The sequence below is a fragment of the Juglans regia genome, chromosome 7 (assembly GCF_001411555.2).
Source record: "Juglans regia cultivar Chandler chromosome 7, Walnut 2.0, whole genome shotgun sequence".
NCBI classification, from domain to species: Eukaryota; Viridiplantae; Streptophyta; class Magnoliopsida; order Fagales; family Juglandaceae; genus Juglans; species Juglans regia.
Genome location: NC_049907.1, coordinates 3,960,312 through 4,062,898, shown reverse-complemented (window position 1 = coordinate 4,062,898; position 102,587 = coordinate 3,960,312). Strand labels below are relative to the sequence as shown.

Below are 102,587 nucleotides of genomic sequence, written 5' to 3'. Positions count from 1 at the left end.
AACATATGTCTCACGCAGAACTCAACAAACATTGTAATATGGAATTTCCATTACCTCGTGGGAATTCTTTTTTACGTGGAACATCAGGATTGACTAATGACAGTATTTGGTGAATCAGTCATTAGCTGCCAACGTTTTAGTTCTTTTAAAAGCATCTTAGTTGGCTTGGTTAAAATTTAATAATAACTAAATTTTAGTTAATATGTATTAAAAAATCATCACATTAGATTGGACATCTTTATAAAATTTTAGACTTCTACTACAGTGATTCTCTAAATTTATAAGTGAACAGCAGATTAATCAAATATTAAAATATTTAATTCTCACTCATCTCACAAAATATATAAGTATTTTTTGTAATTAATAAATTTGGTTCAATTTATTATTATTAAATATAAAATGTAATAAAAATAAATTAATTAGAATATTAATTATTAAGTTAATTATAATGATAAGTTAATAATAATATAATTAATATTAATATTAATATTAATATTTAATGTTAATTTAATATTTAATAAATGTAATAAATATTAATTTAATTTAATTAGAATATAATTATTATTAATATTAAATTGGTAGAATTATAAAATGTGATACAAATAAATTAAATAAAAATTATTAAATTAATAATATTTTATTATTATATATAGAGTAAATGACTAATCTAATATGGAGATTGAATTTAAAGGGAATAGATAAATACAGAAAAGTGTAATATCGGCTAAATTTTAAAGATAAATTTGGTCAAGCCAATGAGGATGCTCTAAGTGATGTGTCAATTACGTTACTCGAACAAGAAAATAATTAAAAAATATGAAAAATAATTTATACACAATATTTTTTACAACACTTTATATAACTATGTTTTAAATTAGGGATATTTTTATAAAATATCTTATAAAAGTAATATCATTTTATAAAAGTATTCTCATTTTATAATATTATTGTGTAATGTGTTATACAATGTATTATTTGTATATTATTACTCAAACAATATTGATTTAGGGCCACATCGGTTGAAAGTGGGTTTTTTTTTCTTTCGAGCATTCATAATGACTCATGTAAAATATATTTTTAAAAATATATAAAAAACAATGATCAAAAGACTCTTCTAATGAATTTTATATTTTGCTACAGTAATCTTTTAAATGTAGATAATACTGTTCACAATTCTAAAATATTTTTAATTATTTTTTTCTCCTTTACAAATTCCTTAGTAATTAGAAGAAATATTAAAAATAAATATAAAATATTAAAAAATAATATTTAAATGATATAGAGAAAAAAAATAGATAAGTTGATATATAATTTATTGTAAAAATCAGTATGTAAAATATTAAAAAAAATTAATAATATATTTTAAAGAATAAGACGAAGAAACTATTGAAAATGTTCTCATTAGTGTTGAAAGTGATGTTGTTGGAACTTTGAATTAACTCAGCTGCAAAAATATGACCAAATTCCCGAATGAAAGCAACTGGAAGCCTCGTTTTCCAAGCTGTTCTCTAGAAGTCAAATCCTCTTTACGTTGACACTAGAATATGCTGTAATATGTGGTGATTGGAATTTCTCGTAGTCGTAGATGCCTTTTAATAATGCTGGGTTGGTTTTTTCCCCTCCCTGGGCCCTGCGCGTAGGGGTTGAAAACGTTAAATTGTAAGGTCCAACAACGGAGCTGCCACAATCTTCATTATACGGTAAGCAATAAATCCAGTCAAACATGCACATTAATTCAAAACGACGAAGTATTTATTTCGTCGTATTTATTCTTCTTCGATTAGGATGCAAATTACGGCATTAATTATTAAAAATAAATATTAAATAAATACTGTCAATTAATTCAAATAAAGTAGTAATACTACTTTATTTGAATTAACAGCTCAGAGAGAGAACAGAAAAATGTATTAATTAACTAAAAAAATTTAAAAAAAAAAAAAAAAAAAAAAGGTGGCACATGATGAGCTTAATTAATTAGATATTTGTATTTTTTTTTTCAAAAATAAAAAACAAGTTCTGATTATTCTTCTTGACAGTTCATCTGAATGGTAAGAAATACATATAATTGATAATTTTAACCCATATTTTCGATTTATATATATAATTAATGTGAATTTATTTATTGGACTTGGTAAAAAATAAAATTCTAAGAATAACTTCATCAGCACTCTTTTCATTTTTAATGCATATTAGGTAAGGTTAAGTAGTACTGCAGCATGCCGTCTTCCACCAATAATATTGCAAAAATTTAATCCATACTGTCAATATTATATGGTCTTCCAACCACAACAACAATTATTTAGGACCTATAGCATATCTGCGCCTTGCGCTATAACTTAAAAGTGGCTATGCAGGTACTGTTCATTACTGTTGATGTTACTGTTCATCAACAGTAATGAACAGTGTATTTTTTTTTTTTTTTTTTTTCGCATGTTTTTTTCCGCAAATGTTTATATTATCTCTTTTTCTTTAAATAGACTTTTTTTTGTATTTATCTAAAGAGTAAAATAAATTATTACTTCTGTCAAATGCTTGCTTTATAGTCGAATTGTTATGTAATTGTTATTTATAATTCTTGAATTTTTAGTGATTATATTAGAATTTGTAAAAGCAAGTATATATAATTGAATTGATTGGATCAAATTTGTGTGATAAGTATTTTTTAGATTTTTATTTAATTTATTTAGACTTTTATAGAGTAATACTAAAAGTGATATATCATTTTTAATCTTCAGATTTAATCTAACGGTAGAAGTTTAAATATTGATTTAAACTAACATAAAATAGATAATTAAAATATAAATATTCTATCATACACTTAAAATTAACTTCAATTTAAAGTAACATCAACAGTAATGAACAGTGTAGAGTTTTTTTTTTTTTTTTTTTTTTTACAATTGTTTATATTACCTTTATTACCGTTCATCAACAATAATAAACAGTGTAAAGTTTTTTTTTTTTTTTTCGCATATTTTTTTCCGCAAATGTTTATATTATCTCCTTCTCTTTAAATAGACTTTTTTTTGTATTTATCTAAAGAGTAAAATAAATTATTACTTCTGTCAAATGCTTGCTTTATAGTCGAATTGTTATGTAATTGTTATTTATAATTCTTGAATTTTTAGTGATTATATTAGAATTTGTAAAAGCAAGTATATATAATTGAATTGATTGGATCAAATTTGTGTAATAAGTATTTTTTAGATTTTTATTTAAGTTATTTAGACTTTTATAGAGTAATACTAAAAGTGATATATCATTTTTAATCTTCAGATTTAATCTAACGGTAGAAGTTTAAATATTGATTTAAACTAACATAAAATATTTAATTAAAATATAAATATTCTATCATACACTTAAAATTAACTTCAATTTATATATATATATATATATATATATATTTGTCGATATCTTAAAAGAGGCTATCATATTACTGTTAATCAACAGTAATGAACAGTAAATAAGCTGTGTGGTTTTTTTTTTCGCATATTCATATACTGTTCATTACTGTTATGAACAGTAAAGAGGTTTTTTTTTTTTTTTTTTCATGTTTGTTTTGTTTTTTTGTTTCTTTTTAGGTTCGTCTGTGTGAATGTCAATGTGCGACGTAATACCACAATTGTGAGTGGGGAATGAAAGAGAGAGAGAAATGAAAGGTGGGAAAAATATTGATTTATAGGTTTTAAATTACAACTCTTCATCTTTAATTTTCAGATTTAATCTAACGATAGAAGTTTAAATATTGATTTAAACTAACATAAAATAGATAATTAAAATACTAATTTTTTATCATTAAATAAATAATAAAATTTTACTGTACATTTTTAAGAAAAAAAATTATCTAATTAATTTGAATTTTTAATATAATTTAAATTTCATAATAAATGATGAACATAAATAAATAATAATTTTATTTTTATACATTAAAATATTTTAATATTCAAAGTTATATTTTATTTTATTTTTTAATTTGATAGATGTGGCAAACGTGCTTTGCACGTTTATCACCACTAGTATATATACATATATGTATATAAAGTTGAGATTCGGGTGTTATTGATAAGATTCTCTCAGAGTTAGGACAAAAATTGAGTCTCTAAAACTCAGCCAAGAAGGTAGTCATACAATATTTTATTTTGGAGCATGGTAGCACGAGATGGCTCCGATAAGAGCAAATTTTTATTTTTTTGGGTCTTTTTCATTCATTTTATTATATCCTTAAATATATATATATATTTTTAAAATTTTACAACATTATTAAAAAATACTTCCTTAATCACTAAATAAATAAATTATAAAAAAAAAAAAACAAATTATCAAGACACAATCGAGACCCAACAATCGGTGAGAATATTTTGAGCATTTAATACGGTTCAAAAAATCTACACGAGCGTGAATAAATAATGTGTAAGCTATTTTAAGTATTTATCTGTGCATTGTCAGGATGCGTTTCTATAGTCGAGAAATGCTCGGATCCTGATAATGGATCCCAAGCATTTCTCTTGATAGTATTTTTATTTTTATTTTTGGTGATTAATGATGTATTTTTTAATAGTGTTATAAATTTTTTTTTTTTAAAAAAATTTAAGTAGACCAAAAAAATGAATGAAAATAAATCAGAAACTTTTTTTTGCCTTCTCGGATGATCCTCGGGCTACATCCCTTGGGGATTACACTTCTCTAGTCTTACCTTTTAATCAAATTAGAAAGTAAGTATTTTTTAATAAAATAATCTATTTGTAGGTTCTTTTTATATATTCATTGATTCAACACATCGTTATAATAGAAGCCTTTCACATAAATCATTTTCAAAAATATCGGTATTTTGAATTTTTTTTAAATTATAATAAATCTCATTACAAGTAGGATGTTAACAAAAACTTGTATGCTGCAATATCCTCACAATGTTCCCTATACGTATGGTCGCGTGCTTATTCTCTTATTGGGCTCAAATACAATCCTTACATTGGGCCCTATAAGCATCGTGGAATCCAAAATCTTAGAGACTTAGCAGGTTTTGAAATTGGATGAGACACAAAATTATTATCTCATTTCATCTTATCATTACATATTTTTTAAATTTATATATAAAATATAATAAACAATTTAACTTTCTCAAATCTCAATACAATAATAATACTAAAACATAATATTTTAAACATTAAAATAAAACATAAAATTCTCATCTCACCTCCTAAATTTGCCCTTAAATTAGGTCGTATGATAGATAATTTGGATCCCAAAAAATAAATAAATAAATAATAATTTTACATGAAGTATCCATCTCAAGATTTGAACCTGTATCTTTAGGTTTGGCACCTTGAGATTTCACCATATTCACTTACTTTAGACAATAAGTCCCCTACTAAATTTGCTACATCTACGTCTTTTTTTACTCTCTTTCAAAATTTTAAGATTAAAAATATGCATAATATTAAATACAACCTTAACATTTATAAATTCCGTATAGAATTTACATACTCTACGACAAATCATTTTCCTCGTAGCATAAGAGAGAGGCACAATGGCACATGAAAGAGTCTTTCAAGAAAGTATTTATTGAATATATAGTGTTACTTGTGAAACTCGCGCAAGTAACAATAAAAGTTATAAATCCTAAAATTAGGAAAAAAAAGATTTATGGGAACTTCTTTGTCTATTGACTTTTCAATGTAAATATCTAATATCGTAATGATAGATGAAACAGTATGATGCCATCAATTTGGATGGCATTTTTTAATGGATATATCAACTCTTCAAAATTAGGTTTGTTGTTGTCAACTCGGTTTTGAGTTTTTTTTCAGTTTATTTATTCCATCAATTTCCACTTATTTATAACATGGAGCTGTATTTACCCACTAAAACTGTTCTGTTTCAGGAAAAAAAAAAAAAAAAATCTACAACAACAATAAGCAAAACAAATGAACAAAATAAGATGATTTTAAAAAATATGAGAAGGGAAGTCTCGATTATTCAAATTGTCCAATAAACGGATCTGTTTGGATAATGAGATGAGTTGAAATAGTTTGTGATTAGTATTAAAATTATTAATTAAGATGAGATAAAATGAGATGAGATTATATCCAAACGACAGATCGTCTGAACACTTATTCCGATTCCGATTCCGATTCTAATTCCAATTTAGGCGTTGACCAAAGATGGAAAGCGTATAATTATGATGATCTGTTGGCCAGCAAGCCTGATGGGAGGCGTGGACAGTGTTTCTCTACCAACAACATTAATATTAATTATATGTGATTCGTATCTTGTTTTTTATTTCTAAATAAGTGAGAGATTTCTATCTTCGGATCAGTATCGTTCATGGCTAAAGGTTGCTGTCAACGTGCGAAAGGATTGATCGATATTGCTCCTGTCAACAAATTTGTTGGCTGTCTAATTAATTGTTTTACAAAAGGAAATAAATTGATACTTCAAAGTCTAATTATTAACATACTAAATTAATTATTGATGTGATACACTTCACAAATATTGAAAGATGTCATGTCAGTCGGTACTCGTTATGAAAAATTCTATATATCAATATTACCATTTTACTGCATAAAATGTAATATATTTATTACAATCAGGTGATTTTTTATTAGACGGTTCTTTATCATTTAATGATAATAAATATATCACATCTTATATAATGAGTTAAAAGTGATATAAGAATATGGTGTATAGCAGAGTTTAATATAATATATATATATAATAAACTCAAATTAACATGTCACTCTTGGGCTTATCTGCCCAAACTTCCGCTACTAAAGTCTCATTGAGAATTTACTAAAAATCGCAAGCTTTATTAAATAGGGTTATCAAATCCGGCCGTTACGAATAAATTAAGTTCCACACAGAAAAGCCCAACATAGCGAGAAGACCGATTGCCCCGTGATTAACGTAAACGACGATGAAATGAATACAAGGAGCCATTTTATTTTCTATTGCATATGCTTAAGGTCTGTTTGAATAGTAAGATAAAATGAGATAAGATAATTTTAAATAAAAAGTAAAAGTTAAATAAATATTTTATTTAATTTTTATTATTATTTTAAAATTTAAATAAATATATAAAAATTTAAATAAATTACAATAATAAAATAAGATTAGATAAAACTATTTTTATATCTAAACAGAACCTTAATATGTTTATAGGTGCGCGTGGACAGGAGGGTCTCCTCCTGTTAAATAAATATGTTAAATAAATTAAACTGGTAAGTATTATAGAGATTAGGTGGGTGTTTATATCTTAAACATTAAACTTGAAAATGACGCGTCAGATTTTAGGAACTGATCCACAACACATTACTTTAAAAACTCCAATTTTATAGAGTTTTTTTGTCCGATATTATTTTTTAACTGTCGTAACCAAGAAATTCTATCAATCTTGGACCAAACTTGTGCTTAGACAAATTTTGAACTACTTTTTAAGTTCGTTTGTCTTGTGAAATGGATATTTTTATATTCAGGATTCTTTTATATATAGGAAAGAGGGTTTTATTTTATCCTGACAAAATATGAGTTTCCAATCAGAATTAGAATAAAATTTATAAAATATTAATCTCTTAAACAATTATTTTTATTTTAAACTTTAAAAATAACATGACCAAGCGATAAAAGAAAGTGGCAGCTAGCCGCCTATAAATGACCACTAGAGTGGCCCGAGCAACCTCATTTTAGATGAAAGTGACAGCTAGCTGCCTGAGCCCCATATATATATATATATATATATATATGTATGAGAAACTCTACTTGCAACCGCCTCTGCGTAACCCTATGCAACCGGCACACATTTTTATGAAAAAATTTATTTTTTTAATATTTCCATCTCGTCTTTTTATCATTTCATTCCCTCTTTGTTTCTTTATCAATTTTTTTTACCTTCTTCTTCCTCCCTTTCCATGAAAAAACCCTGCCTGTTTCCTTCCGTTAAAAGGATAGAGAAGCAAAAATAGAAAAACCAGAAAACTGGATGCATTTTAACTAATTGTAGCCTCTTACTTTGATTCTGCTTGCAAGGTTTGTTAAGAGTTCTACGTGAAAATAATCCTATAAAAAAAAAGGGTTCTACATGAAAATAGGAAGTTCCACCCTTAAGGTTCATCTCTATACAGTAGTTATGCCAGTTAGAGAAGATGCAGAGGCCCAACTTTCCTGATTTGAAAAGATAGTAAACCCTTCCATTAGCAATGAGCATGCGCTAGATACCATGTTATAAAGCTTGCAATGACTTGTGAAAAAACTAAAACAAAGCTCATGCAATTAAAGAAATTGACCGGCACACATAGGTGATACTCTTGTATATGTCCACAAAGGACCAAAAAAATCTAGGTTCTGTGTGGTCAAACCGATAAGGGTTTTAGATCTTAACCCAAACAGCATTAACTGAGATTTGCTATAACAAACTGACATTTTTTGTTTCTCTTTTAGAGATATTACTTTTAGCTATTTTGGTTTGTGCTGTCTTGTAAATGAGAAAATACCAAGCTCGTCAATCAGTTACTTTGTGATAAAAACTTATGTTATCTTTGGATTGCCCCCATAGACACCATTACTTACACTCATGCTTAGTCCTTTCTGCACTTCTTCATAGTTGTTGTATTCTGCTTCCAGATTTCGACGCGAGATGATTGGTTAGCATGTTGACTTATGAGGTGTTATTGATTGGTTCACACAAGCATTCAAAACATTTCTACCTTTTTCTTGAAGTTGTAGCAATCAACAACTCTATGTGAGAGGAGTTGCTGCCTACTAAGACCTGCTGTACCCATCCTGGTTTTCCTTGTGGAGATTTTTTTGTAGGTTTACAAACTTCAGAAGAATCTAGAAGAAATATGAATCCCCTTCTGTATACTGTGTGACACTTTGACATACACATAAGTACCTAATTAGTCCTGATTGTTCTCATTGCATGAAATAAGAAGTTGCTGACTGTGCAAATATAATCCTGAGTTGATTTGTTGGACTGTTGGGTCTTTTGCTTTGATTGGTATATATATTATTGCTCAGGCAGTTGTAAGTTCAACTTCCGGAACCTTTATCTTTGGTGTATATGCTGTTGTTTCTTCAGTACTAGTGATCTGAAACCATTCATTTACCAGAGGGTTTGAATCATAAGTTGGGTCTATTGTGCCTAAAAAAATGTTTTGGTTTTGTAACAAGTTGGATTACCAAGAGTGCAGAAACTTTTGAATTCCCTCCCAACATTAGCCATGGTAAAGGCTGGGAAGACTAGATGAGAAGCTTTTCAAGAGGTTGAGAGGCATGGAAAAGCTAAAAAAAGATGTAGTGGAGACTATGCGCATGGCTCAACTCTCAGAAAGCTCAATTGCTGAAAATGTAGAGGGAGGAAGAAGAAGGTAAAAAAATTGATAGAGAAACAGAGAGGGAACGAAATGATAAGAAGATGAGATGAAAATGTTAAAAGAATAAATTTTTTCAAAAAAAGGGGCGCCAGTTGCATGGGTTACGCAAGGGTTGGTTGTACATAGCAGAATTGTATATATATACACTAATATAATAAGTGTGGATAGTCATGAACAGTGATTTTGTCTTCCTTTGTATAGTTGCCCCTTTTTTTGTGTGTTTTCTTCTTTCTATCTCTCTGTTTTAGTGTTTTTATCCGCTTAACTGAGGGTATTTTGATCTTTTGGGATATTTTAATCTTTTTATCTTTTCATTTTTTGAGATATATACTTTGTTTTCAACTTAACCGTCTCTCTCTCTCTGCCTTTATTGTTTCACTTTAACTCTCTCTCTCTCTCTCTGCCTTTTTCCTTCCCAAAATCTCTCTCTTCTCTCTTCTCTCTTCTCCGAAAGCGACGCTCTCTCTTCTCTCTCTGTCAGCATCTGAGTCGTCTTCTCACGGCTTCTCTCTTCTCCGAAAGCGATGCTCTCTCTCTCTGGTTTGTTTTTTTCGATTTTTTTTCCTCTTCGGTACTATTGGTTTGAGGATTTTACAATGGTTTGCTGGGTTTTTTTTTTTTTTGTGTCATTCGTTTGGAGATTTTACATGGTTTGCATGTTGGGTGTTGTTTGTTTGTGAGTAAATAAAATTTTCTCTTCGCATTTGCATGTTGTGGGTTTGGATTTTTTGGATTTTTTTTGTATTTTTTACGAAAAAAAAGATTAACTTTTTTCTTCAAATTTGCATGTTGTGGGTTTTTGTGTTTTTTGTGAAAAAATATATTTTTTCATGAGTTTTTTTTTTTTTTTTTAAATGTTGTTTGCTGTTTATTTTTTCGTGTTTTTTGTTTCGTTAATGGTTTTTTTTTATGATTTCGTTATTTATAGATTTTTTAAGAGATGGAGTTTTTTCGGTGGTTTGATTTTTTTTCCTTCGAATTTTCTTGTCTTGAGTTGTCCCGTGGGTTTGCATGTTGTTTGAGCTCGATTTGTTTGCTTCTCATTTCGTTTTTTTAAAAGATATAATTTTTTTGGTTGTTTGATGGATTTTTTTTTTCTTTTTTGGTGTATTTGCATATTGTGAGTTCTTTGTTTTGAGTTTTCTCTCTTCGGGTTTGTAGCATTGGATTTGTCTTCGTTGATTTTTTTTTTCTATGGATATGCATGTTGTGAGTTATTTTTTTCTCTTCATTGATGGTTTGTTTTATGTATTTTTGGTTGTTTGACTGTTCTTTTTTTTTTTTGTGGATTTGCATGTTGTGAGTTCTTTGAATTTGGATTTTCTCTCTTCACGTTTATTATTTGCAGCGTTAGGTTTGTCTTTATTGATTTTTTTCCCCTGTAGATTTGCATGTTGTGAGTTATTTTCTATTCTTTGTTTTTGTTATTCAAATGTTTTTGAAAATATATATATATATATATTATATGTTTGATGGGGTTGCTTTCCCTGTAGATTTGTATGTTGTGCGTCAGAGGTTTTTTTTTGGTTGTGTAGTTAGATGGAAGTCAGTTTATGTTTGGTTATTTGATTTCATTTTGTATGTTATTTGCTTGCATGTTGTGATTTTTGTGACTTTTTTAGCACTGCATGTGTGTTATTAATTTTTTATTTGTTTTCCTTTTGTATGTTATTTGCTTACATGTTGTGGTTTTTCTGACTTTTTCTGCACTGCATGTGCGTAATTAATTTTATGCACTACATGTAAATTTCTTGGGCTATTTAATTTGAGAATTGTGTTTGTAAATTCTTTTCATTTATGTATAAATATTTAGTGATTTTTTGTTATAATTTTATAACTGCATTTATAAAATTAAATTATAGTATGGAATTGATTTTAATAAATGGATTTCCTGTATATAAATGTTTTATATCATTTTTGTTTTATTAAATTGTTGTCTTTTTCATTCGATGTTATGATGACTAACTGGTTTTGACCTTTTGACTAATTGGTTTTGGCCTTTATTTTAGGTTGGCATCCCCTTTTTTACAACCTTTTATAATTTGTTTGTATTATTTTATTATTTTTTATTGTGAATATATTCATTTTTTTCTGTAGATTTGCATGTTGTGCATCGGAGGTTTTTTTTGGTTATATAGTTAGATGGAAGTCAATTTATGTTTGGTTATTTGCTTTCCTTTTGTATGTTATTTGCTTGCATGTTGTGGTTTTTGTGGCTTTTTCTGCACTGCATGTGTTATTAATTTTTTATTTGCTTTCTTTTTGTATGTTATTTGCTTGCATGTTGTGGTTTTTCTGGCTTTTTCTGCATTGCATGTGCGTTATTAATTTTATGCATTGCATGTAAATTTCTTGGGCTATTTACTTTGAAGATTGTGTTTGTAAATTTTTTTCATTTCTGTATAAATCTTTAGTGATTTTTTGTTATAATATAGTTATAAAATTAATATATAGTATGGAACTGATTTTAATAAATGGATTTCTTATATATAACTGTTTTATATTATTTTTGTTTTATTAAATTGTTATCTTTTTCATTTGATGTTATGATGACTAACTGGTTTTGGCCTTTCGACTAACTGGTTTTGGCCTTTATTTCAGGTTGGTATCCCCTTTTTTACAACCTTTTGTAATTTGTTAATATTATTTTCTTATTTTTTATTGTGAATATATTCATTTGTCTTCATTAACTTTTTGTTTATTTTTTTTGTAAATGGTTTATAACAATAGCATTCACATTGGAGTTTTACTTTAAGGTTTGTTTTTCTCAACTAATTTTTTATAACATGTGATTATTAATTTATCTATACTATATCTATACCATGTATAATAAGTGTGGATAGCCATGAACAATGATTGTGTCGTCCTCCGTGTAGATGTCCTTTTTTTGTGTGTTTTCTCTTTTTTACCCCTTTGTTTTAGCATTTTTGTCTATTTAATTGAGGGTATTTTGGTCTTTCAGGATATTTCAATCTTTTTTCCTTTTTCTTTCCCGAGATACATGCCTTGGATTGAACTTAAAACCGTCTCTCTCTTTGCCTTTATTCTTCAGTTTTAACTCTCTCTCTACCTTTTTCTTTCATGCATTTTTTAAGTTCTGCTTCATTTATTTTTTTATTCAGCTGTTCATACTTTTTTTTTCCCTTTTTGAATTTATGCACTTGATTTTTTAGTTCTTTGAAGGAATTTGGGTTGTGTGTATTATGGATTTGGATATTATGGGTTTATGTGTTTAGTTTACAGAGGATGTGAATAACACAATAGAAAAAGCCATTGTTGGATGCTAACATGTACTATAAATATATTTTTCTGTCGTAACTATAGAAAATATAATTGTTAACTATGGACCAGAAAAGACATATTCTATATTTTTATTTGTTAATAAAAATACTTTTATAAATTGTGATTCTATTGTTGGTTGTTGTTTCTCTTTGAATTTATGTACTTGATTGGTTTAATTCTTTGAGTGAATTTCTTTTCAACTTTGATTCATTTTGTTTTGTGGAGTTTGAGTTGTGTGAAGTTATTTTTTTCAGATACAATGCAGTGTTGTGTTTTTCTGTTTATATAGGGATAGTTTGATCTTTTTAGATGGGCTGTAGGTTTTGCTTTAATGAGACCCCATTGATATGGCAGGGTAATCCTCACTTGGATGACCATATTGTAGTCTGTGGTACTTTCCGCAGAAGCCAATTGGGGTTTGGGTGGAGTTTTGAAGACATTCGATGCGAATGGTTTCTTACAACTTCAGAATACTTTTATTTAACATTATTGTGATTTGGATTCTATTTGTCGTGTTTGAAGATTTGATTTGATTTGGTTTTTGTGGTGGTTTTTTTTTTTTTTTTTTTTGGATGGCATTTTTTATGTTGCTTTAAGACTTGCATTTTTTTTATTTTTTTGTTGTCAATGATGCATTTCGTTCTTTTGAAAAGAAGTAAATGGATTTTTGTTCAGCCGTTCCATGTTTGTGGTGTTATTTATTTTTAGAAGTTTTGACAAAATATATGATTTTTTGTTTTTACTTTGAAAGATTGTGATCTTTTATCATTTAATGGACATTATTTATTTGTTTGTGAAAGAAATATATGGATTCTTTTCGTTCGCTATACCATGAAAGATAATTTCACTTTATTTTTTTAAGATTTAAAGCTATTTTTGTTTTTTAAAGGCCGGTTTAAATGAGAGTTTTGATGCACTTCACTTGTTGCAATCAGCCGTAATTAGGGCTGAGCAAAAATCCGACAATCCGACTCCGAATCCGGCTCCGCTCCGGCTCCGCTCCGACTCCGCTCCGGCTCCGACTTGTCGGAGTCGGAGTCGGAGGTTTTTTCTTCTTGACAGTCACAGTCGGAGTCGGAGTCGGATCCATTGATGATCCGACTCCGACTCCGCTCCGATCCGACTCTGATCCTCCGCCTCCGACGTCTCCCTCCGACTCCGATTTTATACATATTTTATAAAATATGTGTTTTTCTATATATTAATTATTTAAATTTTATACAACTATATCTTATATGGTTAGTTAAACTCAATAATATACTAGTTAAATAATATATTTATACTATAATATATAGACTAAATTGACTAATAATAGTTTAGTATATGTAAATATCATACTATTACAAATTTACAATATTACTATCATGTAACACTAAATTACTAATGTATAAATATAATAGCATATAATACTAATAACTAATGTATATATAATATACTATAAACACTAAGATGAATAATAACATCGACATGTAATATTGTAATACTAATGTATAAACACTAATCTATAAATTTATAATAGCATATAATACTAATGTATAATAACTAAAGTATTATTCATATAAATTACTAATAGTCTAATAGTATGAATTACTATATATAAATTAGTAAACCACTTTAAGCCTATATATAAATGACTATATAAATTACTATAGTATCAATTACTAATACTATATTACTATATGATACTATTAAGTTATTAACTATAGTGATATACTAGTATTAGACATTAAGTATACTAATACAATCAGTAATATAGTCAGTATAATACTGACTATATTAAAAAAAATATATATAGTCAATATAATACTAATATACTAATACTATTATATAGTTATACTAAATTAAAATCATTATAGCAAATACTAATATAGAGTTATTCTAATCACTACAACTAATTCTAATACTAATATAGACTATAGTTATAACTTGTAGTATCATAACTATACTAAATCACTATAACTTATACTAATATAGTTATACTAAATGACTATATCTATAACTATATATATCATATAGTATTAATATCACTATTAGTATAATATATAGTATTAATAATAACTAATAGTCTAATACTAATATAACTATTAGTATAACTATTAGTATAACTAATATCACTACTAGTATAACTAATATTAATACTAATACTATTATATAGTTATACTAAATTAAAATCATTATAGCAAATACTAATATATAGTTATTCTAATCACTACAACTAATTCTAATACTAATCTAGACTATAGTTATAACTTGTAGTATCATAACTATACTAAATCACTATAACTTATACTAATATAGTTATACTAAATGACTTTAACTATAACTATATATATTATATAGTATTAATATCACTATTAGTATAATATATAGTATTAATAATAACTAATAGTCTAATACTAATATAACTATTAGTATAACTAATATCACTACTAGTATAACTAATATTAATACTAATACTAATACTAATATACTAATACTATTAGTGTATTACATATATTTATATATATTAATATATATATATAAAGTATATTAGTGTATTAATAATATTTCGTATACAATGTCGGTGTCTTTTTTTTAATATTCATATATAATAATATATATCATATATTTTTTTATGAATCTTCATATATATATATATAATATAAAATAGATTCATATTAATTAGTATATAATGTATATTAGTATATTACTATAGTAACTATTCCTTATAGCAAAAACGGCGCCGTTGCCGTTGGATTACTCATTTAGGTCTGCAGTGCAGCCCAGCTTATCCTTCTTCAAGTTCAAACCCGTGCCTTCTCTCTCACGCAGCGCCGCATCCCTCTCTCGCCCGACGCCAGTCGCCAGTCGCCCTCTCTCTCGGGCAGCGCCGCAGCCGGCGCAGCTCTCTTAGTCTTTCACAACCCTCTGGTCCCTCTCTCGCACAACTCCTCCCTCTCGCGAAGCCCAGCCCTCGCGCCCTCTCTCTCGCTCAGCGCCGCAGCCCTCTCTCGCCAGTCGCCCTCTCTCTCGCGCAGCGCCGCAGCCGGCACAGTTCTCTCGCACAACTCCTCCCTCTCGCGAAGCGCCGAAGCCCGTCCCTCGCGCAACCCTCTCGCAGCGGCAGAGCCCCTCTCTCGTGCAAACCCTCTCTCGCGAAACCCCTCTCTCGCGCGACGCGCAGGCGGCGAGGCGCAGCCCTCCTCTCACGTAGCTTCTCCCTCGCGCGGCGTTCTCGCAGAGCCCCTCCTCTCACGCAGGCCGCAGCTCCTCTTGGTAATCCGACTCCGCTTCGACTCTGCTCCGACAAGTCGGAGTCGGATCCGGATCGGATAATGTACATCGCGGAGTCGGAGTCGGAGGTCGGATTCGACCTCCGACAAAGTCGGAGTCGGAGTTGGAGTCTGGGCCCTCCGACTCCGAATCGGTCGGTGCTCAGCCCTAGCCGTAATGATAACGTCTTGTATGAGACACGGAATTTTTTTTTGTATTTCATTGCTCATTATTATTATATTGGTTATGTGATGTCCTTTTTTTTCCTGTTTGTATATTTTTTCATTTGTGTATTTTTTGTTGCAATGTTGGGTTTTTTTTTTTCTGTGATTTTTTGCTGTCTTTCTTTTTTATTTTTTTGTTGTTGTGTCATTTGTAGTTATTATGTTTTTTCGTCTCTTATGCAACAGTATTTTTGAGTTATATTTATAAATTTGTAAGAAAATATAACTTTTTTTTATAATGCAATTATGTTGTTTTTATTTATATATATATATATATATATATAATGACCATATATATTTTGTCTCCGGTGGGCAAACGTCCCTTGGATGTTTCATCACTACTAGTGTGTGTGTATATATATATATATATATGGCCATGGGTGTTTCTACAATTAAGCCCGTTTAGATATTAAGATGAGATTAGATGATTATATATGAAAGTTGAATAAAATATTGTTAGAATATTATTTTTTAATATTATTATTATTTTAAAATTTGAAAAAGTTGAATTGTTTATTATATTTTGTGTAAGAATTTGAAAAAGTTGTAATGATAAGATGATATGAAATGAAACCGTTTCTGTATCCAAACAGGGCCATAACTCTCCATGAGTACAAAAGAAATAAACTTCGTTTGGATGCACAACTCAGCTGAATGCACTTCATTTTTAAACTACTTTGAACATCCAAACACATGTTTCATCCTCTTCTGAGTGCAGTTCAAAGGTGAGATTATTGGTTGGGCCCCACACTTGACAAAGTTCAGATTTTAGATTATTGTTGGACCCCACCTGACAAATCCATGTAAACATACTTTGACTGCAAGTGCAACTTCCGTTATTTGCCTTTGATTTTTTTTTCTTTTGCTTGCATGTTTGGCGCCAAAAGTGAGACAAAGGTGTCAGATGAATAGTATTGTTTAATGGTAGAATTATTTTACAACTTCCCATAAATATATCAAATATCTTAACATCCAAACACACTTTAAACTCATTTTAAGTAGGTCCTATAAAACTTACTCAACCGTCTCAACTCATTACTATTCATAAAGAATTCAGCTCAACTTAACATTCAAACGCAACCTTAAAATACAAATTTAAAGATGATGCATGCATGCCCAAATAACGTTGAAAAAGTTTGTTAGTGTGCATAATGAGAATAGAAAAAGAAATTAATGTAACTTCCATATATACTTTATTATTTTCTTACCTCAAGTCGGCCTCCATTATAATTTTTTAGTTTACTTAATTAGACTTCAATGCCATTTACCGATATGTTAACAGCTAAATTTGAGAACAAAAGCTACAATATTTATGGATATATATATATATATATATATATATATATATATATATATATATATGTGTGTGTGTGTGCGCGCGCGCGAGCGTGTAAAGCGTTGGATGGGGTTACCAGCGAGTTTTTGAAGCAAAATCTCGTCCAACATTGATGACAACATGGATGGGATTATAAGATGATAATCCCAAGTCCTAAAGGTTTTTTCTTGCTTCTACCACTGAACAAATACTCCCATTGGAAGGTTTCATTGGATTCACACAGCCTCTCTCCCGTCTGAATCTACTGAAATCCTCCTTTGACAGTTTAGATTATTCTAAAGTTATCATGTTGAAGAATCCGTGTAGTGTTTTTTATTTTTTTTCAAAAAAAAAAAAAAAGAAAGATTTTAATTATAAAAAAATTCTATAAAAATAAATTTATATATTGACATGATTTAATATAAAATAAATAACTTTATTATAAAATAATAATATTAAATTATAAAATTATTTTTATTACGTAAAACTTTGTTAGGTAGCATACTCTTTTAAAAAAAAAATGGTAAGCGAGATCCGTGTAGTATTTTCTTCATGTTTATGTTACGCGGCACCGTGTAGGATTTCGTTCTCCTGAACTGGATGACCCCACTCGTATATCAAGAAAGAGAACTAGTCGTCACGAACCTTTTCCCGGCTTCTATAACAACCAAAGGGTCCCTCGCTCAAATCGTATTTCACCGCAACACCAGAAACTCAAACCAAACGAAACGCGCGACGAGGTTGGCTAAATGGAGCCTCGCAGAAGTTTCAGGCTCCAGAGAGGATCTTCCTTACGAATCGTGAGGTCGTACAGCTCAGCGCTAGTATCGGAGACTATACCGCCGGAATGTGCCGGGATCGCCACCTACGAGAGGCTCTCAAATTCCATGAGGCTGAGTAACGAGTGCAGTATCAGCCAACATAATAAAAGAGACAAAGATTGGGGGCTTCTCGGCAAGGTCTTCAGCTTCAGAAAAGCCTCCGCCAACGTAAAAGCCAAACGGGGGCCGGAGAATGTCAAGAGGAAGAAGAAACGATCATCGTGGCTTCCCGATCCTCAAAAGCGGTGGCCCGTGCAGGGGTGGTGATGTAATAAGTACAAGTCAAGAGGGTTAAGAGCGTAATTTAGTGGCGTCTCCGTCGAGACATTATGACGCAGAAGTTGGGGAAAAAACTCAATTAAATTAATTTAAAAATGAGCTGTCTTTTCTCAGCATGCTGTTCTAATACATCTGTCAATTCCACTCTCTGTAATTGTATTCGTTCGATTATTTAGGGTGAGTTTAGATGTTGAAGTGAGTTGAGTTGAGTTGAGTTGAGATGATAAAATATTAATAAAATATTATTTTTTAATATTATTATTATTTTGAGATTTGAAAAAGTTGAATTGTTTATTATATTTTGTGTTGAGATTTAAAAAAGTTGTAATGATGAGTTGAGATGAGTTGAGAGTAGTTTACAAACCAAACGCATCCTTAATTTATTGATTTGAGGCTTAAATTAACTTTTTTGTGCAATTTTTTTAAGGGACATGAGCCGTAGTATTGGAGGGTTGAACCCCATATCATACACCCAAAAATCCTTAGGAACCATGATCATGGGTGGTGCCAATCGGCCAGACCATTGGTTTATTAGTTTGAGCTTATTTAATTGAAAATTGTTTAAAAAGTTAAGTATATATTTATAGACGGATCAATTACTTCCATAGATATCTATCAATCACTCATTTCAATATTTTATGATTTGAAACGATTGTCAAATAGGTAAGTTTCTACACCACACATTACTTACGTAATATAATTGAATTTAGAAGATAAATTTTAAAATTTGAATCTTTTAAATAAAATTTATTATTTAAGTGATGTGGATGGTGTATTCTACATATTGTTTTGATAATAAAATAAATCTAGTCAAAGAATTAAGGCTGAAAATCAAACATATCGGTGCAGTTTGGTCCAAAATCGAAATCGCACCGACATGTTTTAGAGTACACCGAGATAAAAACATGTCGGTAAGGTTTCAAATCAAACATATGGTGTGCTCTACACACCGTCTCGATTTATCTCGGTGTAGAGCACACTAGCATGTGCATGGCGAAACAATATGGTACCTAGTTGAGAACAAGAGTGGTGAATAGAAAACAAAATGAGAGGAAGGGTAATAATAGCCATGAGAAAAGAAGTGCCGAGGGAGTAGGGGAGGAGATGATGGATGGTATGAAGGGGGAGGGATTGAGGAAGGGTAAGGAGCCTGTAGATTTTGATAATGGCAGGCTTAACTGTTAGTGGAAAGCTTGGTCCAGATGAGGAGGAGGGCTCAGGAGATGCTTTAAACTCAAATTCTCCTCAGGTAGAACAATTTCCAGAGGTAGATTGAGTGATAAGCAAGGAACCAATTGCCAAAGAAAAAATTATAGAAGGAAAAAGGAGTTGGAAAAGGAGAGCAAGGGGGAAACATCAGACAAATGTGGCATGTCTCTCAAACCTTAACTCAAAATGTTCTTTAATTGATGACGATGTAGATATGTTGATGGATGTGGGAGGAAAAAAGGCAATAATGGATGTAGGTGCAGAGCCTATTGTGGATCTCTATGAGGTGGTGGTTGTGATGTAACCCCACTTGGCATTATGAAAATCATCAGTTGGAACTGCCAAGGGCTTGGGAACCCTCGGACAGTTCAAGATCTTCATCTTATGGTGAAGAATAAGCAGCTCAATGTGGTTTTCTTGATGGAAACCAAGGTGAATGGAGGGAGGTTGGAAAGGTTAAAGGGAAAATTACAGATGGATGGTTGTGTTGGTGTGGATTCACTGGGAAGAAAATGTGGTTTAGCCATGTTCTGGAAGCATGAAGAAGAGGTAGAGCTGGTAAATTTTTCCCAATGGCATATCAGTGTATTGATTAAGAGGGAAGGGGAAAGATGTGAGTGGATCTTTACAGGATTTTATGGCCACCCTGATGTGAATTAAAGGAAGTTTTCATAGTAACTGTTAAACAAAATAAGGCCCCTAGACTAGGCTGCATGGTGTGTTGCTGGAGACTTTAATGAAGTTTTGGTTCAGGCTGAGAAATGTGGGAGGAACTAGAGGAGTGAAAGTTAGATGACCTAATTTCGTGAGGCTTTAGAGAGTAACAGTCTGTTTGATTTAGGTAGTCATGGTGGTTTCTTTACCTGGAGCAATAGACACACTAATAGTACTTTTATTAAAGAAAGATTGGATAGATGTGTGGCTAACAATCAATGGAGGGCTATGTGTATAAAGAGGTTAAGGTGGAAGGACTTGCAGGGAAGAGCTCTGATCATCTTCCAATCTTGTTATCTATGATGGGTAATGAGGAAAGGCAGGAAAGAAGGACATACCCTTTCATATTTGAGGCAAGTTGAATAAAAGAAGAGGGGTGTAAGTAGTTCGTTAAGCAAGGATGGAATCAAGAGGGCCTAATAGTAGATCCTATTAAGAAAATTAAAATGTTATTGGAGGCTTGTAGGGGGACCTTGTGGGATGGTTTAGGAAAAAAGATAAAGAAAGGGTAAAAGACATAGAGCTGCTTACTAACAGAATTCAGGATGTGCAGGAACAAGAAGGGCGACATAATGTAGATGAACTCAAAATCCTTCAGAAAAATGTGGGGGTTTTGTTAGAGCAGGAGGACTTATAGTGGAAGCAACGAGCAAAAAAGAGTTGGTACTGTATGGGAGATAAGAATACAAAGTTCTTCCATGCATGTGCAAACCAAAGAAGAAGAAAGAATAGGATCTTGTGAGTATTGGATTCCAAGTCTAACTAGAGGTTGGATTAAGAAGGGATTTTTGAAGCTTTTAGAGTTCATTTTTCTGAGATTTACACAACTGCCGCTCCATCCAGTAGTACTATTGAACCTTTCCTAAATGCAGTTAAGGGTAGAGTCACAGTAGAGATGAATAGTTACTTGCAGCAGACTCTTACAAGGGAGGAAGTGGTAGAAGCCTTAAAGATTATGGGTCCTCTCAAGTCTCCTAGACCTGACGGATATGGGACATGTTTCTAGCAATCTTACTGGGGTATTGTAGAGGATGATGTGTGTGAGGCTGCTTTAAATTTTCTAAATGGGAGAAGGATGGACAGGGGACTTAATCACACCTTTGTTGCTTTAATTCCTAAAGTAAAAGAGCCAAAATATGTAAATGACTTTAGACCCATCAACCTTTGCAATGTGATGTATAAAGTCATTGCAAAATCCCTTGCCAACACATTAAAGAGAGTGTTGAAGGATGTCATCTCAATAAACCAAAGTGCCTTTGTTCCTGAAAGGCTTATCACTGATAACATCGTGGCTGCGTATTAAGTCTTGCATTCTATTGAAACAAGGTAAAATGATAAGGTGGGAAGTATGGCCCTAAAGCTGGATATTTTAAAGGCGTATGACAAAGTAGAGTGGTCTTTTCTGAGGGAGGTTATGAGGAAGTTGGGTTTCTGTGAGAGATGAGTGCTAGTGATCATGATTGTGTGTCTACTGTTTCTTATGCAGTTTTGACTAATGAAAGTCCTGGTGAGATGATTAAGCCAATTAGGTGTTTGAGGTAGGGAGATCCACTCTCTCCCTACCTCTTTCTTTTGTGTGCTGAAGGGTTGAGTGTCATGCTTAATCAAGCATAAGAGCAGAAGGAACTGAAGGGTGTGGTTGTGGCTAGAGGTGGAACAAGAGTGACCCATCTTTTGTTTGCGGATGACTGCATTATTTTTTGTAGAGCTAGTTGGATTGAGTGGAGGAAAATAATGAGCATTTTGGGACTTGTATGAAAAGGCCTCGGGTCAAAGTTTGAATAAGCAAAAGACCACTGTGTTTTTTAGTCCCAATGTTAAACTCGCTGTGAGGGAAGAAGTGCTAAAGGAGCTTGGGGCCAGATTGGTTACAAATTGTGAGAAGTACATAGGTTTGCCAATTATGGTTGGTAGGTCTCGCTACAATTTCTTCAGGGGTATAAAGGATAGGGTGTGGCAAACAGTGAATAATTGGAAGAATAAGTTTTTGTCTCCTGCTGGCAAAGAAGTACTCTTGAAAGCTATTATTCAAGCAGTCCCTAAATACTACATGAATGCTTTCAGATTACCAAGGAAGTTGTGTAAGGAAGTTGCAGTTGTTATGGCTAAATTCTGGTGGGGTTATAAGGAGAATGATAAAAAGATTCGGTGGAAAAACTGGTAATAAATGGGGGTCTTAAAGGCTGAGGGGGGGTTGGGGTTTAGAGAGCTAAAAAACTTTAATGCTGCTTTGCTAGCCAAGCAGTGTTGGAGGTTGTTTACAAACCCTCAGTCATTGGCAGCTATGGTGTTAAGAGACAAGTATTTTAGACACTCTGACTTACTTAATGCTAAGTTAGGCCACAAACTATCTCTGATTTGGAAGAGCTTATGGAGCTCTTTGGAACTCCTCAATGCAGGTTTGATATGGAGAGTTAACACGGGGCATAACATAAAGGTGTGGGGTTATAAATGGATCCCAACTCCTTTTACTCATTGTATTTAATCCCCAGTTGTTGTTCTGAGTAGGGATGCGACAGTAAATGAGCTTATTGATTCCAGCAGAGGAGAATGGAATGAAGAACTAGTAAGGAAGGTTCTTAATGGGGATGAAGCTATGGTTGTTTGCAGCCTACCCATTAGTCATTCTGGAAAGCCTGACAAGCAGATTTGGGGACCTACAAAAGACGGGTTATTCAGTGTGAGAAGTGCCTATTATCTAGAGGTGGGAAGGAAGAGAAGGGAAAGTGGAGAAAAGTTAGATGGGGCTAGTTTTGATTGGAAGTTGATTTGGAATTTAAATGTACCAGGAGTAGTTAAAGTTTTTCTTTGGAAAGCCTTAAATGATTGTCTACCAACTAGAATAAACTTGGTCAAAAGGAGAGTGGTGGAAAACTCTTACTGCCCTGTTTGTGAATCAGAGGTAGAGTCTGTTACTCATGCCCTATGGAGTTGTAGAGGGGTTTGGGTTGAACAGAAGACCCCTCTATAGAAGTGGGTCAAGTTTTGAGATGCAGTTTGCTTTATGAGATATGTTTTTAAAGAAACTGCTAAAAGGTGAGATGGAGTTGGTGGCAGTTGTTATGAGAGGGGTATGGCTTAGAAGAAATTCTTTCATCTTCGAGAAGAAATTTGCTAGTCCTGGTGCAATTTCTAAGCAAGCTGAATCATCACTAGAGGAGTTTCAATTGGCACAGAAACCTATGAAGGGAGGGACAGTGTGTTCTGTTGTGAGAAGAAGAGGTAGTAGTAAATGGAAAGCCCCTAGTGGTGATCAGGTGAAAGTTAATTGGGATGCTGGATTGAATCAGAAAGAAGGTAAAGTGGGGACTGATATTGTTGCAAAGGATGATAAAGGGGAGGTATTGGTATCTCTCTGCTGCTCGAAGGTAGGTTGTTGCAGTCCAGTGGTTGCTGAGTTTCAAGCTTTGTGGAGAGCAATGAGGCTTTGTGCATATCTAAATATGGAGAATGTAATTTTTTAGGGAGATACCTTAATTGTTGTGAAGACTGTAAATAGTGAAAAGAAAAGTTGGGAATGATTTGGTCAAATGGCTAAAGATGTGAAAGGAGTGCTGAAGAACAGACTGAGTTGGAAAGTACAACATACATTTGAGGAATGTAACCAAGTTGCACATAAGCTTGTAAAAATTTCTTTTTCATTAGTTGAGGAAAGGATCTGGATGGAGTGTTCCATTAGAAGTACAAAACTCTATTATACATGATAGTTTGTATACAGTTAATTCATAAGTAATACAAAGGAGGTTTTACTACACACACGCACAAAAAAAAAAAAAAAAAAAAAACTTCATTTCACATTAGATTGGTGTCAAGTTACGAGACACTTCTCCTTCATTCGACTCCTTTATTGGAGCTATAATAAAATTGATAGGAATAAGTCAACCAGAGCTTCACTGTTCCTCCACTTTTATACTGGTTTGTTGGAAAACACAATTGTTCTCAAATATTCTCATATATCTTCTTCCAAAAAATCACTTAAATAAAAAACATTTTCAATTTCAAATATTTGTATCAAATCATTACCTAATCATTAAAACTTTTTCAACTCTCAAACAACAAAAATAATAATAATAATACTACTTTTTCAAATTTAAAAAAAAAAATATATTCAAAATTTTTTTTTACTTTATAATATTTTCACTCAATTTTTTTTCTCTTATTTCCATATGGCCTTATAGGCCAAAAGGACTAATCAATGATACAATTGGAACCATTATAAATAATAAGAACTTCTTCTTCCCAAAGAATGTGGAATCTCATACACCATCCACCCTTATGTAACTATGTTTATCCTTATCATAAGGGGTATCATAATTTCCTCCCTTTAATTCCTAACGTCTTCTTTAGGCCAATCCATTGTAGTTGGCACAGCTCAAGTTCTGCATTTCTGGTTGGGATATGCTCGGATACTATTTGTAACATCCCAATAGAAGGTCCAAGTCACATGATCTATACTCCAAAAGGACTAGTCAATGATATAATTAGAATCTCACCAGAACCATTATAAATGGCAAGAAATTCTCATTTTCAAGCAATATGAGATCTCATTCACTACCTACCATTATCATGCTACAACAAATGTAGTATTTTTCCATGAATTTTTTTCCAAGATATACTTTCATAACGAATAATTAACTGATGACACGAAAGCTGTTCGTGGAAAAAAATAACCCTTTTATCACGAGATCATGTCAGCAAGTAAAGCTTTATGAGGAAAAACGTTTTTGCGACGACTTTTTGTCGCCACAAATGAACTTACTCGATTTTTTTTTTTTGGTAGGTTATTAGTTTTTAAGGCGAGTTATCAGGGGGACCCGCAGCAAAAGCTAATAAAATTAAAACCCTAGGAAAAGACCTTCTTTTCCCTTATTCATTTCTTGCCCCTAATAATAATCTCCTCTCTCTCTCCATGCAACTGCGAGTCTCTCTACCCCCCCCCCCCCCCCATGCGACCTCACCTAGTCAGCTACCATTTTCCATTTTCCTTCAAAAAGCCTTAGCCTCAAAAACTCTCATCTCTCTTTCTTTCCTTGCGAGTCTCTTTGGCTAGGAAACTCGAGAATCATTCCAACTCATCTTATCTCATCATTACAACATCTTCAAATTTTTACATAAAATATAATAAACAATTCAACATTTTCAAATCCTAAAATTACAATAATATTATTAAATAATAATATTCTAACAATATTTTATTCAACTTTCATCTAAAACCATATCATCTCATCTCACTATCCAAACCTGTTATTATAGGCATATGAAGGATGTATTTTATTTCAGTAATTAAACTAAACACTTGGAGTTAGAGTTGAAAATATCAAAGTAGGCAATAAGTCAAACACTGCCTGCATATGGTGTATTTGGGTGGGAAAGGAACATCAGAAATTGAAAACTGAACAAACATTGGAGAAGCTCAAAACTTTAGTTTTCAGTACTCTCTTCCTTTGGACAGCTTCTATAGACTCTAGTGGGCTAACTTTTCATGAAGTTTTCATATATAGACAAGCGATTCTATACATCATGTGTACTTGGGTGTGCTTTTTATCTGAGAAGGTACTTCTTTGAGATGCATTATGCTCGACTGACTGACCTAGCATTCTCAACAACTCAATTATCAGTGAAAATTCTCTGTATACCTTTTCTGCAGGTCTTTGAAGAACACCGATAGAATATCTGCTAATGGCAAAGCTAGTAGGTACGTGAAGTTTTATTGTGTTGGTGGACTTACTCATTTATTTCTTAAATTTTTTTTTTAACTTTAATGGTTGTGGCAGCTAGACTAAATGGCAAATGAGCTAAGATTATAAGAAAATATTGAGATAAGTTCCTAGTGGCATAAGTAGATTTCTGGAATTTTAGAGAATATGTAAGAGTATTGAGTTGACTTTCTTTGAAAGGACTTTGGAAGATTATTGTATCTCTAAGTTTTATATTTTATAGATTTCACGTTAGAACGTTCACTCTAGCTGATTTTAAACTATTTAGACTTGCAAAACTACTTTAGCTGTTAAAAGTGTTATTTGGATTGATTGAGCAACTTCGGTTTGCTAATACATATATACCGCCACAGTTATAACTGATTTTGAAGAACCCTACCTGACCATTTATTCTCTGTTTGCTAATACATTTCAGTTGTCATACATTTCAGCTTCTTCCTTGATTCGAACTAGAAAAATACATAACACTAACATCTATGTTATGTCTAGTTAATTGGTAGATATATTTATATATATATATATATATAAATATATATATATATATAAATATTTATATATATTAATTCCATGAGATTCAACTCTTGACATTTGGCATTTTCCATGCATCACCCTTGCTAGGTTTTTTTTTTTTGGGACCATTAATTATTTGTGATTAATGCACTTAATTAATTAAATCTATGTAGAACATGGCATTGTTTGATTCTTTATGCACTCGGTGGATATTCCATTGTTGATTCTTTATGCTGGTTTATTATTTGAAGTAGCTGTCGTGCTTAGCTCCTTGTGTTCCTAAGATATTTTCTCTTGGTAAGTTTATTTAGATTTAAATGGATACCTTGTTCTTTGTGCTGGTATGGCTGGTAACTTATTTAGATTCGAAATTTTGTAACACTTCAATACTTTTTTTGCTTCCTTGAATTGCTTTGATATATCTTACCTTGGATATCAATTCTCCACTAATTGGACACTACCCAGATTTTTATGTATGACATTCATATTGTAAGCTTTACCCTCAGAAAAAAATGAGGCATATTATATGTTAATACTATAACTAGGATGAAACTGAAAACCTAGTTTGCTATAGTTCTCTCTCTCTCTCTCTCTCTCTCTCTCTCTCTCCACCTTTTTGTTGTTATCTTATATGAAATCATACACCCATGATATGTCATATTTAAAAGAGTACGTATGTGATTATCTTTTAGGACCTACTTGCGTCTCATTAGTCATAGTTGTATTCCACAAACAGGAGTAAGTATTCTAAAGTTCTACTATAATGATTCTAATTATTCATGGAAGACAGTTATGACTTATCCTAGTACATGCATCTCTGTTGGGCTATTTTTAGGTTGAGGTCTCCATTAGTGTTTGTTCAATGACTCTTAATTAGAGGTTGTAAACCACGTAATATTGGTCAGTGGGAAATATGTTGATCACCAGTAATGTTTAAATGTGTCTTGGGAGGTATTAAACTGGTGGGATTGATTTAATGATAACTCGAGTAATGAAATCAAAGTGGTTGTATATAGGAAAGTTTTAACTAGCAATCATAATGTCCCAGCTTCAATGTTTGTATCATTTTTCCCTACTAATTTGCTAAGCAAATATGTTCTAGTAGCTAGGTAATTGCTTTTTCCCATATGTCTCATTGGTATCATCTTTCCCTACTAATTGCTAAGCATATGTCCCTACTGCCCTATAAGAAATGTGACACAAAAATGGCTAATACAGATCACTACATGATTTTTTCAGGTAATTATGAGCTCCTAATATTTCTGGACTAAGAGGCTTTGCAACCAAGTATGAATGAAGATTATCAGCAACCAATTCATGGATCACTACATGAATTGGAGCACACAAGAGCAGCAGTAATTTGTGTTTTAAGTAATGTGTTGAGAATCGGAAATATGTATACATGTAGTTAGGCACAAGGATTTTGTTATGAACATTATTGACCATGTTGGCTTCCCTCGTGTACTCCCCTATTTACAAACATTGCAATAAAGCAACAGGCCTTGATTGATTGGCCAGTGAAAAGATGTGTAAAACTGTTATGATATATATAATTTACATTTCTAATTTTTTTTGTTAAAATTCTTCAGGTTTTGGGATTTTGTTATTTAGTTGAGCATTTTCCTATATTTGATATTCTTCTAATGATCAGTTGATATTTTGTACCTTCAATACAATGATATACTAGTAGTTTGATTGTAAAACTTTGTGGGAAAATTAGTAGTTTCTATAAGCATGTTTTTTGAGAAAAGACTTTTTAAGAAGAGTGAAGCCGGTGGGAAATACTTATTTAGTGACTTTTGGTTAATTCCCACGAAATACGGATGTGGAAACAAGTATAATTGCCACGATTATTATTCATGGGCCAAACGATAGTTTGCAAGCATTTTCCATAACATTGATTATGGGTAGAGCTATATTCCACCACTTTTGATCGTGGGAAATAATGTAAGGCAATGTCTACATCTATTTGTCACAAAATTTTGGGTGTTTTATCTACCAATATTATCGTGGGTAAAAGCTTTTGTTTTCCCACGAATAATCTTTTTCGGGGGGAAAAAAACTCTTTTCTCACCAATTATATGCCACGAGTCTCTTAAGGAACAAATTGGTGAGAAAAGAGTTTTTGTCACTAAGTCCATACTTTTTCCGACCACAATGCCTCCTGGGAAAAAATGCAATATGTTATAGTAGATCACTTATCATATAGGGTATCACAATATCCCCCTTAAATTCTAAATGTCCTCATATGGGCCAATCCACAGTCCATCGTAAGTGGCACAACTCAAATCCCACATTTCTAATTTAGATAAGTTTTGATACTATTTGTAACATCCCAATGAAAGGTCCAAGCCACATGGTCTTATACTTCGAAATGACTGGTTAATAATACAATTTGAGCCTCATTAGTAAGAACTTTTTTTTCCCAAGCAATGTGGAATCTCATACACTACCTACGCATATCCTTATCATATGGGATATCACAACACACTACCATTAGAATTGTCCTTTGATTTACGACAAATAGCCACAACGCACCACCATGAAGCCGTAGTTTCTAGACCTTTATTCGCGGCATTGCATATCATGTCCCTAAACTCAAGTGAACTAGAAGAAAGTATTGCATATCCCTAAACTCAAATAACAAAGATATATTAAAGATGGTAAATCATTAGATAACAAATTGCGCAATAAATGCTATATTCAAATACTAATCAAAACATAATTATTATTTTATGATTTTTTTATTGACACCGAATGTATCGATTAATCGTAAGAGTACAAGTCATACTAGTCAAAATTGTAGGCCAGGGGGCTATGTACCCATACCCGTACCTGGCCCTCGCCTAGGCGGGCAAGGTTACCCTCCCGCATCAAATGGGCGTGGGCCACTCAACAACAAAGGTAGGGGTGGGAGGGCCTTGGCCCCGCTCAGCCCATAATATATATATATATATAATACGTACCATATATATTGAAAAAAAAATCCTAATTATAAATACGTAACTTTTCTATCTCTCCTCTCATTTCTCTTCTTCCCCGTCGTCCTCCCTTCCTTTCTTCTCTCCTCTTCTCTTCTCTCACTTCCTTTCATGCCACAATGGTCATTCAGTGCATTCATAATCCTCCCTTCCTCTCCTCTCTCCCTTTCTATCCTCTCTCCTTATATCCCCTCTTCTCTTTTCCCTTCCATTTTATGTCTCAATGGCCATTTACCGCCTTTTCTTCTCTCTCATTTCTCTTATCCTCTTCTTCTCCTACTCTTCTAAACTAGTTTTTTTCTCCATTGTCAGGGGTCATGACCAAGTCGCAATCTACCACGATAAGATCACGGCTTGGCCATGGGTCTCTACAACCCAAAACCATAGTTGTAGCTGTGAATTTGTAAATTAAAGACCCTTGGCTGCTACCGTGGGTTTGCATGTTTTATGACCCATGGTTGCAACCATGGGCCAAAAATATCTACCCATGGGCCACGATTGGGGCATATATATATTTATGTCTATTTTTCTATTATATAAGCGGCTATCGAACCGCTACAGTAATAAACAGTAAATTCTTGTCCTTCCGTTTTTTCTTCCGTTTTTTTTGTATTTTATCGATTTTGACCTGCTATTCAATACTTAGGTACTGTGCATTTTCCATAGATTTAGAGGTATAATTGTCTTTTGGTGGTCGGCAGCGTGTTTTTTTCCAGTCTTTTATCTTTCGTGTTTTCTCTGCATCTTCCCTTTCCTCTTCTCAAAGCAAATTTTATCTCGTCTTCTCTCTTCTTTGCATTTTCTATCTTCTGATCTTCGTGCCTTCATTTTTTTTGTTGAGCTTTATTTTTTCAGTGTTAGTTTATTTTTCCTTTCACTTCGTTGTTATAGTGTTTCCGTTTGTTAAAACCCTAAAGTTGTTTATTTCTTCTCTCTCTTCTTTTCTCTTTTTCCTCATTTCTCTTCTTTGAAACACCCCACCCCGAGCCCTCTCTCCTTCTCTGCAGCCGATATCGCCGAACAAAGGTCATCGCCGAACTAATCTCCTCCACCACGCCTTAGATGTGGCCGATTTGGACCCACTGCAGCTCGACACTCAGATCTGCCACCCACTGCAGCTCAGCACTCAGATCCGCCATGGATCTCAACCAGCCACTTAGATTCGCCGTCGCATGGCATCCTCCTCACTCACGCCGTGTCACAGTCGATTTTTCCCATATCTGTTACCCTCTGCCTCTATCTCTCCCGTGGCTGGCACGGTGTCGCTTCCAGTGATCGCACATTAGTAGTAGCGGAGCAAGCCAGACAGCACGGTACTGCAAAGACCAACAAAAATATACCCAGCACCGTGGAGAGGTGGATTCTGTCGAGGAACATGCCCATGCAGCCCTTGAGGTAGATGACAAAACTGAATGAGTTGATCTGCTGAGTACTTCACAAGTTGATTCGATTCAAGAACATCTGCATGCAATCGGGGTAAATTTCATTTTTCCATCCTAATTTTTCGTACTTTTTGCATGTTGACCAAGAAATACCGTCGTAATATCAGCTTCTAGAATAGAGTATTTATTGGATTTTGGGAACTAGGAGAGGGTCAATATGAAGAAAACAAAATAAGAAAAATAAAATAAAATAAAATAAAAGAAGAAAAACAATCTTTACATAGAGACCATTTTTCTCCTTTAATGAATAATAAGTAATGCAATAATCATTGATTTGGTTATCCAAAAAAAAAAACTTGTGTTGTAATTTGAATTAGATGTTAGGGTGGTGGAGTTTGGAGGTGATTGTTTGACTGACCCCATTTTTCTTTGTTTGGCTACCTTTCCTCATGGTCTCAAATTACTCAATTGTGAGGCGAAACTGGAGAAATTCTGGATTGAATGTTCACGAAAGATATGGGTAGTGCTGTTTAATTCAATGAAAACGAAGGATATTCTAGCTTCCTATTTATTGAATGAGGATAATGCTCGAAATGATGTCTGATATGGTTTGTTTGAATTTTGTGATCTGGAGTTGTTTCAAGTATTTTGAAATTGAGTACATGATATAGAATCGACCAAGACCTGAAATTGATGGTCGACCATTTTAGTTTCATTTTCAAGTGAAAAACATGTTGGATTTGCAAAGAACTTTGGAAAAATTAATGGGAAACATTGAGGCAGGGGTTGAATCTGGTGCACGGTTCTGCTTTTGATGCTTTTGAGGCCCAACAAGGTATAAAATTTTTTGTACTTTGCTTAATTGTGTTAAGCCCTTATCTTAATTTTGGAACTTATGGTTCATTTTTCTTTTTGATCTCAGATTCGTTTGTAGGTTTTTCTTTTTGCAAGACTTGTTCTGGACTGAAGTGTTTTTGGGGAGGAGATTTTGGTCTTGAACAAGTGCTTTTATGCTTGAAGGTTGTTGACTACCAAATATGTGGTGACCCTAATTCTATACTTCGTTTTGCCTTTATTTAGTTTATTGATGAAGGTAATGTGTAGTTATATGGTGCATAGTTAAAAGTTCTTTGAGCGGTGATTAATTGTGATGATGACTTAATCAGTGGCTCTGTTCATTGCACAGATAGGTTGGTGCCCAATATATTTTTAAATGTAATTCACAGTCTACTAGAATACTCCTGAATTTTCATTTTTAAGGGGTAAAATTTTGTGATTCCTCTCCTTATTCCATTATTCAAGATATATTTTCCATGGTCTGAAAAATTCAAGCATTGATATGGATTCTTGATTGAATGCATGCTTATTATCTCCTTTCTTTTCTAACAAAGTTTTTGGCTTGAATGGATTGTTTGTTCATGGCCATTGTTTTGGGCTCTCTTCATCAGTTTTTTACTTGGAACTGCTTATTCTATAGATCTGAGTTGGTTTAGCTCGCATATAAATGATTTGAATTCTTTTGGATTCTGTTTGTTTTGTCTGCTGTTTTATAACTTGTATTTGTTTCAAGTTGCATAATTTGATTACCTTTTTATTTTTAGATTCAATCTCTTTTTATTTTGAAGTAGGTGATCTTTTTCTATTTTCAGCTAGGTGTTTCTTTTGTATACGTCCTATCTAAGCTATGTCTTTTGAGTTCAATAAAATTCTCAGTTACTTATAAAAAAATATGACAGAAAAAAAAATTACTGATAAAAAAATATATTATCAGATTCAGAACTCAGATACAAGTTATAATGCGAACAATATGCAATTTTTGTTTTGCAATTCGTAACATGCTCAGGACCTCGTATCATAGGTATGAGAAATATGATATATGTTATTGTACAAAGTTTGATCCTTTTTTTTTGTTGTGCAGATCTATAGCTTTATTCTAATTTTTAGAATCTGGATTTATTTTTACGTTAAATCCCAGATCCGAGAGATCTTACCTCAGATTAGTGCAGAATTTGTAGAGACCAAACTACTAATTAAAAGATGTCAAAGACATAGGTTGGTGGCCAATGTATTTTTAAATGTAATTCACAGTCTACTAGAATACTCCTGAATTTTCATTTTTAAGATGTAAAATTTTGTGATTCCTCTCTTTATTCCATTATTCAGGATACATTTTCCATGGTTTGAAAGATTCAAGCATTGATCTGGATTCTTGACTGAATGCATGCTTATTGTCTCCTTTCTTTTCTAACAAAGTTTTTGGCTTGGATGGATTGTTGGTTCATGGCCATTGTTTTTGGCTCTCTTCATCAGTTTTTTACTTGGAACTGCTTATTCTATAGATCTGAGTTGGTTTAGCTCGCATATAAATGATTTGAACTCCTAAGATAGCTGTATGGTCCAGTTGTGTTACTCTTATATGATGTCTATCTATAACCTGAGCCATAATAAATTTTTTCTGCTGATGCATTCTCTTGTAACAATAAATATTAAAAATAAACTGTTTCTCCAAAATTTAGAGTGAAAACGTGCAAAAGAATCCAGCATCTTTGTTATTCTCACCCGTTCACATGTACAAGGCATGTTGAGTATATACATCTGTATTTATAATCAAAACTTCATTTTCCCACTGGCCTTTGACCAATGGCAATGACCCCTGTACCTCGGGGGTAAGAGCTGAGCTGGATTTCCCTACCTGTCACCTAGAAAAAAAAAAAAAAAAAAACTGGTATTTTTCAATGAGCAGATAATTTATTAGGTATTGCTAAAGGAATATGACCCAGTGGTTTGCTGAAGGAAAGTGTATTTTCCATTGTTTTGTTTGCTTGTTATTACTTTTTTTGGTGAGTTGGTTGATGTGCTCTTTATAATTGTTAGGATTTGTGATTGATGATTGAATTTTCATGTGTATAAGCTTTGTTTTCTTTTAGAGAAAATACAGTTTCCATCCTTCAGCTAATAGGTGTTTCACATATTGCAGGCTTCAACTATTAAAACTTGAAAAAAGAAACTCTTTTCTCAGTTCTGCCTATTGAATGAAAATGGGGTGAAAATAGGGCGACATGACACAATCTTGATCTTCGAATATTGACTAAGGGTGTACATTCCAATTTTTTAGTACTTTTGAGGGTGCAATATCAATGTTGTAATTTGGAGTGCAATAACGGAAACTGTTGATATTGACAGGATGTTCAAAAAGTTCCTCTGCATAATAATTTGATGATTAAGAGGTCGTTGCCAACCATTGAGAAGGTCAAGAGGAGTTCTGATGGAAGAGCTGCGGAAGTAAGTAATATGTTAATATTTTTCATGATTAGATATGATTTTCTGTGGACAATTTTTTTCGTTAAAAAAAGATATGATTTTCTGTCTATATAAATAATAAATAAGATAGAAGTGAAATTTTTGTTGTTTAGCCAATTTAAGTCTCCTACAACTTTTAGTGCATAGGTTGCAGACCTGAGATTGTAATTTTCTATTTTCAGTTTTTTTATTTTTATTTTTTATAACATTTTTTCATTTTCATATTAGGATAAATTTCTTCTTTTTATGATTCTCTTCATATGTATAGGTCATGAAGATTGCACAGGACTGCACTCAGAAATCGTTGCAATTTATACATGAAAGAGGAATTGCTCACCTAGATGTCAAACCTAATAATATTTATGTAAATAATGATGTTTATAAACTTGCTGATTTTCAATATGCAATTCTCATGATAAGAGCTTGCCAATTGAATGCTGAATTTGTATATTGTTCAATTTATGTAAAGAATGTGTTTAATTAGGTGGTGTTTCGAATGTCTTTGATCATGACACATAATTATTAATTATGCCGCAAGCCAGCTATGCAGCGTTTTGAACTAATTTTATTAGCTGCATCTTGTGTCCATGATCTAACGTCCTAACTGCAGGCCGGTACATAACGTCCGTCTTAATTTATATATATGATCATTTTTTGCATGTCTTGTACATATGCATGCAGATTCAATGGTCGGGATTTCTTGAGAAGGTTTAAGGGGAAGAGAATATTGTTCGTAGGGGACTCTCTAAGCCTTAATCAATGGAAATCTCTCACATGCATGATGGCTTTCTAAATCTTTCTTCCAAGTACAGAAGCTATTAAAGTAGTACATGGATGAGTTTCATGGTCATTTCCACATAGACAATAGTATTCATGCTGAGCAAACATATAATGAAGTGTATTTTGTGTGAGGAGCTTGTTGGTGAAAGGGGTATTTATGCAACCAAGAAGAGAAACAAGAAAAGTATATTTATATACTGATTTGAAGTGTATTAATGAAGAGTGGTTTGGATCTTTTCTGTATTATTTTGAATAATTTTCTAAATGCTTGTAGACTTAAAAATGAATGGAAATAGAAAGAAATGAGAAAAGAAATTGAATGCTAGAGAAATGAGTGCAAGTAATGTAGAGATTGCAGACTTGCAGTAATATCAAAACAAGTGACACAATATGTCAAACACTTGGGCTACAAGAATGTTTCCTCCTTTTTCAAAGTCTAATTAAGAGGTCTAACTCTATAACTCAATTGTCAATCTTGTCTAAGCATTAACAATCGAAAAATGAAGATTTACTACCAGATTTTCAGTCTAAAGTATCTATAAAGTGCAAATAAATTTACTATGAATACTAACCATGAACAAGAGTTTTTGGTTTTGACTTATCTCAACAAAATCAACTTGCAAAATTATAAAATGGATTTTTATCATATCATAATCACTCTAATCAGTAGTTTAGTGCAAGAGAGTCCATATCTTGTAGCTCAAGCTGTAAACTTAGCCTAACATCATTCTCTCAAGAAAATAGAAATTAAAACAAGTAAACTGTTTTGTGCATAACAAAACTGTTGAAAAAATCGAGAATCTCCACAGCTGATAAAGTAAATTCCTCTAAAGAAAACAAAAGTCTGAAACCGAAAATCCCCTCGAAGAAAAGCGAACTAAGAAACCCCAGAAAAAAATAAGATTGCCGAAAAAAAAAAAAAAAGAGAAGAGACCCGCACGGAGAAATGCTCTTTTTATACTCTGAGTGCCCCCCGTTTCAGCCTTTGCATTTCAGCCTTCCCGTTACGCGTCTCCAGCTCAGGTTCCTGCGTTGCAAGTCTCCTGCCATGCGTTTTGAGTCGCCCTGCTGTGAGCCACGCTGTGAGGCCACGATCCAGCCTCTGCGTTGCATCCAGGTCTGCGTTTCAGACCTCTGCCCACGTCTTCAGCCCACCGTTTCATCCCTCGTGCTGCTTCTCTCCATGTCTTGTTGAATGGAGGCCACGATCCCTGCAGTTTCGCGTCAGTTGGTCTGCCCGTCATTTCATCTCCATACCAGGTAATGTTGCCTTCACCCCTTGCACAAGTAGTTAATTCTGGTGCAAATTTATATGTTTGCTATGGGTGCCTTTCTATTATCAACAAGTTAGTTTATTTCAGCAAATCTAACATGCTTCTTGAATTACTTAAGAATACCAACATTTTAAGGTGAACCAGGCTATCTTGTGATTATAGTATTAATCCTGATAATATTTCTCTTGAACTGAAGATTTTTTTTTTCTAATCAGCAGTTTTTTGGCCGGAGTGTTCAATCGAAAGGATCAGCATGTGCTCTTAGTAGCTCTACATATCGTTGAGATGATCCTGCAAAAGCTTTCTGATACTTTCTTGAGTTCATTTATCAAGGAAGGTGCCCTTTTTGCTATTGATGCATTGTCATTTAAGTAACTATTACGTTTCCTTCTTATTAGTGGATGTAATTTGCATGGTAGTACTATGTTTGGATGTTAGGTGATGTCAAATGATTTTTGATATGTGAACAATATTGTTTTATAAATTTTATATTATTCCAATTCCCATGTATTGTAGTGATCACTAACTCTGAAATTAAATTCAATATATGTAATTATATATAAAAAAAATCTATCCATTGCCAATTTTACATTAAATGATAGATTTATAAATAAAATATAATAAATGATTTACATATAATCATAAAATAGCACATCATAAGATGATGAAATGATTATGACATTTGAGGATTATAATAATGATATCCAATTTTAAAAAATATCTAATACGATTTAATTAAGAGACTCATCCAGATAACCTACAATAAATAATATCACATATGTATATATATGACCTATGAACGATAAGATATTATGTGATAAGGGGTAAAAGTGATTTTTCTTCATTCGTCTCCGTCAACTCTAAAAATGGCAGCATTGATCAGTATTGATCTACTGACCCATTCTCTCTAATTATTATACTTTTCATTTCTATATTTACTAAATTTTATTTTTTTTCAATCATTAAATTATTCATTAATTCTTTTTTTTTAAAACCATATTATTTTTATAAAAAAAAAAAAATTGTTTCACTAACTAGACAACGTGCTTTGCACGTTGCTCCTTACCTAGTAAATATAAATGTATATACAATTTGTTAGACTTATATTCACAAGATTGTATTGCCTTAGCCTTTTAAGCCAATTTTCTTATAAGAGGCCAAGACAATACAATCTTATGAATACCAGTCTAACAAATTTAAAAACTATGTTATTAGTTATTAGTTTTTAAATTATGTTTATATTTATAAATTTTAATTTACAATTTAAATTATATAATAGTTATTTTTTTTTTTTTGCCCAAAAATAATTTTTAGGCCCAATGGGCCATGAGTACCTTTAGACTAGGCGGGGGGCAGGGCAAACATCTCACCCACCCCAGCCTCTCAACACAGGGCAGCCCTCACCTCACGGGCGCGGGGGTGTAAACACTACCCCTCGCATATGCGGGGGCAAGGTGTGGGGAAGGGTTGACCCAGCCCCCGCATATGTGGGTAGTACCCCTATTTATTGATTATATGCAATTTTATTGGATCTTTTTGTAAAAAAATGTGTTGTCGGATGTTGGTGGCATCAATTCGCCCACCCGGCAATCGGATGCAGACAATCACCCACTCCAATGGCCATAAGAATTGTTTGCACCCAAGAGTTGGACCTCAAACCAAGGAGCATACTACCAAATCCAAGGCTCTTACTGCTTGGACATCCCTACCCACCCTCATGCTCCATTCATATGCAATACTTGTTCTGCCGTCCTTAACCCCTTCTCGCGTGCGTGGACTTTACCGCCAAGATCTGGATATGCCCCTTTCTGCTACAAATGCGACCACTTCCCTCACTATTCCATGATCTTTGAGACCAACCACGATCTTTGAGACCAACCACACCGACAAGCCCTACGAGCAGTATATCATTGTGCCATATTTTCTCCCATAAAATCTAGGCCTCATTTTTTTCATTCTTCGCTCTCACGCATGTTTTTGTTCATGCTTGATACTTGCATGATTGACAAGGAGACGATGTTCATCAAATCAAGCACGGCATTGGAACAAAGAAACAAGCCAAAAACCTCAAACCAGAATCCCCATTACGTTTTTAGCACAGATAGAATAAAAAAACAAAGAGATAATGTGAGTGAAAATAGAAGGTAGAGCCAATTAAAGTTATAAGTTGCTTGAAGTTTCAAGAAACGGTCGAATTAATAAAAAATAATGTCATCAAACAGAATTTCTGAGGTCTACACAATGTATACATTCTCCCATGAAATAGCAAACCATTTATCATCAAATAAATAAGAACAATTAAATATGCCCACAATCACCATTTTATGAGGTGTATACTCTCTGTACGATGTTGCATTGTACATTAAATAGTTAACCACAAGAAAAAAGGTTATATAGATTTCTAGAACCCCAGTTGGGCCATCATCACCGTTGCTCATCTGATGCCTCAAGATATAAAACCTCGTTTACTTTGTTTTTCTCTGTGAAAGCCACAGAGACAATACATATATTCAATTATTTATGTATTTATTAATGCATGTAGGATAACACTTGAATCGGGATCTTTGGTGGAGTTGACCATGGACGACATTGCCACCGTAACGAAGCCTCGAAGCCGCCACCCCCTCACCAAACCATGAAGAGAATGAGATGGTTGAAGACAAAGACGAGGAGTACACCATGGAGGTGTGGGAGACATCGAGCCAAAACTTTTTAGCAAGATCAACTATATGTCCAAGATCCTTTTGTATTTGCTATCAATTTCTCCAGGGTTGGGTGACGCGATTTTCAGACAAGATTTTATTCAATCCGAAAGTTGCATCTAGAATCCAGTTATCAATATTCCCCAAAAAGAAAAAAAACAAAGACAAAAACAAAAACAAAAATGACTTGAATGAACAACCTTAATTTCATATTTGTTAAGGTGTAAGACTAGTTGTCATTTTAGTGACAAAAAAGGGAATAGAGAATACATAGCAATTAATTGATAGCATATTCAGACATTGCCAAAATTAAAAGGTGGAGTTTATTTACTTTCACCAAAAATAAGCATGACCACTAGCTCAACATACCGGGCCTACTTGCTCAATGTCTATTTATTGTCATGATGATTCATGATAACTCTGAATAAATTAGGCCTAATTTGGACAGTAAACTATCTTCAACTCATCTCATCTAATCATTACAATATTTCTAAACTTTTAAACAAAATACAATAAACAATTCAACTTTTTCAAATCTTAAAACAAAAATAATATTTTAATAATATTTTATCCAACTCTAATATCAACTTAACTCACTATCCAAATCAATCCTTAGTCTTCCATCAAATTAAATTGCAAAGATTATTAATAAATAATCTTCTACCAAATTATCCTTGCTCGCGAATATAATAAATTGTAATCATAATGGCTTACAATGCGACTGTTGAAGATAAATAACCATCACTAAAGTATAGAAATCTGTAGCAACTCAAAAGCTATATTAAGAATCGAACCTTAAGTCGTCTTTCGCCATGGCCTCATGCCGTTGGACACATTTCCAAGTTTTATGCGACCAAAACGATTTAAATACGGGTATACAAATTAATGATCTCAAAAGGTTGCAGAAATGCACCAGACAAGTCCCGCCCATTACATAGTCGTGTCCTCTCAAATTGCTGAGGAGAAATGCTAAACGTCCCGAATTCGGGATTCAAAAAGTGTCCCAAATGATTTTTTTTCCATAATGATTAAAAAAGTGTTTTTTAATAATATTGTGAATTTTTTTTTTTTTTTAAATATTTATGATGATTAAAAAAATATAAGAAAAAAAGAAAAAATAAATAAAAAACTGAAATGTGCTGTTCGAGAAGTGTATTCGGGAGCTTTTTTCGAAAAGTGTAGTGCTGCTCATTGCTGAGATACGATGGATGACATAGATCATGTACGATCCAAACAAAATAATCATGTATGGGCCTAGCAAAACAAAGTACAGAGCCTTAGCTATTAGGGATATATAATACATGACAGGCTCCAAATCAGGGTAACTAAAACGGTACCAAATTCCTGATAAATGTTGGCCTCAACCTTTTGATCCATGACTTATAAAAATATGATCTTCAAACTAAAATATCACATGATTTAAAAATATGTCCTAAAACAAAACTAAACTTTAAACTCAAGATCACATTGTTAACAATCAACCAAAACATGAATTTAGCTAAAGGCATCAATTCTTTGACCTATCTGAATATCTCTTTGCTTAAAAATTCATATATTTGAATATAATATCAAATATATTCTAACTAATATTCTAACATGTATATAAGAAGCTTAGGATCCTCCAATAAAATTATCAAAATCATTGGAATAGGTTTAAATGACAACAGATCCAAACTTTCTTAAAACAAAAACTATTTTTCCTCTTCCAGTTTCTAAGTTTCTAGATCTAATAAAATCTTTTATCAAAACCTTTAATCATGCAACAAATCCTCAACCAATAATCATATACACATGTTAAGAGTACTCCATAAAAATTTCGAACCAAGATCTATCCATTAATTTGGTCAAAAACTCTAAAATATAACACTTCTGTTTATCGCCCAGAATGACCTTTCTGGAGTTTAAACAACATTTGACCGAACAAACGATCTTCAAATGGAACAAATAAGATATTCATGTAAACTAGACTGACAAAGAAACAACTTTCATGAAATAAACTTTGTGAGAAGACACTTACAAGAGTTTTGAATCAGACGTGTAAAATAGTTTAGAAAAACTGCCCGATAATGTCTTTTGTGTTCTTTACAAAAAAATGTAAAGAAGAGATGATTTGCGAAAGTAGGCTAGAGGGCTTCTTACACAAGTTATGAAAGATAAGACTGAAATAAAGGTTGAGTGTTGATCTTTTATACCCAATACAATATACAAAAATCAGTTCAAAATATTTCCTCTAGGTGAAGTGTAGAATGGAAAGAGTGAGGTAGCGTTGTAACCTTCACTTCAGGTACCCACCAGGCCCTCTTGAGCAAATCTAATCAACCATGTAGGGGTGCAATTACTTAGCGATTGAGCAATGCTAAGGTGGCCATACTTAGATGATTTTTGTGTTTCTCCTTGCTCTTCGAGTAAATTAGAATGCCATCTATGACTACAACAACAAAACTATCCAGATAGGGCCTAAATATACTGTTCATCAAGTCCATGAATGCGGCTGGGGCATTGGTTAACCCAAAATACATTACCAAAAACTCAAAGTGGTCATACCTTATCCTAAAGGCAGTTTTCGGCACATCTTGTTCCTTGACTTTCAGCTAGTGATACCCAGATCTCATGTCAATCTTTGAAAACACTACTGATCCTTGCAGTTGATCCAACAAATCGTTTATCCTGGGTAATGGATACTTCTTCTTAATCGTCACCTTGTCCAACTCTCTATAGTCTAATGCACATCCTCATAGACCCATTCTTCACAAATAGCACACGTGCTCCCCACAACGAAGGCGGATAAAATCCTTTTCCAAAAGTTCAACTGGAGTGTTATATTTTGGAGTTTTTTATCAAGCTAATGGATAAATCTTGATCCGAATTTGACCACTTTAGCATTGCTTCTTGGCTAAAGGGTACTTGAAATGAAGGGCTACAAGGTCACCTTACTCTTTCAATTCTACACTCCATCTAGAGAAAATATCTTAATCTGATTTTAGTATTGGATAGAAAAGACCAACACTCAAGCTTCATTTCAGCCTTATCATCTTCAATAACTTGAATAAAAAACCCTCCAGCCCACTTCCCACCCAAATACACTTTTCTTTGAAAGAACACAAAAGACATTCGGACAACTTTTTTGAATTCTTTTACACGCCTAATTCAAAGCTCTTGTAAGTGTTTTCTCACAAATTTTCCTTCATGAAATTGTTCGTTTGTGAGTTTAGTTTACATGGATACCTTATTTGAATAGAAAATCAAATATCTTCAAACTAATATTCTAATATGTATATAAGAGACTTAATATCCTCCAATAAAATTATATCAGTCATTGGAATAGGTTTAAATTACAAAAGATCCAAACTTTCTTAAAACAAAAAATGTTTTTCCTCTTCCAGTTTCTGAGCTTCTAGATATAAAAAAATCTATCATTAAAACCTTTAATCATGCAACAAATCCTCAACCAATAATTATATACACAAGTTAACAGTACTCCATAAAAATTTTGGACCAAAATCTATCTATTAGCTTGATAAAAAACTGCAAAATATAACACTCCACTTTATATACCAAAATGACCTTTACGGGGTTGTTTATAAGGTATCCATATAAACTAGACTCACAAAGGAACAACTTTCGTGAAGGTTTGTGAGAAGACACTTACAAGAGTTTTGAATCAGGTGTTAACTGTCCGAAAATGTCTTTTGTGTTATTTCAAATAAAAGTGTAAAGAATAGATGATTTTCATGGAAAGTATGTTGTAGGGCTTCTTACACAAATTATAGAATATAGTAAGGCTAGAATGAAACTTGAGTGGTCTTTTATACCCAACACAATATACAAAAATCAATTCTAGATATTTCCTCTAGGTGGAGTGTAGAATGAAAAAAGTGAAATAACCTTGTAGCCATCACTTCAAGTACCCTCTAGGTCCTCTTGAGCAAATCTGATTAGCCATGTGGAGGTACAATTACTTAGTCAAGAAGCAATACTAAGGTGGCCAAATTCGTGGGCTTAATGCTAAGGTGGCCATACTTAGATGATTTATGTGTTCCTCCTCGCTCTTCGAGTAAATTAGGATGTCATTTGTGAATACAACAACAACAAAACCATCCAGATGGGGCTTGAATATTCTGTTCATCAAGTCCATGAATGTGGCTGGAGCATTGGTTTACCCAATAGGCATCACCAAAAACTCGAAGTGGCCGTACCTTGTCCTAAAGGCAATTTTCAGCACATCTTGTTCCTTGACTTTCAGCTAATGATATCCGGATCTCAAGTCGATCTTTGAAACACTGTTGCTCCTTGCAATTGATCCAACAAATCATCGATCCTGGATAACGAATACTTATTCTTAATCATCAACTTGTTCAACTCTCTATAGTCTATGCATGTCCTCATAGATCTATCTTTCTTCTTCACAAATAGCATAAGTGCTCCCCACAGTGAAGAACAAGGGTGGATAAAATCCTTTTCCAAAAGTTCAACTGGAGAGTGTTATATTTTGAAATTTTTTATCAAGCTAATGGATAGATCTTAATCCGAATTTAGCCAACTTAGCATTGTTTTTTAGCTAAGTAATTGCACCCACATGGCTGATCAGATTTGAAGAGAAGGGTTACAAGGCCACCTCACTCCTTCCTTTTTACACTCCACCTAGAGAAAATATCTTGGACTGATTTTAGATTGTATTGGATAGAAAAAGACCAACACTCAAGTTTCATTCCAGTCTTATCATCTTTTATAACTTGTATAAGAAGACCTCCAGTCCACTTCCCACGCAAATCATCTCCTTTACACTTTTCTTTGAAAGAACACAAAAGATATTCTCAGACAACTTTTCTAAGCTCTTTTGCACGCCTTATTCAACGATCTTGTAAGTGTCTTCTCATAAAGTTTCTTTCATGAAAGTTGTTCTTCTGTGAGTCTAGCATTAAGGCCTACGAATTTGATCCCACGAATTTGGTCACCTTAGCATTGCTTCTTAGCTAAGTAATTGTACCCCCATATGACTGATCATGGTGACTAATTGCAACATTCTATATGAATTTCTTTCAAGGAACTTATAGGTGTTGCTGCCATTGAGGGCCAAGTGAACTGAATTGTGATATCGGATGACTGATAGTGCAGTGTAATTGCAGCCATTGAAATGCACTTATCTTAGTTAGAGGCATTCAGAATCTAATAAAAAACCCTATAACATACAACTACAATACTTTGTGCTGTATTATTTGAGGGCAACCAGTCTTTTCACATATGAAAAATGCCAAAAAACCTTCAATGTCAGAAGATTTTAAGCACTCCCACACTAGCCCACTTCCAACGATTTCCAATAAAACACAATTAATATTTTATCGTTTCTATCTTTAAAATTACTAAAAAAATGTATGGTTCTCAAATTCTTCAACCTAAGATCATTTCTAAGGCATAACATGACCAATATGCTTTTTTTTTATAAGTCATAACATGACTAATATGCTAATACTTGTTAATTGTATCTTGAGACCATTTATGGAGCACCTTGTCCAAGTAAAATAGCTTTTCCACGGTTAGATTTCCCAATATTGTATGTCCAAGTAAATATCTTTCTCTAAGACATAACTTCTAAAACCTTTTTCTTTATTTCTTTTTTGATAAGTAAGATAAAATATAAATACTAAAATCTATAGTTGAATGAATTGAATAGCCAAGATATTGTTGTAAATAAAAAGGAAAATTTGATGGAGTATACATACCTCAAAAGCCACGTGGAGTTGCGAGTGTCGTAAGGTTGTTGATGTATCTCAGCTATCCCTTTCTTCTGGTAAGTAAGAAATCATGGGCTTCGCGAGCTGAAATAGAGACTAACACAGAAAGAGCAGGCACAGGACAATAGGACACAGCGGTGGGGAGAGACCCCAGGAAAACTCCCATGTGCTCTCCCCATCAAACCAAAAATAGTTTTTTTATTATAGTTGTTGTGACCCACCATGTGTCATGGCGAAGGTCGGATGTCAAAGATGAATCAGGACTCAAGCCCACTCAAACTCGGGCCTTTCGTCCCAACTAAGTCTTATACGTCCATTTACATCATCGAGTTACATATAACAGCAGAAACAAACGATAGTCATAGCAACATCACCTCAGATGTTGCATATCATGCACAAAGCTACTTTGAAGAATCTGCTACGACTAAGAAGCACCAGAGAAGTCAAAGCTATCTTAGGAACCAAACCTTCAAGTACTGTTTGTTGCCAATAAAATCATGGTGCTGGACACCTTTTCCACGTCTTCAACCTCCGCAAAAGAAAATCTAATCCCCAAAACGATTTAAATACAGGTATACACGATTGAAGATCTCAAAGGGTTGCAGAAATCCACCACACAAATTCTCCCAATTACATCTGTGTCTTCTTAAATTGCTGGTACAATGGATGACAGAGGAGAGAATACATATACGATTCCAAAACACAATAATAATGTACAAGCTTAGCAAAACAAAGTACAGAACATAAGCTGTAAGCATGCATAAACACAAGACAGGCTCCTAATCAAAGCAACTAAAAAAGGTGAACAAGCTATTGACAAAAGCTGGCCCTATGGGTGACTGACTAATTGCAACATAGTATCTGAATTTATTTCACGAACTTACGGTGTTGCCGCCATGGAGGGTGTGATGAAGAAAATTGGGATATCAGATATGACGGATGGTGCAGTGTAATCGTAGTCATTGAAATGCATTTAACTAGCGGCGCTTAGATCTTTACTTTTCCGTACCTTATTCTTTGGGCTCTAGCTGTTGACTTTAATGGTCTAAATTTCCAGGATTTTCCAGTTTCCACCGTAACGACCTAGATAGGCCTAAACCTTTGTATACCTTCTTGTGTACTTGACTTTGCCTATCCTTTATTAATACGATTGTTTACTTATAAAAAAAAAAAACATTAAATTGCAAAGATTCCTTTATTAAGATAAGGCATTCGACATTAAATAATAAACCCTATATAGCATACAACTACAATACTGTTTGCTTTATTATTTGGGGGGAACCATAGTTTTTTTGAATATGAATAAATCCAAAAACCCCCTACCATGAAAACACCTGTCAGAGTATTCGAAGAACTCCCCAAATAGCCCACTGCCAACAATTCCAATAAACCACAATTAATATTTTATCAATTCTATTTTTCAAATTACTAAGAAAATGCACTTTTCTCAAATTCTTCAAACCAAAATTATTTCTAATGGAGGACCATTTTCCAGGTAAATATCTTTTTCATGGCTAAATTTCCGAATGTTCTTTGTCCAAGTAATTATATTTTTCTAAGACATAACTTGAATGAATTGAATAGCCCATATCCCGTTGGAAATAAAAGGAAATTTTGATAAAGTATACCTCAAAAGCCATGAGGACTTGCAAGTAATGCTGCTGACGTAGCTCAGCTATCTCTTTCATCTGGTAAGCAAGAAATCATGAGCGTCGCGAGCTAAAATAAAAACGAACGCAGAAAAGGCAGCACAGGACAACGGCACAAAGCGGTGGGGAGACCCCGGGCAAACTCCCGTGCGATCTCCCCCATCACAACAAAAAACGTAGCACTTTTTTATTATGTTTGCTGTGACCCGCCATGCAAGCGCACCTGTCATGGCAAAGGTCGGATAACAACGATGAATCGGGACTCAAGCCAACTCAAACTCGGCCCTTACGTCCCGACTAAGTCTTATACATCCATTTACATCATCGAGTTACATATAACGGCGGCAACAAATGATTTTCATAGCAACATCTTCATTATTGTGCTCACACGTATCATGAACCTACGGGGGGCCAGCAACCAGGAACCCTTGCTGTGAAATCGTCTAACTCCGTGATAGCGAAGGTGTAAATTGCCTTCGGATCCAAAAGCTGCATGAACTGAACACCATCTCTGTCCAAAATTATAGACGTCCCTACAACGATCTGAGACAAAACAAAAGTACTTCCCGTCTCCTCTTGAATTTTACAATTTTCAAAGTCAAATAAGACCGAGTAGAGAGGGAAACATTCCAGCGAGGATAACTTACAATGATCTAACGAGGAACAAACCTAAGAAAAAAATGAATCACATCCATCAAAGATTCAAAAGTGAAGCGATTACTCGAGAGATCTGGAAAAAACAAGAAAAATAAAGCCGATTAGAAAGTTATATATTAGGGATCGATTCCAAAGTCACATAACTATTAATCAACGACAGAAGATAATTAAACCGCATCCAAACCTTGAATCAAATCTCTCGTAATGAAGATTCCCAAGCTAGGGATAGTCAAACCAAATATTTTGCAGAGTCAATCGGTTCAACCTCTTGAAGCTGCCGATGCGTAGCTCTCGAAGCGATCTAGCCGTATTTGAGAACGAAAGGCATGGCAGAGAAGCCATGAAGAAGAGATCTGCAAGAAAAACATGAAGGAATCGAGGAGGGGTAGGCGCAACAAGCGTCAACGATGGCAAGAAGCTTTCCCTTTTGTGGGTTTTTTTTTTTTTAATTTACGAGGCTTTCTTATTTATCATCTTCACCTATACGTTCCTACTTTAAGCTTTCCTACATATTTAATAAGAAAGAAAATTAAAAATTAAAAAGTTATATTTAATGCGTAGTTTGAAAATAATGTATAAAATTTTATTTTATTTTTTAAAATAAGTAGTTTTTTTTATTGAGTGATATTATTTATCATCTCATATTATATATTTTATATATTAAAAAAATTAATTTTTTTTAATTTTTTAATTTTAATTTTATTAAATTAATTAAGTTGTTCTTATCTTATAACACATATTTATTATAAGAAAAATATTAAAAAAATAAGTGGTTGCAATTATATGACGCAATGAGTGGTTGCAATTGGATAACAACTTGAAGATTGACGGGTAATATGCGACCACGTGTAACTTGACACGTCGGTGTGCGTTGTTTGCACGCAATATTCTAGGAATTCTTCTTGCCGTCCGATCTTGTGAATACTACATTGACCGCATACAACCGACTGACCAAGCAACAGGCTGGCTAACAGCGTAATTCTCACGCATTTTAGGTATTATCCGTGTGAAAAATGTTTTCTTTGTTAATTGTTTTTTTTTTTTTTTTTTTTTATAACCAATGAATCATTCATTCCAAATAAAAAAGTCTTTACAAGAAATTATTTCTATCAAGCCATACAGTTTGTGATACAAAAGAAGGACAAGATCCCTACCACATTACAATATCCTCAACATTCCATGCACTTCTCGCTAATTAGTGCGCTGCTACATTATCAATTCGTTTGACATGTAGAATCTGAACCTTTTGAAAACCCCTCAACATTCGTCGATATCATGGAGAAGAAATGCAAAATCTGTGAAAAACTCAGTTTGGGAGTGCAAAGCATTTACAAGAAGTAAACAATCTGTTTCCAACACCAATTTTTGAACACCCCATTGAGCACAAAACTGTAAACCCCTCAACATTGCACTTGCCTCAATAAACTCTGGAGAAACAATATCACCTTCTAACTTACTACAAGCAGCAACCACAAAGCCTTTATCATCCCGAAGTATAATCACAATACCTGCCTTATGTTGATCAGGGAAGATAGCACCATCCACATTTAATTTTAGGAAATCCGGTGGGGGAGGAGACCAACAGAGCACCTTTGTTACTTCCTTACCAAAACCATCAAATACTTGCACCTGTTTGTAAGCAGATTGCATGGAAAAGGCGTTATTTACCACAGTTGTACATTGATGCACCACTTGTTCATATAAAAACCGGTTCCTGCGATACCATAAAGCCCAGCAAATAACAAAAAATGTAGCAAGCATTTCAGCACCACCCTTATCTCTAACATGCAGCACCAAATCCCAAAAAGATAAAGGAGATTGTAAGTTTCGCAAAGAAGGTAAATACTGCAGAAACATATCATGAATTATAGGACAGAAAAATAATGCATGGGCTGTATCTTCAGAACACAGATTGTAGAACACACATCTATCATCATCCTTTATCTTCCTTCGTCGCAAATTCTGAAAAGTAGGCAAGTATTCGTGGCATGCCCTTCATGCAAAAATCTTCATTTTTTGGGGAATCTTCAATTGCCATAAACACTTCCAAAACTTCAAAATCTGTTCACATTTGGACCCCTCACCTAGATTCTGAGAAGCTTCCCACTGTAATACCTTATAGCCACTCTTGACTGAGTAAGAACCACTTCGTTCCGAAGCCCAAAACCAAGAGTCTTCTTCAGATAAGCAGATATTAATTTTCAGAATCAAATTTGCCAACCTTGGATCAAAGAGAGCTCTAACCACATCAATCTTCCACCAACCTGTACTTTCCTCAATTAATTCATGAACCATCAAAGTATCATTATTCAGCTGCTCCATAGCTCCCTGAACCTCATCTTGTCCACAACCAGGTATCCAAGAGTCGAGAGAAACTCTAATACTTCTACCATTTCCCACTCTCCACATACAACCAGATTTTAACAAAGGCACAGCACTAAAAATACCCTTCCAAACATAAGATGCATTAATATCAATCTTGGCCTCAAACAAATTACAATTTAGAAAGTACCTTGCTTTAAACACTCGATAGAGGAGAGAATTCTGTTATGTGAGAAGCCGCCAACCTTGTTTTGAAGTAGAGCCAAGATGAAATCACTAAGTTTCTTAAAGCCCAAACCACCACGAAATTTAGAAACACAAAGTTTATCCCGACTAGCCCAATGAATTTTCTTTCCTTGAGCTTGATTACCCCACCAAAACCGAGCCATCATCATCTCTAACTCATGACACAAAGACTTTGGAAGTAAAAAGCAACTCATAGCATAAGTTGGTAATGACATAGCTACAGCTTTTACCAAAACTTCTCTACCTCCTTGAGAAATCATATTCCTTTTCCAAACTTGAAGTTTTTGCCACAACCGATGTTTAATACCAGAAAAAGCCCGTTGTTTTGATCTCCCAACCATTGGTGGTAGCCCCAAATATTTTTCATACTGCTGTGTAGAACTTCCACCCCATAGCTGCATAATTTCTGTTTGCAAGACCTCATCAACATTTTTACTAAAGACCATAGATGTCTTCTATTTGTTTATACACTGCTATGAGACCTTCTCATAGTCATCCAAGAGAAGCTGCTTCTTTTCATTAGTACCAATATCAACCCTACAAAAGATCACACTATCATCCGTAAATAACAAATGATTGACTCTTGGCCCCCCTCTACAAATTCTAACCCCCTCTACCATACCTGGACCCTCATTCCTCTTTAACAAACTAATCAAACCTTCAGTGCAGAGAAGAAAAAGATAGGGAGACAAGGGATCGCCCTGTCTAAGCCCTCTACTCGGAATAATATGCCCTTTTGGACTCCCATTCACAAGAACTGAAAAAGAAACAGTTGAGACACATTTCATGATAAGATCGGTCACCTTTTGTGCAAAACCAAGAGCCCCCATGATTCTTTCTAAATAACACCACTCCTCCCTATCATACGCCTTGCTCATATCAAGTTTTATAGACATAAAACCCTTTTTTCCATTTCTCTTATTCCTAAGGTAATGCAATAGTTCATATGCCACTAAAACATTATCCGTAATCTGCCTACTTGGAGCACATTGGGACTCCGAAATAACAAAAGGCAGAATTTGTTTTAGTCTATTCGCAATAACTTTAGACATGATCTTATAAAGAACATTGCAAAGGCTAATAGGACGGAAATCAGCGACTTTAACTGAGTCGGGCTTCTTTGGAATCAAAGTAATAAAAGTATGATTTACCTCCATTGGAAAACTTCCTGAATTCAAAGCATTCAACACAGTTTCAATTACTGATTTACCCATCACCCCCCAATATTTTTAAAAAAAAATTGGAGACATTCCAACTGGGCCCGGAGCCTTTGAAGTGTGCATTTGCTTAATAGCAGCCTCCACTTCAGCTGCCTCATCAGGTCTAGTTAAGTCATCATTCATTAAACCAGTAACTTTACACTCCACCTCTGATAAAACATCATCTACTTCAACCCGATCTGTAGCTGTGAAGAGACTCTGAAAATACTCCACGATCAGTTCATTCATCTGCTCTCCACTCTTCCAAACACCCCTACCATCTTCCAGTTGTAAAATTTTGTTCTTCCTTCCTCTGGTAGTAGCTTTAGAATGAAAATATCGTGAATTACTATCCCCTTCTTTAGGCCACAAGACTCGGGAGCATTGTTTCCACATGAGCTCGTCCCTCTCCAGCCACTTTTGTACATCATCACGTGCACCTTTATGAAGTGACATAGACTGACAAGTTGGATCAGCTTCTTGAATATTCTTAAGTCTCAATTTTGCACTGGCAAGCTCTCTTTGAACATGTCCGAAAGAGCTTTGATTCCATCTTTTCAATTCAGTTGCACACTTTGAAATACAACCCATTACTTGGTGAATAGACTTAGGAGCAGATCCCTCTTCGCCCCTCCACTCCCTTTCAATGATGGCAGCACATTCCTTTTCACCCACCCACATAGCCTCAAACCGAAAAGGTTTAACTCCACCCCTAATAGCTAAGCCTCCCCGAGTATCTAACCAAATGGGAATATGATCCGAATAAGCTGCTCCTCCATGTTGAACCATTAAATTTGGAAAAGCATAGCACCATCCCGAATTTGCAAGAAAACGATCCAACCTTTCACTAATAACACCTTCACCTTCACGTCTATTACACCAAGTAAACGGAACTCCAACAAAACCCAAATCTCTAAGATGCCCTTCCTCTAATACAGATCTGAAACCACGCATCAACCTTTCATTCCTCAATCTCCCCCCACTTTTCTCTTCATGATTAAGGATCTCATTAAAATCACCAAACACCAACCAGGGACTCACAATCCGGTGTCCCAAAGATTTTATCAGATTTCACACTTCCTCCCTTCTACTCGAATCCGGATGCCCATAAACACCCGTAAGAAAATATTGACTCCCATCCACATTGGAATTTTGAATTTCAAAATGAATATGGTGCATAGAAAAATTAATAACAAACAAATACAATTATTCTTTCCAAAGCAAAGCTAACCCACCACTACGACCCAAACAATCAACTACAAAACAATTTGAAAACCAAGCTTAAACTTACAATAGTCCCACTACCGAGAGGTTAAACGGGTTTCTTGTAAGAAAAGCACATCAAGATCTTCCTTCGTAAGCATGTCACGAAGAGTACGAATACCTCGTGGGTTTCCAAGCCCACGAGGATTCCAACTCAAGATTTTCATGATGTCCGGCGGGGCTGTGCAACAGCCGCCGCCGATATCTCAAGGGAAGAATCGGATACATGTACCTTTTTAATCTGGCGCCCTTCATCCTCTTTTATAGAGATCAACTTCCATTTACGTGCACCAACAGCTTCTTCCGTCGGAGAAGAGCGCGATGGCCGATTGGAATGTCCACAAGCTGTTGCAAGTTCTCCAACAGCTTCGTCGAAGGAGATCTCCTTCGTTTGTATTTGGGTGGAACCCACCCGTGCCTTAGAATCATAATTAGGCTTCCTCCCTTTTGGCCCTTTGGCTAATACTGCTTCCGCTCTTGTCCTTACTTGTTCCTTCGCATGCGGGCCAGGGCACAGACCAACTACTTCAGTGGATCCAAGGCAAGGGCCCAAGCCCATTACTGAAATCTTAACAATCGGAACCTCAAACAGATGATCATCGTGTATAGTGGAAATTATGCTACTCCCACTCGCTCCGAATCCTATGTGTCTACAGATCCCAATCGTACTTGTCCCAGCTTCTCTTTACCCTCATGAGAAACTACTAGAGAATCCGAAGGAAACTGCTTCTCCACAAATATTGGACCCATTTCCTTCTCCCCCACGGTCGCACGTTCTGTTATGGATGCGGCTCCCCGTAAAGGAAGACTCCCCACCAACCCAGCAGTTACAGCCTCGTTCACCGGCTTAAAAACTACTCCCTGAGCAGGCTCAACCACCATAGTCGGCAGTGGTTCTGCATTTCGGCTCCCCTCTTACTTCGAGTCGCGGAACCCGCATGCCACCCTCGTTTAGGTGAAGAAAAGCCTGCGTGAAGCCAAGCTCCATAAGGCAGTTGTTCAATCCCTGTAGTGACTGAAGTATACTCTAAACATTCACGTAAAGAATGACCCAATAATCCACACTAGTAGCAAAAATTAGGGAGCCTTTCATAAACCAAACGAACCCAACAGTAATTTTCATCCCCCAATTTCAGTTTCTTCCTACGTTGAAGTGGTTTGGAAATGTCTAATAGAACCCGTACTCGCATGAACTCACCCCACTCAACTTCCCCCTTAGCGAGATCAACCTCCAGAAAATCTCCAATCAAGTTGCCAATTAATTTACCCACATAAGAGTTCTGAGCCATCAATAGCAAATCATAAATCCTCACCCAGAAAGGGGCATGAACAATTGTTAGACCATTAGCCTGCACCAAACCATCAAATTCTTTCAAAAGCACTAATTGTTTGTTAAACGCCCAAGGTCCCTCACGCAAGACCTTCACTTTATCTTTCACATCCTCAAACTCTACAAGATTAAAATCCGAATTCAGATCACGAATCTTGACACCTTTAACTGTTCTCCATACTTTCCTCATTGTTTGTTTAAAAACTTCATGATTATAATGCTTCCTGGTTAGCAACTGCATAATCAAGCAGTTCTCTCCTCGATAAAGAACTTCCTCAACTTGATTGATTTCCACCACCACTTCTTCGGATTCCTTCTCAGTAAGAGATAGACTAGCATACTTCTTCCCCAATGAGTCAGTCATCTTTCCACTAGAGCTCGTACCAAGACGAGGGAAAAAACTCTACTCTGGGTGCAGAGAGAGTATTATAAAATTATAATTGCTTTGTTAATTGTTATTACATTTCTGTTGTTTAGGAGATGTTTTGTTTAAAACCCATCTCAACTCATCTCATCTCATCATTACAATTTTCTTAAATTTCTACACAAAATATTATAAACAATTCATCTTTTTCAAATCTCAAAATAACTTTTCTAAATTTTCACATCAAATATAATAAATAATTCAACTTTTATTCTACTATTTACAAACCATCTCAACATATCTCTAAATCCAAACCTCTCCTTAGATAAAAAATTGATCTTAACTTATCTCATCATTATAATTTTTAAAATTTTTAATAAAATATAATAAATAAATTAACTTTAATAAATATCATCTGGCCAGAGTAGAATTAGATTTTGTTTGGATAATAAATTGATCTCAACTTATCTCATTATTATAAATTTTTAAAATTTTAAATTCAATATAATAAATAATTTAACTTTTTCAAATTTCAAAACAAAAATTATATTAAAAAATTATATTCTAATAATATTTTATTCAATTTTTATCTTATCTCATCTTAACTCAACTCACTATACAAATCTTTGCTTTGAATATAAATATCTTCACTCTTTTCGCATAAGCAAAATTAAAACATTGTTTGAATGTAAGAAGTCTCTCAATTCATCTCGTATCATCTTATCTAATTATTACAACTTTCTCAAACTTCCAAGCAAAATACAATAAAATTTTTTTTTTTTTTTTTATTTTACACACTAATTTTTATAATATATCATACATTAGCTTATATATTTTTTCTCATATCATTTAAATATTTGTTTTAATTTTTTTATTCATTTCAAATATTTTCTCTAACTATTAATGAGTTTGCAGTATCCCATTCTTTTTTATATTTGCAATATCTTCCCCATATACAATGTGATATAATTTCACCATATACACAAGATAAAAGTGCATATGCCAAACAAAAATTATAAATAAAGTCAAAAGATGAAAAAATAAGATTATATTATGAAAATATTCTTAATAGATTATTGGATACATGATGAGAAACTAGTTTATGAAGTAAAAATATGAGAGAACATAGGAAAAAAAGGATGGAAAGAGAAATTAAAAAAAAAAAAATTAGATGATGAGCTGTAACCACTACATGTAGCGGATTTACTATAGACAAATGGAAAATGCATATAGGATACATAATCCATGGGGCATTAGTTTGGGATAAATATTTACACTTTTATAGAAGAAAACGTGTATTTTACATAACCCATTAATGCTATAAGAACAAACGTCTCCTTAACTTGTCAATAGTAAAAAGTATATTTTTTTTTAGAGTTGTGCTACACAGAAATTTCACACTTTACACAGTCACTTAAAAATATGTGATTTTATTTTTTTATCCTCATATTTTATATTGAATTGTAGGATGTGGGATTTATGTTTAGAATTTTTCTTTTTTTTAATATCATTATGATCAACAACAGAAAATATATAGTACGCGACGTAATATTAATCAAACATAATACTTAATAGTAATAGTTAGATCTTTTATCCAGGGTGTAAATTACAAAAAATTGGCAAACTGATGGTTTTATATATTATGATGCAAAATTTTAATAAAAAAAAAAAGAATTTAAGGGTCCATTTAGACCCGTTTGATTAAGAGATAAGATGAGATGAAATAAATTGAAATTGTTCGTGAATAATAGTAAAATTTATAAGTTAATATGAGTTGAGATGGTTTTTTAAAATTTTGTGTGTTTAGATTGGAATCGAGATGAGATAGTTTTAAATTGTTGGAAAAGAGATAGATGTAGGTCCCATAAATGATTGTATAGCATTTGTATTATTTAGTTTTATTTATAAATATATTTATAAATAAATAATAATAATTTTTTAAATTACATACCCAAATTTTTTTATAATATAATTTCATAACAATATTATAAGATGACAATAATTTTATAAAATCAAATTTTAAGAAAAAAAACTTATCAAATAAAAATATATTTTATTTATAACATTTTTAAATAATTATGAAATATTTATAAAATTAGTTTATTTTATATATTTTTTTATTATAAAAACTATCAACAGTTGCGCGACGTTATGGGTGCCATGGCGTTGGGAAGTGGAGAAGCCCCCTTGCCCATGCCGTTCAATTGGTTTTTGTCGTATTTAAGAAGTAGTAAAATCATCTCAAAGCCTATTTGAATATCCGTTTGGATTAAATTTCTCTCAGTCCAAACCAGGCTTAGGCTTGTTTGGATAGAAAAAGCGATCTTATCTAATCACATATTATCGTAATAATTAAAATTTTTGCATAATATATAAGAAATAATTTAATTATTTTAAATTTTAAAATAATAATAATATTAAAAAATAATAGTATAATAATATTTTATTTAATTTATTTAAAATCATCTCATCTCATCTCATCTTAAGATCTCACTATCTATAAGAGCCAATTAAGATCAGATGATTTAGGATTTTTTCCTGCATTGCAGTCACTTGCTAATGCTATCTTTCATTAGTTGTCCGATATTATATTGAATAACTAAATTTATTTCTTTATATTAATTTAAAATTTTAAGACAATTACTAATTTTACTTGGTATCAAAAATAATATTCTTGTTTCAAATCCTAATGGATAATTTCACCTCTTTAAATTAAATATTTCATATGTTAAACTTATTTATTAAAAAATATTTTGGACAGAAAAAATATTAAAATATAAGTAAAATAATTAAATTTCTCAAGATTTAAGACTTCATTTGGATGTTGAGATGAGTTAAAAACTCTGTGAATACTTGTAAAATAGTTTGTAAATAGTAATGAAATAATTTGAATTAAAATATTTTATGAGATTTTGAGAAATGATGGAGAAAAAATTGAAAAAAATATTATAAAGTTAAAATTTTTTTTCAATATATTTTTTTAATATTATTTTTGTTTTAAAACTTGAAAAACTTGAATTGTTTTTTGTGTTTTATTTTAAAATTTAATAAAATTGTAATGATTATGTAATGATTAAATAAAAAAATAGAAGATTTAAAATTGAAAAGTGTTTGTGTTTGAATAGTATTTGGATGTTAAGATGAGATGAAATGATAAACATCCAAACAGGGCCTAAAGCTGCGTTTAGGTGCTTAGGTGATTTCAGATGATCTAAGTATGAGAATAGTAATATTTTGTGGGTCCCATTGAGAATTGTATGAAGTATGTTGATGTATGTGTTTGAATGTATGAAATATGTTGAGATATGTTTAACTTTTTATGAAAAAACTGAAAAAATAATAGATTTCATCAATAATTGATTTGAGATAAGTTGAGATGAGTTTGAGACCCATATATAAATAAAAACTAACAGGCATACAAAATAATCTAACACAAAAGTTACACAAACTAAAATGTACATCCGTTTCTTTTTTCTTTTTATTACTCCACACCTTGAATACCCCTGCCTCTCTCTCTCTCTCTCTCCATTTTTTAGCAGAAGCAACAAAGTCACAGAGAAACATGTCTATAACTTGCTTGTGTATACCGGCAGGCGAGGAGGGCTCCAACATCGGAGACTATAGCTTTCAATGACAACTACAAATGATAAAGTAAAAAAAAAAAAGAAGAGAACAAATGCTAAGTCTAGGAAACAAGAAATGCAAGAGATGAAAGAGGAAAGACAGAAAACGAGAGAGAGAGAGAGAGAGAGAGAGAGAGAGAGAGAGAGAGAGAGAGAGAGAGAGAGAGAGAGAGAGTGAGTGAGTGATTTATTGGCGGAGTATGGAATCTCAAATGAATGGGACAGGAAAGCAAAAGGAGATGATGAAGAGGTTGGGACAATTTTGGAACGGTGGGAGGGGAGAGGCACGGGGGAGAGGCGGAAAAATCAGAACGAAAACAAAACAAAAAAACTGATGGGGCAACTGATACTGTGCCACGTCAATTTGTGGGATCTTTTTGTCAGATCCTTTTATGTCTCTAGCAGCTTTCTTCCTCAAATTTGACAAACACACAGAGACCAACGAAACAATTTCAAGGCCTCAAAGACTATACTTCTAGTTCGAGATAAGTTCTGTAAAAGAGCCAATAAATGCCTTAAAAGTTATGTTTTTAAGTATCTAATGACTATGAAAAATACTAAGTTGGAGAAAACTGTATACTTCCATATTATAAATATAAAATAAGTTAAAGCATAAAACAAACATTTTGAAAGTAAAAAGTATAAATTAGATTTAAAGTACTAAAAACTACGTTTACGAATGTGTGAAAATAAGTGTAAAGGGCTGAAAAACCAAGCTATCAGTACAGTTTTGGTCCAAAATCGACCGCAACCAATTGCTCATTTTAAGTAGTTCAAACCAACCGAATGGAAGGTGGAGAACCGGTTGATCCGACATTGTCCAAGTTGTGGTAGCTCGTCAATTCATCGGTGATGGCTAACGGGGATAATTTGGGAGCTAAAAAATATTAAGCTTTAATTCTCAAACTTATCGGGACGGCAACTAGGACGAGGAGACATGAGGAGCAACTTGTCGAGCCATCGGTCTGTGATTCTAGGCCACCAATGAAATGCTGATATGCATAAGAAGAGAAGAAAGTGAGGCAAGATCGAAAAAGGGAGAATGAAGGAGGTTAGGGTTGAAGGTATAAGACAAATTACGTCATTTGGGCAAGTTATTGGGGTTAGGGCTAAAGTCCTAACCGAGCTGATTGATGTTGATTTCTACCTTGTTGGATCAGTGACCAACTGATTTTCCATCGGTTCCAGCATTTAATCGATTTCTATCCACCCTAGGAGCATCAGTAGTGGTCTAACTATTCTTTGATCAAAATATGACTAGAAAACTCACTTTTTTATTTTAACAATATCAAATAAAAAAATCTTTAAATTTATCATTATTCTATTAAAATATTTATTTTAGCCTTTTCATATATTTATATCTAGATAGAAAAATTCATTATCAACTCCAAGCAAACTTTTGCCTTGCCAGTCTACACGAAGTTAATTAAGCGCCTTGAAGTTAAGAAGTTAAGGATAGGTGAAATGCAATTCGTGTAAATGAGAATACAAATAAAAATCCAACATGGACCTGGTGGTTTAGTGGTTTCACATAACGTGCTTCTTTTTTGCCAGAGCTCGTGTTCGTGGAGATGTGTATGAGGAGCTCTTGTTCTTGGAGATGTGTACGAGAGAAATGTATCAGAAAGAATATATTATTATGAAAAAATTATATGGCATTTTGGCCGAGTAAAAAATCTTAAAATTACAGTTCATTTGGTGAATTTGATGTATGTGTATTTTGTGTTGGTTTTATTTTCTTAGTGGAGACAAAAAACAGAGAAGGAAAGAAACGTGCTCTTTCTATTGAAAAGAAGTCTTACTTTACAATATGATATCTAGCTCTATATATAGTAAGTATAGTAGGGCAAAAACAAAGAATATTGCGGAAAAGGGAATAAAAAACTTTCTAACAAACTGTACTGAAATTGCTAACAGAATGCTTTCTAGAATCATTTGTTGGTTACATGATTTGCTGATTTTGATGACTCATGGCAGTTTGTTGCGATGAGGTGGCTTGCATGATGTGCTGCTGGGATGACTTCATTGTTTTTGCTTGATTCAATATCCCCTCGCAAGATGGAGAGTGGAAATCAGTGACTCCCATCTTGAGCAACAGAGAGTAAAACATAGGGGAATGTAGAGCTTTAGTTAAGAGATCTGCAAGCTGAGACTGCGATGGTGTGTAGGCTGTGGTGAGAACTCCTTCTTAAATTTTGTCCTGAATTAGATGACAATCTAATTCAATGTGTTTTGTTCTTTCGTGGAAGACGGGATTGGAGGCGATGTGTAAAGCTGATTTGCTATCACAGTAGATAGTAGCAGGCTGAGAATGAGGGACTTGGAGATCTACAAGAAGGTACTTGATCCATATGATTTCACATGAGGCTGAGGCCATGGAGCGGTATTCTGCTTCAGCAGAACTTCTTGATATAGTTGTCTGTTTCTTGCATTTCCAGGAGACAAGAGAGTGACCAAGGAAGACACAATAGCCTGTTGTGGAACGCCTAGTGTCGGGACATGATGCCCAGTCAGAATCGCAGTAGATAGTCAAGTGATATGAGGATGAAGATGGGAAGAACAAGCCCTGTCCTGGTGATTTCTTGAGATACCGCAACACTTTATAGGCAGCATTAAGATGAAGGACTCGTGGTGAAGACATGTATTGACTCAAGATATTAACAGAGTAGGAGAGATCAGGTTGTGTAATAGTGAGATAGAGAAGTCTGCCAACCATTCGTCTATATTCACTAGGATCATCCAGCAATTGACCTTCATCTTTACACAATTTAATATTGGGATCCATGGGAATTAAGCTTGGTTTACAACCAAGCAAACCAGCATCATTTAATATATCTAATGTATATTTCCGTTGAGAAATCTGTATTCCAATAGGATTTCGGGCAACCTCTAAACCCAGAAAATATTTTAGACAACCAAGATCCTTGATCTTGAACTTGGTAGCTAAGAATTCTTTTAAGTCAGAAACAGCTTTGAGATCATTAGTAGCCACAATAATATCATCAACGTAGACAAGTAATGCAATGAATGAAGGACCACTGCCTTTGGTAAAAAGAGTATAATCAGCCCGAGATTGATTGAAACCATATTGAAGTAAAGATGAGGAAAATTTGGCATACCATTGCCGAGAAGCCTGCTTAAGTCCATACAAGCTTTTCTTCAACTTGCAAACTTTTTCTTTGTTGGGAATTGAGTATCCGGGAGGCATCTTCATGTAGACTTCTTCGTGGAGTTCGCCATGTAAGAAGGCGTTGTTTACGTCAAATTGATGCAAACTCCAACATTTAATGGCAGCAATAGCCAAAAGAGTTTTGACTGTGACAAGTTTGGCAACGGGTGAAAAAGTTTCATTGTAATCAAGTCCTTCCTCTTGGGTATACCCTTTGGCAACCAATCGTGCCTTATGTCTTTCTATAGAGCCATCCGAGTTGTATTTGAGGCGGTAAACCCATTTGGAACCAATTGCTTTCTTTCCAATAGGCAGATTAACAATATCCCGAGTATTATTCAATTGTAAAGCATCAATCTCATCATCCATGGCTTTGCGCCATTCAAAAGATTTCACAGCTTGAGAATAAGTGGAAGGTTCAGAAATTTGAAGAATGGCAGCAGCAAAGGCAGCATGTTTTGGAGAAAAATTTTTGTTGGTTAAATAAGATGACAAAGGATAAAGAGAATCAGTACCTTGTATCTTGAAGCTGGATTGTGAAGAGGGAGTCACAAGGACCTGTTGACAAGAATAATCTTGTAAGTAGGAAGGGGTTTCTTGGGTCGAGTGGATCGTCGAGGGGCAGATGAAGAGTTAGGAGGATTAATTTGAGAGGTAGGGGATTGTGGAGTGAATTGAGTGGGAGGGAGAGAAGGCTAGAATGTAAATGTGGAAGTGTGGGAGGGCGGGGAAATAGGTGTAGGTAAGGGAATGTTTGGACCAAGAAGAGGAAAATATGATGTGGAATGTGAGTGGCTGCTATGATGATTGGAAATGGATGGTAAATTGGAAGGAAAAATGTGTTCATAGAAGATGACATCACGAGAATAGAAGATGGAATTGGTGGCTAAATCTAGTAGCTTGTAACCCTTGATTCCAAAAGGATATCCAAGTAAAATACATTGTTTAGCTCGGGAATCAAATTTGTGGCGGTTTTGTTTAATAGTTGATGCATAACATAGACAGCCAAAGGTTTTCAAGTGGGTATATGTTGGTGGTTTTTGAAAAAGCAATTGGTATGGAGTATTGTTTTGGAGATTGGGGGAGGGGGTACGGTTAATAAGGTATGTGGCAGTTAAGACAAGATCATTCCAAAAGGAAAGTGAGATACCGGATTGGAATTGCAATGCTTGGGCAACATTAAGAATGTGTTGGTGTTTGCGTTCAACAACACCATTTTGTTGGGGACTCTCAACACAACTTCTTTGATGAATTATTCCTTGTTTTGAATAAAAATCTGTCATTGTAAATTCAGCTCCATTATCAGAGCGAATGATTTTGATTTTGGATTGAAATTGGGTCTCAATGAGAGAGCAAAAGGATTGAAGGAGAGGTCTGGTTTGGGATTTATTTTTCATTAAATACAACCAAGTACATCGAGTGTGATCATCAACAATGGTTAAAAAAAATCTAGAACCATCATATGCTGTTTGAGAGCAAGGCCCCCATATGTCACAATGTATTAGATCAAAAGGCTGGGATGCTCGATGTTCACTTGATTGAAATGGTAGACGGTGATGCTTAGAAAAATGACAGATAGCACAAGGTATGTTGGCTTTAATAATAGCAAGATTAGGTAAGTCCTTTTGTAATAAGGAAAGCCGTGAATTAGATACATGGTCCATTCGATAATGCCAAAGCTGTTGGTCATTAGGATGGAAAGTAACAGAGTTGGAAAAAGGAAATTTATTACATGGTAAAGTAGAGAAAACAGTGGAGAGGGCAGTAGGTGCAACGGTTGTCAATTTGAGATGATATAAACCATTGTGGATCTCACCCTTCCCAATCGTGCTCCAAGAGAGAAGGTCCTGTAAAAAGCACTCATTAGTGAAAAAGAGGAGGCAGCATGATATATCTTGTGTTAATTTTCTGGCTGAGATCAAATTAAAATTGAAAGTAGGAATGCATAGAACATCATGAAGAATGAGTTTGTCACTGAGATGGACAATCCCTTTGTGAGTTACTTGTGCAAGATGACCATTTGGAAACTTGACATTGAGAGACATGTGAGTGGGTGAACTGGTGTAAAGAGAAGGGCAACAGATCACATGATCTGTTGCACCTGTGTCGATTATCCAACTTGTGACAGTGGTTAGTGGAGAAGGGGATTGAAGAGCTGTGAAACAATAATTCATACCAGTCATGGTGGAAGCCGAGGGTGTGGAATCAATTTGAACCTGATTAATAGAATGCTGTGAGACTTGTGATTGCAGCAAAGTTAAAAGATGTTGATATTGAGCTTTGGTGAGAGCTTCTTGGGATCCTTCATTGATCTGTTCTTGGTTGGAAGAGCTGAATTGGTTAGCAAATGATTCTGTTGGTTTTCCTCGAGTGGATAGTTTATGGCTAGATGGATAGCCATGCAGTTTAAAACATCGGGCAGCAGTGTGACCAACTAAATTGCAGTGAGTACAAACTGGTTTTTCTAGAGCTGGATTAGCTTTAAAACATCTTTCAAAGAGAATGGCCAGGAATTTTACAATGGCTGCAAAAGGATTTTTCTCGCCTTGGAGGTCCATATGGTTTGGGGTTGTCCCGATTAGAGAAGAAAGTGGATTTTGCAGCTAAGGCAAGGGTATCATGTAAGTTGAGAGGGTTGGAAAGTTGCTTTTGTTTTTCTTCTTGTTGAACCAGGGCATAGACTTCACTAAGGCTCGAAATGGGTTTAATCAAAATTATTTGAGCTTTGATATTGGTGCAAGAATCATGAAGCCCCATGAGAAACTTCATGGTCCAGTCACGTTGCTGGTTCTCAAGGACATTTTTCATGGCACCACATGTGCATGATGAAATGACTTCAAAATTGAGAAGTTCATCAAGAAGCCCTTTCAGTCTGGAGAAATACAAGCTTACATAATCATCACCTTGAACAAGGGAATTAATGGACTGTTTGAGCTCATAAATTCGAGGACCATTATTTTGTGCAAATCGTTGTTCCAACTCAAGCCATAGGTTATGAGCGGTATCAACATACACGACACTATTTTTTATCTCTAATGACATTGCATTTTGAAGCCAAGTTATCACCATGTCATTACATTCAAGCCATGGTTCTAACACGGGATGATTAGAAATGGTAGGTTCCTGTAAAGTACCATCAATAAAACCCAACTTTTTTTTTATTCGTAGTGACCGACGAACTGTCCTTGCCCATGAATGGTAATTGTCTGCTGTAAGCAGATGAGTGGTGAGTAGAGTAGCAGGTCCATCGTTTGGATTAAGAAAGTATGGGCTGGAGGGGTCTTTAGGGTTTGTGTTGGTTGGGGGAGGAGGAGGAGGGGGAGGAGGAGGAGGGTTGTTGTCGCTTGAAGCCATTATGGCTCTGGTACCATGTTGGTTTTATTTTCTTAGTAGAGACGAAAAACAGAGAAGGAAAGAAACGTGCTCTTTCTATTGAAAAGAAGTCTTACTTTACAATATGATAACTAGCTCTATATATAGTAAGTATAGTAGGGCAAAAACAGAGAATATTGCGGAAAAGGGAATAAAAAACTTTCTAACAAACTGTGCTGAAATTGCTAACAGAATGCTTTCTAGAATCATCTGTTGGTTACAAGATTTGTTGATTTTGATGACTCGTGGCAGTTTGTTGCGATGAGGTGGCTTGCATGATGTGCTGCTGGGATGACTTCATTGCTTTTGCTTGATTCAATATTTTGAGCTAGCTAGCTAGACTTTAACTAAATTTTAACTATATCTAGTTCACTAGAAGTGCTCTTAAGCGTATATGTTCTCAAATATGACTACTAGATCACATTTTAAATATTAATTAGTAGAAACTTACAGTCATGTGTATCTTAAATTTTAAGATAGAGAAATCGAACATAAGTATTCATTGAGTAATGATACGCTTACAATGTTTTTTAATTATTTTATAATTCATTTCAAATCAACCAATGTAACACTTCATTATAAATAACTTCAATTTTACATAACTATAGACTATCATTCATTTTAAAAAGAGTGGTAAAATAGTTGCAGATTAATTATAAATTTATGATTTTTCTGTTTCGACCTAATTCTATCAAAGCAAGAAAACGCTTTAGAAAATTAGATAATATCATCCAGGATTTAACTCATAGAAACAGGTAAAAAAAAAAAAAACGAGAGAAAGAAAAAAGTGTTCCCAAGGAACATTAATCAATACATAGAAGGTTTTCGGAAGAAACATAAGCTCTAACAGCTCCACTACATGAAACAAAAAGAGTAGGAAAATACTTAATATTACAAGTAAACCACAAACTTATGTAGATTGATGTGATACGTCATATTACAAAATAATTCTACGATTTTGCGCTGGTCTGGTGTCGTGCCTTTTCCTTCTCCTTCACTTCGCTCCCGTGCGTCTTGTCATAAGCTTCATCCACATATATATTCAAAATTATATGCCCAATGTTAATTCCATTATGATCACATGAGAATTATAAGCCATGAAAAACTAAAATCGTATACGCATATTTATTTACGAACTAAGCTAAAGTTGATGCAAGTTACCAGGGTGATTTTCATGGATACTATTCTCGTTTTGCCCAGTCTTTGGAAGAGACTGGTTCTCTCCATATACCCCACCAAATCCTTCCTCATCCGATCTGGTGGCGTACCCTTCCCCGAACGAATCAGACATCGTGTCCCTTCCCAAACACAACCGCCAGGTTTCAATTAAACACAGTAAAACCTCAAAACATATTACTTAATTAAAACACAGTAGAACCTACCCATTTTTCTCATTTGGGTTCTTGCTGTCAGATTGGCTGCTAGCCATAGTTGTGACCTTCCTCAACACTCCGATTACAGAATTTCCAGTCGCTTTTCTGCTTGCGTTATAAGGCAGAGCAGCTCTAGCCGATCTGATTGCGTGATTCATCTTTTGCGTATTTTGGTCTTCTAATGGTATACCCGCTTAAATAATATACCCAACACTGAATGAATTGCAGAAAACACAGAATCAGCAACGATGATGTCCGATTCTTAGGGACCTATCCTGGTCGTACCTTAATGTACCAGAAAACCTGATTTCTACGCAGTGACACGTGGAATGCTATAGATAGCACACCAGTCATGATATTGAGAATTTGAGAGTGTTGAGGGTTACGTGGGGCTTTGCACATACGACCTGATATTTTGTGGGTGTAAAGTCACCCAAATGTCACGTTCAGGCCACCTTTCGTCGGCAGATATCTGAATATTTTAAGTTTATAAGCTTTATCGATGATATTTTGCTGCAGAATAGATAAAAAGCTGATGCGCACTTGGGCAGTGTAGGTAGGCCATTGTGATTTTTGCATCTGTTCTGTTATCGCCGCATTGGCTCGTGGTATTGACATCTTTCTCCGTTTTATAATCTTTAATTGGATCGTGGCTCAGAATATTAGATAGATATGAAGGCAGGTTTAGGCCCAACAAGGGCCATACGCCTAGGATTCATTAGCATGTTCTGCCCAAAAGCTTTGACCGGGCTGCTAACTTATTCACATATAAAGTTCAAGTTTTTTGTCTGCAGTAAAATGCTGTCGGTTCAGCTCTTCCACCGTTAAATATCCTAATCCAGCGAAAATAACCAGTAAGCATTTAATCCGATGAGAAAAATGGAAAGTTAACCAAGAGAGGAATACTATTTATCATTTCAATTTTTATTATCTTTTTATTATTTTATGATGTAGTATTAGATTATTAAAAATTATTTATTATATTTTATTTATAAATCTATCATTTAATGTCATATTACGAAATGATGATAAAAAAAAGAATAGTGAATAGATCTTTTCTAACGAAGAAGCACTGCATCCTAAATAAAGAATAGTGATATCTACACAATATATTTTATAATATATTTTACAATATATATTTTAAAGTGAGAATATTTTTATAAAGTAATATTATTTTTATACACTATTTTATTAAATTACTCTTTATTTTAAAATATGATTATACAATGTATTATGAAAAGTGACCTGTTTATTTTTCTTATGACAAAACTTCAAATTTTAACGGCTACATTCTAAAGTACGTGAAAATGAAGAAAAAAAAAAAAAACAGACTAGTCTACAAGCTCAGTCTACCGCTGTTTGGGTGTGTAGCAACTAACAAGTGGTTTTAATTTTTAAAGTAAAAACATCAGTGCAGGCCCCACTGTCTCTCCTAATTAGGGGACCACCCGACCGTTGCTGCAATAATAGACGTAAGCAAACACGTTAAAAAACGTCGTCGAGGGCACTGATAGAATCACCCCGTACAGATGTCGCATTCATTCGTCAATAGCCAGACTTCACTCTGTCTTAATTATGACACGCATACCAATACACACCCTTTAAGGTGACTCCATGATTACCCCTGCGGAGGCTACCTACCGGAGTGGTCAGAGTCCGAAGCTGTCGAGCTTCGTCACACTAAAATCTGAAACCGCGCGCAGAGGCAGAGGCTGGTCGTACTGATCAGTTAAACTGCCTCTTTGATCTTACTTTAAATGGCCATGCAGTTTTTGCGCAGAATCGCAGGCCAATGCTTTGAATTTGGTCACAGCGCTGCTTAAGGTGGCTGGCTCTGTTTGAATCCCAGTCTTTGAATGCGGAACACCTGGGCCCCTCCAAAAGTTGAACGCTTTCAAAAGAAAATTTTACTACTGGGCCACTGGCTCGGCCAACACAATCAACATTATCATCATTTGACTGCATGCAATCAAAATAAGTGAAAACCTTTTTCTCTTTTCTCTCTCTCTTTTTTTTTTTTTTTCCTCAGTTAAACTTCAACCCCGGTGGAAATTTTGGTGACGGTGGAATTCGTCTCTTCTGACGCATTTTGTAATTTGGATTTGACTTCCATTCCACAAAAACCGTTTTATGTCATCCCAACTTGTAAACAAAAGGGCTCAACCTTGAGCATCTTTAGAACACGTTTTGGGAAATGATAATTTGTTTTTTATAAATAATAATAATAAAATCGTTTGACTTGAATATTTTTTATTAAATTTTAAAAAATAGAGAAAAATATTATATAGTTAAAAAACTATTTGAATATAATTTTTATTTTAAAATTTTAAAAAATTATACTTTCTTTTGTTTTTAGTTGAAAGTTTAGAAAAACTATAGTGATTAACTAAAAATTAGATAAAAAAAAGTCAAAATTTTGAAATTAAAAAGTATTTTATATTTAAGAATAAAATTATAAGAGCTTTTGTGATTCGATAATAATTTTTAATCCCATCTAACTTCTCAAACAATCCATTTTTAAGTACGATATCATGTATTTTCACCCATCGACTTCTATGTCACATTGATCAATAGGGGTGTTAAACCGTTTCCAGATATCCGGTCATAACCGGATCTAGATATGGATTCGGATGGTAAAATTCGGGCGGATAACCGGATTAAATCCGGATCCGGATTGTAACCGGATATCCGGATTTAATCCGGGTTATAACTGGATAACCCGAATAAAATCCTGTTTTAAATTTTTAATTTTTTTAAAAAGACTTTAAAACTTAAAAAAAATGCTTTTATAGCACTTGTTTTTTTTTTTTTAAATATCTGATATGCTTAAATCGCCCAAATCTTTTTAAAATTATAATTTAAACACTTTTAAAAAAATTTTATAACAAGAAAATAAATTAACAAACAAAGTAAATAAAAATGCAAAATAAATAATATAGTTGTTACATCACAATGCAAAACATAAATTTACAAAAAATAAAATAAATAATAATACATCAATACTAATTAACTAAAACATAAATTTACAAAGAACAAAAGAAATAATAATACATCACAACTAATTAAACTAAAACATAAATTTACAAAGATCAAAATACATTAGTCTTCACATCTTGAATCTGGAAACACACTCCTTTATGAATTCTGCCAATGGGAGTTGGACCGTAAACTAAAGCACAGGTCACATGAACTCGATGGGACATAAATCAGGACCAATTATGGGAAGGAGCATTGTTAGTTGAAGCTCTATGTTAAGTTATAAACCAGCCTTGGAGTATCTATCATAAGTGGGAAGACTAATATACCTAGGAGAGGATGAGATTGAATAGTAACAGGGCTGCAAGTGATGCGCTATTGCTGCAAAAATAACACCAAGAGGAGGCTTTGCTGATGGGAACTCAGCCACTACCTCCAGGAGACTTCTCTGACTTCCAACAACCCATTTGGAATAGTCATCCTGGAAATTAAAAGCATGTTAAGCATTGACAAGAATACAACATAAGAAAGATAGGAGAAAAGAACAGGAAAAAAACTTATTTGATAACCTTCCCTTGAGGGGATGACAAAAACTTAAGCCTTTCTGCTTCACTAGGGTCAACAGCATGGGCAGCCAAAGCAATTAGAGCATCCTGGAAGTACAAACAATTAGGAACCAGTAAAACCAACAATTTAAGAAACAAAACAAAAATGGAAAGAAGTCTATTGTCCACTTTTTTAAGGCTTGAACACAAATAATACAGCTTGCCTTTTTTCATTTCATATAAACCAAACAAACAGAAGGAAAAATAATATCAATTCCAATGAATTATTACAAAAATAAAGGGAACCTTAAGCATTATTCAGTGACATTATTCATTGTTGTATACATAATAGCAATCAAGTGAAGAAAGATAGTTAATGCTGGATTTCCCAAAATCTACAAACTGTCTAGTAAGCATATTAGTCCAAGTAAGCATCTCTGCTTAACATAAGTGTATATATTGCAAATGCAATATGGATTCAAATATATGATATAATAATAGTGACATTAAAAACAATTGTAATTGTTAAATCATCAATTCTCTCATAAATATTTAACTGAAATAATAGGTAAAAAGTGTTACCAGGGTTCAAATAGAAGATTACATCTCCAATATCATTTAAGTTATGATTGTCCTAAATATTAAACTAATATTTCAAATATTCAATTGATGTCCTAATAGTAACAATGAATAAAAGGAAATAGATGAGGAAATTTGAGTTCAGTTTGTACATCCATCCCTATTTGAACGAACCATTATAGGGATTCACAAATGTTGTTCCAATCGACAGATAGCAAACTATAGCAATTTTTGCTTGTGCATTTTATTTTTATACCAACCCTCCACCACAATCCTCAACCAGGTAAGGGCACTACAAGTACAAGGCGTTCCTTTTGACAAACATGGGAAAATAATAAAGTGGGTCATTCAAAGTTTCCATCAAAAGCAGACGGAAATAGAAGGCATAATGCCATAAACCCATTGTAATAGCAAGAAAACTAAATCCCATGTGAAAAACAGAGCAAAGGAAAAATAATATAAACCAAACAAACAGAGTATTGCATAAAATAGTGATTAAAACTAAATCTCATGTGAAAAACAGAGCAAAGAAAAATCCTAAACAAATCTGAGCTTTTTTTGAGAAAAATCTGAGAAAAATTCCTAAGTAGAAAGAAAGATACCTTAACAACTTAGAGAGAGAGAGAGAGAATATGGATGATAGCCTTCGCGTGTCTCACCCAGATGCGCAAAGCACTTCGAAGTTTCTGTTTTCATGTTTCGGTGGGGTCGAAAGACTTGGGAGAGAAGACGGATTCGAGAAGACCTCGAGATGGAGAGAGAAGGAAGGAGGATTCGAGAAGACATCGAGACCGAGAGAGAAGACAGGCAGATTCGAGAAGACGTCGAGTCCGAGAGAGAAGGAAGGAGGATTCGAGAAGACGTCGAGACGAGAGAGCTGCTAAGTGCAAAGTTGCAAACCCAAAGCGATGTGAGAATATTCGAGAAAGGGGCGGATTTTTTTTTTTAAAAGACATGGTTACGGATAACCGGGTCACATAACCAGATCCGGAATCTTCTTAACCGCCCGGGTGTTATCCGGGCTGATAATCGCTCGGATGCACTCGGGTTTCCGGGTTCCGGACCGAAAAAAAAAACCTGTCCGGATGCACACCCTTATTAATCAATATCATTAGAAATAGTAAATAAATAACAATGAGTAATTCAAATTCTACCCCCAACACCCAAATTCGGGTTATCATAATTCATCCATTGATTCAAGAAAGCTATAGAAATTGAGGAAATTGCCCAAAAGAAAATATTAGTTTGAAGAAGAAATTACATTACTAGCTAGCTAGGTTCACCAGCAAGGTATTTATTCCCCACCTTCACACGTTTATATGAATAAAGAATAATGTACATCCTATGCTATCAATAGGTATCAGTTCATACCCCGTTGAAATCTGATTGCTGAAATTTTGTTGTATTACTAATTTTTGTTCGTCTTAGATGATGGTATAATTTTACAAATATAGATAATTAAGGGTGTCCATTGAAAATTCTTTGAAGTATAAAACAAATAATGGTGGAATAGAATATATATAGTTACCCATATTGTCCATATTCTTCCTACCAAATCCTCCAATTTCACACCTCACATCTCTTCTGATGGTGTTTTATCCCAATAATGTGCATCTTTATCTTTTAAAGGATAATGCTATTTTTTTTTTTTTATTTATTCCTAATCAAACAAACTGAAATTACTATTAGCTTTGCAACCCTCCATTAAATTTTAGGTTGTTTCCTACGTTAAATTGATATATAATATAATTCAAAATGCGGTTAACAATTTTCTCTTTTATTACCATTAGCTTTGCAACCCTCCAAATTTACTCTCCGTTTAGATACTTGAAATATCAATCTCAATAAAGATGTGAACAATAGTTAAATAATTTAAATTAAGATGTTTTATTTGATTTTGAAAAATGAGAGCAAAAAAAATTTAAATAGAAATATAATTTTTTAATATTATTAAATTTATTTTTGTTTTGAAATTTTAACAAGTTATATTATTTTTGGTGTTTTGTTTGAGAGTTTGAGAGAGTTGTAATGATTTAGTAATGATTAGATAAAAAAGTTAAAAATTAAAAATTAAAAAATATTTTGTATTTAAATAATATTTGAAAATAAAATATTTGAAAAAATTTAAAAATACTTGAAAATAATTAGGTTGCGAACGGAAAACAACCAGAGAGTTAAAACCTACGTTCTCAATTTTTATTACGTTTTTTTTTTTTAATTTCTTTGTTACTTTTATTTAAACGTTTTCTCCTCCTCTATCAAAACAAAGTTCTTCCATTGACGTATCTTCGTTTCGTTGTCTTATTATTTTCGAGACTTTTTGCCTTTCCTTTTTTGCTATCTTAAACGTTTACTATAACGTCTTTTTGCAAGGGTATTTACTTCTACTATTTTAAACGATTTTAATAGGGATGAAAATCGATGGTATTGGTATGGTTTTTGGATACAACCGATGCCGACGACTTCTAAAAAAATAGAGGAGCCATCAATCGTAACTGGTCGATGGGTAGGAGGAAACCGATCGAGACGGTTCTCGATCGGTGTCGGTTCCCCTAGCGATGATTATCTATTGAGAGAGAGAGAGAGAGAGAGAGTTGCATAGTAAATCAGATTCGGGAAAAAGAAAACTTATCTTGAAACGATGTCGATCCACTTAAGTTTAAGTGGAATGGTATCGTTTCAAACTTTTTTTTTTTCTTACGTTCTTAATAAAATGATTCCGTTTGGTTTAATGCCAAATGACATTATTTTCATTATCTGTTATAATATTTATTAACTAAAACGATGCGGTTCCACTTAAACTTAAATGGAACGGCATCGTTTCGATAAGGATATATTAAAAAAATATATATTCTTAGTATCAGTCGGTTGTTCCAACGCACACCCTATACCTTATGTGCAGACTGGGCTCACTAATTGAGATTGAACCGGTTCCTGGCTTGAGTTTTCTCTCTCCTGGATTTCCAGATGCGACAACGCCCCTCAACTTCACATGCCCCTCTCTCGTCGAAGCTCAAGCCTCTCAAGTCGAATGAACTTCATCAAGAAAGTTTCGAACTTCATCTGGAAAGCAAGCAGTGTAAAATAAGAGGAAAAATATTTCTTGTATGATGGGTATTTGATACTCAAAAAATCTCAATAGTATTGCTTCTCTTTCCAAATCAAATGTCGCATGGTGTGTGTGTGTATCAAAGTAGCAATAAAAGATTTATGGGTTGTATCAAATGAAAGGAGAAAGTTCCGAACTTCGGCATGTCTCAGCTTTAACAGCTTTTCTTCGGATAGACTGGCAGCCATAGCAGCTGAAGTAATCTACGAGTTTGACGGTGTTGGGGACCGACAGCGACAACTTGGTGATGATTATCGAGGCGAAGAACTAGAAGACAACGATGACAACTTCGAATTTGTTTTAGTTAAAAGGAGGCAAAGGGTCACAATGTGTTGTCCGTCCGGGTTCCGCTAAAGCAGCTGTTCGTTGAGGAACGCAATCAAAAGTTGTCAACGTTTTCAACGTCTTCGGAGCAAGAGGTGGAGGACAGGGTGGATGGGGTCCCTCCCGGAACGTACTGTATTTGGACTTCGAATAGTAATAACAACAGCTTGGCCAAAGCCTCCTCCAGCAAATGCAAGAAAAGCAGTTCCATTGGAACTGGACCCACGTTGGCATCAAAACAATGGAGGCTCTCGAGTTTTCATCGCAGATGCAACAACCAAGGCAAGGAATTGTTGGTATTCGAATGGGATGCAAAACAATATTACTCACAAAACATGCATTTTGAAAAAATAAATACACGTAAGATGTGTTACGGATCAATTGTGAACAGTGGCTAATCCGTGACAAAACTTAAATTTTTTTTTTTTATTATATCAGTTGGTTCAGCGGTCTGGTCCAGCTTTAAACTGAGACTAAACTACTAAACGTCAGTTTCTTCAAATTGACACCGCACCGCGACCGATTCTGTATCGATTAAGGCCGGTTCCTGATGCGGTCGGTCGATTCGCTCCAATATCATCGATTTTTGTACAGTCATAGTTTTTAACATGAGAAATTATATTTACAAATTCTAAATATTCAAATCTGTCACAAGTTTTTATATAAAAATGTATTCTACCATAAAAAGTGCGAAAATTTCATTTTTTCTTTTATAAAATTCACATTTTTACAAAAGACAGATGCCCTAGTTTAGCTTCCTGATAAAACTTTGGGCCTTCTGAAAGCAACCGCTTTATAAAATTGGAGCAATAGTAGCCTTTCATCTCCACAGCCCACTTACAAGTCTTAGGGCAGTTTGGGTAGTAATATTTATTATTTTATTATTAATTTTTACTTATTTTTATTATTATTTATTATTATTCAATATTCTATTATTATTTTTTTATTCACAATAATAGCAGTAAGAGTTCATTCATGAAATCAAAAAAAGAGATCACTGCGGGAGCAATTTGATTTCTCTGGCGGCAAAAATGATCGATGTCGGTGGTTTCACCAGCTTTCTCCATAGCTCTTTCTTCCAGCAGTTTTGTCCTCGTTAGTACTCATTATACCCACAACCTAAATATTATTTTGACTGAGGTCATTTTTATTAGATTAGTTAAAATTTAAATTTAATGAGTATTTAATTATTAAAGAGTAAAATATACTCACATTAGATTAGTTTAGCTAGAGTAACTTTCAAAATTTTTTTCAAATTTAAAAGTTACTATACATATATTAAATATATATTTTATTAATTATTTCTCTCTCATTTTCTTTCTATCACATATTTTATCACACTCATATACATTATTTAAAAAGAGTTATACTATATAAAAGCCTCATACCCCTATACATTATTTAAAAATATATAATTTTATTTTTCTATTCTTATATTTCATATTTCAATTCAATATGATATAGGGGGGTAAAAAAATAAAATTATATATTTTTAAATAGTTTGTAGAATGCATAACTTATGTTTAGAATTTTTAAAAAAGAGATAGAAGTACTCATGTCTGATTGCCATTACACCACCACCTTAATTGTTCTGTCCACGCACAATGTCTTGTTTTAAAGCCAGGCAGGCAAGCTAACGGTGGTAGGCAGACCTTCTCTTTATTACAAAAAGGAATGGAAAGTTCGTTGAAAAGCAAAAAGAAAACTCTTCATGTAGTGTTACGATGACAGGGAATTTGAGAGATCCTTGCTCTCCCATTTTGGAATAATCCTTTTTCCTTTAATGTCTTCAGCAGCAAATATCTTGCTCCCTGTAATAGAGATAAAAAAAAACAAATAGGACTCATAAACCGACTCACTCCAAGACAACTTCTTTTAAATAAACATCAAACCATTGTGTCCTAAAGACGCCTACTCAAACTACCACAACCTCAATGCTAATCCGAAAATCAAAGATACACAATCATAGATAAGTCTTTCGGGATACGATGGAGGCGGATGCATAACTACAGGTGACAGTATACCCCACAGACGCCGATGTAAATTGAAAAATGCTATTTTTTATCTATCCTTTTGACATTTTATATATTTTAATTTTTAAAAATTTTTAATTTTATTTAATAATTAAAGAAGTGATTATTAGTGTATTGATATTTTTTTATAATTTTTAAAAATATTTTAAAATAATAAAAAATATGAATAAAAACAATACTTTGAATTGATAATAAGCAGTGTTACTCAAACCGCAGAGTAGCACCGACCGAAGCAAATTAAGGCTGATTTTCAGAATATTGACCAACGCCGTCCTACTCATCGCCACTTAGATTGACTGGAACATCCCTGCCAAACTCGCAGAAATGATCGTGATTCTCTCTAGGTTCTGCTTTGGACAAGACAATTAACTTTGTTAAGGTAGATTTTTTCAAAAAAAAAAATACTTTGTTAAGGTAGGGTTGGACTATAACTTGAGACTCCGATTGATGTAGAATCGGAACAATCAGGTGAAGAGCGACAAGGTTGCGAGGTAACGGAAACTGACCTTTTAGCCCTAAACATGTAATCCTAGTTGTTAATGTTTTTCTTTTCATGTCAGTAGCAACTTGAGAAAAGTTGTGGCAAAATAAAAGCCTACGGTTCTGGTACTCCGTACTCGGGGGTAGGTGGTCGCTGTGACCAAACACAACAGACATCCAAAACCACTACGAAGTTAATTGGACCTGGTCACTTTAAAGTCAAATAAATGCAAAACTTGTGGTTTTACAGTGTTGGAGAAGAAAATCAGGGTGGAATATTACAACGAATAAGAGTGTCCAAGCACCATTCGGCTTTAATTTAAATTATTGTCACGGGCTCTTGATGCAATAACTTCATCGATTTTAAAGTCTAAAAGGGGTTCGACATCTGCAGAGTTTAGGGTTGGGGAAATAGGTTAAGCGTAGGTAGGATATCAGGGATGGGACTTGATGGGTTGAAATGTAATATAAATGTACAAGAGGTTGAAGTTTGAGGACTCGTACCAAACCTAAGAAAGTGCATTCTTTAATTATATGGGACCCTCTGCAAAATTAGATTTCAAAGTACTTCACAAAAAAAATTAAAAAAATGTGAATGTTTTACAATGACCACGAGGTGTCACAATCACTAGGACCATACACGGCAAATATCATGCAGTCCACTGCCTTCCTTGTCATGCACTGGCCCATTGATTCATAGAGGCCTGAAAATAGCCTGGTTTCTGTCCCTAATTAGCTCTCAGAGAAAGAAAGAAAGAGAGAGAGAGAGAGAGAGAATGAAAAGTACAGGCATTAAGGCCATCATCAAGAGGAAAATTGACCAATAGGCTGAGAAAAACAAATCCGATTGGAAGGGAAAGGCAGCAGGGCCCTCACAAAGGACGACAGAAAATAGTGGCAATGGGGGTTTGGAAAACAAGGACAGCCTCTAATAAGATTGAGAGAAACTACTACATAATAATACAGGCTACTCAACCAAATTAATGATCTTGGAGGCTTCAAAGTTTATTTATCTATCACACAAAGTAATTACATCCATAGAAAACCTCTATATACGTCAGAATCAAACACCAATTCAAGAAACGAAAATGCTTTTGCCCTTTGTTCTTTCTTCCATGCACTTTTTGTCCGATCACTAGCATGTAGCACGTTTCTTCAAGAAATCACGCTCCTGTATAGCTTATACTTAAGTAAATACTGTGCACAGAACTGAGAGATAATGACAGACGGACATTAAACTACCTTCAGCTCAGGTTTATAGTGACAAATCTTACAGACGGCATTAACATTGACCCAAAATCTCGCAGAACCCCCCACGCCCTCACTCCAGAACAGGTCGTCCAAAACATGAAAATCAAGAGCCAAGCAAAAATAAAAAAAGCAGAGAGAGAGAGAGAGAGAGAGAGAGAGAGAGTGTCTCCCTTGATCACAAAATCTAGTATCAGAGTCTATAGGGCCATTGGAATCGAATTAAAATAACATGAAAGGTTTAAATTTACATACAGAGACACGGACACTGGGGAAAAGAAACATTTTTCCTTTTTCCCCTTGATTTTCAATCCCCTTTTTTACAATTTGGCAGACTCAAGCCCCAAACATGTTACAAAAAGCCCAAACAAAAAAGCATAAAAGAACATTATGACGTTAATGAAGTCCCAAAAAAAGAAAAGAAGACATAAAAACTAAGCAAGAAGTGCAAGCTTCAATGGTTCTGGAAATGCAGTATTTTAATGCTATAGATTGTGATGAATACTACCTGTAATTTCACTAAGCATGACTAAGTTCCATAAATCTGTTCGTCAGTGGCGTATAGAAATACTAAGATGTTCCACATCGGAGAAAAAAAGACCTGGTGGAAACTATTACCGAGCTGAGGCCAGTACCCATCATCAACGCCACGACGAAACAGTCAGAAGTGGGACTTCGTTCCATGCCAGAGTGAAAAACCCAGGTGAAGATTCAACTAGAGAATACTTGGAGCTGTAGTTATAGTTCCATAGGAGGATCTTAGCCTGACTCACTGCATAATGGCTGAGGGCTACGGTCTCAAAACCAGCACTTTCGATCAAAACCCTCCAGTGCTCTTTGTCCTCCATGCGTTCCCTCTTGGTTCCCGATTCCTCAGGTCCGATCACTCCGGCAATTCGACGGCCCAGCAATAGTCTCTCCACTTTGAACCTCTCCGCTGAGTCTCGGCTCAAGTTGGGCTCGAGCGATTCGAACACGGCCGAGTAATACCTCAACGCGTTCTTGAACCGCTGCAAAAACCCGACCCGGTTTAAGCTAACTTCGTATTCCCCCAAAGTAAGAATCTTTGGATTCAGGGACTTGGCCAACCGGAGAGCCGCTTCGACGGCGACTGGGATCTCGTCTAATAGATTGTACAGCTGAAGCATGAAGTTCACGGCCAAGACCTCGTCCGGCTCAAATCGGAAACTCGACTCGTTTAGTTCCTCAATTGGAGTCAGGATAGGTTCGAAAACGAAGTTCATATCAAGAATATCGGCAAACTCGCGCAGCCGATTTCCGGTTGCCAATAGAGATGCCGCCGGAGAATTCCCGAGCGCTGGGGCTGGTATGCCCGAGATTCGAATCATAGTGGGCTTTCCTGTGGACCGGGTCGCCAGAGCTTGTAGAAGCGCGGCCCATTGAACCCCTTGAACGATGCCGAAATCCACTATGTGAATCTTGGTTGCCCTCTCTGTAGCTTCTAGGATTGCTTGGTTCGCTGTTAAATGTGCAAACTTCGAATACGGGCACGCATCGTTCAGAGCTTTGTAAGTCAGTGTGAAATCCTCGGAAGCGCTCCCTTCTTCACTCACAATCAAGCTTTTCTCTGCTTGAACAGACAGTCTGCTGTAGAGTGCCTGAGAGAAGTGATAGGCAACCCTCTCAGTTGGATCTCCGCGCTCCGACACGAATTTCCCTAGTGCAATCAGGGATTTCACGGCACGATCTGGTTCGGACTCCGTAAGTCGAGCACAGTCAAGGAGCTTTCTCAAAAGTGGCGGCGCAGACTCGACTTCCAGAGAGCAGCTAGATACGGAGACCCTAACGACGTCGTTCTTGTGCGGGCTCGGCAGTGAAGTGTTTGTTGGCTTCGCGTCCTTAATTACCGCAGGTGATGGCTGTGGTTGTGGCTGAGGTGGGGTCCACGAGGGTACCTGCGGTTGAATAGATGGGCTTGGAGTCGGACTCTTCTGAGTATCCGAGAAGATAACGCGGTTGAGATCCGAGCACGGGACACTGAGTCGATTCGGGCAGGCGGTAAATGGATCCGTACCGTAGAGTCCGAAATCAGCATTGTTCGGCCAGGCGTCGTATCCTGTGGGCAGATTGGAACTATCCGTTGAATCTCCACCGCCCATTAAGCTATCCATCCACTCGTCAGAGTCGAACTCGCCACAAGGACCGCCACCAAACTCCGTAAATCTGAACCCAGTAGAGTGGTGCTCCAGGTTCGGAAACTGAAAGCCCGGTTCTCCGGCATCTGCTCCGCCGCCGACTTGAAAAGGGTCGGAGAACCCCGTACCCGTGAGCCCGAATCCCGAATTTGGAGACCCGGACAAAGTGTGGTGAGTATTGTTCCAGGGATTCAGGGAGAGAGGATTGATCCCCACGAGATGTTGTTGCTGGTGGTGGTGTTGCTGCTGCTGTTCCTCTCGCTGTTGTTTCTGCTTGATGACCTGCTGAGCAATCGCCATGAGGTTGCCACTGTCCGCACACATATATGCCATTATCCGGCCAAATCCCGCCGGGAAAACTGCACTCACATTACCACCCAAACAAAAAGATCAGCAAGAGAGCGAGCGTTGCGTGAGCATTTTTCACAAATTATATTTATAGCCTAGGAAGAAAGACACAGAAAAACAAGATTGAGGAAGAGAGAGAGGAGAGATTTGGGACGTACTGTAGTTTTACAGAACGAAAGCTCAACCCCAGATGGAGGACGAGCGGTGATTAAAGTTGCTCAAAAAGAAAAGAGAGCTCCACACCTTTTACGCTCAGATTAGAAAAACAGTGAAGATAGAAAACTAGAAAAGAAATGATGAGAAGCTGAAAACCCCTAGCCCCACTGCTCTTTCTCAGCTCCTACTCCCCCAGAGACCCCTCACTATTTGTATGACGTGGCTCCAAACGACAGCGGGCCCCGAACTCCTCGATATGACAACACCAGGTCATCTTGCCACGTGTACCACCACTTTTCTCCCCTCCCGCTCTGTTCGGGGTCCTTGATGTATAGGTACCCGACCCCACTTCCCTACCTCAGTCATGACACGTCCATATACGGCGCGTCGTTATCGCCGTCTCCATGACGTCATCGCTCGTGATCTTCTCGGGAAGCGCTAGATAATCCTCACCGCCCATTCTGACGATCTAGCCAAATTCTCTCTCAAACGGACCACGCCGCTCTCGTTAACGGACTAAAATATATATTTTTGGGTACCAGAGGTACGCTATTATTATCAAATTTAATTAGTATAATTTAATATTTCTAGTAAATATTTAAAGGATCGTGCTACAGCCCCGCTGGGGGCTCCGCGGGGGCTGTAGTGTATTTTTATATGTGTTTTTTTTAAGTTGTTTTTTATATAATTTTTTTTAATATTTTTTAATATTTTTTATAAAATAAAATAAATTTAGAACATTATTAAAAACACTTTTTTAATCAAGAAGTAAAAAAAAAATTATTAAAAAATACTTCCTTAATCACGAAGTAAAATAAAAAATCATATAAAAATATTTTATATTTTACTTCGTGATTAAGCAAGTATTATTTAATAATATTATAAATTTTTTTATTTTTTAAAAATATTTAAAATCATTAAAAACATCTACATAAAAAAAGAATTAAAAAATACACATAAAAAAATACACTAGAGCTCCAGCGGGAGCTCCCAGCGGAAGCCCCCAGCGGGAGCTCTAGCATTTTCCATATTTAAATAAGGCATTACATTATTTATTTTAGGTGTTCATTTTTTCAAATTGGTGTAGTGGATATATTCCTGAAAGTTTTAAATTATGATGTTGAAATGAGTTGAGTTGAGATGATAAAATATTATTAAAATATTATTTTTTAATATTATTATTATTTTAAAATTTGAAAAAGTTGAATTATTTATTATATTTTGTATTGAAATTTTAAAAAATTGTAATGACAAGTTGATATGAGTTGAGAGGAGTTAAGTAACCAAACGAAGCCTAAAGATTTAAAAAATTAAAATCTTAAAATGTAAGTTATAGATAGCTGATTATTCTAACTTATAAATAAAAGAGTTCTGATTTTATATATTTGGAGTTTTAAATTAGTTTATTATATATACTTAGGCCTTATTTATATTTAGAAAATGTTTCGATTGATCTCATCTCATCTCATTATTATAATTTTTTTAAAATTTACACATAAAGTATAATAAACAATTCAATTTTTTCAAATCTTGATTCAATTTTTTCAAATCTTAAAATAATAATAATATTAAAAATAAGATTCTAAAAACATTTTTTTTAATTTTTATCTTTTATTTAAAATTATCTCATATCATCTTATCTCTAAATTTAAACTAGCTCTTATAGGTAAGCTTCGCTATTCTATTTTTAAAAATTAAGAAAAATTTGAAACTTATATATAAAAAAAAACTTTTATTGATAGGTTCTATTTTTTTTTAAATAAATACGTGAAATTTACATACTTTTAATACTATCACGAGGTGACAAGTATAATGACATTCTTAGGACTCTTTTGGCTAGTGAGATAAGATGAGATGATTTTAGATAATTTATAAAGTATTATTATAATATTATTTTTTAATATTATTATTGTTTTAAAATTTAAAAAAATTGAATTTTTTTTATATAAAAATTTAAAAAAATTATAATAATAAAATAAAATAAATGAAAATAGTCTGAATTCAAACATCACTTAAAGAAGGATAAGTGAAAAATCAGTCTTATTAGATGACACGTATACTAATTAGAAAAAGATAAATAAAAAATGATTATATTGAGGTGAAAGTTGGAGGATAAAAAAGGAAGGGGGGAAAGGTGAAAAAAACGCCGTAGTGAGTGGTCTATATTTTGATGAAAGTGGATGGCTTTTGGCAATTGGGGGTGTCCCTTCTTTTTGGGCGGCGAGTCGGCCCAGTCAGACCAGCTGGGGCCCATATGCTATGGGGACGAATGGGGGAAAGGTGGGGGTGGGGCCCACATGGGTAGTGTTTTGGGCCAACGGGAATGCAACAAGTGAGAAAAGCAACGGTGGAGGAGATTTTGACGGGAATAGATTACAACCCCGCGAAAGCAACCGCACACGAGTCACGGCTTCTTTGTGGTGGTCTCTACCATGGCCAAGACCCCCGAGTCAACTCGCAACCTCTAGATCATGAGACCCTACCATGATATTTTCTAGTTATTCTTTTCTCCTTTACTTATTTATATAATATACTATCGACTAATATTATATATTAATTTAAGATACGTAAATCAGTTAGATTGTTTGAATGAAAGTGGAATTCATCATCAAAAATTGAATTTTTTTATGTACGCTATACTCTTTTTTCAAATAATTTTTACGAGACTTGCGTATCTTAAATTTATAAAAATTTATTTTCTTAATGCCTTTTATAAAATGTAAAATATTTATTCCATTATTTCTAATAAAGAATTACGTGTGCACCCATATTAAATTGAACTTCATAATATCATTAAGGCTATATTTAGTTGGTTGAGTGATCTCAATATATCTCAAACTATTTATTGATGGAACCTTCTATTTTGTTAATTTTTTATAAAAGAAAATTCAACTCGTCTCAATATATTTCATATATTTAAATATATATATCAACTAATTTACATTTAAACACATCTCAATTAGATTAATAAAATATTATTATTTATAAATCAACTCAAATTATCTGAAATCACCTCATCATCTAACCCAATCTATGGGTTTTTATTTTTTGGGTATAAAATAATGTTGTAAAATATGAGTTCTTTTTGGCCTCTTAGACTGAAACTATCTACAAATCAGTGTATTAATATAATAAGCACACAATTTGTTGTAAAATCAATTCAATAAAAAAATTATATCAATTAATTTGAAAAATCTTTACATCACTAATATGTTTAACATGTTAATAAATCATTTTTTTCATTTAATTTTGTCCAGAGAAAAAAAATATATATATAAAAAGATAATTGGAGGCTGAATTATGTTGATTAAAAAATAAAAAAAAAACCTTTGACTAATAAGTAGTAGTACAGCATGCATTATAAAATTATTTTTATATAACCTCTTTATTATTAGTATTTTTCTTTTGCAAAAGCGGACGTCTTAATCCGCCGTCACTGGTTGGATGATAAGACACGAAATCAAAGCAATCCATTCGTAGCTTATCTTCTACATACTGAAAGCCCCACCACTGAAACCAAATCCTTAACCCTTTTTTTTTTTTTCTCTTCCTTAATCTTCTTTCCACACTTCTTTAGCAAGCATGGTTCCTAGTTATTGGCATCCAAAAACCTCTCCATCTCCACTGCTAACAAAAAGAAACCCTCCCCCATGCAATTCCCTTTTGTTCAAGGGCCACTGTTTCTTTAATCCCTGCCTCTTTTTGTTTAGTTCTTGAAGGTGATCATAAGCCAGCAGCTATGAGTTCCGAGGAGCGTCAACTAATTAAACTTGTTCAATTATAGGCCAAAAGGTAGGGTTTAAAGTGTGTACGCTACAAGAAAATTGATTATTAGTGACTAACTATTTTTAATGAAAATAATTATTCTATGTCAAAATGAGTATATTTTTATCCTAAATAGTTGTTTTCGTCATAATAATCCGTCACAAATACTTATTTTTTATAGTAATGCGCACTATAAAATTATCAAAATTACGATGAAATAAAATAATAGAAGTTCTAAAGTTCTGTAAAAAAAATAATGTTAAATACTATATTTTCATTCCAATAGGTAAAACGTGAGATTCTTATATTATTCAATATTTTTATTTTAAAAAAAATTAAAGGTAGATGAGTAATATTACGCAATCATAGTGGGATGAGAATTAGGTATGTGAAATTCTTCTTATCTTATACTTTAGTATAAAGGATATCAAAAATTAAATAACTGAAAAAACTACATTTTAAAAAGAGATTTTAGTCTTGATCAATTCACGAATCATACCACTATCGGCTAGATATTTAGGATTATCCAATACAGTTTTGTTAAAAATTATGAGCAGCTTGTATTTTTACATCACCTATCTAATTTAGGGCCAAAACCAAAAGGTAAAAACCCACCTGGAGGAAAAGATGCACATATATTCATGTATGTATGGTATGGTATGCATGGAAGACATGGACGGTACCTGAGATCAGAGAAGTAATGAAATTCAGTTGAACATTAAAGCATTAATGACAATGACCAATAATATAATGTTACATAGTCGATCCTTCGAAATGGAGAGAGAACCATGCTTTCAATGTTTTCTTGAACATGGTAAAAAAATTCGTTTTCTATTTAATATAGATCATATTACTCTGCTGTCATATTTTTTTTGTCCACCTATTAGGTTGGTTTGGAATTTAGATTTAATACATATAAATTCAGTTCAGTCTAATTTTAAGTTAAGTTTAACATCTAAATATTCAAATTTCAAATCATTGAATTCATTTTAAGTTTTAACTCAAAACTTCTTTATGCACAAGGTCCACAACTTTTTTCAACTTTCTGTAAATATATTTAAACTCATCTGAATATCTAAATTCATTTTAAGTGGACTTTACAAAACTCACTTCATCATCTCAAATCATTATTATTCATAAAAAATTCAACTCAACTCAACTCAACTCGCAAACGGAACCGATATTTCTTTTTGTGTCTTTCTTCTATTTGGATATAGGATTTTTATTTTTTATTTTTATTTTTAGATATAAAAGGATATATATTGCATATTAAAAAACACAATTTATATCTCTCGACAGGGTCATGAGGCAAGTAGATTAGAGGTGGGATAAAAGTTGGTTTGGGCCACCAAAAATAAGAAGAAATTATTTGAAAAAGGGGTCTGTATTGTATACACGTACGGAACCCTAATGTGAACAGTAATTAATTTAATTTAGTGTTAAAAAAACATTAATTTAATATTGTGGAAGTGAGGGGTCCATATACATGAATGACTAGCATTGCCCAAAAACAATTCATCCACCCATAATTAGATTTGGAGTAATAGAGTTTGAGATAAGGCATTATTATTATGAACTAATTACACTCGAACGTATCTTAACAAATCTATTGTCATATCTGTACAGCAGCTGCGTATCATTTTATAGGAGTAATATTCTTGATTTAACTTGCTATGTCTTCTGGCTGTTGTCAATATTCTTGATTTTCATGTCTTATCCACTAATAATATATATATATATATATATATTCACACACACAAAAAGAAAAAAAAAAGGAAAAAATAAATAAATAATGCAACTTGTTTTGGATAACATAGAAATATGAATCAATAACCATTATTATTAAATTATCAATATTTTTACATGATTTTAAACTCCAAAATGTCAAAGTTGATAGCTTATAATTTATATAATCTATTAAAATTGTGCGACACCACTTCTTCTTTTTTTTTTTTAATCTAGAATTGGAGGAAAAGTTTTATTTGTTAATTTCTTATTATTAATTGGTATAATGTGTCCATTTTCATATTTTAGAGTGGGAAGTGTTAAAATCTTGGGTAATGATACCCTTACTATCTCACTACTTCTTGTTTACTACCTAAGCTTACGTGGTTTTATTTTTTCTTCTTCTTCTGTTCTGTCTTCTGCCCTTCTGCTTTGCCTTATGTCATAAGTTTTATGTCCGACTATCAGAGATTCAAATCTCTTAACTTTAAGAACATATCTCTTAGTTCCTTCTCTCCTTCTGAGATTCAAATCTCTCTATCAGTTTTATTTTTCTTTTAGAACTCAAAACTACAATTTTAAGACTCAAAACTACAATCTCAGATCCTACATTTTCACACCTCTCATCTCCATCGTGAACCAGACGGAGCCTCCTCTCCATCACAGAAGGGCAGAAGGTAGAGCTGAAGGTAAAAAGAAATAAAGTAGGGCTGAGCAAAAATCCGACAATCCGACTCCGAATCCGGCTCCGCTCCGGCTCTGCTCCGATTCCGCTCCGGCTCCGACTTGTCGGAGTCGGAGTCGGAGGTTTTTTCTTCTTGGAAGTCGGAGTCGGAGTCAGATCCATTGAAGATCCAACTCCGCTCCGATCCGACTCCGATCCTCCGCCTCCGCCTGCGCCTCCGCCTCTGCCTCCGAATCCGCCTCCGACGTCGCCCTCCGACTCCGCCTCCGCCTCCGATTTTATACATATTTTATAAAATATGTGTTTTTCTATATATTAATTATTTAAATTTTATACAACTATATCTTATATAGTTAGTTAAACTCAATAATATACTAGTTAAATAATATATTTATACTATAATATATAGACTAAATTGACTAATAATAGTTTAGTATATGACTATATGTAAATATCATACTATTACAAATTTACAATATTACTACCATGTAACACTAAATTACTAATATATAAATATAATAGCATATAATACTAATAACTAATGTATATATAATATACTATAAACACTAAGATGAATAATGACATCGACATATAATATTGTAATACTAATGTATAAACACTAATCTATAAATTTATAATAACATATAATACTAATGTATAATAACTAAAGTATTATTCATATAAATTACTAATAGTCTAATAGTATTAATTACTATATATAAATTAGTAAACCACTTTAAGCCTATATATAAATGACTATATAAATTAATGTAGTATCAATTACTAATACTATATTACTATATGATACTATTAAGTTATTAACTATAGTGATATACTAGTATTAGACATTAAGTGTACTAATACAATACAGTCAATATAGTCAGTATAATACTAATATACTAATACTATTATATAGTTATACTAAATTAATAATATCACTACTAGTATAACTAATATCACTACTAGTATAACTAATATTAATACTAATACTAATATACTAATACTATTATATAGTTATACTAAATTAAAATCATTATAGCAAGTACTAATACTAATATAGACTATAGTTATAACTTGTAGTATCATAATTATACTAAATCACTATAACTTATACTAATATAGTTATACTAAATGACTATAACTATAACTATATATATTATATAGTATTAATATCACTATTAGTATAATATATAGTATTAATAATAACTAATAGTCTAATACTAATATAACTAGTATAACTAATATTAATACTAATACTAATATACTAATACTATTATATAGTTATACTAAATTAAAATCATTATAGCAAATACTAATATATAGTTATTCTAATCACTACAACTAATTCTAATACTAATATAGACTATAGTTATAACTTGTAGTATCATAATTATACTAAATCACTATAACTTATACTAATATAGTTATACTAAATGACTATAACTATAACTATATATATTATATAGTATTAATATCACTATTAGTATAATATATAGTATTAATAATAACTAATAGTCTAATACTAATATAACTATTAGTATAACTAATATCACTACTAGTATAACTAATATTAATACTAATACTAATATACTAATACTATTATATAGTTATACTAAATTAAAATCATTATAGCAAATATTAATATATAATTATTCTAATCACTACAACTAATTCTAATACTAATATAGACTATAGTTATAACTTGTAGTATCATAATTATACTAAATCACTATAACTTATACTAATATAGTTATACTAAATGACTATAACTATAACTATATATATTATATAGTATTAATATCACTATTAGTATAATATATAGTATTAATAATAACTAATAGTCTAATACTAATATAACTATTAGTATAACTAATATTCATATATAATAATATATATCATATATTTTTTTTATGAATCTTCATATATATATATAATATAAAATAGATTCATATTAATTAGTATATAATGTATATTAGTATATTACTATAGTAACTATTCATTATAAATTTTTTTTTTTTTAAAAAAAAACCTATTCATTACAGCAAAAACGGCGCCGTTGGATACCTGGGAGGGTATTGAATTTAGGTCTGCAGTGCAGCCTACGGGTTCCAAGTTTCCAACTTCGAACTCGCACCCTCTCTCTCTCGCAGCGCCGCAGCCCTCTTGGCTCTCTCGCCAGTCGCCCTCTCTCTCGCGCGGCGCCACAGCCGGCGCAACTCTCTCGCACAACTCCTCCCTCTCGCAAAACTCCTCCCTCTCGCGAAGCCCGTCCCTTGCGCAGCCCTCTCGCAGAACCCCTCTCTCGCAGAACCCCTCTCTCGCGCAACCCCTCTCTCGTGCAGCGTCTCCCTCGCACGGCCCTCTCGCAGAGCCCCTCTCTCGCCGACTCTGCTCTGACTTCGCTCCGACAAGTCGGAGTCGGAGTCGGAGCGGATTATGTAACTCGCGGAGTCGGAGTCGGAGGTCGGATTCGACCTCCGACAAAGTCGGAGTCGGAGTCGGAGGATGGGCCCTCCGACTCCGAACCAATCGGTGCTCAGCCCTAAAATAAAGTCACGTAGGTTTAGATAGTAAACATATAGTAAAAGGGTAGTATGGGTATCGTAACCCTAAAATCTTATACTTTGATGGCAAAGTACAGAACTATTGGATAATGGAAAGTAAATACTTTCCCCAATAATTTTGAATTTTTTGGGAGTCCTGTACTGTATTTAGAGGAATATTTTACCTTTCAAACCTAAAATTATTTATAAAATCTAGTTTCAACTGACATATAACGTCAAGAAAGACAAAGTAATTAGATTAATGATAATATATTATTTGTCACAATTTAAGGAATTACTAAATATAATATATTATTTATGTTATATTTCATTTTGAATTTATCATTTTGAATTATATCTGTTAAAGCTCGTTTGGATACAGAAATCATCTCATCTCATCTTATCATTATAATTTTTTCAAATTTTCATATAAAATATAATAAACAATTCAATTTTTTTAAAGCTCAAAATAATAATAATATTAAAAAATAATATTTTAATAATATTTTATTCAACTCATTTAAAATCATCTAATCTCATTTCACTATCCAAACGAGACGTATAATATATTTTAAGTAACTGTCCAGAAAACATATAAACTACCTAAAATCTATCACAAAGGATTAAGGATGAAAAACTTTAAAATAAAGAAAGAGAATAATCAATCCAAATATGATCAAAGCCATTATAATATTTTCAAGTTAAAACAAAATGTTAAGCAATTATTTAAATCTTCCTTTGTAAATGATGACGCAATGGTGATTTTTATTTTTTTAATTTTTTAATTTTTTAATTCATTCAAACTTGCAATGAAGTGGTGGCTTGATTGATCGAAAGACTGCTTTTTTGAAAAAAAAAAATTAAAATTAAAAGAACAAAGGTAACGTAGTATACAGAAGGGCAGAAGCAAGTAGGCGACACAAGTGGCTTTTAATTGGAGTGAGGATAGAGAAACACGTTGGGTACATGTTAGTGGAGAACACTGTACCTTTGACAATCTGAATAAGCTACTCATGACTTCCTCTCTATAATTCTACCATTTCCATATATTTTACACCAAAGATTGTACTCACCAATTAGTCACTCATCCACGACCATAATTTGCACTTTAAATCATACAACATTAATTTTTTCAAACATACCTAGGCCCCACTTTGCCATAGCTGACTGGTATTTGTCTGCCCCATGATTGTGATGTTTGTAATTTTGTTAAGAGAATTACTTCATCCTCACCAAATCTATAAAAAGTGATTTTACATATTCACGTGCCAATCACTATAATTTTAAATTTAATTTTTGGACAATGTAATATTAGGGGTGTAAATCAATCTAGTCCGAACCGAACCGATCACTTCTAGTGGATCGGATTGGATCGTTAGCTATCAGTCTGGGCCACTTTCAAATGGGGACCCAATCATACAAAAAAATCCATTATTCTTAAAATATACAAAAAAGTCTGCAATGTATATTTTTGGCCTATTAGTATATAAAAAAGTACACAATATTTATAATTTTAAATAATACAACTATTTAATTTTATTTGCACATTTTTTACTTAAAAATAACCTAAAAAAAATTGTTCAAATTATCAAAATTGATAATTATATATTAGTTATGATATTAGTTAATTAATAATTATATATTTAACATTTTATATTGTCAATAGGCATAAGTTATATGAAAATTACATAATTTATTTATATAATTACTATATATAAAAAAATATTTAAAAATATATCTTTGTAGTTCGGTCGATCCGGAGTGAAAAAGCCCCACCTCGGGACCGGACCAAAACCCATTTGTCTCTCAAATGGAGGACTGAAACTGACCAAACAAGTGGTTCGGACTATTCTAGATTTAATACGATGAAATTTGCGAGTGATAAATTCTTGATTTAACTTTTTTTAACTTTTCTTGTTGTGGATAGTTTTAGATTGATAAGTGACAACTTCTTCAAAAATGTGTTACACTCTTATCGTTTTATTTCCTTGGACGATTGATCTTCCATCCATCCCTTCTTTATGTTGCAAAAGGTTTTTCTATTTTCCGGTTGTTGGGTGTGCGTGGGGCCTAAAAAACGGCCCATCTGTTTGCTAACGCCACATTGACTATACATCCATTACAGAGCACCACCCTGTTTGGTAACGATAAGGTACTTCTTCCACGTTATATTATGTTACATACGAATTAGAATTAAAATTAAAATTGATTCTTATATTTATCGAAACAAACAAAAACTATATAATAACTAAGTCTTGGGAGGGACCTACTATTGATCCCAGGGAGTGTACATACATAATCAGCACCCTGATTCATAATACAGATTATTTAGTCAAGGGATTGAATATATGATGTCCAACATCATTCACAAGTTGAACCATTAACCATACCTCCAAGACAAATGAGAGAGAGAGAGGATCGACACGACATCGTTTCCTTCAAGATATTAGACAAATCATAGGTAGTAATAAGACATGAAGTAATGTTATATGTTATAAAATGCAACACTTCGAACATTCTTGGATCATCTTTTATTTTTTATTTTTCATTTTTTAAAAGAAAAATTGAGAATATATTATATAAAATTATTCAAAGATGATATAAATAAAAACAAAATTATATATAGAATAATAGAAATATTTATTTATCACTCGAAGCCCAAGACGGCTCTTAAAAGTCCAAATGGCGATAACATGTTGTAGGCTCTCAGCTAAAAAACATCCCAAGTTATAAACCAGCTTGTCATATCTATGAATCCTGCGTTGCTCTTCAAAGCATACAATTAATTATTCAACTTACAATAAATAAAATACATAACCAACCATCATTCTCTGATGCAGATGCAAATCGGATTCTGCTTGAGATGGATCCATATCCTTTCCCTTTAATGCACAATTATTGTCAAGATGCTGTTACCACCTACAACAATTTTATTCACCCACTCTTTATCTTGGGGGAGTTATGCTTATGCTTGTAAAGAAACACCATCCTTGCAGATTTTTGGAGCCAATGTATCAATATACACGAGCTTTAGGCGGGAATGACTCGATCTCATCATCTAATGTGTTAAGGTGAACCGGCCTGTACTCTAGCCGGACCTTCTCATTCTCCCAATACCTGCAAACCAAAATATATACAATTCAGATGACAGAAAAATTCGAAGCAGACTGAATAAATAAATAGTAATGATAATTATATTCTCAATAAGTAGTAATTTGATATTATACTCAAATACGTAATTCAAAAATATTTGATCATTGTTTCAGTTGTTTTTATAAAAGGAAATAATGTGATGCATAAGCAGTGAGAATATTGACGCGGAATGATTCGATTCATTTGAGGCTTTCTTGTTTGGCTTTGTCATTCCAGTAACAGAAGTTTGGAAGTTGACGGCAGGAAAGGGTATATAATTTCTCTCCTCATGTTTGGATGTTTAAAAGGGAAAAGACGAGAGGCTAATTACAAATTTACAATCACTATAATTGATTGACCATCAGTTGAGGGCACTCTAGGTTTACTGCAAGAAGTTCAATTTAGGCATTCTCCCTTCCCGTCAAATCATCCCAATTTTGGGAGGATAAAGATGCCAAAAGGTGGGGTATCATCCCTCCACTATAAGAATAAACCACCAAATCACGTTTCACACCAAGTATACATGTGTTAGTTATTCAATGGAACTCTGTCCAAGAGACTGAACTGTGACACCACACCATATGACAACACTCTTATGTCCAATTCTACTGCAACAATAACAATCAATATATCCTTGATCTCAAATCAACAACATTCTTTCAGGATTGATAACTTACCCCATCGTGTGTTTCATCCAGCTCTCATCATCTCGTTTCTGCACAAGAAGAGAAACATAATTCATTATACAGAAAATCAACACTAAATAAAAACAATTAAGTTGAGAAGAAAAGTGACAAACCGGAAAATCTTCACGAGCATGTGCTCCTCTGCTCTCTTTCCTGGCTTCAGCAGAATGCATTGTGATACAAGCATTTATCAAAAGGTTTTCCAACTCAATAGTCTCTATCAAGTCAGAGTTCCTGCCAAAATTTTAGAATAAGCTTACAAATAAATGATTAAATTTGCATGCAAAATGTTGATCATGAAGATCCTTATCTCCACAAATTACCATATCAAACTCCGATCCTTCAATTTAACATCGTGAAAGCTCCCCCATGCCTTGTCAATCAATTGGCAGCCTGCAGAGACAACAGAGAGAGAGAGAGAGAAGGCAATGGTAAGGATACTCATTATTAGCTGATTCAAAGGTTTAATAGTATTATTGGTTTCCGAATCCATGTAAATATCTGTGCACGGAAAACTTAGGCCTTGTTTGTTTTCCAAAAAAATCTCATCTCATCTCATCTCATCTCACCTCATCATTACAACTTTCTCAAATCCCCACACAAAATAAAATAAACAATTCAACTTTTTCAAATCCCAAAACAACAATAATATTAAAAAATATATTTTAACAATATTTTATTCAACTTTTTAACTTTAATCTCAACTCATCTCATCTCATCTTATCTCTGAAAACAAACGGGCCCTTAGTTCCTGTTGGATTGGGTTTCAAGTTCAGACTTCCAGCTAAGAAGCATAAAAACACTGAAACTGCAACTTGCAAAAAATACCTTCTTCTAATGTTTCCTGTGTGCGAAACACAGCTGCATTACTTTGCATTATCCGTTGCATATTCAACCGAATTTGTGAAGTTGGTATTGAGCCATTTGAATTCCTTATTTTGTCCAGCCATGCAATAGTCTTCTCACCAGCATCCTTCTCCAAAGGTTTTTGTTTCTCCCCTATAAGATTTCAAGTGGAGGCATCTTTAGTTTCTTGTGCTTATATTACTTACTAAGAAAAGGTTCCTCATGCTAATGTCATAATTAACTCTCCAAAGTAACATAAAAACAAACTAGCCTGGTCTCTGAATCTCCGCAACTCTATTTGCACATGCTCGTCCAAAAACAACAATGTCAAGAAGAGAATTTGCACCAAGTCGATTGGCACCATGAACTGATGCACATGCTGCCTCTCCAGCAGCCATCAATCCAGGAACTACTGCATCTGGGTCATCACCTTTAATAGTAACTACCTGAGAAACAAAAGGCATACCAATAAGAAACAATAAGACATTCATAGAAGAACTAGGCTCTAGGACAATTTATAATTGAAGAGGAACCACAAATATCATCAAGCAATAGACACTGTTTATTAGTAACAGATTTTAAGCATTAAAATTAACCTCTTAAGTCGCTAGATTTAAATTTCATATGATCCATTTTATTTATATATTTTTTACACTTAACAAAAAAAAAACTATTTATTCTTTATAAACAAAGAAATGTAAAGGTGAAAGTGGAAAGGATTGGGGCCTTGAAATAATTTGTTACACCAGTGCTTATTTTGTTTGTTATGGCTTGGATTGTGCTTGGGATAGAGAAATACACAGCTTTTAAGGAGGGTAGGCTCCTTATTATAAGATCTTAAGATGGTGTTCTTGATCTAAATTATACCTCGCCATGGTGATTAGTGGGAACTCCTCCCATGTTATAGTGCACCGTAGGTAAAACAGGAATGGGTTCCTTTGTTACATCAACGCCAGCAAATATGGCAGCAGTTTCAGAGATACCAGGAAGTCTCTCCTTAAGTACTTCAGGGGGCAAGTGATTCAAGTGGAGATAGATATGGTCCTTCAAAGGTCCTGTAGAAATTTAGAATAACAGTTACAAGGAAACACGAAACAACTTGTAGACATTTTAGAACTGAGCTGGTACTTATTCCTTATCAGTTAGGTTTCCTTCAAAACCTAAACCATTGCATAAAAATTGAGTTTTGCTACTCATCATCCCCACACACCACACTTATTTTTTTATTTTATTTTATTTTAATTAGTTTTATTCTTCCTAAACTAATTGAGTTCTTCTACTCATCATCCATACACCACATATTTGGTAAGAGAAAAGAATAAAAAAACTATGTATAGTGTGTGGTGGGAGGATGATGAGTAGAATTTTTCTAAAAATTATGTCTGAGTGCACAGTGTATACACAGCACACATGCACTCACACTTGGACATTATGTATATATCCCACATGGAGAAAAAATGGCACAAGGATGAAAAACATAAATCTAGGAGCCTGTCATACCTACACCACGACCCTCCCGAATTTCCATAGTCATGGACCTGGAAACAACATCTCTTGATGCAAGATCTTTTGCTGTTGGGGCATAACGTTCCATAAAACGCTCACCTTCACTGTTCCTAAGAATACCACCTTCACCACGAGATCCTACAATTTGCAAATAAAAATGCAAAAAATAGTTTAAGAAAGATCATTGATTACATTTAACCAAGAATACTGTAGTTAAAATCATAAAAACTGACAAGAAAACTACACAGCATGCAACCAAAAGCAATCCCGGATCTCCAGGATTACTTGATAATTACCAACCTTCGGTGATAAGGCAACCGGCACCATATATACCCGTCGGGTGAAACTGCACAAACTCTAAATCCTGTAGGAGGAATATAATCAACAGAGGAAAAATGGATACATATAAGGAATAAGAAGACAAGTAAACAAAGAGGTTGAAGATTGAGGAGTAACAACAAACCTCAAGTGGAAGCCCAGCACGTGCAACCATGGCATTGCCATCTCCGGTACATGTATGAGCTGAGGTTGCAGAAAAGTATGTTCTACCATAACCCTGAGAAAAGCATGACGTATAAAAATATTTTTGCTTAACTGAAATAAACATTTCATTAACAAATACACAGGAAAGAAAAAAGTATCAATGATTATAGTACCCCTGTAGCCAGAATTGTAGAAGCAGCTTGGAATCGATGCAATGTTCCATCCTCCATATTTAAGGCGATTACTCCTTGGCAGCTACCTGGATATCCAACATCAACAATCAAGAATCAAACAAACCTCCCCATACAATGAACAAAGCTCCTCTATCATCTGAGTTCCTATGAGTGCATTGCCCTTCTTTTCCCTTTCCCTTTTTAAGAAAGGGAGTAATTCCTGACAGTATATGCAGCTGAACATATCACCTTGGCAAACACAGTGACAACATCTTAAGACCCATTGACATGCAAAGACCAAACAAAGTACTGATGCATGTCATCCTCAGGCAATATCAAATAATCTCAACTAACGAATCTTCCCTAAACTAGAGCATGGGTATGTTACAAGAAAACGTATGTATATTGTGACTATAGGAATGAGAACAGTTTGCAGTAGATGCAGCTACAAGGAATGGGACAGTGGCAACACTTTTGAAACCACAAGACACGAAGATATTAGAAGAAATAACATAAAAGCTAGCTAGATGATTATGCTGCATTATCAACCAGGAAGCAAAACCAAAACTATTATGCTGCAACTTACCATCACTGTTCATTAATAGATCCAAAGCAAAATATTCCACAAAGAATTGGGTATTATGTTTCATAGCCTGGCCATATAGAGTATGTAATAAAGCATGTCCAGTCCGGTCAGCAGCACATGCACAACGATACGCCTGTCCACCTATAATGATATAAAAACAAAAGAACCCAAATTTAGACAATCTTAAACACGCTCCATGAGAAAGACATTAAAAAAAAAAAAAAAAAGATGGCTGCATCAACGTACCTTTTCCAAAATCAAGGCTTTGACCACCAAATGCACGCTGATATATTTTTCCATCTTCAGTTCGAGAAAATGGTAATCCATAATTCTCCAGCTCAATTACTGCTTTCGGTGCCTCCCTACACATGTATTGAATTGCATCCTGATCACCTACATGATACACAACGCCCTTTCGTGTTAAAAATACAACAAACAAGGATGGGCAAATAGTTGATATAAGTATTGCAATGGCCGTGTCAGTGCAAGAGACCATGTGTCACCATTAGCAGTGAGAGCTCAACCATTCTGTACAATTTATATGGCTTCCTTACATAAAACATTTTGGGTTCTTCAAGGTAAACACCCCATTACATAGAGCAAGCACCATAACACTAACAGGAAAATACAGGCATGGCACTGGGAATTTATATTACCGAAAAGGGTACCTAGATGTGGAAAGACACTCAAAACAAAATGTGAAAGAAATCAATACAAGCACAACAGGCTTCTGATCGTCATTGTGATTCATAAAAAGACAGTAATTTGCTTGATCTAAGAACACTGCAAATAAAATTAATGACTGTCTGTACAACCAGAAACATACCAAGCCAATCGCTTCCCTTGACTGTGTCATACATGTGCCACCTCCAGTCATCTTCGGTCATGTTGCCCAATGCAGCATTTATACCGCCCTATACAGAATTGAAAGATTATAGTTAAGCAAAGGATCCAAGCGATTCACTTACATTAAAAATAAACATAAAAATAATAAAATAATAAAAAAGAAAAGATCCATTCACAGCCATAATTGGTGAAGAAGAATGAATAATTCATAATTGTCAAACATCAGTCCAGAAAGCCCCAAATATAGGAAAGGAAACCAAAGAATTGAATTATAGTGGCCCAAATCAATTACATGAAAAAAAGTTATCAATTAGTTTATCCCAACAAGTGCATAAGATCAACTGCAAACTAACCCCAAGGGGTTGGCCCAAGTGGTGAAAGTCTTGGTCTTAAGGTATTACTCCCTTCAAGGTTCAAGGTTCAACACCTCATGGGTGCAAATAATCATTTGGGGCCACACCTCCTGGTAAAAAGCAGACGATTTAACTAGGGGTGAGTTTGGTCTGGTCCGGTCCCGGGAGGTTTTGTGGACCGGACCGGACCTATTCGATCCAGGGTTTTCCCGCCCTGGACAAGAACGAACAGCCTAAGGACCGGTCCAGTTCGGTCGGTCTGTTCGGTCCAACCTCCTTTTTTTTTAAAAAAAAAAAAATTTAATTAATAAAAAAAATTTATTTAAAATACTAAATTAAAATTAAGTGACTTATTAAATGAAAATTACATAATAAATTGTACAATTATTAACATATACTAGCATTATATATTATAGTTATACATTAAAGAATATAATAATACATTGATCTAAATATATATAGTTATAGACTTAGTACCAATACTATAACTAAAAACTATACTAGTAGTATTACTAATATACTATATGTTAGTGATAAATTGGTAATACACTACTAATTCTATATTAAATAATACTCTATGTAGTTATAGTGATTTAATACTAACATATTAAGTTAACTATACTAATACTATTATAAATTTATACATATACTATAACTCTTATAATATGTTAATATATTAATATATACTAGTACTAAATTATAGTTATACATTAAAGAATATAATACTTATGTAATATTGTGATATATTAATAATTAATTATATACAATTATTTATATAAATAATAAAATATACTTATATATTTTTTTTAATTTTTATTCGATCCGGTCCGGGGTGAAAAACTCTTGGACCGGGGACCGGACCGAATTCATTCGGTCTTATATAATTTGGACCGGACCAATTCGGTCCGGTCCAAAAATGGCCGGTCCGGACCGTCTGAATCTCACCCCCCTAGAATTAACCAGTTCCGTGTAGGGAAACTTCTGAGAATGCGGTGCACGGGACCGAGGTTTACTCTGCAGGGATGGGTCCGAAGGGCCCTGCCTTGGAGAGATTCTCCGACATAACAAAAAAAAAAAAAAGAAGAAGAAGAAGATCAACTGCAAACTGAGCACTCCATATTTCCAATAGGGATATAAAAATCAGTGTGAAAGCAGAGTCATTGAAAAGGCTTTTGGTTGACCAGTACAGGCTACGACTTGGTTTACACATGACCTGAAGTAAGAATTTATAATCATCAGCAGGTCATTAAAAATCAAAGACACGATCATATTGGCAACAATGTGCTATTTATTATTTACAAGAACAATGCAAACAACCTCCCAGTGCATACATGTCAATGAAAATATTCCTACAACAGCTCTACTGAGAATGACAACCTCACGCTGAAAATCATATCTGAAGCAAAGACAGAGCAAATATCATTATACCATGAATAAATTTAGAACATCCAAGAACTGGAAGAAACTAGCAGCATAATACAGGATCACATACACAAATCTTAGTTCTAGTATCTCATACCTGCGCAGCAACAGTGTGCGAACGAGTTGGGAAGAGCTTTGTAATGCAGGCTGTATTGAATCCATGCTCCGAAAGCCCTATTGCTGCTCTAAGCCCAGCACCACCAGCTCCTACAACAATCGCGTCATATGAATGATCAACCACAGTGTATGCGGAGCGTCCCCCCGTCTGCCACAAGCAAAAGGGATGTGTTAAAACCACTTGCAACCGCATTATAGCCAAAAAAGCAAAAGTGAACCCCCGCATTGAAAAACATATAAAAAAAAATGCACCAATAGAATGTTCAAACAACTAAAATAATTATAAAATAAATACACTAAATTATAAAAAAAGAAAAATCGCAGCTGCGTCAGCTTAAAGCAGTGGAGAGGGATTAGATAACGAAAACTCAAAAGAGAAAAATTCAACCGAGCCAGCTAGCTGTGTTGGACTCGTTTCAATAAATATTGATGCTGCTTGGAGCTCCTAACAGTGGAGCATCAGAGATGAATAAGCTTAGATTCTCTCATTTCCTACAAGTGCTCGGCAACCACTCGGAGAAAAAAGTAGACAAAAACAAAAATCCATGCGTGAGCAAGAGGCAGATGGGTAAATGCTTTTTGAAAAAAATCAAGTACAACGACGCCATCACGAAACTAATCACAAGTATCGATCAGAATCCAAACAAATTCCAAGTGTGTCCATGAGAAGGGAAAATCAATCAGGTAAAGAACGTAAAACATAGCTCAAGTATCGCAAAAGGCTATGAAAGGGGAATCGGAGATCGAGAAGAGCATTAACCCTAAGATTAATCATTCGACGTGCAAGAGGGGGAGAGATATCGCACCGATTCAGTGGAGAAAAAGCGTGAAATGTGAGATCTGAGAGAATCATTGGGGAGAGATCTCTTGTAAGAGGCCGAATAAGGGAAGCGAAGCCCTCGAGAAACGCACCGCCACATCTCGTTTTAGCTAAAGCTATCTCCGGCTGTTTTCTTGGCTTTGGACGTGATGATGCTTTGTACGGCTTTTATCTGTCTCTGTAGCTCTCTCCGTTGCCTGGGATGCAGTGCTGTGGAGGCGCAATGGAAATGGGAAGGAATAAAATTACTGGTTGAAGCCTTGAACATGCAGCAGCCCACCTAATTATTTTTCTTTAGTGATTCTATTTTTTAAGCCCATTCTAATATTTAAACTTTAAAAGAATAATTAAATTAAATTATGACATATTAATAATTTATTAAATATATTATTTCCCTCTCTCTCTCTTAAAAAGCTTCCAATTTTCGAGGCCTCTTTCTGTCTTAGGGTTGCAAATGATCCGATCTGATCTATTATTTTTTCGATTAATAATAAATTAGATAAAAATTATATTATTAATTTATATAATTATTATATAATTAACTAATTGATATTATATATTAGTTAATTCATAAAATATTAACAAGTGTTAAATAATATATTTAAAAATTTATATTGTTAATTGTATAATTATTATATATAAAATATATATTTTTTATTTTATTTTTCATTCGGTCCGGTCCAGTCTGGAAAAATCTTAGACCGTGGATCAGACAGAAAAATTTTGGTCATCTAAAATGTGGACCGGACCGGACCGACGGACCGGACCGGATCGGACCGTTTATCACCCCTATTTTGCCCTCATTTTTTCATCTATTTACTTTGTCTATCAAAATAGTTTCTATTTTCTTAATTTATTTTATTTCCTTTAAAAACGAAAAAGATAGATTTACAATTTTTCAACAACTTTCGAGATATACGTACAGCACAAGAAGACCAAGCTGCAAATTGTTTGGAGGATAGTGGTGATTTTATCACCGCGCGTGGTCCACACACGCCGCTCACAACTGTACGTGGTTCTCATGTGCCACCCTTTCCTACAATTTTTCTCACCACACGCGTTGGATTGTTGAAATCGCCACATCAGATCTTTCAAATATGACTTTTGTGGCTGGAAAGAGACAAACTTTTTGCCTTCAAGCGCCATCACAAATTTTGAAATCTATTAGAGTTGGTCTAAACTGTAATCTGTCATTTTTCACATCTATCTTACTGCTTTCCTTATTGTTTTCCTTATAGTTTAGTAAAAAAAACAAAAAGAGTTCGTATCTTGGACATTTATCTGTAGAGATTGAGTCATTCTTTCTATGAATGGTGAGGTTGAGTCTATGCTTAGGCAGAGTGTTATCTCTTAGACGTTTATTTGTAAAAAAATATCAGCAGTAGTGAAAACCATACCAGTCACAAAAGAAAATAGTATACTGATGGAACTTCAAATGTACTAATTGATTTATGAGGTAGTGGTTGATACGAGGATATCCCTACATGTATCTGGTCATGGATGTAAATTTTTTTTATAAATGAATGATAACACTTTACTTAAATGTACATATATATATATATATATTATTTATCAATTTGTAAATAAAATTTTTCTTTCTTTTATATAAATTTATTTTCTTAAAAGACTTTTCCATAACAATATAAAAAGTAACGGTTATTGTATTATCAAGCTAATATGTAAAACTCATTATCTATAAAGAAATATTCTAGCCACAAAGTTATTACACATAAGTAATCTAACAAATTAATGTGGTTTGATGTGATTTATCAAATTGTAGAGTTACTTTTATTGTAAAACAGATTTGACAGATTACATAAAAATTATATCAGTTTGTAAGTAAAATGAGTAATGCTAGATATAATTTTAGAATTAGAAACCATGCGTACTCTTTGAAAAAAGATTGAGTTCACTATTAAAAAAATATGTTTTTCAAAAAAAAATGTACAATACTTGCATATCATAATACTATAAATATTATTTCTCATATTTTTTTTTCTCTCAAATAGATTTGGTTATTGAATTTGATGTCAATATAAAGTAAACTCAATAAAATTATAACACGGCAAATAATTAGATGCGATGAAATTATATTCATATATGTGGCATAAAAGATGACCAATTAGCATTATACCATATCATGATTAGAAAAAGAAAAAGAAAAAAGCATATACCATATCATAAAAGATGAATAATTATAATTACAAGTCCTACGTAGACACACCCTTCACACCGATTCGCAAATAGACATGCGCTAAAAAATTTTAATAGAATAAGTATTTTTCATTAATTGTTGATGCGTCCATATGTGGTTATTTTTAGATGCCACGTATACTGTCAGCGTCACCTTTTATTTTTTTGCTGCAGCCATATTTTCTAAAGGAAAATAGCTTGTCTTTTGGATTTGATGATTAATATATTTTATTTATTTATTTTTAATATTTAAAAAATTATCACTAATGAATGTGTGTATTTTTTTTGTACTAACGAGCAAGCTAGGCAGTAAAAACTGGAGGCACAATAGCACTACATATTTCTAAATCTCGATGCATGCCACTATGAAATATGCAAATTTGTAACGATCGAGTATATAACTTAAGGGTCATTTGGATTGTGAGAATATTTCAACTCATCTCATATCATCTTTTTTTATACAGTTCTTCTATATACAGTCGTTAGATACAACTGATATACAGTCATTCATGCCACGTCAGATTTAAAATGAATTCTTTCTCTCTAATCAGCTCGGTTTCTCTCTCATTAGTTCGGTTTGTTTCTCTCATCAGCTCCTTCAGCTCAGTCTCTCTCTCTCTCGCATCAGCTCGGTCTCTTTCTCATCAAGAATCTTCACGTCAGTTACGTTTGCACACCGTTTACTCTAGACGTTTGCAATAAGCATTTTTCTTTTTTATAATCTCTTTTTTTATTTCTCTCTTTAAGCTTTTTAAAACTTGGGTAGATGTTTTCGGCGTCAATGACGCTACGTATCACGTTGTTCACCACGAATGAAAAAACCGCCTGCGTCAAGCCGTGGACTGATCATTGGTACTACCAACAACTACCAAGGGCGAACGCGCTGGCGCATTTTTAGTCATCGAAGGGTGCGATGGAGAGGTAGCCACACGGCCACTGAACTCACCACCAACGTCTAAAGAAAAGTCCTATTTAATTTCTTTGCGAAAGACGCAAGCATATTTATGTCATTTATTATACTCTTACTAAAATTTTATTTTTATTACTTTTCTGGTGCTATCTATTCAATATTATCTTTATAATGAAAAGAATGTTATCATCCGTGATTCCGTAATCACATTTGCACACTTGCTAATGTGACATTTTAAATGGCCTTTAACGTGTTGTATTTAAAACAAAGAATTTCATTTCTCTTGTCTCATTAACCCTTATATATAGAGAGATAAATGATGTTTATAATCATATAATATGCAAGTATTGAACACTCATTTTAAAAAGAATTAGTCTATATACAGTCCTTGAATAGCGATTGTTCAAGCAAACTTGAATCGTTTGTTTTTAAAAAA

The 102,587-nt window shown here is 33.8% G+C and overlaps 5 protein-coding genes and 2 long non-coding RNA genes across 9 annotated transcripts; all 7 read right to left on the bottom strand.

Moving 5' to 3' along the window:
- Positions 1-38,928: 38,928 nt before the first annotated feature.
- Positions 38,929-47,635, bottom strand: LOC108995315. 3 transcript variants are annotated; one of them, XR_001996837.2, is made up of 3 exons: positions 47,330-47,635; positions 44,828-47,218; positions 38,929-39,226 (listed from the first exon to the last, which is right to left on the bottom strand). It is a non-coding gene; the product is annotated as an uncharacterized LOC108995315 (long non-coding RNA). The 3 variants fall into 3 exon arrangements; XR_001996839.2 differs by having other exon boundaries at positions 38,935-46,209; positions 46,468-47,218; positions 47,330-47,633; XR_004801978.1 differs by having other exon boundaries at positions 38,935-45,493; positions 46,468-47,218; positions 47,330-47,633.
- A 5,604-nt stretch (positions 47,636-53,239) lies between these two features.
- Positions 53,240-53,869, bottom strand: LOC108995295. Its single transcript, XM_018970829.1, has one exon. It carries the CDS (start codon positions 53,867-53,869, stop codon positions 53,240-53,242), a length of 630 nt encoding a protein of 209 aa, XP_018826374.1.
- A 9,285-nt stretch (positions 53,870-63,154) lies between these two features.
- On the bottom strand, positions 63,155-63,730 carry LOC108995294. Its single transcript, XM_018970828.1, has one exon. It carries the CDS (start codon positions 63,728-63,730, stop codon positions 63,155-63,157), a length of 576 nt encoding a protein of 191 aa, XP_018826373.1.
- Positions 63,731-64,809: 1,079 nt separating this feature from the next.
- LOC108995311 lies at positions 64,810-65,713 on the bottom strand. The gene is made up of 3 exons (XM_018970849.2): positions 65,416-65,713; positions 65,195-65,331; positions 64,810-65,057 (listed from the first exon to the last, which is right to left on the bottom strand). The coding sequence occupies exons 1-3, from the start codon at positions 65,562-65,564 to the stop codon at positions 64,984-64,986; spliced, it is 360 nt and encodes a 119-aa protein (XP_018826394.1). The 5' UTR covers positions 65,565-65,713; the 3' UTR covers positions 64,810-64,983.
- Positions 65,714-68,557: 2,844 nt separating this feature from the next.
- LOC108995325 lies at positions 68,558-70,168 on the bottom strand. Its single transcript, XR_001996841.2, has 3 exons — positions 70,109-70,168; positions 68,952-69,035; positions 68,558-68,863 (listed from the first exon to the last, which is right to left on the bottom strand). It is a non-coding gene; the product is annotated as an uncharacterized LOC108995325 (long non-coding RNA).
- A 6,722-nt stretch (positions 70,169-76,890) lies between these two features.
- Positions 76,891-79,534, bottom strand: LOC108995346 (SCARECROW-LIKE protein 7). The gene is made up of 2 exons (XM_018970903.2): positions 79,363-79,534; positions 76,891-79,215 (listed from the first exon to the last, which is right to left on the bottom strand). Exon 2 carries the CDS (start codon positions 79,187-79,189, stop codon positions 77,342-77,344), a length of 1,848 nt encoding a protein of 615 aa, XP_018826448.1. The 5' UTR covers positions 79,190-79,215; positions 79,363-79,534; the 3' UTR covers positions 76,891-77,341.
- An 11,167-nt stretch (positions 79,535-90,701) lies between these two features.
- LOC108995347 (succinate dehydrogenase [ubiquinone] flavoprotein subunit 1, mitochondrial) lies at positions 90,702-99,347 on the bottom strand. The gene is made up of 16 exons (XM_018970904.2): positions 99,035-99,347; positions 98,209-98,376; positions 96,317-96,404; positions 95,737-95,883; positions 95,491-95,631; positions 94,905-94,990; positions 94,712-94,804; positions 94,549-94,612; positions 94,243-94,386; positions 93,610-93,797; positions 93,014-93,188; positions 92,725-92,895; positions 92,220-92,289; positions 92,010-92,130; positions 91,888-91,925; positions 90,702-91,195 (listed from the first exon to the last, which is right to left on the bottom strand). The coding sequence occupies exons 1-16, from the start codon at positions 99,146-99,148 to the stop codon at positions 91,093-91,095; spliced, it is 1,911 nt and encodes a 636-aa protein (XP_018826449.1). The 5' UTR covers positions 99,149-99,347; the 3' UTR covers positions 90,702-91,092.
- Positions 99,348-102,587: the final 3,240 nt, after the last annotated feature.

Coding starts and splice junctions, on each gene's coding strand:
- LOC108995295 (XM_018970829.1), bottom strand. CDS start 53,869: ATGACTGACTCATTGGGGAAGAAGTATGCTAGTCTATCTCTTACTGAG.
- LOC108995294 (XM_018970828.1), bottom strand. CDS start 63,730: ATGGTGATAACTTGGCTTCAAAATGCAATGTCATTAGAGATAAAAAAT.
- LOC108995311 (XM_018970849.2), bottom strand. CDS start 65,564: ATGAATCACGCAATCAGATCGGCTAGAGCTGCTCTGCCTTATAACGCA. Junction 65,332..65,415: donor AACCCAAATGAGAAAAATGG/GTAGGTTCTACT, acceptor GTGTTTGGGAAG/GGACACGATGTCTGATTCGT. Junction 65,058..65,194: donor TATCCATGAAAATCACCCTG/GTAACTTGCATC, acceptor ATGTGGATGAAG/CTTATGACAAGACGCACGGG.
- LOC108995346 (XM_018970903.2), bottom strand. CDS start 79,189: ATGGCATATATGTGTGCGGACAGTGGCAACCTCATGGCGATTGCTCAG.
- LOC108995347 (XM_018970904.2), bottom strand. CDS start 99,148: ATGTGGCGGTGCGTTTCTCGAGGGCTTCGCTTCCCTTATTCGGCCTCT. Junction 92,290..92,724: donor ACAGGAAACATTAGAAGAAG/GTATTTTTTGCA, acceptor TTGTCTCTGCAG/GCTGCCAATTGATTGACAAG. Junction 91,196..91,887: donor TGGATGAAACACACGATGGG/GTAAGTTATCAA, acceptor TTTGGTTTGCAG/GTATTGGGAGAATGAGAAGG.